Source organism: Brienomyrus brachyistius, chromosome 11 (genome assembly GCF_023856365.1).
Source record: "Brienomyrus brachyistius isolate T26 chromosome 11, BBRACH_0.4, whole genome shotgun sequence".
NCBI classification, from domain to species: domain Eukaryota; kingdom Metazoa; phylum Chordata; class Actinopteri; order Osteoglossiformes; family Mormyridae; genus Brienomyrus; species Brienomyrus brachyistius.
Window position 1 is genome coordinate 19,001,383 of NC_064543.1, and position 142,427 is coordinate 19,143,809.

Sequence of the window (142,427 nt, forward strand, 5' to 3'; positions counted from 1 at the left end):
ATTTTTGTCATTGTGAACTGCACACCCAAGAAGTCCAGGTTCTTGCTCCCCAGGAACCTGAACCACATGGCATGACAAAGCCATGAACGTGCTGCAAATGCATGTATGACGTCACGCGTGACTAGAGAATAGGGAATATGTAACCAAAGGAATAAGTTTGTGAGAAGCCTTACGTTTTTGTGAGTCTTACTGTACCAAACAATATGGTGGACTTCATCTACATTTGTGGTTGCTAGACTACTAGAAGATGACTTCTAATTAAGGAGTTGAAGAACCCAACTGACACATTCCTGAACTACCACCTTCCCCACTAAGAACAGTGCAGAGTCCTGAAGTATGAAAGATTAAAACGTCAAACCTGTACTACAATGTCATCAGCCGTGAGCACATAATAGCAAACCCCATCCAACCTAACCACATCTCCCTAACCTTTACTTAGAGAAGGTCACACAGATTAACGAGTCATAACACAGGCACGAGTCATTACACCCCACTGCAAAAGCCACAACATGTCATGAAATGAATAATTATCAACTGCCGGTGATGCACTATGGACCAGCATGGAATACAAATCTTAATTACACTGAATCAGCCCTGGCCTTCTTTGAAAACAGTGCCTAGCTAATACCAAATCCCAGTTCTTTTAAATTGTAATAGTAATCTACCCAAGAATAAACTGTAAATATGTTGTAAGAGATGTACAAGAAGACAATGGCCAGTGGAGTTCCTTGAAGACAAGTATTTGCAATCAGAATTGGTATAGGCATTGCTAATTGTATCATAGTGTTACCAATTGCATTAATGGAAATCAGCAATGCACTTGTTTTAACACCTAGAAGCTTCAGCCTAAATACACGGCTTTAACATATATTTATGTACCCATCCATCTCCCCATTGATCCATCCCATTTCCATGAGCATTTTAACCTCTGAATAACAGCAAACAGATTAGCATGTCTACCAACGACCTTCTTTGGGGTCTACACCACAACAATGACCACTATAATAAAACAATCTGAGTAAAGGAAGTGTAATGCTTTAGTGGTGGGATGATTTTTTTTTCTGCCACATGCAAGCTGAATTAGCTGCTGACTTCCTACTACTCAGCAGTCAGTCACTGAGCTAACCTGCAAAACCCTTAATGCAGGTTCATTGTGTAAAGGAAAGCTAGTTCCACTCTTCCTGATTGAACAGGAAGTCCTAAACAGGACTGCCGACTGCATCACAACACCCTCTATGTTAAGATGCCGCTTGTTTATAGAACTTAGCACTCTCTAGTGTTAATTATTTTAAACGAATGCTGCAAACAAGATGTGTAACTTTCTACATTATGAACAGTCTTTATCACCCGACTGGGAGGCTACGAGCCAGGTCAACAGGAAGTCAATGCAGTTTGCGGTTCCCATCGCTGTTGCCATCGGGAATGCCGCAGTGTTCAGCCGACCGAGACGACACGGCGGTGAGCGTCTCTCTGCTCCTGGCATGGGCTGTTCCTACTGTCCCGGCAACGAGACTCGGACTCGCTTCCAGCAGGGTCGAGGATAGGGGCATCCCATTGCGCCAGTGCAGTCTCCCGCTATGTGACAAGTTAGCTATGCATGACAAGTCCAGGTGTGAATTATACTGCCCCCATCTGACTGGGCTGAATTGCGCGCGCATGTGTGCAGTGCTGGGAAGGTTACTTTTGAAATTTCATGGGTTACAGATTACTAGTTACCACGTAAAAAAATGTGACTCTTTTGATTACTTCATCAAAGTTATGTTACTTATTACATTTGATTACTGTTTGATTATTTTTCTAACAGATGTTTTAAACTGGGCAGTAAAGATGAAAAGTTCCACCTGCTTTACTGACCTGCGTTGTCTGGAAATACGGCAAAAGAAGGCATTTCTGCAAAATGCAACGTAACAAAATGAGTATTATACCCCATTATATAATTAGTAAGTGTAATTCAATGACATTTTTTTTTGTCAGTATCTGCAATTGATTACAGTTGCATTTATTTTGTAATTTCATTACGTAACACCATTACATGTAACTAGTCTCTCTCCAGCACTGCATGTGAGCAGGTTTGTCCCAATCCGCAACGGCTGGGATCCTCTTCCATTCGTTAGCAGCTGTTATTTATGTTATGGAATTTGTTGCTCTTGTCGTTTGGGGACTTTGACGCAGTTCTTGCACACACAGCTAGCACACTTCAGCGCTCCGCTGTTCTGTGTTTTGCGTTTCTCAGAGGTCCTCCTGACTCAGAAAGATGCCTGCCGCCTGTTTGAATTTTCAGTTTTTTCTTTCGACGCATCAAATAGGTTTCGCTGCCGGTGACTGATTATGACTGATTCTGCTTACATCCACTTTGCCCTGTTTACACATTTTAAAAACTACACATTATACAAGAGCTCAGGTGTAATGAAGTGTGTTGAATATAGGAGGCCATCTCAATAAATCTGGCACCAGTAGGGGGCACTGCATTTTTTTTTTAAAGAAGAAAATTGATGTTCAACCATTGTCAGAGAGGGTGTGCATAGTGTCTCATTGCTAAAGGGTTATGCAGAGTTGGTTCTGTGTGCTTCGGCCTGGGGCTGCTGCATGGTCACCTGGCCCAGAGCTGGTGCCTAGGCTTATATATCCTGTTTTATCAAAAGCTGCAGTACACAGGGGCAATTTAGCAAGCAAAGGCATGACAAATGTGTGCCAAAGGCATGCCAAATGTGTGCCAAAGGCATGCCAAATGTGTGCCAAAGGCATGCCACCTGAGTGCCAGTATTGCCCTGCACGTGCAGGTTAAACTATGGCAAGCATTGTCGATGATAGACTACAATGACAGAACAATATGAATTTGCATAGAAACACAATTTTCATTGTATTTTATTTACCTTTTTTATTTTTCAGCACATCTACTGCAAAGGAGGATCTGTACAGGGTTACACGTTTATATAAAAAAAGAGTTATTCTGACCTCAAAATGACAAGAATGTTCCCATTTCCACCAGTACCTTCTACCACAGACTAATTGCAATTTACAGCTACACAGAATAACATCAATATTCTTACTGTAAGAAGAAAGAAATGACTGGGAAACCAGAAGGGGGAATATCGATTAAACAACTGGGACACCATCCCTCGAACACACACCTTCAGATGAAGAACCACAATACATACTGATAGATAGATATACTTTATTGATCCTTGGGGGGGTGGGGAGGAACTCAGTAATAAAGTATATTTTTATCAAAGCTGGACAGGACTCAACCACACAATCCCCAGTGGATCGATGTCTTACCCACTAGGCTATTAGGTCATTGCCAGCAGTAGTCAAAATTCAAAACTGTACATTTCCTATATTGCCCCGGATGAGGGGACCACCGTTGCTAGAGGATAATACTGTGATTTCAAAAGGGATCAATATATGGGAATTGGTGACCTCCAGGCCCCCCAGAACATGGCTACGCCTACTAGCAATAGGATGAAGGCCCTTCTTGAGATGCTCTTCCTCCAGTCGAATCCTGTTTCCCTAATGAGGTGCTTACTGCACCAGCCCCTTGTGCTGTACTGGGAGGCTTTTTCTCTCTCCTTTGTCAAATAAAATCACTTTCAGCCTCATTCTGGGGCCGACTGCCCTTCGCCCACGGCCCCGCTGTTTCGGTTGCTGTGCCCCATGCCAACCTTTGACCAAATCCACATGGGAGATCCGACTGACCAGCGCAGAGGCAATGGAGCTAGTGGTGTGACACCGAGTCCAGTCATTATTCACCGATGGCTTTCTGAAGGCTACTAAACATCCTGGACACCTATTGATTTTTTTGTAAGCATTTGAGACTGTATTTTCTGGGGCGATGTAACATTGTGCTGTAATGAAATTGGATCCGAGTCGTGTCGTGTCGGGTACAGCAGGTTTACCGAAATATTTTGGTCATCCTTAAATAAAACCGCTCTACGACATCACCGGCATCCTAAACACGGCATGGTGAGTAAATTTGTGAGGCGTACGTCTGACCACATCCGAGCCGCCGGGTCTTTGAAGAACATTGCTCCGGGGGATCCAGGAACCAGGCCAACGGCTCCCCCTCCTCCACGTGGGACGTCAACACCAGGCCCCTCTAAAAAGTCCCTCGTACTCGTGAGGCGGGTTCAGGGGGGTGGCGTGGGGGGGCTGAGTCCATCAGCAGGCCAGGGTGGTAATTACCCGCGAGTTCATCCTCTGACAGATAATTGCCCACTGTTTGCTTGGAAGTGGGTTTGTTGTGTTCCATTCTGCCAGGTCTGAAGGGATGATTGCAGGCCCACTCGCACATTGACAGGTGATAAGGGGCGTCTGCGCCTTCCTAAGAACAAAGGTCTTGGCTATGGCTTCCTCCGCTTGGCCACCATCGCCACCTACGCCGCCCGGAAGGATGGCTTCTCGCGTCAGGACACCAGAGCAGAGATTCACGCTTCCTCTGTTCTTTGGTGTTATCCTGGCGTGTCTGTAGGCAGCCGGTGGTGTGGTGGACGAGGTGCAACCCTGAAAACCTACGGCACTTGTGTATAGGGGGGAAATTACATTGTATGGTGACCTCAAAGAGGTGAATTGTTAATTTGCACTGTATGTTGTCTTGTCTTGTCAATTTGTACTGTTATGCTTGTGTCCTGTCTGCATTTATGATGTTGCTCTGTCTTTGTCCTGCTCTGTGTTGCACCATGGTCCTGGAGGAAAGTTATCTCATTTCACTATATACTGTGTGTATGGTTGAAATGACAATAAAACCTACTTGACTTGACTTGACTTGAATCCCTTTTCATGCAAAAACACACAGTCGGTAGGAAGCATCCAGTAGAGTGTAAATTTCCTTTCATCCAAAGCTTTGAAGATGTACACTCAGTGGGCAGTTTATTAGGTACACCAGCTCGTTAACGCAAGAGACCAAACACGTGGCTGCATCTGAATACATGGTGCTCAGAGATGGAGGCCAGAGGTTCAGCAACTGTTTGGTTAAGCATTAAAAAGGCTAAGATGGATGTTCCATGTGATTTTGAACGGGGTGTGACTGTCAGTGCCAGACATGGCGGTCTCAGCATCTCAGAATGAGCCGCCCTCCTGGGATTTCGGTACAGGTTACAGAGAGTTAGTAAACAAAAAAGCATTCAGTCGGTGGCAGTTCTGTGACTGGAAACGAATTGTTAATGAGAGAAGTCAGAGGAGAATGGGTCATTAAAGCTGACAGGAAGGCCACAATTGGAAAAAAACTGTGGGATGCAAAAAGGCTTTGATGAATGCACAACCCATGTGTTCATGAAGTTATTTTGGAGGCAAAATTGGGTCCTACCTGATACTGGTTTGGTATAACTGATAAAATGGCCACAGTTGCAAGGAAATACAGCAAGAAATCTCATTTGTTAACAGACCGGAAAATCTAAGGAAGCCATTATGTACATCATTCATTAATTCATTACATTTATCCATCCATCCATCCATTTAACTGCTGTCTATTCCAGAGTCTGTTCAGTGTAGGGGAAGATGGAGGTGGAGCTTCAATAGAGCTAAAACTTACAGTTCAGTGTCACAACGCTTTACCGTACCCGAGGGCCAGATGCGTGAAGGGGAACGAAACAGTGTCCTTTCACTGTTAGACTTAATCAGTAAAAATGTGCTAATGTATATGCAAATGTCACATGACAGGGCATCTGGGTGCCAATCAGTCTGCCCGTGACACTGCCTTTACCTAGCCTCTGTCAGGTCACTCCTGGCCCACCACATCCTCCATCAGGTAATGAGGCCTGAAATGAAATGCAGCACATTTGGCAATAAATGCTGCACCTCACATTGCTATGCAGCACTCCAGTGAGCCAATCATGTGGCTGATTAATGGACGTGCGGCGTTCCGGGGGGGGGCGCCGTGGGACCTTTCTTGTGGGGCATGCTAGGTCCATCCGTGGGCGTGCGTGTCTGCATGCATGAGTGTGTCAGTCTCTGTAAGGGGGTCTCACTGACCCCACCCTGTCTCTTAATTGCTGATGACTTGTGACTGCTTTTGATTTATCAGGATGCTGATTTATTACATTCGAGTGTGCGTAACTTCAACTATCCAGCATTATAAAAGGATATGGGGAGTGCAATAGCAATATGAGCCATGGCTAATTAAACGCCTTCATCGGTGTCAAAGACAACACACAGCTGTGTAGATTCAAAGTCTACACTAAGAATGGTATAGAATATAAGGGCACGCAGAAGACTGGAGTGATCAGTACAAATTTGAAGCAAAATGCTAGATTTTGTAACAGGTACCTTAAATATTTTTGATTTATTTAGTTTGCCTGCTGGAGTGGTGGCTCTGAGGCTAGGGATCTGTGCCAGCAACTGGGAGGTTATTGGTTTGAATCCTGTGAGTGCCTGGAGTGATCTTACTCCATTGAGCCCTTGAGCAAGGCCCTTACTCTGAAATTGCTGGATATGATGTTATTCTACATCTAGTCCTATAAGGAGGTCCTCCAACTTATCAGGAGAATTTGGGGTTTGGTTGCAGGATTGGCACTCCGGCCATTGTAAAAAACTCAAACTGGTCCATTCAGACTAGTGTGGTGCTGAGGTATCACCTGCCACATGGCTGCAATCAGGTTCTCATCCCTGAGGTGGTTTGTTTTGTGGTGGGGGGGAGACACACTGTATTCAATGCATACTCCTTTTCTTTATACTTTTGCCTTGTTTTGCACAATATTTTTGTTCATGTACCTTGATGCTGAACACAAGAATTTCCCCAAGGATCAATAAAGCTTGTCTTATCTTATTGTACATGTGGAAATCTGATGTGACTGATAACGAGCACTTCAAGGTTGCAGTTTAGCTAATAATAAAGTTCAAATGCTCCAAAGAGACTGAATTCACTGGCATTCAACACATTTCTAGACGTCGTGCACAGAGGATGATGTAAAGCAAAGCAAAACATCTCTCAAATCCACAAAAGGACATTCCTTAGAGCTGCCACGAGAATGTTTGGGCATCGACCGCCTCCGGGGAGCAATAAACGTGAAAGAAAAACAATGGTGATTATGACCCACTCATCCCTCATCCCTTCATTTTTATCGAATACTAAGAAACACTTGTGAATGAACTATATCGTCAGCTCTGCCATCCTCAGAGGAAAATTAATGAAGAACATCTGTCTGCTTTAATGACGCAGTGCGCTTCCCGGACAGGACTTCGCCGTTGGGGGCTTTTTAGGGGGCGTCCTCTCTGAAGGTTTGATATCTTTTTTAAATTCGCTATAACTCCGCCATGGTGTCGGCATAGAGTATTTAAAGTATGAGAAGTGATGTACAGGAAGGCATTGGTGCAAATGGCCAGTGGTTCCGATGTACTCACCATTAAAGACGTAGAGCATGGTGATTAAAGACAATTAGGCATGGTGACAGAGATGTGAGACACATCGCGATCCGATCCCGGCAAAAGAAAAGCGTGAGGTACCTCTCCACCAGGCAGTAATACTTATGCTTAATACCCTGACTGTCGCTTACAAGAAAATACTAAGCAAACAGCACAAAAAAAGCAGGCTGCTGAATGCCGCACTACAATGATGTATGAGTGTATTCATTTGCCGGATGTCAAAACAGATTCCACGTTGTTGCACTTACATGTCAGTCCGAAAGCGTCTCGGACCAAATTGGCACAGTAGTTATTGCTGTTCATTTAAGAGGACAGTTTAATTGCTTAATCATAATTGCAGGAATTGAAACAAAAGTCTCATTTTTAATTGTTTTGTCTATAATTATTTGTGTTCATTGTTATCTTATTTTTAGGGGTAAATCTGGGAATAACTTGAAAAATTTTCCTGCACCGATTTGTTAACAGGATCAATTGAATTATAACTGAGTTATTCACATTCACACAGTGCAATTAGCTGTCCCTAAATGAACACTCCGCTTTGATTTATCGTGGCTTGGGGGCATTCCCTCCTCCTCTGACGATTCCGGCAGTTTCTGTGGGCTGGTCATGAAGCGTTTGCCCTCTCTCAAGGACATGGCTGCAGCGAGGCCTTGTGGGACCCGACGGAGCAAAGAATAGTCCCTGTTCCGGTTTTTCCTCACCAACATGGAAAATATCAAAAGGCCACTAGGGGGCATAATGATTAAGGAGCTCCAGTTATGACTCTTGCTGCTCCCTTGAACAAAGCGCTAAATATCTCATTTAGTCTGAATCTGTCTTTAATGAAATAATAAAGCACTTGTAAATAATAAGATGTATAAAATGCTGTGATAAAGGGACCAGCAGACGAACAATCCTCGGTAACCAAACGTGGCACTGTGCAGACCCCCGTTAACACTGGTTTCTGCAGATAAGGGGGGTTTGAGCGTGGTCGTAATGACATTATGATTTAGGGGGAGATGTAACAGAGAGAGGGTGCAGTCTCTGCTCACGATGGGCTCAATGACAGGAAACAGGCAGTAAAGTATGTGCTGGCTTGGGACGTGAGACTGTACTGACATCTACGTAATACTGACTGTGCTAAAGGGGAGGCTGTGGTCCAGAGCCAGACCAAAAGGGCTGCCCTCATTGCCCTCGCTTGCTGACCAGCTGTAAGGATGGGCGGGCGAGAACCAGCCTGCTTCTGGCCTCTATAGACCCCCCTGCACAGCACTGCCATGGCGGTTCCGATCGTCTCTAACGACTCTGACACCAGCTTCGATGCTGCCCCCCTTCACGCACCTGAAACTGACAGCTCCAAACCTTAACCCACTATCAACCAGCAGCACCACCAACATAGGGCCCTAACGGAATTATTTTTAGATGCTATTCCGAGCCCCTGTTTCAGGCTTTAATTTCGGTTGGCACAAAAAAAAAAAACAAAAGGAAAATAACAGACTCTCTCTTTTTGAACGTGAAAGAATAAACGGTTTCCTTTATGAAAGCCCAAGGAGAGTAAACAGCACGTGGCCTCCCTGGGGAGGGAACATGGGATGTGGGGGTCCCGGCGTTCGTCATTTTCCAACAGACCCTGTTGGGCCAAAATCCTTCCTTCAGTTTGTCATCAGGAAGCTTCCAACCGCAAATCGCACCCCTGCGAGACCAGTCCAGAAAGACAACGTCCACAAGAGGTATGGGGCTTCTTGCCACACGACGGACGCATTTGCCTGATCTGGGTCCGCAGGGGAGACGCAGAACATGGTCCCCCGAGCTCGGAACTTGACGACGGGAACGCGGCGGGCGGATGCTTCAATGAGGACGGACCCGGTTCCACTTCCATAGGAACCTGCTGTTTTTGTTTTGCGTCTCCAGGAACTAATGGCAGTAATCAGTGTCCTTGGGATAGATACAAATACGGGGGTGTCTCTGCCTACGGCAGGAAAATAAACAAGTTCAGAGAAGTAAATCTTATTCGCCACAAAAAGCAAAAGGCATCTGGAAAAAAAATCTGTAATTTCTCAAGATTGAAAGCATTAATATATTTTCTCTGTGCCAGGAACCCATTAAACACAATGCACAATGCAGATTTTTTATAGGGTATTTTACTGGAGCCTTCATCAAGGTACTAGGAGAGAAGGTGTATGTTTTTTTTACACAAAATAACATAGCCTATTTTTGAAAGTTTCTCAAAAGAGTAAGCCTATTTATGATAATATCCCTCAGTTAGTTAAAGGTGATATGATTTCTTGAGTTCTTTAAAAAGCACCATTTCTATCCTTCATAGAATAACAGCTTGTTTTTCTCATTTCCTGCTACCTCAACCACCTATTTGGAGGCCAGATTTTGCACATATTTTGGGTGTCTCTAGGACGTTTTAGGGTTGTATGTAGAGAACAAAGATGAAGTCATATCCATTATTCTGTTGCAGTGCAATATGCTTTTGACTTATTTAAAGTAAACAGAAAAGTAAAAAATTACAGATAACAAATTTTAAATTCATGCTGTGTGCATGATTATATAAAGTTCTACATTTTTATAGCTAGAGAACAAATCTCCTGTTGCAAACTGTTGCTTCCTATAAGATTTGCCTCTTCCTAATCTTCCCCTCATCAGTCACTTCTGATTGTCAGTAACATTTGCCTTAGTTGTATTTAGGGATTTTAGTGTTTTTCCATTTTAACTCACTGTACCAAGTGTTCAGTGTGTGTTCAACCTTTGATACATTCACTCAGTTTTATTGAAAGCTGCATCCCAGTTCGACATAATAAATCTATTGCAAATCTGTAAATTTGTTTAAAATGGCTGATTATACAGTAGGTTACGCCTGTTATATATATAATATAGTAATGTTGATAACATCACTGCCCACAGCTCACCGGATGTGTTCCCTCCTTGGATGCGAGGCTTCAGTTTCAGACACCCCCAGACAGGATACCCGCTGGCCGATTGTGAAGGACACAGCCGATTTACAGAGCGGAGGGGGGAGCTGAAGTCTTTGCTCAGTGAGGTAATTTAGCGCCTGCATTCAGCACCCGGAATGCAAGTTAGGGCTTTGGCTTTCTGTAACTTCCCCTGCGCCCCCTCATTAAAATCGTCACTGCGTTTTCTGTATTAAACCCCCCCCCCCCACCCCGACATTTGGCTATATCAATATGGATTCATTATTCAGGGAGAGAGTGTCATGTTTTTATGACACGGAGGAACAAGGGGAAAGTTTATTTCACTCAGTGAGGCTAGACACTTTCTCCCTCTCGTATTTTTTTTTAAAGATTGGCCTGTGTTTCATGCACAGGCTATATTAGGATAATGAGTCCCTATCGACTCTGATCCCAGCCGCCTCTGTGCTGACTGTGACGGCCCACAATGCGTGGGGGGGGGTAGTCATTACAATCTACAGCCGTAAGTCACAGAGTATTCCGTCCATCTCTACGAGCCTGCCCCCACGGCCACTACAGTTTGCATATCATTTTATCTATATTATGATAGTAACATAATAACAGTGCTGGCTAACCCAGCGATTATCGCTCCTGTCCAGTTACAAGGCAGAATATTTACTGGGACAATTTCGGAGAAGTTCTTAGCCAGACAACATCAACCCATTTGCAGGGGTTTAAACTTCCTTGGATGTGTGACTTAAATCTTACCCCGATTAGAAAGTCAGTGGTGTGTAAATTCTAACGCATTAAAAGAAAGAGCACAATAACAGTCTTGTTTCCTGTATGACTCATCTGTTCAGTTGTTTTGTGCATGTTTTCCGGGGCAAACACCCATGTGTCGCTGTCCACGCCACATCTTCTCTGACCAAACCTTCTCCTCTTCAACCACTCCCTTCAGTTTGACCACACCCCTTCACTTTGATCATACCTTCATTTTTCAGTCACGCCCCCTTACTTTGACCACGCCCTCTATTTCTTATCATACCCATTCACCTTTAGCCACTCCCCCACCTCGCATGCAAGCTATCTTCCCGCTCAAGTCTGTCTCTCATTGACTATTCTGGAGCTCTCAGACCTTTACTGCTTTGGATTATGGGTAGCTTTCACCTGGAACAAGATGGCCGCTGTGCTACTTGTTTTGTCCACATTTCTGTAGTATATGGCTAAATTACCCCACAGTCCTTAGACTGACCTACTCTTCATCTACCAGTCTTGCTGTTGCTAGCATCGCCATGGTTCTGTTTGTTTGTTTTTTTTGAGCATCCCAGTACAATAACATGTGATCTGTCTGTGGCAACCCTAGAAGGCTAAAATACAGTAGCAAAAGGCAAAGCAAACGTCCATTGCTTTGAGTTCACAATGCACAGGATAAGCGAACTGCTCCCCAGACTTGAAGCAAAGCAAACTGATGGGGTGGATGGCAGGAACCTGGAAGTGAAATAGGAAAACTTGCTGACTAGCCACTCTGAGTTCAGTTTGAGGGCTAAAAAGGACCAAGTGTGTAACAAGTGATCAAAGCAAAGGAGCGAGACCTACTGGACTCTGGAGGTCTGTCACAGCTTAAGGAAAAAAGTAAAGAAATAAATGGAACGATAGATACATAAATAACCAAATGAATGGAAGCTAAGCTCTCTTTTTAAATATCCCACTGAGTGGAAGTGTCTCGCTCGCCGTAAACCAAAACGTCTATGCTGGGAATATAATGAAAAGCCGTGCTGACTGCGGGGTGAGCACAGGCGTGACATTGGGAACAGCGTCTCCTCACCGAAACGCCGCACCGGGTGATGTTTGATACCCAAAAATGATTATCTCCCTCGTCCTGGGGACACTGCACCGCACAAACACACAGGCACATAGAGTAAATTGATTTTTTTTTTTCTACGTCCAATCTAAAACACTCCAATAAAATACGGGTTAGCTTCTGCCACAGAACTCCATGGCTCAATATGAAATAAATAAATTGAATTCTGAGAGGTCATGGATGAAATATATAACACTATTCACCCAATAAGACGTACAAACTAATTCAACGGAGTTCAACTGTGCTGCTGAGAAAGACAATGTTTTAATAGAAACCTACTTTATTTCTATATCTATTTCACTGTGTGACATTTTTTAGAGGAAGATTTAAATGGTCCATCTGTCCATTTTCTGAACCGACTTGTCCTATTCAGGGTCGCCGGAGTCCGGAGCTGAACCCGGAAGCTATCAATGCAAAGCAGGGGACAACCCAGAATGAATTTAAATGGTACCTCTTATGTATCTCTACGGTCACATGATCGATCACATGACTAATTGTTCTATCCTATGGCAGTAGGAGACTCCTACCCACTGGGGTCTTAGACTGCTAGCAGTCGTTTCTGCCTCGGGGTTAACAACAGTGTTCCTCTCCTGGCCACTTCTATAGAGGACTTTCATATATTATATTTTCTTCTCCCTTTTTCTCAAAGGCGTTTATTAAAACCACAATTATAATTATTATCTCTGTCGCCGGGTCATTCCGTCGATTCCTTTGTCCCCCGAGTGGAGAATAAAGGGTGAGTCACTCCCCCTTCTGATACAATGTCGGACAGAGTCTGAATAAAAGGGAGATTTCCAGGCGATAACCTGCCTGAGAGCACGATCGCCCCGCAATTTTTTGAAAGGGTCTGTCAGGCAGTGGCGGGCAGAACAGCGGTAGGCTTCAAATGCGGGGGCAAAGAAACAAAAAAAAAAAGAAGGGAAGTTGGCAACGACCGTGTTTGATAGCGATCGGAGGGACGGCTTACATAACCGACGGCACTGGCTGCATCGCATTAATATCGCGTCTCTTACAGCCGCGTGTGAGAAACGTGCGGGTTTAATGGCAGACTTCAGCATCATTTACCTCTTATTGCACCAGCAGTTACTGAGCCTGCAAGACTATGAATAAGTCATTTTCAGCTAGATGTGAAACTGCAGATTCAAGGGCTGGTTTTCTGAGAGAGTGACCTTTCAATCCAACATGCCCCCCCTTCCGAGGGCCCGCGCAAACACAGAGGGCCTTTCCGAACGTGATCTCCTCGAAGGAATGAAGAAGCATGAACATCCTCCCCCCTTTCTGTCTTCTGTTTTAAATACAGAAGCTTATTTTTTGGGTTCTCAGGCAAAGCCAAGGACCATTCCTGGTTGGGATGTCCTCTGTCCTCTGTTTAAGAAGTGCAGGTGAGGAGATAAAGGGAGGAGACTGTGGGGGGAGGGGGGGCATTGGAGGGTTGAGGGTCAGCAAAGGTGCCCTTGTGCTGTCGCCAACCTAAAACTCTTGTTCCATCAGGAGTGTATCTTCCAAAGGACACTGGCCTCTATAGAATGTGTGTAAGGCAAGACTATCTGCTTTAAGGATGGTTAAGCGATATTTACAGAGTTAAATTTCCAAATCATTCATCCATAGTCACCAAATGTTTACACTGCCAGTTCCAAGCCACATTATCAGAAAGCTGTTTGCTTGTTAAGTGAAATACTGTTTATATTACATGTTAATGTATGTGAGAGTCAAGTGTTAATGTATGTGAGAGTCACATGTTAATGTTTGTGAGAATCACGTGTTAATGTATGTGAGAGTCATGTGTTAATGTATGTGAGAGTCACATGTTAATGTATGTGAGAGTCACGTGTTAATATATGTGATTCACGTGTTAATGTATGTGAGATTCATGTGTTAATGTATGTGAGAGTCACGTGTTAATGTTTGTGAGAGTCATGTGTTAATATATGTGATTCACATGTTAATGTTTGTGAGAATCACGTCGTAATGTATGTGAGTTACGTGTTAATGTATATGAGTCACGTGTTAATATATGTGAGAGTCACGTGTTAACGTATGTGAAAGTCACATGTTAATGTATGTGAGAGTCACGTGTTAATATATGTGATTCACGTGTTAATGTATGTGAGATTCATGTGTTAATGTATGTGAGAGTCACGTCTTAATGTTTGTGAGAATCACGTCTTAATGTATGTGAGAGTTACGTCTTAATGTATGTGAGTTACGTGTTAATGTATGTGAGAGTCACATGTTAATATATGTGAGAGTCACGTGTTAACGTATGTGAGAGTCACATGTTAATGTATGTGAGAGTGGGTGTAAAAGCAGCAGACTTGGTTAGAAGCATCATCCTGCTTCATCAAGCTGTTATTCGTACTGCTAACATCATCTATTACAAGCCTTGTTAATAGTTAATTTCTATGTATCGACATGTTTGTTTCAGGGGCATATATACATACATATATATACACACACACACACACACACACACACTCATACATTGTATATTTGTTTATTTGTTGGTGGGGGGCTCGTATTATTCTCTCCAGATGCACTGAGCATTTAATTTCCATTGAAGGATATTCTTTTAAATTATTTTCAAGTCTACATTTTAGACGAATCAAAAACAAATCATAATAAAAGACATAGAAGATCTGTGTATTTTCACCAGGTTAAATTCAAAACAGCATTTAGTAGCATGCAAACTGAAAGCTTGGGAAGTGGTTATTCAAGTGTTGGGCTTTTCCATGGAGCTGAGTAAGGTTTCTTTACAGGCTTGTGACATGAGTAGATATGATATTGCATCGGTTTTACTTTTGTAATTTCACACTTTAGCTCTTCCACACTATTCTTTCACCGTATAAGCAAACGGGTCACTATGGAAATAAAGGAAACACTTCAGCAAATGAGGGACACAAAGTACATTGAAAGTATATTGGTCCCTGAGTTAATTAAGCAATTAACACACCATCATGCCTAGGGTGATGTATACAAATGTCAGGCGGGTCTCCCTGCTCATCGTTTCCGCTTCCTTGGCTAGAGGAAGACATCTTAATCATTCGGAGAGAGGCATTAACACGGGCTGTGGTGGCGCTTGTCTGGAAGCCTGGAGAGAAGCCATCGTAGACTACAGATGAGTGCGGACAAAAACTCAGACTCTATATACATTCCTGTGAAGGCCACGCTTAGCTAGAGATGCGAGTGGAAACACACGGTCAGCTTAAGAGACAAACAACCAGTTTGTCCTTTGAGAAATGACTAAGAGGGATCCTACAGATGGGTTGTGCTGCATGAATCTGTTATTAAATATAAAAAGGTGCTTTTGCAAGCAAACTGATGCACATGATGATCTACTGAACACTGGGAAGTGGTCTTATGGCCATATTAGTCATTATACAGGCTGCTGTCAGAGAAACAGATAAGTACAAATCCAAAGAAGAACAAGGTAGATGGCCATGAATACAAGGCCAGTCTGTGTGATCATCCCAGAGTGAGATGCACCGGGTAGCATGATGCGATTCTGCAAAGCAAATGCTGTGACGAAGCCGGTCACCGGATCTCCCGGATGGTGACTGTGGAGCGTGCACTATCCGTTTGTGCTTCCAGCACCATCAGTGAAACAGTAAGTGATAAAATTTCTGGTGGACGAAGGCATTACATCCTCCCAGGGGAATTCAAGACACTTGGGGAATCCACACCAGCTTGTAAGAGTCACAATTTAATTTCATTCCTACTTGTAGAAGCTACTTATTTTATATATATATATATATATATATATATATATATATCTCACCAGTGAAATACAGTATATAATAACATATATGACCAGATATTTTTCCCTCAGCCATTGGATAGGAGTACAGGCAGCAGTCAGTGGTTGAGGACTGAACCTCTACTTCTTTGCCAATGGCCAAAACTTCAAAAGCAGTGAGATGTAAACAGTCAGAGCCACCCTTGACCAACATGAAATAGTGGCTTCTGGGCTCTTCTCTGACAGTGTAGTACCTGATTGAAATGCTAGACTGAAAAGAACCTCATTGCTAGCAAAATAAAGAGTGTTTTAGCAATTTTCTTTAATTCTTTCGTGCATTATATCTTTTGTTCTGGGAGATGGCTGTATGCCTGGATGGGGGTGGGCAACAGAAAAACTGTGGAAGCTTTTCACCTTCTCTGAATGGGGGGTGGAGGGGGGCATATCCGGTCAAGTCTCTCAAGGGCACTGCAGGTCGAACCCTGGCTGAAATGTCATTGAATTCTGCAGCGAGCACTCAGACAGGAAGTGGCACATTCAGAAAGGCCCACCTCTTATAACTTATTAACGTCCCTAACAACGGAAACCAACAATGGCTTCCTGGTTCCCCGGCTAACAATGCCTGCATCCCGGCAGGTCTTTGCATCACGGTCTTCATTGTGCCCCTCGACTAATTTGATGTCCTAAGGTTCGGCATTCCACGGGGGCCAATTTGCCAATGTTACTTACGCGATTCAACAACAACAGACAAAACTGAAGCAGAACCTGCATCAAAATGAGCACTGGCAGAGACCACCATCATGAATCCCACCTCCGAGGATCGGTGCCCCTTGGTTACCTTTATATGGTAATACTCTTCCAAAGGCACAGAACAGTGAGATCACTACTAGATAGTTCTCTGCTATAAGTGGAAGCGACAGATATAAAAGCCATTGCACTCGAGCTAAAATAGATTAAAGGCAGGCGAATTAAAGACGTTGATCGTTATGACTATCATTACGGCCATGGTCATGATTATGATCTACTAAACGTGTTATAAAAACAAATATAGTTCATTTAAGTATGACTTAGTAATGTTCAATTTTAAAGGAATAATTAAACGTTATTTATCACTGATATAGTTTATATATAAACCATAAACTGTGAAACCAGTGCACTGCACATTTCTTACATTTTAATCTTTATTAAAGCGTTATCTCTCTTGGTTACATCAGTTGGTGGATTGCACTACTTTTAATGGCCGAGATTAGGTGGCAGATAACAGACAGGGGGGAAAAAGCTCTCAAATCTTTGACGTTTCGGTAATTCGCGCTAAATAAAAGCGCATCCAACGCGCGAACACGTCTTCTTTAATAGCTGCTTGTTTATCATGCATTGAAAACAACATGAATCATCTGTGTCTATATATTTTCCAGGGCTGGCATTTGGCTCGGACGTCAGTTTGTGAGATTTCTCCTCATAGGTTGAGGCTGCGTGTTGGATCCCGAGGAGCGGAGCCTGAGTCGGTGCGGCGGGTGGTGGTGCAGCAGAGCGCAGGTCTGGAGATCTCCAAGCGCCTCCTAACTGCTATGCGCTCACATACAAAGCAGAGAGCTCGGCTCCCACAAGCGGGAACTATCGACTGATCTCTAGGTCTGGGGGAGAAGAAAAGAGGGACTTACCGTCCTCTTGGCAGGTCTACTTTTGGGAGCAAGACATGAGGATGCTTTGGTCATGGGTGCTGGAGAAGAACCGTGGAAAGCTTTCCTTTCCGTGGAGAGCTTAATATACTCGTCTTTTGCTTTAGCGAAGTTTCGTTTTGACTTAAAGCAAATCGGAAAATAAGGAGTGAGGATTTTTAAATGTATTGAGAGACCAGTCTGTGGGCGAGAGTGGGTATTGTGTCCATCACACGTTGGGATTGTACGCTTATTTTTGTGCTGCTTAATCTACGGTGTTTGGAGTTACGATCCGGGGGATATTTTTTTTTTTGGAGACTACCCGCAACGTTTGGGAAAATCAAACCCTTAACCACACTCTTCGGTGATTTGCTCGCTATGGAGATGTCTATTTTATAAGTATTAGAGGTCAAATGACCACTTCCAGTTGTTCTTTAATTTAAGTATCCTATTTATGAGATGGAAAAACAGGGAATCTACGGCGTCATCTATTATCTGATGCTGAATGCACCCCTGTTATTTTATGTAAACGGTAAGTCAAGTTTAATAGCTGTAGACCTCATGAAACATATGCAATAATAACAATATGTATACATTATATATTAGACGCGTATGTATAAATTACTGCAAGTGCTCGAACAGCCAAGCTTAGTTTTTCGGTGCTGGGATTTTTTCCCCCCACTGCTGATGAATGTTTAATTGTTTGCCAGCATTAGTGCCGCTTTTGCAACAGTTGGTGCTTTTTTAATGTGCATGTATACGATTTTTATTAAAAAATAAATCACGTTTACGGGAATAGCTGGTATTAAAATGCACAAGTCTCCCAATCCCCAGGACCTTACCAAACACAGTTAAGAAATTGTGCATTGTTTAATGCACCTTTCAATAGCATTCATCCGACACCTCCGGGTATCAAACGATTCAGCTCCGAAACAATGTAATGCATCGCGCAATTTGGAAAAATATTAACTGGCTACCAAAGTGTACGAGCAAAAAACAAATTCACACTCTCCTAAATTAAAATTAAGTATTTGAATTCGATCAGCTACCCAAACGCACTTGAAGCCGATGCGTATGGAATTATTCATAATCTGAAATATAGCCTAGTTTTGCACTTCTTACAGACACATTTCACTCCGAATGTCTGCTTCAAAAGCGACTGATGGCGATTTCCCCAAAACGGAAAACGGGGTGGGGGGGAAGGGGGAAAAGGGAAATCCCTCGCTTTATAATAAAGACAAAAAACCTGCTTTATTCGACGATCTATACTATATTCATTGCATCTATTTATTATATATAATATGACCGCATATGTAAATACAATTATATTATGTAATATATTGCGTATATATAAAAAACATGCATGTCTGTGTGCGTGTTCGTGACCCGTGAATAAATGATGAATGTTAATGTTTTCCTCCTTCAGCCACGTTTACTGAAGTGCCCAAAGATGTGAGTGTCGGGGAGGGTGAGGACATCGAGATGCCTTGCGCTTTTCGGGCTGTGGGCTCCACGCCGTTCTCCTTAGAGATCCAGTGGTGGTACCTGAAAGAGGCAGCACCCAGAGACCTGGCGCACGATCTCCAGATCAGTGCCCCTGCTAACAGACCCAAGGTAAAGCTGGCTCGCCTCCTTCGCCATGCCGGAGCTGCGGCTTCTTTGGCGGCTCCAGTCGCATCTCTATAACGCATGGGTACCAACATCGGGAGCACTTGTTGTGCTTTATGGAGTTGCCTTATGTGCTGTTTAAAGATCTCAATGCAGCAGGAAAAATTAATGTATTTTAAGTAATGCGTAACTATTATTTTAAGTAGACTAATACGTAATAAACATTTCTATTTCAACATGTTGGCTCCATCAAATAAAAGCCCACGTTTTTTCAGGTTGAGTTTCAGTCACATAAACATGCATAATACGTGGGTTCTAGTTTGCTGTTCTAAATATGGAACTATCTTTGGTTATTATTATTACTATTATTATTATTATTATTATTATTACTTACTTACTTACTTACTTCCTCTTGCAACCAAATGTAGCGTATGTTTGTATGCTATTATATGACTTTATATTTACGACTCTATGTGCTTGCAGGCAGCTGCTCGGGATCCGACAAAAATAAGTGTAAGTGTTTAATTTTAATGAATATTTAGTCCCTAGTTATGATTGTGTATCTAATGACACTGGCTTATTTGTACCCTGAACACACGCGATATTTCCCCTACATATTAAATAACTGTGCCAGTTATTATTGTGTAATAGCGAAGCATTTATGATGTCTGGAACAATATCTCTGTCAGTCAAAGTGGTGCATGGCGTCAAGTTCGTTTACGTTGTTTCCCTTAGATTAATAAAATCATGCTCGAATTTCGTGGATGCTCTAATTCAAAGTGACAGCAGGCATCCCCTTTCATTTATTCATTAAAGAAAAAATCATTAAATAAAACTGAACAGGGCACGACCCCTACGATCGCTCCGTTTTTAAGAGCGTCGCGTTATGATTCGACTTACGCATTGCTGTTAACTAGCATCAGAAGGTCTGTTTGCGCGTTTCTGTTACCTAACCGCTCAGATGACGACTTGTTTTAATCATGCAAGTGTGCCTTAATCACCGTTTTTTTCGTTCTTTTTCGTCATTAAATATTTTAAGGCAGCTAATACAGTAGTTTAATAAGCCTCTTCGTTACAATGGCAGTTTTCATTAATATGAATCCCGATGTCTTTTCGAAGAAATGTCAAGTGCGCACCTGATGCCGAGGCACATATGAAGGAAGTAAAGGATGTGCTGATATAAATGAGCTTTGGTGAGTGTTAATGGTGCTCCCCTCCCACCCCCCACCCCCCAGACTGTCAGGGTGCAGGGGAATGCCATCTCTCACAAGCTGCGCCTCTCCAACGTACGCAAGATGGACGAGGGTGTATACGAGTGCCGGGTGTCCGGCAACAACGCCGACGAAACTCAGGAACATAAGGCGCAGGCCACGCTACGAGTGACACCCCGGGACGGCATGGTGGCAGAGGAGGCTGTGTCCCACATACAGAACAGGTGGCCCCTACGGAGCAACGTCAACGCGGCCGGGGGCCGGGCCACCTCTGAGCCGGGTCAGGGAAAGCCCCGCGTACTGCCACCCCCAGCAGGACCGGGCCCCGCCCCTGCCTCCACCACCACGGCAGCCTCTGCAGCAAAGTCCTCGGCTTCGCCCCGACCTGGCAACGCAGCCATCCTCCGGCAGCAACATGGAGCTGGTGAGTCAAAGAGCAACAGTGACATCTAGTGGTTATTAGTGAGAACGGCTGTACGGTTCTTGGGTTCGTGCGTGTGCGGAGCTTTCAGTTTTAAATATTATTGTACCGTTTTGATTTGGCAACTCGAGAGAAGTAACTTTTTTCTGATTATATGTCGAACATTTCCTGCTTTTGAGCCATATGGCAATACGATATTAGTAAAGCCAGGTTGCCTTGACAGTTTGGTGTGTTCTTTGTGGTCTTGGTGCTGACACGGATGCACTGTGCAGGGAAAAGTCTGGCTGACTGGCTTCCATGCTGCAGAGTGACATTCACCTGCTAGGGGCGCCGATGTGTCTCTGCAGGGGGCATTTCGGCTTACTAGCTCAATGGCGGTTGTACTCTTGTTTTTACATGCAGGAAATGAAGTGGGTGGAACTCACCAGCAGAGGTTATAGCTGGGTCTGTGTTCTTTATTCTGCATTCAGAGTAGTAGCACTGTGGTCCAGGGTCTCTTTATTGCTTACACACAGAAGGAGGGGCCAGTAAATATACTGGCTTGGGAGAGGTCACTGGAGCACATCTTGGTGTAATTACATTTTGCACGGCACTGTGAAGACCTTCAGTGACTTGATCCACCGCTTTGGATCACTGGACGGTACCCTGACTCCCGCAGCAGTGATGAGTACACTGTGAACTATCTAGGAGTGATGCAGTGCAGTCTTCCAGTAAGCCCTCTAGGGGGCGATGTGGAGGCAGTTGCTCATAGGCCGAGTGTTAATCCCTCGCTTGAGGGCACAAATCAGGCAGTTTTGGGTGGGGCCCTACAGTCTCGTAGCCGTGGTTGTAGTACGCATCTCCATGCAGGGTGCAGTGTCCTCAACTGGACTCTGGAGGTGACACTAAGGCGTTGCCTCCCAAGTGAGTGTCCAACAATAGTTTTCCTATATGTGTTAATCTCTTCGTGCAATGTGTGGTGGTTCTCTTCGGCCTCTAGGGTTAAAAGTGCTGAAATATTGTACCCAGGGTGAGATCCTGGATATCTGTGCCTGCCTGAAGCATGATGTGTCCTGGCCTCTGAGAGGCACAACGTGGTGGTGTCTCCCTGCTGGGGGGTCCCCGTTCGCCCTTGAACACGGTGCTTCCCCGGATCGCACTTGTGGTAAAACATTGTCTGAAACGGCTCTCGATTTTCTGTGATGATGGCGCTAAAGAAGAGCTGAAGAGCGAGCATGCTCACACAGGCTGGATGTTTCCCAACGATGTCGTCAGAGGTTTTTATTGAAGACCCATGGTATAAATGCCGGTTATGTTAAGCCCCGCCCCCAACCCACCCCCGCTGTGTCAAGATAGGGTCGGGCTGGTGGGTGGGGTCTGCGGAGCAGAGGCGTAGCATAAAATCCCCCATAATTAAACCCACGACATGACATTTATAAGCGTAAAACTAGCGCTGGATGATAACATATGAGTCACCCGGTGAATGAGCCTGAATGCTCATCCAGCAGCACTAATTCTAGCGGAAGTGAGCCATGCTTGTCTCCTTATATACGCATCACTGTTGACGCCATGGTGGGATGCTTTTAACCTTTAGGACTCAAACACTTGGGCCCCTGGTATCCCCCCAGTTAGACTTCGGTAGTGGTTGATGCCTTGTTGTTCCTTGACGTCCACTGATGGAATCCTCGATTTCTTAATGATGCCTTTAACCTGGTGCTCCTTGATGTGACAAAAACCAATCAGGAGAATGGCCCCACCCCTTCAGCATTCCATAGCCAATCAGATGGAGTGAGGGGACCATTAGTCATTGTGATACCTACTGAAAAATAGGAATCTTTTTCCTTGGCTTTTAACAAAGCCCTTGGAGAGTCTCCTCTTGCATCGCAAATGTCAAGGGGGTCACATGTCGCATGTAGGAGGGTGCCCTTTTCGACAGCGGTTGCCCGGTGGGCACGGGAATCAGACACGTATGTCTCTGCGGTATCATTTCATTGATTGGCAGCGACGATTAAAAAGAGCGAGGGCGAAACGCCACGGGGGGTGAATCGCATAAGTGAGCCGCTATTGGCGCAATTCAATCTGCTGCCCGCATTAACCCCACGGCCGCGCCGCCGCAGCGACGCTTCAAGCGCATTTCTGACAGAACATCATTTCCAATAGCTGAGAGCGGCTCGCGGAGAATGGCTGAACTCCGGAGCAATCATCGACGATAAATCGACCGTCGGAGAGTTTTCATAGCGTCGTAGCTGGCTTTTAAAAAATTTTTTCATTCCACTCTGGCGTTTAAAAATGAGGATCATCTCTGTGTTGCCGTTATAGTACCAAAGTGCTTTTATCTCCTGGTTAAACGCGGGGTTATCAGAGAGGATGCAGTCACTGGGTCTCTGCGACCAGGTAACTGGAGCGTAAAAACATTCAAAATGGATTTACCTGTTGCCATTAGCCTGGATGTTCCTGTCTCCTTATTTAATGTTCAGTTATCCTCATACGTGTCGTGTGCTGATTAAGAATCTTGACCTTGCGAACAGAAGGTTGTAGGTTTAAACTCATAGGTATACCTATATGCGAACAGGCTAAATGATATAACTAATAACTGTGGTCGCATGTTTAAAACGTGACGATGTAATCCAGCACCGGCTGTGCTGATTGGCCATTGGCTGGGTATATATCTTTGGTGTCTTCGTTTTGTGCGAAGGAGGAGGCCCTTTGCTGCCTTGGGATGGAGAGTCAGGTGACCACAGCCGCTTCATTGCCTTCATGTCTCCGCTCATGTCCGAAGGTGCAAAGTTGTCAGCTCTGTTTGTTCTTGGCCTCATTAAAGCTGCTCTTGATTCCCTCCCATTTCACCCTGCATCCTTTCCAGATGCACATGTCCTAATTAAAGTCACCAAAACAGCACTTTTTCCTTCTTCTGTTCCACCCTCTGGCCTGTGCTGACCCTATACCCAGCAAGGGCACATCTTTGCATGGCACCGCCCTGCTGGCCACAAACAGTCAGTACACTGGGGGGGCAGGAGGCCCCAAACTGACTTCTTAAGTGGGACCCCAGAAACAGAAAGCCCATCACTGCCCATACCAGCCTATTCTCTGTAAACCCGGAACAAGGAGACCATGTCCCTTAACAAATGCAATTCTCTTGCTGTTTCTCATGGTTTATTTCTGTTTACATGCATCAGGGTGTTTGAAAAGGCTTGTCACGCTCCTGAAATCACCCGTCACACATTTTCCGTGAACAAGATTCAAAGGGTTCCTTTCTGATGGGTCACAGCTTAAAATGACCTTCCCAATATGGGTCATCTGAAATAATTCATGTCATGAGGAGGATTTGTCCTGCTGAATTTGCCCCCGTTGTTTGCAAATGGGATTATGTCTGATGTTCTGAGTATTTTACTTAGCGTCCTTTTTGTGGGCTGAGTTCCAGAACAATATCGGCTGGAATACCATCCAGCGTTTACCTTCGTTAGAGTGGCATTCCAGGCCGTTAGATAATCCACAGTTGCGTGCATATACCCTAGACTCAGCCCTACCTGTCAGCGGAGATAGTTGGACATGTGCTTCTCAGGCTGATGGAGACGCTTTGTGCTGTGCGTAGGAGAAGCGGCCCTGGTGCCGTTTAGCAAAGACCACAGTGAGCGAAAAACTGTGTTTATCATGGACCATGCCAAGTGAAAGGCAACATTTAGCAAAGACCACACTTAGTGATAGACAGCGTTTCGCAAAAAACCAGGCTTAGCGAAAGAATGCTTAAGGAAAATATTTAGCAAAGACAACAGCTAGTGAAAGACCATATTTAGCAAAGACTACCCTTAGTAAAAGAGTGTTTAGCAAAGACCACAATTACCAATAGACATTGAATGAACCAATTAGCATTTAATGAAGACCATGGTTGGTGATAGGCTGCATTTACTGAAGGCCATGGTTAGCAATTGACAGCATTAAGGACAGACCACGCTTAGTGATTGACAACATGTACAGTACAGGCCAAAAGTTTGGACACACCTTCTCATTCAATGTGTTGTCTTTATTTTCATGACCACTGATTACTGCTTTGCACACTTGCTAAACACCTCTGGGAACTCCTTCAAGACTGTTGGAAAACCATTTCAGGTGACTACCTCTTGAAGCTCGTCGAGAGAATGCCAAGAGTGTGCAAAGCAGTAATCTGAGCAAAGGGTGGCTATTTTGAAGAAACTAGAATATAAAACGTGTTTTCAGTTATGTCACCTTTTTTGTTAAGTACATAACTCCACATGTGTTTCATTCATAGTTTTGATGCCTTCAGTGAGAATCTACCAAAGTAAATGGTCATGAAAATAAAGACAACACATTGAATGAGAAGGTGTGTCCAAACTTTTGGCCTGTACTGTATCAAAGATCATAGTGCAAAACAGTGTTTAGCAAAGACCACAGTAAGTGAAAGTGTTCATTTAGAAAAGACCTCACTTAGCTAAAGATAGTGTTTAGAGAAGTCTGTGCTTAGCGAGACACAGCATTTAGCACAGACCACAGTTAACGACAGACAGTGTTTAGTAAAGACCGTAGTGATTGACGGAGGTTAGTAAAGACCATGCGTAGTGATTGACGGAGGTAAGTAAAGACCATGCGTAGTGATTGACAGATGTTAGTAAAGACCATGTGTAGTGATTGACGGAGGTTAGTAAAGACCATGCCTAGCGACAGACTGCGTATAGTAAAGACCATGTGTAGTGATTGACGGAGGTTAGTAAAGACCATGCCTAGCGACAGACTGCGTATAGTAAAGACCATGTGTAGTGATTGACGGAGGTTAGTAAAGACCATGCCTAGCGACAGACTGCGTATAGTAAAGACCATGTGTAGTGATTGACAGAGGTTAGTAAAGACCATGCTTAGCGACAGACTGCATATAGTAAAAACCACAGACTGACAGTTTTTAGCACAGGGTTACTGTACATCCGGGTTTCCCCTTGGGACCCTCCCCGGGCATCCGGGCGGCTTGTCCGGGTTTAACGCTGGAACCAGCATGACCCATTGTTGCAAGTTACCGTGGAGTAGCAGGTGAAGGAAAAGGCACCGATTTTCAATATTCAGCAGCCACTCAGTATCATCACACAGCGTTTGCCAGGCTTGTGCACACGTCTGCTTTAAAAACTAAACGATATGCACATGCCTACATATCATCCTGCACAAGCGACGTCAGCTTCCGGAAACCACTGGCACTGTGACACTAATTGTGTTTTTTTGTGAACAGTGAATTGTATTGTTTACTTGAAGTTTAGCCAACTTTAGGTTAGTGTTTTGTAACTTTTGTTGAAAAAGACTTGGATACATGTGTATTGTGCCAGTTGTATATAGATTGTAAAAAGAGAGTTACTATAGGGTTACCATACGACTGGTCTGGATGTGATTTGTCATTTCACAAGGTGGTTGGGGAAAAATAATCAATATTCATGAAGAAGCACTCCCTGATTGGCCGGTGAATGTGAAAACTCCTTAATATTCTGATCCCTGCACACATCTTAATTTTCAGCTCACCAAACATGGTAATTTAGTGTGAACAGTGAAAGTGCTCGTTTAGCAAAGACATCACTGACAAAAAAGACTGTAGAGAAGTCCATGCTTAGTGACACTGTTAAGCACAGACAGCGATAGATTTTGTTTTTAAAGACCATGTTTAGTGTTAGACAGCTTTTAGTAATGACCACAGTTACTGATTGACAGCATTTAGTAAAGACCACATTTAGTGACTGACTGCATTTAGCAAAGACCATGCTTAGCGATAGACATCATTTAGGAAAGACCACAGTTAGTGATTGACAGTGTTTAGTAAAGACTCCGCTAAGTGACTGATAGCATTTCGCAAAGATCACCCTTAGTAAAATACATTGTTCAGTAAAGACCACAAATAGCAAAAGACCTCATTTAGCAAAGACTTTGCATATTAAAAGACAGTGTTTCGTAAAAACCACACTTAGAAAAAAAAACACATTTAGCAAAGACCACATACAGCAAAAGACCACATTTAGCAAATACCATGGCTACCGAAAGGCCACATTTCTCAATGACCACCTTAGAAATAGGCCACACTTAGTAAAGACCATGATTAGCAAAGACCTCATTTAGCAAAGACCTCAGAGCTACACAGCTGCTGCTCCTCCTTACTAGGCGTGGCTCTGGCTGGATAATTGAGGCCCTTGTGTCTTTCTGGCACCCAGCACTATGAAGTAAAAGCAAAGGGCCGCACGTCCTCGTTTGCTGCATTTTACAGCGCATGTAGCCTCATCCAGCCCCAGCTGAGGCACAGGTGTAATGGTGTTTTCCCTGAAAAAACCATCCTTGAACTCACACCTGCAGGAATGCACCCCCTCCCCCCTTGCTTCAGGTCAGTGAAAGAGGAATGAGGCATAAACATGCTCTGCTTTTCTGGCTTTTATCCAGGAGCATAAAGACTCCGTCAGACAGACGTCTGAAAGCTCATCACGCCCAGCTGCCTCACCATGTCTCTCCCGCTTGTTTTCTCTCTCTCCATCTCTCCATCTCTGCATCGTCGTCATTATCACTGTTATTCTCGCTCTGTTTTTTTTCCTCTGTTTTCTTCAGGGTTTTACTGCTTTTGTTTTCCATCCTGCCTCAAGATCACAACGCCCTCTGCTGGCTGCCTGTGCCATTGATGCATGATAGACGCAGCATCTAGACCACGGATTTTCAGCACTTTCGTTAACCAGGGACCTAGAAATGGAAATAGTCAAGAGCTAAGGACTCCCCACCACTACCGTGATGACATAAGTAACTAAGATTTAAAGGGGAGTGGGAGTTTGCACTGTCTTGGCCCAGGCGCACAGTCCCCATTTTCAGGGTTTCAGCTGGAATTCAAGTTCATTCACCTTTATACTGATCATAGTTATTCTCTTGAAATTATAAAATGAATTCTAATTTTATCAGCTGCGTGTTATAGAAGGTTTATGGATTTGACGTCCTTGTGGAATGATGACAGATGGATGCACAGTTTTAAATAGAAAAGAGGTTGGACACCATCACAGCCAGGATGTAATTGCGAGTGTGACTGTGTCCAGAAAGCCGTTTAAAAATAAAATGGTTTCCCATTTCCTGCTCAAATTCCGTCTTTTATCAAGAATTCAAATCTTTATTTTATTCTGGAAAAATCCAATTATTATTACATTTTTTAATAACATGCGTGTACAGTGCAAAGCAGCTGTATTTGTGGTAATTATCACAGAGAACCAGCAACAAAAAAGGATATTCTCATTAAATTCATTTTATACAACCGTATAATACAGTTAAGTCCAATTTAGTTAATAATGTGCTCTTACCTTGAAGTGGGGCCATTGATCGACTCCCTTAAACAAAACTGAAGAATCCATATCACGTTTTGCAGAAGGTCATGGAGAAGTTCTTTATTAGAGAGACCAACCTCTCTTATAATGTAAAATGTATATATACAAAATAAAAGATTCCGTGAAGAGAGGGGAAATTACAGTATTCCGGAGAGGTATTTCAAATATAATGTAATGCAGAAAAATGATTCATAACCTGTACTCAACATTTCATTCCGCTGTGATCAGCAAGCCTGACCTTTCCTCAGAATTCATTCTGCTTTCATGCCAGCCGCATAATTCAGAAGAGGGAAGGTATATATTTAGAGAACACCATGGAGACCATCACTATAGATCACTCACCCTCCATTTTGCTCGTCTCTACTTCCTGCCGCTCCGTTGCGTCTGTGATCTCCCAGAGTTCCCTGCTGCATCTCTCAGATAGAATGGAAAGCGATTCAGCCTGGAGTCCAGGGTTCGCAGGCCAGCAGGGGTGGATCGTTTTGTCTCTGGGGTGCTCTGCCCCCCACCCCCAGATGTTTTAGAAATGAAATAAATAGTTAGCAAGAGTCAGAAGAGCGTAGCTAGCTAGCTGGTTAGCGGAACATAATAAATAAGGAACGTGTTTATTTAATATTTAGCGTAGTGACGGTTTCTGTCCGGAAGCTTGGGGGTCCCATGACAATGCACTGCTTGAGTGGTGTTAAACACCACTGCCACTCCAACGCAATCCACCAGGTCCTCCGGAGCTAAACGTTGTCACTCACCCATATGATCTCATTGAGTTAATTAAGTGCATGGGGAGAGATGGCCTGCAGTTTTAATGAAGGCTGGTGCTGGACTGTGCCCGCAGTGAGGGCTGTGACAGCCTGCTAAATGTGGCTTTGACCAGCCCCTGCCAGGGAGCTGCCCTCGGCATAGATGGGGTGTCCTCACAGAAAAGGTTCCTAGGAGATTCCAGGCAGAAATTCCTAAAAGACACAGGGAAATATTTGGAAAAATTGTAATAGCAGTTGACCTTTTATTACAAGAGACTAGAGGTGAGTGAATTTTCATTTAGCATTTTTTGTACTATTAAAAAGCAATTTGTATGACAGAATTACCGTGAAAATCACATTAATCAATACAGCAAGCCAAGGCACTAGTGTCTTTGTAAGCCAGGTGGATGGGACTCAACATGCAGAGGACTGAAGAAGCCCCTCAGGTGATGTTGTACCCGAGTTTGATTTGGAGGACCAATGCTTTGTGGTTACCATGGCCTACAGCTATGGGATGGAGCCCTGCTGTTTCAACTTGACCTAAGTTTAATGAGAGAAAACCATAGAAATACACAAATACCGCAGAGGATTTGTCCTCATGGATGGAAAAAGGTGCGTCAGGTAGTGTCCATTGTAATTCCATGGACTGACGTGGAGCCCTCTACTTAGAAAGCTTATATAATGTGACAACCTAGGGAGGGCATGCGGGTCAGCGCGTTAGGGTGCCGTGCCTGTGATCGAAAGGTTCGAATGCCAGGGTTGGCAGAGTGATGTCACCGGTGGGGCCTTGAGCAAGACCCTTAACTTCAGTTTCTCCAGGGACTGTCTCAGCCTATTTTCTCAAAAAAATGCATGTCACCTTGGATGAAAGTATCTCAAAAATATACATAAAAGGTATATAAAATTTCCAGAGTTCATTACTAAGGTACTTGCTACATAGTTTTCCACTCTACCCCGTCCTCAAACATGGTCCTGTAACGGGACAGAGGCTGACAAATTGGTGATTCCTGGACTCGTAAGGGATTGTTCTGCATGAGGCATATTTTTACATTATATTGAACTTCACTTTGCGACATCCTATGGATCCCTACACCTGTTAAAACGTTTTATCAAATCCAGTAAATTTAAAGGTAGCTGGTATCTTTCGGAGTGGAAGCTTGCGGTTCATAAATAGGCCACAAAGTGGCAAAAACACTTAGGGATCAAGCAACAGTGACAGTGATCTTACAGCTTCTGAAGTGCTGGAGAAGCAGGGTGACCCTTGAAGGTTGACGGCAGGCTGCAATTTAACGGTGATGCTGACGTAGTTTAAATGTTATCTGAGAATCTGCACATTATCATTGACATTGCAGAAAACATGTTGGACTTTATAAAACTGATATGTTAACTGTAACAATCTGAATGATCTGAAAGATTATAGAAGATTTACGTTTTCCATTAAGCACAACTCAGATGTTGTTCCACCATAGATTGGCAGGTTATTTAACAGTCAAAGAAGTGATTAGAAAACAATTACATTTTGGTAAGTGGTAACATTAGGAAACGAAGGGGGAAAAGAGAATGAAGGAAGAGAGAATGGCTGTTGGTTTCCATTTCTATTAATTTAGTGGACACTTTAGTCTGAGGCAACATCCAAGCGAGGCAGATCACAGGAACGCAAGACTGTCTGGGAGCCAACTTAGATGTAAGTGCAGTTTTCAGTGAGGGACCAGTAACAAGCATTTGAAACAAGAGCTATGCAACATGCTACAAAACACAGCAAGAACCTTACAGGGGGCCGGTTCAGTACAAGAGAAGAACAAGCGCTAAAATCCAAGAGCATGCTGAAATGCACAAGAGGGGTAGCAGATGAAGACAGCAGGACGTTGGTTTGAAGATCAAGAGTTTTTCCTGCTCTGCTTACCGCCAGAGCAAACTGTGTTATCTGCTTAGAGATGCGATGCAATGTCTTAGAGAGACATACTCCTCTGGCGAGTCTTCAGACATACACCTGTCACCTTCAGCTGGGGAGAAGTCTTTCAATTTGCCAAGTAACCACTTCAAGCCCCCCCCCCCACAAGTCACAAGCACACAATCAAGGTGGAGGGAGACAAGCCCAAGCAAAGGCAGGCTCTTTTACGAAAGGTCACGGGTTTGGGCTGTAGGGTGAAAAGGCTGAAGGTTCGAATCGTGTTGCTGTGCCATGAAGAGCAAGAAGGTGAACGCTTCAGCACAAATCCCCGGCAGTGTAACAGGTCAACATGTGACGCGTAAACACACACACAATGGTGCTGTCTGAAGGCATACCTTTCTGCTGCCAATCAGGCTAACCAAAATGGCCAAATGAGCTTCGTAGCGCCTGTTTGCTGGTGCATATCAGCGTATGGATACAGTCCAATGTACTAATCAATGGAATCTTACAGGTATAAATATACACATTAAACATCCAGTAAGGTGTCTCGACGTTGGGCCGGCTATGTGTGGGGCCTTTCAGAAGCTGGCTTGGTCACTCTTAGACCAGAAGTTATGACCGACCCCTTACATTTTATCATTGAGTTATTATCCAGAATTTGCCTTGTCTTATTCAGCGTGGATTATCAATCAGTCTCAAGGTGCTTTCATCGTGTTATACGTTATTATAAACCATAACAACTCAGTATTAGTGACAACATGAGGTATACGAGGCGCTAAAATTGTAGATGGATTAGAACACATTGGCCTGTGACTTTGCTAGCAGGTTTTTCTCGTTAAACGCTGCATGCCGTAGGGGGCAGTATAGAGTCCATCACGTCCCCCGTCACCCAGCCTTGTTAGCAATCTGCAGGTGCTGCCGGGATTAATTTTGTTAGTTGAATTTCAAGAAGGCGCAGACAGTATGAGGACAGAAGAGAATTGGAGTAGACCTCTAACTTGTCTGTGCAAACATAAGAGCTTGCCGCCTGATACTGTCTGTGTATGTTTGTTGGGCTAATTACCCCTTTGATAATTAACATGTCCCGTCCTTGTCTCTGATTGGATTGTCGCTAGCTCTCACTGTGGTCATCAGCAATGTACAGGAGCTGGCTGACAACGCTGGTTGTGTGGTTCATGCCGACCTGTAAATGTCTCAAAAAGGGTATGGTCAGTCTCTGCAAGCTCGAGACAACAGCGAGTAAAAACAAGACGCGCATGAAGCTCTTTAACTCGGGTCATATGCAGACAGCATGCGCCAGCCTTTCAGGTGAAGTTTGGATCCAATTTATGTGAAAAAGCAGCAGCTCCCATTGGATCCAGGCCCAACTGCCTTTAAATTTACTTTTCTGCATCATTATACAGATAGAAATATTATAGAAGCTTTTATTCCCAAAACATATGTAAATCTGCTGTTTCCTTGGACATTCACATTTATTTATACCCTGAATCTTCATGGTATCTTTCCACCTGTCCCAGTACAGACAAAGTCACATATTAGTAAAGAAGGAACTTCTGCGCGATCATGGATGAAATACAGATATTGATGTTTGGACCTCAGAGAAGCAAGCGTCCTTCACTCCTACCCCTCCCATCATTTTCTCTTCGCACTACCTCAAAACTAAGAATATAAGCTAAGAAATCCCTCAAAAGATCAGTAAAGTTTTATCTTATCTTAAGGGTAAAAATTCACCGATTATCCTCCTAACATAATTTCCTGCTCCTGCATTGAGGAGCCTCAGTGACAGAGTTGGCCAATCGAATAACTATTCTTTCTCTCCTTCTTTTCCTTGCTTCGTTTTAACAGGCTCTGGCGCTATCACCACCACGGACCCCCTCCTCTACATCACCCTGTTGATCCTGCATAAGCTCCTCCCCTTCCTGTTTGCTCACTGAGAGACGCCACCCAGAAAGACGTCCTACGACCTTTTCACTTAATGTACCAAACGATTAAAGGGAATATATATATACATATATATACTCACATGGCACAGCACTGGACAAGACAAGGGGGGAAAAAAAAATGACCTCAAGAGGAAAAGAAACTGCAGCCTACTAACCGGGACTCGAGAAGGAGCAACCGGGAAAGAACGATGTAACCAGACTATATAAGAAGCATGACAAAAAAAAATAAAGGATTCTTTGTGAATATGAGCTTCACACCTGTGTTACACACAACTGACACTCATGAATCGATGCATCAATTTTCCAAATACTAGTGTACGCCCTGCTGTGTGCATGGCAACCATTATTTATTTTCCTGTAAGTACATTTGATTTTATATTTTCTAAACTGTTTTATTTGGTCTTTTATTCGTAAAGAGCTCCCGTCCCTGTGATTTTTAAAAAATCGGTTTTGTTTTTGCATGTACCGTTGAGTCGTTTGCCATCGTTTTCCTTTCCGTTTTGGTTCCCGATCGAGGATCATGGCCTTGTTCCACATCTGGTGAGCTCACGTAGTCCGTTTTGGGTTTCCACATTGTCCCCCGGGCCGTTTTTTTGAGGCACTCTTCGTTACGTAAACAGATATGGCCGTATATATTTTGATGAAGAGAGAGAGGCACACCATAGTCGTCGTTAGTCACCTGTTTATTATTTTTTTTAAAGATATGGTGATTGAGGTATGACATCCATTTATAAAGAGTATTGGTATGTTGGCGACGCCAGTTGAAATAAAGGTTGTTTTTTTTTTAATAAACCGACCCTGTAAGTGTGATGGTTGTACAGTGAATTTCTCGGTCCAACTGCGGTAATTAAACAGCAAAAAAAAAAAAAGAAATCAATTAAAACTTCAGAAAGGATTTTTTAATAATGGGAAATTGCCTCAGGGGAGAGTAATTAAGTATTTCTGTTTCTGCAGAGTAAATTTTTCCGGCCCATTGAGCCTATTGTAAAACTGAGAACATGAAGTACTTCAATGTTCTGTTGAATGTTTAAAGGGTTTTAATGTTGTCTTGGGTATTAAGTACCAGGCGAGTCTTTCAGTTGCCATTGCATGTTCCTGATGTTCAAAGAAGTGTCCCAGAGTGCCAAATTCCTACATCCTTCGCCACAGACTTTGTGCCTGCAAGCAAAGGAGCTTTCGGTGGTTCACCACTGAATGTTGTGCACTGAACACAGCAGACATACACTTGCACAGCACCAATTAGGTATTTATGTATCTGTGGTTCTCTCCTGAAAGTCAGCCTGGCATCCTGTCCTTTCCGTCGGCCTCAAAAGCTGCTTGTGATTGACGGTGGTGAGAGGAGATGCCTTGGGAGGGTGCAAGGAAGGTTCCTGTAACCAAAGCGGCCTTCTGGAGGAACTCGCGTAACGTGTGTGTGTGTTCAGGCAGCAGGGTGACCTCTGGGTGAGTCAGGTGACCCTAAGATCAGGAGTTCCCAACTGCGGTCACTGAACACTGGGGGTTCCAGAAACAATCGTTTTTACACAACATATGCCACGGTCATGAAAAGGCTGGAACCTCCTACCTTGGCCCCTTGGCCACTTCACAGATTGTCGTGCAACAGGGTGACTAGCTGGCTGGGGTGCCAGCTCACCTCCGGTCTCTGCTAACACTCTTTACCTTTAGTGACAGCCTTTGTTACTCTGTTGCAAACAATCAGATTCCCATTAAATTTCCACCAGGAGCAAATACCCCCCATAATCACGCTATATCTGAAGGTATAATCGTAAGTAAAATAAATGCCAGTAAAGGAGGAGAAGACAGACACTAAAATACTTTCCTTTAAAAATCTGCCTCCCTCAACCACGCATAACGGGGGCCAGATATGTTCTAATTATTTCCAGCCCCAAGCCAGTCGCTTTGTAAGACTGGGCCATGAGGCCACTGAAAACAATGTCTTAGAAAGGTTGAGGAAATATACGAGTACTTTAGGAGCTGAGGAGATACAAATGAAACATGCACAGTTAAAGAGTGACTATATGAACAGAGTGATGCATTTCCAAACCCTTAGAAGGTAGTAGGGGTGTTACATAATCCGAAGGGCATACAGTTAAACTGAAACAGCCCAAGGGGTTTACGAAATGCTGCCTTTGCATGATCCTTCTCTTCTACTGGCACTCAGTTATACCCACTTGCCAGATCAATGGTGGAAAATAGACTCTCTTGAGATAATGCGTCTAAGGACTCTTCAACCCACAGAAGTAGATATGTATTTTGCATTAAACTGTCTATAATCCACACACAAGCAAAAGATGGCATCTTTTTCAGTAACTAAGCTGACTGGAGATAAAGATGGACTGCTATACTTTATTTTTCTGACTGTCTGGGAGCTATATAATAGGAGCTTTCATAATTTCAGACTGGGTGGGTGGAATGACAGAGCTGATGGACGGGGATCATCATCCAGTAATGGAATCAATTCGTTGTTGGGGATGGCATGTGCCTTGGTGGGTTAAGATTCTGTACTTATGATTTGAGGGTTGTTGGTTCAAATCCTTTTCACTGTTGGGCCCCTGACCAAGACCCTTAACTCCAATTTCTCCAGGGACTGTCTGACCCTGCTCTCTCAGAATTATACGTCACTTTGGATAAACGGGTCTGCTAAATAATTAAAATGTAATGTAAATATAATTCGTAATTAAAAAATTCTACTCACACTAAAGTGGATGAGATTAGCAGCCCCTACAGAAGGGCTCCCTCTATTGGCTGACAGGAACTTGACAATTCTAGAAAAAAACAAAACCTTATGTCTTGTAAATGTAAATAAATGTACATTTGTACATAGAAGGCATTATGAACTGAGTAAGAGGATCACCGGCATTTAATCAAACATCATCTTAAAGTGGATGACGAACGATTCTTGTAAATCAGTGAGAACCTTGTAATAAGAAGTCAGTGTGTTAAACCTCTGGACACATACTGCAGGCATTATTATCCAGCTTTAGAAGTTCCAACTACTGAACAAAGTACTCAGAAGGCCAGGAGGATTACGTTTTTATGATATATGTTTTATAGGACCAATGACATCGATGGGACATGTACTTGGTCTGACCTTTACCATGATTTATGAGCAACTGAAGGACATCGTCCACATGGACATGAGAGGGCAGCAGTATTGGTCTGAGTTCCTCTTCCCCAGCATCACTTCTCAGGTGGCCTGTGAACAAGAGTGACTTTGTCCCCCCTTGACTGTACCCACCTGCCTTGTCCGACCAGCCCAGGGCCCGTTCTGCCCCCCAGTGACAGCCGGATGAACAGCTACAGCAGCAGACGGAGCTGAAAACAAATCGCTCACTCTTCCATTCAACAGCACCACCCCCTGCAGAAACCAGCACTGAAGAGGCGTCAGATTCTGGCAGGTGTAGGTACAGCTGCAGAGTCAGATCCCTGGGAGCCTCCGGCAGGGATAGATAGGGGTTTGCCAGAGGAGTAAAGGTCAGCGGGGCAGCTTAGCAGAAGTGGCAGCTGGTGCTGGCTGGTTTAGCTGATTTCCTTCACCCTGTCAATGCGGCTCCATGCGGGGCCGAGGAACAATGGAAGCAAAGCAGTAAACAGGACAGAGTGCGGCTCACTAGGTTAGGGATCTGTACCTGTGCCCGGAAGGTCATGGGTTTGAATCCCGAGTTAGAGCAGTGGCAAATCTTGGCAAGGGCAACATGGGCAATATCTTACCAACAGCCTGGGAGGTGGGAGGTGGGAGGTGGGGGGGGGGGGAGGCACCAACAGTGAAGGTTGCCTAAGGTGCCACATGGGATGTCTTAATTACAATTACAACGTTGTAGTTTAAAATCATCTTCAAGCTGAGTAATGAGCAGCAAGTCCTCTGCTACATCCCCCGCAGGTGACGACTGACTCAGACAATCCGGGAATAAGCGCGTTACACTTCCCCCCACCCACTGGGCCTGTGGTGATACCTGCCCTCCCCCACGTACCTCCCCCACACGGCACATGCGACAGCATCCAGACGGCCTAAGCTGCCAGAACTTTCCGGGCCATACAGCCATAGATTCTGAGAGAATTCATCCAGCTCCGATAACCTGTGAGGTGGGATGGACGCTGGTTTCCATGGTTAACTGCCAGTAACCATACGTCAGAAGCTGATTCTCTTATAAGCTTTTTCCTTTATGGAGCGTGAGTTGGATCGCCGACATCTGCCGGCCTTTAGGGATCACTGAAGTATCTGCTTGTACCTGGATATCCTGACATTGCCGCTCACTCCCACTAGAGTCGCACATACTTCGCAGGACGTCTCCGGTTTTATGAGGTTAACCCACAGCGATACTTCGGATGAAACCCACGGGCGTCACAAATCCAGAGAAGCGAAACGTAAGTGCCCATCGCCCCCGTTGTATTCTTGGCACGTCAGTCAGAGCTACCAGCAAAGACTGTGCCAGCGCCACGTTTTCGGAAACGTGGCGAGTTCCGGGGAGCGGGCCTGCATCTAGACGACGTGGCTGCATCGCACTCAGGCCTTCCTGCCTCGTCTGGCAGCAGAGGTTCCCCTCACAAGTCGCTCGACAAAAGGTCCCGGCTTGCCTCGCCGGGGTCGGATGCTAACGTGACAAGACTAGCTGTAAATCACTACTCTGAGCGGAACACGGACTCTCGGGGCAGATGGGGGCGTAGAAAAGCACGCGCACCTATAGCAGGCCTCCCCAGTGCGCGACAGAGGGCTACGCCGACGTTCTCCACGATCCGCAGATGGTAGTCGAAAGCCAAGATTTGTTTAATGAGAATGATAAGGACGTTTGGTTCTGGTTCCGCAGCCGGAGGTAGATCTTGTTAAATCAACGCGGCAGAATTGGTTTGGGCTGAAGCCAGAATACGGGACGCAGTTCATTTTGAGTGAGCTTTGAGTACATTATCCTCTCTGCTCGTGCTTCTCCTCGCACTTGTTGCTCTAGCTATGATCACCCTCTTTGGATTCAGGTCACACTGCGGCTTCCCATCTGCCGCGACAGGACGGCATAATGGATCGACTCCAAATCGCGCAGCTGTTTAATAGGGACTCGGCGTACTGCGATTTCTTTCCTGTTACTTTGTTTTGTTACAGTGACTTATTGTGCTAAATATAAGTAGGACCCATTTAAGACCCCAGCGTCAGTGCTGATGTGGGATGGTAATGCAATTTAAGGGTGTCAGGTATTAAGTGTAGTGGGGGGGGGGGTGCATCGCTGTTAAATTTGTTACATTTAATTGCTAAGATGGTTGGTTCTGCTGTTCGGCTATTTGAGGAAGATATGGGCATTTACCTGGCCGTCCACCTTTGGTTAAAGCCTATCCAGGTGAGGTCACATTGAATCTGGATCTAGTCTTAGACAATACTGGGAGAAAGGAAAGCCATTTACGGGGGGGGTGGGGGTGGATTCATGGCACACAGCCACACATTCACATGCGAAGGGAAGTTTTATGTTGCATGGCCAGGCAAGTGCATCATTTTCTGCTGGGTACCGCAAGAAAATCCCCATGAAACCAGGAAGATCGGAAAAGCAGGCTCCGAACTCAACTGTACAGAAACAACAGCTCCCACAGAATCAGGCGGGAAGCAACAGAGGCTGATATCAGGACACTGATTTATCTCGTTACCAAATGGGCGGAGCCTCAGTGATGCAAAAAGCTTTACTCTGGGTTAATTTTTTGTTATTATGTTTCCAACTCAATGTCCAAACAGACAAATCACAATGAAACACACGACACTCCAACCGTTACTAAGATGTCACTGTTGGGGGAAAAACAATCTTTCCGCAAGCAACCCCTCTTTAACACTGACAGGATGAAAATTACAGCGAAATACCTAACGAAACTGACGTGGCAGAACTCAAACTCACTGGGACTATGGAGCCCAGATTTCCTGCTTCATATCTGAAAGCAGTGCCGGGGCGGAGCACTGGTCTTGACCCACTTTAGCTGAATCGGAGAAGGTAGGTGGGTTCTCTTGTTATTCAGCTCATTCTGCAGTAGGTGGAAAATCACAGGCTACCCACTAAGCCGCATTTTAAAGGCAGCATACAATTAACCGAAGGCTGAACCCACCTTGTGCCAGTTAATGCCCAGAGTGCCAACACCCCCCCATAATAATTCCAGCCAAAAGCAGTCCCTGGACACAAGGTCAAGTGCTCACCCTGCTCCTGAATGGGGGCGAGATACCAGCAAAGCATCATTACTGTCCCACTCTGGATCCTGATTGCCACTCTCATCCAGTGAGAAGACCTGCATCTCAGTGGACTCTGGATTTTTGGCTTCTGGGTGTGTCTCTATGATCTTCTGCTCGAGTTTACTGTACATGTCACACATCATGTATGTCTATATACACTCAGCGGCCAGTTTATTACACCTGCCCCTTAACGCAGACAGCCAATCAGGTGGCTGCATCTGAATACGTGCAGCTCACAAATGGGGCTCAGAGGTTCAGTCACTGTTTGGCCAAGTGTTATAAGAGCTAAGACTCGTGATCCATGCAATTTTGAATGTGGCGTGACTGTCAGTGTCAGATGTCGTGGTTCCAGCATCTCAGAATAAGCTGCCTGGGATTTTTACACACTACAGTGTCTAGACTTTACAGAGATTAGACACTAAACCAACCATGGAATCCACGTGACATAGGAAGGACATGTGAAATGCACACACACAGAATGGAGGCGGGATCTGAACCCACAACCCTCGTAGTGTGAAGCAGCAGGACTGAGTCATTGTGTTTCATATGCCTTTCCTTGCCATTTTCTCTGTGTTCAGCTCCGGTGCTGAATCAGCACCACCTACCACAGTGGTTAATGAGATAATAGTTTGTTTCCATTTTTATGCCCTTATTAAATCCCATACTAGACCATGAGGATTTCGGCAAATCCCACTTCTGCATTAGGAGGCCTGAACCAGCGCTGCTGTGATCTGCTAGACAGACTGGATCATTATCCGGGTTTAAGGTGCCCAGTGAGGGCTGTGTGTGTCCTGCTGTGCTCAGAGATGGTTGTGTGCGTCTCACTGTGCAAGTTGCTGAGGGTGTGGATTAAATCCACCGTGATGATAATGAAATGTTTCACGTATAATCCGATGACCGTTCAGCGATGTGGGACATCCTTACTGAACACTTTGGATGTTTTTTCTCCTAACTATATCTGTCCGGTCAATCCTCTTTCATATAGTGTTATTTTTCCAGGTCTACATTACCGTACTGACATCTCCACAATGAAGTGCTTCTTGGTTCTGAATGGGAACCTCTACGCTATTGGTTTCCAGGCTATTGGAATTTTTGTTTGGGTCAAATAACAGCCATCAGTTCCTGCTTAACACTAGTTTCTGAGCACATGATTTCAGACATCATACTACAAAATCACATGAAACAGGCACAATTATAAACTTCAAATACAGTAAGAGTGCAGTATTGATAAACTTTTAAATACCTTAGGTAACATTCACTGCACGGCTTTCAAACTCCAACTGCAATATTCCTGGATTTTCCCATCAGTTATTGTTTATTAGCACTGCTAAACATGATCAAAGCTATATAGACCCTCAAATGTTGTACCAGCTCAAGTTTAAGGAGGATTTAATCACTGGTCCTGTCAACAAAATGAAATGGCTTGTCACAGTAGATGAATTTTCTTTTTCACACATGTAAATATGCTTATGATGGTATTACATATATCTTATGCCAAGGAGATTCTAAAAAAGCAACTTTCACGAAAAAATATCACTTTGTGACTTTCGAAAGGCCCAAGGGAAATGGTGACAGCAGATGGTGCAGCGATGAAGGACTTGGATTAAAGACCAAAAAGAGTCCTAGGTTGTATAATTTGGCAAAGACCTAAATATCTTTAGCACATATCCGTGTCTATAAATAGCAAGATGCAAAAACAGAAGTCGCTTTGACTAGCAGTATACGCTGAACATAGAGAGCATGCAAATAAGTGATGGAGTGATAGTGTTCTAAGGACAGAAGCTATCTGATCAACTGTGATTGGGCACATGGGTGAAGAAGGGGGTGGGGCTAATTTGACTTTCCATTTGCTGAGAATGCTACAGGAGGGGGAGAAGATAATTAAAATAATAATAATTTGAGTTAGGAATGTTCTGTTTGTCTTGTCTGGCCTCACCACAAGTCTTTGCCCATTTCCCAGTTAAACTTCAGTTCCCAGCATTAGGGCTCCTTTATCATTGTGTATCACTCCTGGTTCAGAAATGGCAAGATTCAGCTCCCTGCCCTTTCTGTGGCCTATTGGCATCTGCGGATCCAGGGAGAAATGATGGGGGAAATGCTAAACTGAAACACAGTCATTATGAGTCCATAAGTGCCATCGTTTTATTCCAAACGGTCTCATCCGTAAGTTTAGCAGGAAAGATCCATTTCAGCAGGATTAGGCGCTGGCAGCTGCCAGTGGGCGTCCATCCAGCGGACGCAGATTTACACTTCAACGAGCAGGACGAGTCTTTGGAGCAGGGCTCCGGAAAAAAACAGTGATCACATGGAGGGAGGGGGGCGACACACTGAAGAGGAGAAGCACAAAATTTTCAAAGGAGCTTGTCAAAAGAAGATGTCGGGGAAAATATTCGTGCTCGTGAAATGGGCGACGGGGATCTGAGCAGATTTGCTGGGAGTGGCAAGAGAAAAGAACAGAGTGCCAGCAAAGTAAGGAAGATATGGCCTGAATCAGCTCAGAACATTAGTCACTTTCCTCATTCCTCCTGAGATGGCCACACCCACTTCACCTCATTGGTGTTTATTCTCAAGAACCAATCCAAATTGGACCCTTGGAATTCCTTCAAATGAGACAGCACTCCTGAATTGAGAATGAATTCTGGGCATGAAGATAAGATTTGAACAGCTCTGAGCTATTAGTTGAGTTCTCCCCAAACGAGCTTGATGGGCTGAATGACATCCTCTTGTTAATAAATTTCTTATGTTCTTAAGAGAACTTTGTAAGCTGCTGTTTCAATGTACGGCTTGTGAAACCCCACCTTGTGCCTTATGCTATCTCGTATGGCCCTCTCTCTGATGCCGATGCGAACATAGACCCTCCTCCACATTCGATTTCAGATCAATGTAAGACGACTTCTTTCTTCCATAGATGGCAATTTACCCAGAACACAGGAGGCCATTGTGAGTCCCCCATTCCCCTTGACCCAAGTTTAGGAGGGCTGGCTGATTGAGATTCGCCCGGGTTACGTGTGTTTCATTTTTGGGGGGAAAAAGGGGCAATAACCCTGAACTGAAAAGCAGAACTGGTGTCGTATCTCCAACAGGAACCATCCATTTTCACAGCATCACAGCACCATTAAGAAACGTCACCCCCATCTAACTGTGTTAGCGGAAGGAATGTGTTGATTTTTTTGCAAGCTTTTATAATTATACGAACGCTGCCTCAAAAGCAGGGGCATCTTGGTCATACTGAGGTTATTAGGAGGACAACGCAAAGTGGGGGGCCAGGTTCTGAGCGGGATCACTGAAAAACAGGAAGCGAGAGTAATGAAAACAAAGCCTGTAGCATGTAATTGCATTTCAAGGCAAAAGAGGCTCCAGGCTGGACCAGATGACAGACCTCAAATTTGTCTGGTGTGGCCTTAGTGAGGCGCCGATTTCATCTTCCCCCCACAATGGATTTGCAAAATGGATTTAGCCAGGACTAATAGGTTGATTTAATAAAACTTCCCAGTTTTATATAAGAGGACCGGTGCTTGGAAACATATGCCTTGCCTAGGGAGCAAGGAAATTAGGACGCATGCAGTGGCAGGATATCTGTAGTGCAAAGTGGCACTCGCATGATGCTGTGCGAGAAGTGCACCCATCTGGCCCTCAGCCGAGAGCCTGAGCTGGCCGGTTTACCATGAGATAAACTATTTGTTTAAATTAAGGGGTGAACCCCAGTCTGCGTTTGCGTGCATGTGCTCACTTTATATCAAAGTCTTTTCTTCAGGGACACTTTGTCAAAAGGATTTAAAGTTTAAGCCTCTCTACAAAGCCATTCATTTGTCTGAAACACGTTAATCCGCTGACTTATCCGTGACTACATCGCACTCTTTCAAAGCAGATGGCTTGTTCGCCGTCTTCCCCCTGAAGCTCAGGAGTCACGCTCATCTCCATGCGATCGCTGTCAGACAGCTCTTACCGACTTCACAAATGCCATCTTCATTCAGGCTACACCAAAAACGACAATTCGGTCATAATGATCAAATGGGTTTTAATAAGCAACCTTTCATCACTTCTGATACAAACGACAGTGGTGTGATCCGAAAGGCTTTCAGATTCATCCGGTCCATGATCCGCAGTGATTGTCATTTGTTTGATTGACTCACATCTGAAAATCACATTGTCACAGTGGCAAATCCTCATCGGCATAGGTTATGCATGAATTAGCTCATTGTAGTAAGTACAATTTCACATCTGGACCAGAACATGATTAGTTTAAGAAACCAGTTTGCTGAAAAACCATTCCAAGTCTTAGCTAGCCAAGAAAACTATTACTTTGTAGCTAATAGCGGTACTGCTCGCTGGTAGCTAATCCAGTCCAGGGCGGTGATGAGCCCAGGAAGTGGGAGAGGAAAGCCCGGTACCCACAGTAAAGTCTCCGAGACATGGGGAGAGCAGGCAAATTCTCCAAAGACAGTCATGCCTCCCCACTGAAGGATCCAGTTCATCAGTTTAAAATATGCAAGTCACCCTTAATGTAGCACTGTGATAGGCAGAGCACCTATGATGTAACATTGTGATAGGCAGAGCACCTGTGATGTAACATTGTGATAGGCAGAGCACCTGTGATGTAACATTGTGATAGGCAGAGCACCGGTGATGTAACATTGTGATAGGCAGAGCACCTGTGATGTAACATTGTGATAGGCAGAGCACCTGTGATGTAACATTGTGATAGGCAGAGCACCTGTGATGTAACATTGTGATAGGCAGAGCACTTGTGATGTAACATTGTGATAGGCAGAGCACCTGTGACGTAACATTGTGATAGGCAGAGCACCTGTGAGGTAACAGACTCTGATGTTCAGATTGAAGATTCAGGAGTTTATTGTCATATGAACATTAAACAGTCAGTTACACTATGCATTGACAATCTTACAGTTCTTACAGCTCCCAGTAAATACAAAGTAAACACAAAGCACAAATTAAGGTGCTTACACTAAGACAATAAATACAAGTATAATATTGACAATGAATACGTAAAGCTTGGTCAGTGAGTGGTCTGAGTTGCATGCATTTTTCATGGTCCCGTGAAAAGATAACATTCAATCCATCTTCTGCAACCGCTTGTCCTACTCAGGGCCGGTATCTGAGTAGATACGCAGGGTATCTGGAACCTATGGGTATAAGGCAGGGAGTAACCCACGATAGGGTGCCAACCCATTATAGGGCACACTCACACAGGCAATTTGGTAACTCCAACTCACCTTAGCATGTTTTTAGACTACAATAACCTGAGGAGAACATGTAAATTTTACATACTTGGAGCTGTGGCAGAGACTCAAACCTTGGTCCCAGGGGTATGAGGCAATAGTGCTAACCACTGTACCACCACAAGAAAACATTCCTGTAATCTATATATTATAGCAAATGAGGAAATATAGCTGCATTGGTCTCCTGCGAAAAGTCAGGCGTTTCACAGCAGTTTAATCAGCGATTGCATGTTGGCCCAAGCAGAAGACGGCTTTGTAAAGTTCATTTCATTTTGCAGGTTCAGTTTGCCTTGTGGTGGTACTTTCTGGTTCGTTTGGTTAAACTCCCTCCTAATGTTCTTCCATTTCAACTCTTGATGCAATTCTGCCACATCTGAAAAAAAAACCCAGCCGCTGCCTTGAACATGTCCCCCCTACTCCGTCCCTGCCTGTGTCCAGCCGCTGCCTTGAACATGTCCCCCCTACTCCGTCCCTGCCTGTGTCCAGCCGCTGCCTTGAACATGTCCCCCCTACTCCGTCCCTGCCTGTGTCCAGCCGCTGCCTTGAACATATCCCCCCTACTCCGTCCCTGCCTGTGTCCAGCCGCCGTATTTTTACCCACAAAATCAACACATGATCAGTCAGCACCCCCTTTTTATAGCCCATTTCTGACAGCACTGCAGTTACCCCTTAAAGTTACCCCTCAAGCTAGCTAAGGTCACTGGGACATTATACCGCAACAATATCGTAAAACTTAACCCCTTCCTTTCCACATGGATATCCTCTGATTCATTAACTAAAAAGCACTTGCCAAGCAAAATATTTGCGAATCAGATCATTGCCAAGATCACTGGATAAAATGAGCTGTATGCGCATCAATGACTTTGGGATCCGTTCGGCGTACGCTGAATCGAGGCCCATTCAGTATGGAGAGCTGCCGAAAGCCATGGAATGATGACGTAAAACCCAAAGGACCGTGTGCCGATCCGCTGGGAAATGCCCAATCGCGCTTTAAGTCAAACCACATGTTTACTGTGTTGCTTGATTGTTCAAATGACAGATTGGCTCTGTGGAGTGAGAGGCGGGGGAGTGTAGATTGTTAATTCTGTCATTTCCCTCAGCACTATAAATACGAGGCTTGAAGCTTCAAAATCTTCACCTTGATTTCTCCCATTGACTCTCTTTACAGCCTCATTACCCAGCCAGTAAAAATCTATTCTGTCCCCGATTCTCGGTCAGTCATCAACGTCTTTTTTCTGTTTTACCTGTCAATAGAATTCGCTCTTTAATCCGCATTTTAATTCACTAGAGGCCTGAGACTCGCATTAATTTATTAATGAAGGAGAGTAAGATGCACGTAAACCTGAATCGAGAGTGTTTATCTGTGCAAGATGTGAGAAAGCAAGTTGTGTTCTGTCGGGCGTTCGATTCAGCAGGTTAGGATGCTGTTCCTGTGATTGGAAGGTCATTGGTTCAAATCCCAGGGCCAGCAGTGTGATTTCACCATTGGGCATTTGGGCAAGACCCTTAACCTCCATTTGCTCCTGCTGCTTTTTCAAAGGCACATTGGATAAACGAGGCTGCTAAATAAATAAAAGCAGCTAAATGTTAAGAGGGGCTGCAGCAGAATGGCCTTTGAAACCCTCTGGGCAGAATCACATCCAACACGTGTCTGACACCCGGTTTTATGTGCCTGGTGAGAGTCTAATGTTTGCACTATGGGATGCAAAAAACAACACATCTTGCTTAGCTTATGTGTTAGAGCGGAGCACTTATCTGATGCACATGTTAACTACTATTCTGTCTGCCAGGGACGGATTACGGACCGGGCCAGCAGGGCCGCTGCCCGGGGGCCCATGGGGTGCAGGGGGCCCGTGGGGCCCCTAACCCAAAACAATTTGTAACGCTTATCAACAATGTATTTTCGTTTGTCTATTTTAGAGGGCCTACATTCTTTGATCCTCTGCCTACAAGGGCCCCTGACCCTATAGGGAGGGCGTTTGGCTGCCAAGGGCCCTTGAATTGTGGTGGCTGGGGTGGTGGTGCTGGTGGTGGGGGGGGGGCCTCGCGAACGTTTTGCCCAGGGGCCCACACAACCCATAATCCGTCCCTGCTGTCTGCCCATAGGGTACCAGCAAACCGAAAATAGTGCAATGCTGATTTCGCCAATTAACTGCGATTTTGTGGCTGCCCCCCTCTCTGGCTGTGTCCATGCAGGGTGACGTCACAGTTTTTTAGCAGATGCTTTTACCCGAAGTAACATACATTTCAGACAGCAGGGTCAGACAGTATCTGAAGCAATAAAGGTTCATAGTCTTGCTCAGAAGCCCAATGGGGAAATCACTCTGCCAACCACGAGACTTGAACCAGCAACCTTCCGATCACAGTCCCAACCCACTCAATCACACCCCACCCCCCGCATTATGCATGTCTATCTGCTTCCTTAGCAGTCTGCTTCCATGGACTAAGCGCCCCGAGCCTCCTACACGTTGGCTTCTCCCAATGCCAGATCTGTACCTGACACCATAGGACATTCATGTAAAAAAGCTGCCACTGCATGCTGAGTCAAACACAGACAACCAGGTTTTATCTAGTTCAGGATAATACTGACAGAAAGGATCACGTATTAACTTTACTACTATATTACAGCAAAGGTAAGGATTTACTACATCAGCTATGTCTCGGAATTCCCCTGTGAAGCCTTGTTCTGTAATGAACTATGAAGCAAAGTCAATATAAGACTAACCATGCAGACTAATCTTTTATAAGGGAAATGGGGAAGTATTATAAGGATCTTAAAACGAGTTCATTGAGACACATGAGTAATGATTGAGACTTCAGAGGTGTAATCATGCATCCATCTTCTAATCACTTATTCTACTTGGGTTTACATTCCTGCCAGCAGGGGTTGCTGTTAGACAGGATACCAGTCAGGATGGGAAATGTACAAGCACCAATCAGCCTAAGTATGCATCTTTGGACAGCAGGAAGAAACGTACACCTTAAGGAGGCCATGCAAGCTTCTCAGACAGTCCTGGAGGTGTGAAGTAGAGATGAACCTGTTTGAAAATTCAATATCATGGTTGTAGTCACCAAAATTATCACGGTCATCAGTATTATTTCGGTATTGTTAAAATATGCTGAAAGTGTTCGAAAAGTACAGATAGGCAAACTGAAATATTTCCACCAAGATTTATACTGAAAGCCACAAATACAATTTGCAGCATTATGCACTTTTTGTTTGTGTAAAGGTTAAAATAATAGCATAGCTGATAGCTTTCGTCAACATATGAAAACCATATCAAATGTGCGTCAACATGAGAAAACTCCAGAGCGCTGTTTCAAGTTCTCAAAACACGGCAATCCACAAAATTTTTACGACAATTGAAATTCAAAATGGTAATACCAACTGTTGGGAATTTTACTGCGGTTTACCGTGAAACTAGTAACTATTTCACCCTAAGTGTTTAGCTGTAGTAATACTCAAACTACTGCTCCACTGCCGAGGAATAATCAGTGCAATCGGAAATGTGTCTCAGTGCATGTGGCATAAGAGGCAGGAAGCTGTTCTTGGCATTTAATTCCTCTCCACTGTGACTTTCACAAAAGCTATCTGCTCACCAGGAAATCCAGAGAAACGTTAAAGAAGGGGGTAAGTTTCATCCAACCGCTGCCGTGATGTCATTTATCTCTAGAAGATAAACAGATATCGCTGCAGACTTCTCAGTTCCATTTCCAAATCGTCATTTTTCGGTCAATTTGAAATAATATTTCCAAAATTAGGACCAAAGAAAAACAACATAGTTGACTTAAAAGTGAATTAAACTGGGGGGCGGCATGGTGGTGCAGTGGTTAGCACTGTTGCCTCACACCTCTGGGACCGGGGTTCGAGTCTCCGCCTGGGTCACATGTGTGCGGAGTTTGCATGTTCTCCCCATGTCGTCGTGGGGTTTCCTCCGGGTACTCCGGTTTCCCCCCACAGTTACTAAATTGCCCGTAGGTGTGCATGGTGTGTGAGTGACTGGTGTGTGAGTGTGCCCTGCGATGGGCTGGCCCCCCATCCTGGGTTGTTCCCTGCCTTGTGCCCATTGCTTCCAGGATAGGCTCCGGACCCCCCGCGACCCAGTAGGATAAGCGGTTTGGAAAATGGATGGATGGATGGATGGATGGATGGATGGATGGACGGATGAATTAAGCATGGTAGCATGGTGGTGCAACAGTCAATGTTATTGCCTCCCATCCCTGGGACCAGGGTTTGAGTTTCCACCATGGCTCCATGTGTGTGGAGTTTGCATGTTCTCCCCATGTCATCGAGGGGTTTTCTCTGGGTCCTCTGGTTCCCCCCCCCCACAGTCCAAAAACACACTCAGGTTAATCAGAGTAGCCACATTGCCCATAGGTGTGTGTGTGAGTGTGCCCTGCAATGGGTTGGCCCCCCATCCTGGGTTGTTCTTTTCCTTGCCCCTATAAGCTCCAGACCCCTCATGGACAGATGGATGAATTAAACCAGGTCACACAGCTGACAACAACATCCAGCTTCTTTTGTGGAATAACCAAAGCAGCTTTTCTGAAGATGGCTGGCTGTGGACGAGGGAGAGAAAAGGAGAAAGATAGAGACGGGAAAGATAGATATATAGGTGTGGAGGAAGGGTCTCAGCTCTGGAGTAACATCCCATAATATGACTTCAGATCCTCTCCCTTACTCTCAGCTCAGCTTGTAAGGGAAGACGGACAGCCAATCAGCTGATAGAGGATCACATGATGGGAACAGCGGCCCCCACTTCCAGCTCCAGTCTGGCCCATTTACCGGAGAGCAGGAGCCCTTCAGAGGAGCACAAGGGGCTTCACACAAAGCCTGCCAGGGGACATTGAGGGGTTTCACAAAGGATTTTTAGTTATTGGCCGAAATGACTCCTTTATGAGAGAGCGCTCCTGAAATAGCCACGTCATTTATTTTTAAGGCTGGGAGAGCTTACTGCCCAGACGCGGAGTAAATGGGCACTTTACCGCGGTGCGTGGTGGGTGCTGAGCCCCCACAGTGGGGGGTTGAACAGGGTGAAATAGGCCGCCGCTCAGTGTCGTATTAAAAGCGGGGCCATTCAGGCGCCCCCTCCTATTTGATGGATGGACTCCCCAGAGGAACTGTGCAGGGTCACCGGCCTGGACACTGCACCGGCTGCCCCCCCATTTCAACACGATAAAAATGAAAGAACGGGGGAGGGGGGCGTTCAAGCGATCCGGCCACAAAAGAGCACCGGAATTCGGAACATGCAATGGCCACTATTTACACCAGGATTACACATATAAACACTTGATCATGGAGGGAGGGGCTTTTTCACACCCCTGTTCTCACTATAGTACCCCCCCTTACCAAAAAGGCAAGAAAAAATGGCAGCCAAGCCCCACAATTTTCCACTCGACTCAACATGTGTGATATCTGGATTGGAAGTGTGACTAGACACTGTAAGTGTGTGTGTGTGTGTGTGTGTGTGTGTGTGTGTGTGTGTGTGTGTGTGTGTGTGTGTGTGTGTGTGTGTGTTGGAGCGGGGGGTGGAGGCATACACTGTTATTTTGACATTGTGAGGACCATTTCTTTTGGTCCCCATAAGGGGAAATTCAGTTTTATAAAGGTCTGTCACTGCACTCAAAAAACTAAAAATGCCAAAAGTCTTCTATTTTGTTTGGTTACTTATGGTTAAGGTTATGGTTGGGTAGGACTTAAAGTTGTCATTGTTAGAATTACGGTTTTTCCCATAGAAATGAATGGACGGTCCTCAAAAAGTGGAGCACAGGTCAGTATGAGTGTGTGTGGGTGTGTGTGTGTGTGTGTGTGTGTGGGTATGTGTGTGTGTTTGCATATTTAAAAATAGCAAATTGTAAGGGATCCCAGGAATCATGTAACAAAGATGCATATGCAAATATACACAAGGTAAAAACATAAAGCCTTCTGGTTTCTAGCCGTTGGGCTTTGAGTAAGATGTGCATTGGAGTTTGTGCGTGTGCATGCATGTGAGCGACAAGGACCCCCTTCCTGTCTGGGGACCATGCATGATGTCATAAGGACCGCATCAGGCTTAGACAGCTCCACAGTGCCTCTCAGAGCCGATGCGTCGCTGGTGGGGGGGATTTAGAGCTGCACCCTCAGGGTGGGATTCAGGCATAGGCAAATCTGGCAGCTGCCTGGGGCCCGATCGACACAAGGGGCCCAGATAAAATCATGGAAAATATATTTTATATTCATACATATCATTTAAAAATAAGAGTCATTACGCAAAACAACTTTAAATCCATAAACACGAAATGTTTGTGTGCAGCCAGAAAAAAGAACCTCGACAGTGATCTGGGTCTATATTCATCTACATTCTTCTATTCATCTTTGCTCACTAACCCTAACCCTGCTTTCGAGTGCCGCCAAAGGAAAAAGAAAAAACCATGAAGCAGAGGATAGAAAAAAAAACAACAGAGGTGTGCAACGGAGAAATTTCTCTGCCCTGTCACTGCAGAAACAGGCAGTGATTACGCCAACAGTTTGCATTCGACTCTGTCTGCAGAGAGCTCTGCAAGCAGGATCAAAATTACTTCAGAAGCTAATGAGGTGGGTGAGCTAATGGTAGAGGTGACGTTAGAGCAGGCGTCTCTGTACGATGACGACAGGAGGGCCCCAAAAAATATCGTCTGCCTAGTGTTCTGTGACGACTTAAGCCGGCTCCATCTACCCTTTAATTGCCTCTCTGCAGCCTGGATTAGTTGTAACTATAATGCAGTTTTGCTGAAGGTTCAATTTCTGAAATGTAGAGCAGCAGGAAAGACATGTAGCCTAAGTTTGCACTGTTGTACACAGTCGCCGATAAACTAACGAGCTCTCGAAAACATTCGGGGTGTCCGAGGTCTGTCAGCAGTGTGAATATGTCAGAGAGAGAGAGGGCTGCTTCACAAGTAGGCTGTCTGCGACCTTTTAACTTGCATCTGCCCCCATTGTCAATGAAATGAGATGTCATGATTGCCTTCCCTGTTGACCGAAATTTTATCCAAAAACATTTACATTTCCTATCCTACCCTCAGACTGCAGTCACTAAAGTTTAGTAAAACACTGCCCTCTCCTGGGTACACAGCAGCCATTATATTAGGTAATTGTTTTATCTCCAGAACCGCTTCAAGGGTAGATGAGCTGCGTATTCAGAAAATCCATTCCGCACACTACCGTCGACTGACCTCTAATTTTTGCCATTCTGACATTCCCGTTAGCTTTAATAAGTCTGGCCATTCTCCTCTGACCTTCCTTCTTCCACAGGTTTTCCCACAGCATGGTCTGTGACCTATAGACACTGCTGTACACGGCAGTCTGCTGGAGCCAACAATGTAAATCACAATGCTATACATCTTGTAGCTTTAATGATACTTATGGAATATTGAAATTCCATTCCTATTCTTAGATATGTTCTGGGTTACCACTTGAGAATTTGGGCTCCGTGGACACATATCATATCACATATCATATTACAGTGTGTGTATATATATATACCCACACACGGCCTCTGTCATTATACACACACTATCGGTGCATATTACTTGTTTGCTACAGCATCCCCATGAATCCTCCCGCAGCCACAGATGCTGGGATAGCGTGTTGATTTTCTCCGTACTCCAGGCCGCTAGGTGGCAATATGTCAACGACATTCAAAAAGACAAAATGAATAAATCTTCGATCGATTGCTCAGGTCTTGAAGTATTTAGCGCCATTGAACTGCTTGTGCCGCATGTTTGTGTTTTTAAATCGTGAAGGATCGCTTATACTACAGAGATATGGAAAGTAAGTTTAGCGAATGGATTTTCTATGCAAACTGGCAATTCCCGGTTGCAAGATGTTCAAGAACAGTGGTCTTTGATTTAAAGCTGCTGCAGAGAGCTTGCTTAGCATCCACCAGGACCTGCTAAATCATTCCATCTGTAAATGTCTTGGATGTATCTTTTCATAAGCGAAGTATTGGGTCGCACATAACTCTGATTAAAATTGTTTTGGTCCATCTTCTTATTAACTGAATATTTTTGTCTTTGCAGAAAATGTTCATTCAAAGTTACCTCAGGATCTGGGTAAACTTCTTGGAGTCCAGGTGAATCATTTTGTGATTTTATAAATTTCTGTGATTAGCAAAGCTGTGGATTATAAAGATAGCAATTTAGAAGCACGTTTGCCTAATGATAGATTTGTCCAAACTCCTTAAGAGCTGTATATAAGTAGGGACGTCATCGGAAATGTTGTAGCCCCTTTAAATCCATGCCATTGCCTTGCATTTAACTTCGTGTGTCGAACTTGCGCTGTTTATCTTTCATTTTCAAACTTGTGTATTTCAAACAAGTGTAGGATATGGTGCGTCCGACATTAATGTCCGTTTTATTAACCGATTGGGTGCTGCAGGCAGGCAAGATTCGTCTTTAAGTAACGCCATTACAACTTACTCGCAAAGTCTCAGGATGAGAGAAGTGCAGAAGCCTTCACCAGCACCTTCCTGAAGAAGAGCCTGCCGAGCATGAGGCCCGAGGCCATCCAGCAGGCTCTGCTGCACAAGGCGGTGGTGCTGGAGTACCACCACAAGCGGACGGGGACGCAGAGACAGAGGCGGAAGCGGGCGCGGGGCCTGACGTCCAGGCAGCGGAGGGAGCTCCGCCTGTTTCACCTCAAGCCGGAACACCAGAAGTTTGTCCAGCTCTTTTACTAGTTGGTCTTTTGTGCAATTGAAATGGCAGTCGTCTTTGCTTGTATATGGAAATACATTGTTGCTGAAACTAAGCAGTGCAGAAATTTGGCCATTGTGGTATTCTGATAAAACCTTGGTGGATTGTTACTCCCTGGCGTTTACCTGACAAGGCAGAAATACTTAACTCCGTTACTGCTGAAGTACAAATCGGGAACAAATGCATCGCTACTGAAGATGAAATCATGACTCATTAATGATGAAAATAATGAGATCAGTATTTATCTTGTGGTGTACATCACTAGCTTCTTCAGTAGTTCACAAAGGTTTACAGAATTAACAAGTATTATAACTAGCTTGAGGTAAAAGATTCATTAATGATGAATTAACATGAGATCAGAATGTAACTAATACTTAGTTTGTGGTTAATACATAAGTAATGGTATACTATTTGTGCCTCGTGAAATAAAGTGTTACCATTTAATATTTCTTCACAGGTATGAGCTCTTTTTACCTTTACATGAGCTCTGGAAGCAGTACATTCGTGATTTGTGCAATGGCTTAAAACCAGAAAGGTATTGTGAGGTTTTATTGAGCAAAACGAAGCATTTTATTTATTTTTTTCCAGCTGCATGTTATTCTGTAACCTCATACTTATATACTGTTATATTATTAGTATAAATGCACATGGACCGTTCCAGATGCCCATTGGAGCACGTCCTCATCCTGACTCCCCAAATGTCTTTTAGTAACCCTCAGATGATCCAGACCAAGCTTCTGAAGGCAGATTTCCACGGTGCCATTATATCAGGTGGGAGACCCATTTTGGTTCACGATGTGTTTTCAGTTCCTCTCATAAACAGAATCTCCTCAGCACCGGCATGATGGAAATACTCGCGGCTCTTTTTAAAACTCTTATTGGGACTTCTGTCATTTTAGTGGTCCGGTCCAAATGTCCATCGTACGTGGGGGCCACTGGGATCCTGGTGCAAGAACTGAAGCACGTGTTTAAAATAATTACCAAGGAAGACAAACTAAAAGGTAGGCTGGGGGGGGGCTACTGGGTAGTGTGCCAAGAACAGTACTACTTTTATACTGGCAGGGGGCGATTTTCACATGGCACCTCTGAATAAATACATTGGAGATTAAAATTGGAGAACAGTATAGGAACACTTCATGAGATATTAGCATTGCTCAAGATTTGAAGGAGTATTTACTGTGGGTATATCAATGTTCTACTAGCATGTTTTACAACATAATCAAGGCACTTCGACAAAAAATCTTGTTTTGTGGAAAATGCAGTGATCAGAATTAGAGAACGATAACCATTGTAGCCAAGAAGGCTACAACTCAGATTTTGGGAGGGTTACAGCTTTTATTAATTTGTTGGAAGTGTAGAGGCCCTTGTTTTTAATGACTTCAGCTTATCTTCGCTGGCAGGACGTCACTAGTTTCTCACACTGCTCTGGTTTGATCTTGGTCCATTCTTCTTCCAGTCCCTTCCGCAGTTTGGTCACTGTCGTGGGGTTCTTAGCCATAACTTTGTTGCCACGGATTTTCCAAAGATTCTCGATCATGTTTAGATCTGGACTCTGGGTGGGCCATTTCATTATTTCAATATGGTTGGCTTCAAAGAACTACTTTACTCATTTTGCAGTGTGACGGGGGTATTGCATGAATATTGCAGGCGAATTAGGAGGTGCTTGCTGTGAAGGAACTGCATGTTGCTGTAGGATGTTCTAATAAACATTTGCAGTCAGCCTGTAGCAGAGGCCCAACTCCTGCTGCAGAAGACGTCCCCCAACACATGACGCTTCCTCCTCCAAATTTAGCTGGTTTCTTTACGCATTTTGGGTCTTTCCCTAGATTGACACTGAGCATAATGTTTCCCATCGGACCCAAATAAATGAAACTTGATCTCATCACTAAATGAATGGAGGACAAATTCTCCACTCTCCACACAACATGCTCCTCAGCAAAGCTTAGGCTAGCCTTTTGATTCGTCCTGATGAGAGGCTTGGTCAATGCTGAATGTGCTTTCAAATCGCCTTAAACGGAGAGACGCTGTATGCAGAGACAGATTCTTCACCCTGTTTAGCTGTAGCATGAGACTAATCGCCCATAGCGAGCCTCCGCATTGTCCTGTCCTGTCGTGCAAGGGCGTGACTTTGGTGTGAACATTGGCCGGGTTGCCGTCTCCACCCATTTAGGGGGAGGCATGATTATTGGGGAGGGTGTATTAGCCGGTTATGATTATTGGGGGGGGGGGGTTAAGTTGGGTTATTGTGACCCCCCCCCCATCATTTATGCCCATGCTCTCCTGCATTTGTCTTATGTGGACGATCAGCATTTTTTGTTGGACTGAAATGAATTAGTGTCATTGTACAGCTGCAGTATTGTAGAATTCTCAGCTTTGGAACAAGCAGCTTCTCTTGCAGTAGCCGAGAGGCTTATCCCTTTGGACCTGGGTTTGGGTCACCTTAGTACGGCTTTCCGTCTCGCAGAGTAATTAAGAGTACTGCCAGTTAAACAGGGCTTGTCATAATTAGCACCAGGTGCCAGATTAACCCTAATAACTGGGTGGTTTGTCAGAGTGTTTTCTAATTTAGATCAGGATTCTTCACAATTCTCTTAAGTGTTTTTATATTGTGTTTCCGAATATATTTGAATTGTGAAATATGCTTAAAAACTGGCCTTTTCCAATTAGAACTTCAAATGGGTGTAAGCGATGGTGTCAAATTACATTGTAGGTTCTTTAATTTTGATCTCCACTGTATCATTGCGAATAGTTCATGTTAAACTTTTGAATGATGCCTTCATTCTGTGCCCCCTCCTTCAGTAGTCACTTAATTACCCAGAATGCACTAGCCTCTTGCCCAGAACACCATCTTCCTGCACACACACAGATGTTTCATGTGGGGGGGATTTAAGCCTGAAATCTGCGATGCCCATCGTATGTCTGTCTGTTCCGCAGTCATCCCTAAGTGCAACAGCGTCTTCAGTGTGGAGGTCGATGGCTTTGTGTCCCACATCTACGGGACCAAGTTTCAGCTGAGATCCAGTGAGCGCTCAGCCAAGAAGTTTAAAGCCAAAGGAACGATTGACCTCTAATTGTGTTTGGGTGAAAGAGAAACGTTAGTTTTTTTTGTATGAGAAGGATTGTAGGTTCATTGTAGGTATGCGAAACATGTACAAAGTTTGTGAATATCGCTAACTTATTTGAAGTGACTTTGTAAATACGTACTGTCACGTTGTTTTCTGTTTTGGATTTTAAGCTTTCCTTTCAATCGTTTGAGCGGAAGCTGCAGTACCAGTTGCATCCACAAGGGGGCGGGTAAAACAGCAGTAAATGCCAGGGATTGATTTGTTTTTGTGAGCTCTTTTATACTGAACAAAAATATAAACGCAACACTCTTGTTTCTGCTCCCATTTTTCATGAGATGGACTTAAAGATCTACAATTCATTCCAAATACACAATATTACCATTTCTCTCAAACATTTCTCACAAATCAGTCTAAATGTGTGATAGTGAGCACTTCTGCTTTGCTGAGATAATCCATCCCACCTCACAGGTGTGCCACATCAAGATGCTGATCTGACATCATGGGTAGTGCACAGGTGTACCTTATACTGCCCACAATAAAAGGCCACCCTGGAATGTGCAGTTTTTTGCTTTATTGGGGGTCTGGGGACTCAGAACCGGTCAGTATCTGGTGTGACCACCATTTGCCTCATGCAATGCAACACATCTTCTTCGCATAGAGTTTATCAGATTGTCAATTGTGGCCTGTGGAATGTTGGTCCACTCCTCTTCAATGGCTGTGCGAAGTTGTTGGATATTAGTGGGAACTGGTACACGCTGTCGTATACGCCGGTCAAGCACATCCCAAACATGCTCAACGGGTGACATGTCCGGTGAGTATGCTGGCCATGCAAGAACTGGGACATTTTCAGCTTCCAAGAACTGTGTACAGATCCTTGCAACATGGGGCCGTGCATTATCTGTCTGAGTGGCTGGTCTCAGACGATCTTGGAGGTGAACCTGCTGGATGTGGAGGTCCTGGGCTGGTGTGGTTACACGTGGTCTGCGGTTGTGAGGCAGGTTGGATGTACTGCCATATTCTCTGAAACGCCTTTGGAGACGGCTTATGGTTGAGAAATGAACATTCAATGCACGAGCAACAGATCTGGTTGACATTCCTGCTGTCCGCATGCCAATTGCACGCTCCCTCAATGCTTGTGGCATCTGTGGCATTTTGCTGTGAGACAAAACTGCACATTCCAGGGTGGCCTTTTATTGTGGGCAGTATAAGGTACACCTGTGCACTACCCATGATGTCAGATCAGCATCTTGATGTGGCACACCTGTGAGGTGGGATGGATTATCTCAGCAAAGCAGAAGTGCTCACTATCACACATTTAGACTGATTTGTGAGAAATGTTTGAGAGAAATGGTAATATTGTGTATCTGGAATGAATTGTAGATCTTTAAGTCCATCTCATGAAAAATGGGAGCAGAAACAAGAGTGTTGCGTTTATATTTTTGTTCAGTGTATATTGGCCAAGTACGACCCAGTAAAACCTGATCTGCGAGTATGCAGCGTACCTCTGGTGTGTTTCGTTTTCATAAATGAATTGACATACATGTTTTAAGCGAGTCTGTTTATTCATGCATCTTCTAACTGCTATTGATCAGGGTCGTTTTGGGATCTGGAACCTATTCCAGACTGCGCAGTGCAGGGGTACGTTAACCTTGTAAAGCCTGATATTTCAAATGATAGTCAGAAAATGATGAATTTGCAAATCAAGCAATGTTTTTTTTTTTTTTTTTTTTTGACCCAAAAACAAGTAAAGGAAAAAAGTCTGTGTATTTTTTTTATATTATATATGATACGCCAGTTATCTCTGGTTATTAATCTTTTTTAAAAAATTAAAAATAAAGGTACGTTTCTGTTACATTTTGAAATCACTTGCATCGTATTGCATGTATTTTAGGTTTAACAGTCATTTTGCAGCATTTTCTATGTGTTTTAGGCCAAACTATTTTTGCCTGTATTTTTAGATTGCATAGCAGGCCAAAATTCTGTTTCTGTCCCTGTTTAGAGAGAGACTTACTTTGCATTTCCCACAGTGGACATGTAAGTGACTGTCTGCAATACTTGCATCTCTGGTTTGTTTCCCTTGTTGACGCCGTCCGCCCACGCAGTGAGGCGCAGCAGTGGTTTGTCCTTTTCCATGGGGGCGTCCTTACTGGTTGTCTGAGAGGACGGTGGTCTGCCACACTGGATCTTGCATCTACTATTTGTACTTCTGCATCTATCTCCTCTACACTTTCACCTCTCATATCTTCATCACTATTGTCTGAACCTTCTGTAGGAGGTACTGCCTTAGGAATCCATTCTTCATCACTACCACCATCTTCCTCCTCCAACTGCTCCATGTCACTTGTGCTTCCATCCAGCATCATAGTCAAAATATCCTGAACACTTAATTTTTTTCACCGTCTGAAGATACCAAAATCATACAAGCAAATCGCTGTTACGTTGATATTTCAGTGGGCGTCTCACAAACATGGTCACATCTTGCATTGCACTCTGTCAAAGGAGATCATTTCAATCATAATTGAGTAATATAATTATTGTATTGTGATATATAAAATGTACATGGCATTGAAAAATGAGGTAAAATGAAGAAAGATTCCGCCATAAAATTCCGTAAATAACGGCAGTATCATATGTGATTGGTTTGCAACATTGAATTGAGAAATGAGTTGTTTTGGTTCTGAAGACTCAATTTAAATTGTAGGCAACAATTTAAAAGGTTTATCGTAATTGTTCCAAAAATAGCCGAATATTTCCTCATGATACGAATGCTGGTCACATGATGTATTGGAACTTGCTATTAAATATGCCTTCGCCGCACGTTTCGCCAAACATGGTCCGCCCACCAGAGGGCAAATGACATCATGTACAACAGGCATTTGATGAAAGCGGAGCATCACATAGAGGTCTCAGAAACTTGTGTAGTAAATATGATACATATGACGTCATAGGGTTAAACATTTTATCCTCCACAGCTTGTACCTTATAACAGGTAAAATGTGTAATTATAAAATGACATCGTACAGTTTGGGTCTTTGGTATGTAGGCTGACTGCTTTTATTAGATGGTTGTCAACAGGTTCCATGTTTACCGCTGTCAACCAGCATGGAAGGGCACTGGAAAGACCACATTCCTCTCCTGTCACCCTCATAACTGTGACAGGTTACCTACGCACACAAACTGGAAAGTACAAATTGTTATTGTCCACATCTGGGAATAGAGAGTTAATTAAACGGGGAAGTACAGAAGATTTAAATCTTATACCCCATCGGTGTCCAATCTGTAAAACAGCTTAATTTGCAATCGTGGGGTTTTGTTGTCAAATGTTGTAGTCTACAATATCATTTTCTGGTCTTTTGTTACCTTTGTATGTGCTGTAGTTCATGACCTTTGTGGGGGATTTTGACATTCCTTTGGAAAGCACCATTTAACAAGGACTGTAGCATGCTTGAGAATAAAGTTTCACATAATAAGAGATTAAGCCACTTTTTAGTAGAATAATTGCTGGTCAGTCTGTACTCAGAAACGTGTGATAGTGTTTCCCCATTGTGTAATGGGCACAGACAGCAGCTTGCATGCGAACGAGGCCGACCGAACGGTGGAGACAATTAAAAGGGAAACGACGCAATTGTCGATGTGTTGGTCATGTATATGTGATACAACCTAAGGGAAGTGAAGGCGCCCTGCTTCTCACACTACTGTGCGGCCAAAAAGCCACAGGACTGCGGAGAGCCATTGTTCAGATAAAAAAAAAAATAGACCAAAATCACAAAGTCTGGTTTTGCTGAAGTAGGGTCATCAAAACCAGATTTCCACTCAAACTTGGGCTTTAAAAATATATGAAAGGCTCCTAGATTTTTTGTCTTATTTCAGTTTCAGAAGTGGCTATTTTCATGCAGTGAAATGCCGTTAAATAACTGACATGTCTCCTGGATCCAGATCCAAGGAGTTTGTAGGAAAATCTTCCTTTTTGCCACCATGAGAATGAAAATATCAATGACTTACATTTGCTTGTGAATAAAGATCTGTTTTGTCATATACAACATATGGACTTTGTCATTGAAAATGTTTTAATTCAGTTCAGATATTTAAACGATAGGTTGGTGGGTTTTTAGGAAGTGTGTGGGCTGGCAGTCTTTGCAGGACCGGGTGAAATTTGTGATGTTTAATGTGGTCACATGAATCATTATCTCTACATCAATCTTAGTGCGTCTCGGGGTCAACATGATCATTTCTGATATCAGGAGTTCAGTTGCAACTACTAAAAATTCTGTTTTAATTAGTTAAAACATCAACTTATGATATCAGGAATTCAACTGTAGCTAGTTATAATTAAAACTGAATTAGTACTAGTTACGATTGAATATCAGAAACTGGATTTTCTATCAGTTTTAAATGTTATTTATGATATTGACAAGGTGACATTTTGATTAGTTAAAACTTTATTCCTGAGATCAGAAACTGGCATTCTTCAAATTCCAGCTTCCATTGAAATAAAAGAGAAAAACGTTTTGAATCTCATTAGCTAAAATATAATTTCTGATAACAAGAACTGGATTTTAACTAGTTAAAAGTGAATTTCCGATATCAATAATATGCACGTTTCCTGGTTAAAGTCGAATTTCTGATATCAGAAAAACACATTATAACTATTTACAACTGAATTTCTGATATTAAGAAGTTCATTGTAACTAGATAAGAGGGAAATTGTGATATTCTATAGAAATGAATTAAAGGAAGAAGGGCCGGCCAGGACAGTGTCGTATTTGCTTGAGATCGCTCCTTTTTTGGGCTTCGGAGCCGGTGAGGACATCTGAGTGACGTAAGAACCGAAAATGGGGGATCTACTTTATAAATCATCTTTTAAAAATGCAAATGAATGACATCAACAGGGGCCAACAAAATATCAATTTCCTGTGGACATTTTGATTAAAATGCAGTTTTACTACGGACATGGTATTTCAACACGTACATAGTGTTTTTTTTCCTTCTCGTTCAAAATGAACCATGTCACGAACACCGCGTACGGCCAGGTTGACGATCAATGACCTGCCTTCTTAAAACAATTGTGCGCAATTTTCATGTAAATAATCTTGAATATTTACAAAATTACGCAAGCGATTCTGCGGACAGTGACGTGGATATTTTGTGTTTCCTTGAAAAGTGTCAGTAATATACTCATTCTACCCATTAATGTGTGTGTGTGAATGAGTGCGCGCCTTTGTGTGTGCATGTGTTTGTGGGCGTGCCCGTGTGCGCGCCATTGTGTGTGCATACTATACTATAAGTGCCAGAATTTGCATTTGGAAAACCCATAGGTATTGCTATGTTCGATGTAAATGAAATGTATGTTATCTTAGATGACTAACACTGCAATGGCAACTTGCAGGGGCATATTAAGGGGATGGAAACTTTTAATGATTCAGGGGCCCCAGACATGGAGAGGGACCCTACAACATGCCGGCAGCCTGCTCTGGGGGTTTGGGTCGAGAGCCCATGATTTGTAGCCTTCTCTCCCACATGCATGTTTATATCTTCGCGCATCTATAAAAAAACAAAAAAAAACCACACATGACAGGGTTTCCTAAGTCCATAATCAGCTTTAAGTATTACAGATCAGAAATATACTCCATACGGGAAAACCAGACAAAACAAGTCCAGCCTGTCTTATTGATAGTGCTGTGGAAGTCCCCTGCTTAGCAGGAAGTGAACCATAAATGGGCACACCCCCCCGCTTGCATCATCGCCGTACTTCAAAGCCAACGCATTGGATGCTGAGCTCAGAAAGATTGTCGTTCTCACTGAGGACAGGCTACCGCTCTCTGCGAGAGGCTTCTCCTTGCCCGCTCTCAAGTACCCGCTGAGAGAAACAAGAGAAAGAGCGTTCACACAGCATCACGGAGTATCAAGGTAACCACTCTTTCCTCCCCTAGTTCAGGAAGGATTTCTCAGTGATAAAAAAAAAACTTTTTGCTGTAAGATTTTCTCTAGGAGGGGCAGCGAGGGAAAAGAGGAGTTTATTTGGGGGGATCATTGTTTTGGTTTATATCACATCTCGGTATCCACTTATTATTATCACAGTGTTTGCATCTATAGCTCATGAAGTAGTGCATTCTGCTAACAACACAAAGGTTGTGGGTTCAAATCCCAGGGACCACACATAAATGATAACGCTTCCTTCTACTGTAAGACGCCTTGGATAAAGGGGTCAGGTGTTTGCTACTTGTTGATACTGCGGTTTGACCAATTGTTTACTTGCATAGGATGGTCCAGCATGCTCCTTCCTTGCCTGACATTGAAATGAGATCTGATTCCCGACTTCCTGTTCTCCGCAGGGTGGGAGCCTTTGCTCACCATGGTGGACCAGCTGGCTTATTCGGAAGAGAACGCCGAGCGCATTGCCGCAGTGGACAACCTCTTCAGCACCACGGGGCAGGTGCTGGCCAGGCCGGGCCGAGTGCTGGTGGGGGAGGGCCGGCTGCTGAAACTGTGCAGGCGCCGGCCGCAGGCCAAGATGTTCTTCTTGTTCAACGACATCTTGGTGTACGGCAGCATCGTGGTTGAGGGTCGCTGGTGTGAGCGGCAGAAGGTGGTGCCCCTGGAGAACGTGGTGCTGGAAGACCTGGACGACGGGCCGGAGCTGAAGAACCGCTGGCTGATACGCACGCCGTGCAAGTCCTTCTGCGTGTCGGCGGCGTCGACTGAGGAGAAGGTCGCTTGGATTGAGCACATCGAGGATTGCCGACAGCGGAGGATGGTGTGCACCGGCGAGGTCCCGACAGCCCCGCTCGCCGCAGCATGGGTTCCAGACCAGGCGTCGGCCATCTGCATGCGCTGCTCCAGCAAGTTCACTATGAGGCACCGGCGCCACCACTGCCGACAATGCGGCTTCGTGGTCTGCTCCTCCTGCTCTCGCAGCCGCTACGTGCTGCAGCACATCTCCCAGAAGCCCGTGCGTGTCTGCTACCTGTGCCACCAGATGTTGCAGATGCAGGACAACGCACAGAGCCGCGACCGCGGCGGCAGCGACGGCAAGGACTGGTCGGACGACGATGACCTTGATCGGCCCCTGCACGAGGGCCCGGGCGGTACCATATGTTGGAATGCGCAAGGAACTCCATCCAGTATATTCCTCGGGGTTCCCCTGTCACCACCAAAGACCAAAAGCCGCTGAAAGACGGTACTAAATGGAAGACTAGCGCAAACGTGGACATAATGTATTACCTCAAGATAATGGGAATAAGATAAGTTGTACTTCTTCAGCCATTTATCCGAGCTACATAGGGATACTTCAGTTTTCAGAGATCTCACCTTTATCTCCATCAAAGAGCTCAAGGTTGACCACCATCCAACACCACCAGAGGATTTGGGTTTGAGGACTTTTGTCAAGGACCTGACAATGACATGATTACTCTGCTGGCCAGAGGATTCAAACCCACAACCTTCTGGACTAGATCCTTAAAGCCTTCCCCTCATGAAAATATGAATAAAAATGTTAAAACACTACCATCCAAAACTGCCTTAATCACTTCACATATTTTAATTGCTGCTCCTATGAAAATTTACTTTGAAATTATAATATGGTTTTTTATGTTTTTTAAAAAAGAAAAAAAATGACAATTTTGTTTGTGATTAATAATTTCTGTAATCTCTTGTGATCTGTATTGTTTAATTTTTGGTGTTGAATCACTGTTGCTGTCAGTATATAGTCAAAAGACCAAATAGCCAAAAAGCGAAACACTAGAATGAATTTGCTGGTCTGACTCATGCTTTTCTTTAGGGACAGACATTATCGAATCGAATAAACTGTCAGTGAAGGAGTTAATGATGCAGAATTCCACATAGTTACCATTTCCTTACCATGTTTTCATGTCTTGGTCTGTATGTCATTCTGATCCATTTTTAAAATGTTTACATATTTTTTTATTTTGTTTTGCATATTTATCACTCTCAGATTTTGTTAAAGAAGGAATTTGCACTCTGTCATTAAAGATTGTAAATGAAAATGTATTTTGGCTTTTTTTAAGTGATTAGGTGGTACTGTCCGGCTCAGTGGATTGGGACACTGTGTCTGTGATCAGAAACTGACTGGTTCAAATCCCAAGGTTCTGTGTCTTTGGGTAAAAGCTTCTGGTAAACGAGTAGAACGTAATGAGCACACAGAGATATTTAGCTCGTTCATCTTCATGACCTCACAGCCAAACGCTGTTTTGACCAGTTCAGGCCATGCATGACCCACAGTAGGTCCTGAAGGGAGCGTGCTGCCACTTATCATGCATTCCAAACATGCAGTTTTAGGAAAAATCATCCCATTTTACGCTGTAGTGTCTAACCTGAAGGGAAAACACTTATGCTTTGTTCATTCTCTGCAGGTATAAGAACAGTTATACCTCTTGTCAAAGTGATTTTAGCGTACAAAGGGCAAGAACATGTCGAATGTCATCTCCCAGGCGACAAACGATCTGAGTTTAATAAAGTCATTCTTGTCTCTGAGCTTTGACTGTGAGGAATGAATGGAAATATAGCCATGAATAATTCCAGTTATCCATATGTTTCAGGGTTTCCATACAAAAAGGGTCTTGAAAGTACCATATTATTGTATTTATTAGACACTTTTATACAAATTGTGACAGAATTGAGAGGGTTAGGGTCAGATGGTCCCTGAAGCAACTGGGAGTTAAGGGTCTTGCTCAGGGGCCCAACGGCGACATCACCTTACTGACCACGGAAACGTGTGTGAGAGTGAACCACACCCTGCCGCTCACATCTCAAGAAAGCTCACTGGAGTGGCTTATTATCTGTGACAGAATCTTGAGCGGTATATGAGCAGCTTGCATATTAAATACAATGATGAAATGATGCTTTATTCGCCATTTTGTACATGTACATAGGAATTCTTTCGTTTTCATACATTCCATCTTGGTCTTCTTTAAGACACACGTAGGTGTTGCACCATCAGACTGAAACACCTGGTCATGTAGAGCTTGAGGTTTCATGCCTATGAATGCATAATCTTCACTGATTGCATGTTCCATCAGTAAGAGCAGGGTGTGAAGGTTGAATCAGCAGAGCAATAGCACAGCTGTACATAACATATCTCAGTCCACACAACATAATAGGAGTTCAAAAGAGGACAAATTGTTGGTGCGTGTCTCACTGGCACACCTGTGACCAGGACACAAAGTCTTTGTGGTGAATCGAGAGCCATTGTATCCAGAGTAATATTGGCATACCACCGTGAAGGACAGACCGTGTTCAAAAGGGGTAACTGTGGAAACTGTCTGGAAGGGACGTCTGGGCGCTAACCCAAACTGTATCCAAAAACATAAAACCACAGCTGCTCAACTCACTGCAAAATTAAATGTGCACCTCAACTGTTCTGTTTCCACCAGATCTGTTCATCAGGAGCTCCACAGGGTCAATATTCAGTGTTGGACCTTTGGTCACTCGTGCCAACGCTAAATGTGGGTTTCAACGGTGCCAAGAGAGGAAATCTTGAGCTGTAGACAATGTGGAACATATATTGTTCTCTGACATGTTTCTCCACTGTCTTTCCTACATCCGAGACAGTTACAGTGTGGAGAAGCCCCAAGGAGGTTTTCCACCCGGACTCTTGAGCACCCAGAGTGTAGCATGGGTAGTTTGGGCTGCAATATCATGGCATTCCCTAGGCCCACTATTTGTTCTAGATGGACGCATCACTGCCAAGGGTTACCAGACCATTCTGGAAGACCATGTTCACAATGGTTCAAACATTGTACCCTGATGGTGGTGCTGTATATCCACCCAATTATCCATTTTCTGTAACCACTTGTCCTATTCAGGATCACGATGGGGGGGGGGGGGGGTCAGGAGCCTATTACGGAGATTGTGGATGGAAAGCAGGGAACGACCTCTTGGATGGGGCGCCAACCCATCACAGGCGGTGCAATGTATCAAGATGATAATGCACCAATACACACAACTAGAATGGTGAGGGAGTGGTTTGATATATATGAGAGTGAAGTATTTATATTTTCTATATTTACTACAATGATTGCATCTGTTCTGAATATAAACAAACCTCTTTTTCTTGCCATTATTCCCTAAACAATAGAGTGTAGCTACTTACATAGCATTTCCAATGTATGCGGTATTACAGTTGGCCCTCCATATCCACAGGAGGTAGTTCCAGGGGCCCCTGCAGAGAACCAAATGCCTGCGTAGGAGCCATATTTGTGAGTCACATGATGTGTCACATGGGTGCTCACAGATGTTCACTAACGGAGTACAGATGAGCAGGAACTGGCAACTTTTCCTTTTATATTATGTTAAATGTGTTAATTTGGCATATTTGCTTATTCACATAGATACAAATGGACACTGCAATCAGTGTAATAGGCCTATATCTGTGCGCATTGTGAACGGAGGCCAACTGAAAAGCTGAAGTTTTTAGTAAATCGTTAACATTATTGATGAGTAAGTTTCCTCCGTACAAGAAAATGCGTGTCAAGCAGACTCTCCCAGCATCAGCTGCAGAAGTAGAGTGGTGCTACACTGTGGATTAAAACACTGAATACCAGCACCCAAAATTACACATTTCATCTACGAATGCGGAGGCGGTGATATATAGGGCCGACAGTATAAGCAAAATATAGATGATTCAAAGTAATCAGGAGAATGTGCATAGGTTACATGCAACTACCATCCATTACATATAATGGATTTGAGGATCCATAGATTTTAGTATCTGCCAGGGGGTGTGGAACCAATCCCCCACTGGTACTGAGGGATGACTGCAGCTTAGAGTCTAAGTACAGGCACTTATCCAGCATCCTTCCAGCACTTCAGAGGGTTAAGCGTCTCGATCAGGTACCCAATAAAGATGTCACTACTCTGCCAAGGATGGCATTCAAACCCGCAACATTCCGAACACAGGCACAGAGGCACCCTGAGATTCTAGAGGACGTGTTTTTAAAACGTGCTTCAGATCATGTTTACATGTCATGTTTGTTTATTCTTGAATGTCCAAAAATGTGTCATATTCATGAGGAAGTAGGAAATACTCCAATAGTGCCCAGATCTACTTTTGGCTTACCATAAGCTGCCCATACCAGAAAGGCAGGTTTAAACAGCACAGACCGGAACTACAGTAATTGTAAACAAGCACAAGCATATCCTCCAGCAACTAGTAAAAGCTGCATTCCAGAAATCTGCTAGTTTAAGAAGCCAGCGGGGATTTTAGCAGTTTACTCAGTGGGCGATTATGGTACGTATGGGCTTGTGAAATGTCAGGTTTCCTTCCTTTTTTTTGTGAAAAACAGAAATGACCCAGCCCTCCCATTCAGCGATGACACATGCAAAAGCAGGTAGTTGTGAGTCGCTGCTTCTCTTAAACATAGAGGAATGGCAACAAAAGGCTCTTAGCGTTTAACATGTGACTAATTACCGAAGGTTCTAATTTTCCAAGTTTTTTCTAAAACAAGCTTTTGCCTTTTTTTACACTTAAACTCTAAATTCTTACATCTCTTTAAAATCCTCAACTTGCACCATTTAGCAATGTCCATGTTCACCTGTCCTAAATCCTTGTAATATACTACACAGATAATACAGTGGTCAAAAGTTTGGACATGCCAAGCTGCCGACGAAGGAGAGTGATGGTGTCACATTACATGACTTGGCCACCTGACTTAAACATACAGTAGTAGAAATGATTTGGGAAGAGTCTGACCAGGGAGTGAGGGAATACAGTAGCAGCCAATGAGTGCTCAGCACATATATGAGACCCTCTTCAGATCAGCTGGAAAAGCATCTCAGGAGGACACCTCATGAAACTGGAGTAGAGGAGAAAGCAGGCTCAAACTGCCACTGGAGTAACTGGGGTTAAGGGCCTTACTCAAGGACTCAATGGTGGGATTACTCTGCCGACAGTGGGATATGACCCGGCAACCTTCTGAGTTCCAACCCTCAGAGCTTATAGTTTTATAATTACTCTAAAATATAGAGAATAGTACAAATAAACCTCTCTATAGGTAGATGTGTCCAAACTTTTGACGGTTTCTATATCTACTAATCACCTGCTGAGAAAAAGGCAGGATGTTTGCAATGTTTGCTTTAATTATTGTTACAGTCATACAATATTTTGATGAATATGTTTTGCAAAAAAAAAAAATGTTTATATTGCAAAACAGCTAAGTAAAAATCCCAAATGGTCCAATTTCACTACCTTTTCACAGAGAATCACAGATACGTAAATCATAACTATATTACACCCACCCAGTAAGTATGACACTGTTGCAGTTTATTTGTCATTGTAATATGGCGAGTTATTCTGGTACCACTAACTAATAGCCGTTCTTCTAAAATTGGCTTGGTGGTTTATATATTTTAAACCAAAAAATAATTACCAGTGACCTCTGGACTAATACCAATTTGTATGAAAGAGTTACTTCCTGAGCTGGCTGGGATTCATGAAACGAATCAGAAGGATGCATGAAGATCTATATTTAAGCTGAGGGGGATTCTGTGCACTTCCTAAAGCCACCTTTACTGTCTGGTCATTTCACTTCGACAAATTCACCTATCAAGCATTCGCCTCTGTCTGACATTTAGGGACAGCTTGAGCTAACAGACGTTACCCCCTGTGAGAGCTGCATGGTTGCACGCTGCCTAAGCCTGCGTCTATCCTCCTCGTCTCCGACTGCTACCCCGGAATCGTGTATGATTCGCGTTTCGGGGGACCTGTTAGCAAAAGCGCGCTACCTCACTGGCAGCTGCAGCGGGCGGAACCCTGAGAAGCTAATGGCCGGTTTCTAGGGCAGCACAGCATCATCCTACACGCAAGGTGGGGCCTCCGCCTCTGGCTTCACTCACTCCGACACATACTTTTCATTACAGAAAAGTGATCAGACGTATGCCCCCCCCCCCCCCCCCCATCCCGAAGCTTACACCACTTCTGGGAAACAGCCCAAGCCGATGTGTTCAAGCCACTTGTGTCTGAACTAACCGCCACTTCCACTTACGACCTCGTAGTACAAACTAATCTTCTGTACTCTCCGATTCTCAGTTCCCAGATCACCAGATACAGATTAATGACGAGAATTGATAGTTTTCCCATTTTCACATTTTATTGCAGACACATGATTTATTTATCTCAGTATAAGAATACAATGTATACAGTGAATCTGCTTTACAAACCGTAAATGTTAAATTAGGCACTGAAAAAGCTATAAATTCTCTAGAAGCACAACCAGCTATTCCAGTTTCTTTTCTCTTATGGGCAAAAACCTCTGATATTCCCTCGGCCAAAAGCTGACCGACATGTGCGTATTTGATTGTATATATATTTTTTTACTATGGCCCTTGTTCCATCAGGGTTTGAAGATCGACTATGCGCACCCCCCCCCACCCAAATCACCAAACTTCAGGTTCAGCGTGCCCAAAAAAATCTGTTATGCAAGAAACTGTACTCCCTATAAAGTCATGCAAAGTCATAAAGTCTATAAAAGATGCTCCCCTGCCTTGAGCCCATATACACCTCATATGATGTCATATATACTTCAAATGATGTCATACCCTTCATATTTCACCACCATTGCTAATTCAAACAGCATAAATAAGATTATTTGACTGTTCTTTATACATGGATTTTCAACTAGAGGTTTGAGAACTTGCCATCTAACCAGATCTTTTACGATAATTGTTATTCGCCCAATAGATTACGACAGTCAATTTCAGTTGGGTTTCATTCAGGAAAACTGGCCAGTTGGGGTTATATGTCCATAATTGGTCACAGGCTGCAGTCATATTGCCGCTGGCCGGCATGTGCTGTGCTGGAGTGCCAAATCAAAGTAGGAGGAAGGGGTGATAGATGCAGAAAATGGCCTACAATTCATAGTATGATTAAGTGTTCTTTCCTTGATCAACACTTAAAGAGATGGCGCTTGCATTGGTTTTGACTTTATATACAGAGTGAACATCTTCCTAGTAAAGAACCAGCCCAGCCGAAGGGGAGTCACATCCAGCGAGGTCAGTCCCCGTACTGCACCTCTGCCCGTAGAGTCTGGGTCACGTAGCCAAGCAGGGCGGCCGTCACCTGCTGCTGGAGTGCGGCGTTGCCCATGACGAGTGTTATCAGCTGCGCCGCGTCCATCCAGTCGAGTGAGCCTAGGACGGCATTGATGTCCACATACAGCTTTTGCTGCTCCTGCAGGGGCAGCTCCATGATGATCTGGGGAAGTGGCTTGAACTGTCCGCTGGTCATCCAGCATCCCAGCAACCCACCCACCGCACCGCCTGCCACGGAGTACAGGAAGAGGGAAAACCGTGACAGCGATCGGAAAGGGGATGCTGCAAAAGCTGCGGGCTCAACCAAGAGTCCTGTCAACACCATCCTTAAATGCATATAACTACCCTCGGGGACTTTGAGATGAAGACAAATTATACGTACCGCCTGGCCAAAATAAAAGGTTGCATACTTTAATATTTCGTTGGGCTGCCTTTAGCTTTTATTATGGTCCACATTTGTCATATCGAGTTTGTCAAATTGTTGCCACGAGCTTATGCAACATCTCAACATTCATTTTCCTCCAGATCTGCATTAATTTTTTGCAGAAATCTTGTGTTTATAACACTCCACAAAGTCTTCTCCAGCACAACCCAAAGACTTGCATTACACATTGTAGTGACTGTGTGTTGCTGGTTTTTGTACCAGAAAAATATCTTTAAGCTGCAGTGAAGAGAGAAGCGACATAAGAGGGAGTCCAGTGCGGCTGTGCTGTCCTCCCTACAGCCCCTCACCTCCACCAAAAACTCACGGTCCGCCACACTTATTTAACTTCAAACTGAACCTTTTTTGGCCAGGCAGTGTATGTTACTGACTTTTCTGAGATCATCTCAGCTAACTCCTTCAACCACTGACCTGCCCTGCCTTCACCTACCATCCCTTGTTGGATGCTCTTATGTTTTTGCACTTTTCTATAAGGACACCAGTGCTAATGGTACTTTTCATTTGAACTGCTCTCCTATCAGGTTTTTGCCATGTTTTGGAATGTACTGTATAGCTTTTGTCCCAACGCTAACTTGCACTTGCCACTCATTGGAAGCTTAGCCTAGCTGCACTCATGCCGATTTGACTCTTTAACAGCTGTACCCTTGTGATGTATTATCGACCCCGCTTGTATGTCACGCTGGACAAAAGCATCAGGTACATAAGAAAAAAAAACTAACTTTAAATGTAAATGGATATAGTACTGCTATATTACATTATACTCTAAAAGTGCTTCATTTATTTATTTACATATTAAACTGGCTCCAAAACTGACCTCAGATCTTTTCTGTACAGCGAGTGACAATACCTACCCATCATACCGGTTTTTGCTTGGAACCAGTTTTTGAAATAGCAGCAGTCATACCACACCACCTACTGACTGAATGAAGAAAGGCAGGTAAACTCACCAACCGCTATTCCCGGAGGGCCCCCCACCAGCCCTCCTGCAAATGCAATAGCCCCAGCCATCATAGCCCCTTTCCCAGAATGCTTCACCGCTGCCTTTATGCGCTGATTGTCAGAAATCTTGCAGCACAACTGCATGACGTCATCGACACGTGGAGGCATCCCGTCAGATTTCTAAAAATGACGTACAGCTGAGTCAGGGACCAACAATAAAACAAGCCTATTAACAACAATAATAACAAACCTTAGCAGCCTGTATTTCCGAAATAGGTTGATGGGGGGTGTCATACAATACAGCATAACAACTATGACATACAACCTCGGAAAGTTGGGAAACCGTTTGACACTCACGTCTGGCTGCATTTTAGTTTGTATCCTTAACAAAGGTTCGCACCGTAGATGCCCCTACGCGAAAGTGTGGAAGTTCATTATTAAAATATACACTCCTATGTCCATTAAAAAAAGATTTATTTAAAAATACATATTTCAAAACGGTACTATTTTTACTCAGCGTTGTGATTTAAGAAAATTGTCACACGTGGTAGGCTGTTTGGGTTTGTAACTGTAGAGATCAAATCAGTAACAACACGAGTAACATCAAACATCATCTATCGGTTAACTTTAAGAAAATCGCGGCGCCACAATAACTAGAGCGTATACCTACTGTAGACTATTTACTTTCAGTATCCATTCTAAAAAGCAAACCGGTTGCTTTTTGATATTACACCATGCCTACAGTTAGTATTAATCAGGCAAATAACCCACAATTTAATGAGACGATAACCGTTCCGAAAACTATACCTACCAAAAGTCTGTTTCATGTGCAAATAAGCAGATCTTCTGCCGGTATCTTAGGTCTTACTTTCACATTGGAGTCAGAGGATCCACAAAGCTTCCGGGGACACTGAAATTAGCTCACTTCCTGTGCCGAGCTGTGAATGGGATTAAAGAACTGCAAACGTCAACCATCATGATATCTGATTTTTTTTTCTTTCCTTTATACAATTAAGACACAGACGTTGATTGTCCGGAAAAAAATCTCTAGTATTTCATGTGCTGATATGGATTTCATCCCATGACCATTTATTATATATTTTTTTTATACTTGGCTGGTTGCCTGTGTGCATGGGGTTTATATTTCAATACATGGGCATGTTTCACTCACTTGTTCCTTGTGCTATCTTTTCACCCATTCCCAAATAAAAAACTCTTTCCTCGTTTCTAGATATACTTGTGTTTGTCGAAAACATTCATTCGCAGTAAACACGCATTATATTTTTTAATGCTATCAACGTTCGTATATTACTATTAGCTATACAAATAGCTAATATTTGCGGAGAAGGTGGTATTATTTACAACGTTGTAATTGTGATAGGCCTATAATGCATTCATAGACAAAAGCGGATCTGAAGTTAAAAATCGCCGTTAAAAACACCAGCTAGAGCCCCGCCTTTTAAGGTGACGTCTGCTTGCAACAGCAGGGGGAAGAAAACACCGTGATCATAAACAACATCGAGTGAAAAACAGTCGTTGAGAGTAGCCGCGTATTGCCGTGTATACAAATACAGCTCGTCAGCCTCCCTCTTTGCAGGTAACTTGTTTTATAACTCGGGAGTGTAAATTGATGCTGGATCTATGCATACTGGGTGAAATATGAAACGCATCCTTTATTTGTATTGTTTAGCGTCATCGGCGATGTATGGATCTCATGCATATGATATACATTAAAAACTCATGCAGTGGGAATGGGCAATAACTAAAATTCATATACGGAATTAATGAGTTGATCTTTTCGTTTTTCTTAAAAATATTTTCTCGTACTTAAATACAATGTGCACTAGAAAAGTTCATTGTTAACATCGAGTGAACGACGTCGGTTCCGTTTACTTCTGGTAAAGTTTCAGAAATAGCTAAATACAATGTCTGCATATGATCCGAATACTGTACTTGGTCTAACGTTGAAATGTGCAGGGTTATTGAATTTTTGCGTGTGCTTTAGGCGTCATGTCACACATCCTACACCCAGTAAACGGAAATGGGTGTAGAAACAAGCAGTTTGCTATTTTGTTGCAGCTGAAAGCATTTGGCTGTTATAGCGGTGCAGACGTCTGGGAAAAGCGCATGATTAAGTAACAGTAGTCGGGTCACTGTATCTGCACCTTCCGACCTTTAATCTGCTCACGTCGTAGGGTCCTCAAATAAAAACCACGTACTAACCTGTTTGCATTTAACAAAACTTGCAGCTGCTTGTTTTCTATCTCGAATCTATACGCCCAGATTTGCACTACAAAAATCGCTAATGCTGCTGATCTTCCTCACTTAACCTAGATAAGATGACACAGTTCACACCGATGTTTAGATTAAAATGGTATCTTAAAATTGATATTGCGGTAGTTTAGGCCAGTATGGGATGAGTCGCATGCTGCCTGCCCTGGGCTGTTTCTACACTCCACAGATGTGCGGCTATTTTACGATGGTTTATCGGAGTCTAATATCTACACCCCACTATAAAAGATATGTGCAGGGTATATATAGAAATATGAAACTGATCTATCTATAGCATGAAATATATGACGGATTAAAACTCATTCAAAAACAGAATAATACACCGATCGCGTAACAACCTTCTCTGTGTTTTATTAATACAAACGATGAATAATAATTACTGTAGATGGAATTCGGTGAAGCATGTACTACATTAGCCTAAGAATCTAAAGCAAGGGCTAAAAATAAAGGGTAGGAGAAAAATGACACTCCACCTCAGTATGAGATGAGGGCTGCCAAAAGTTATGTTAATGCTAATTTTGGTATGACCGCGGACAAGGAGTAAAGGACAGAATGTTACGGTGTGAGGTTGAAGAACATGCCAGTTCTCGCTCTTAGTCTGCAGTGCAGATGACGCCTAAGTAATCCGTACTGTTCTCTTTAAGGTTATTAATGCTTAAAGTATGCCGAACTTGTGCAAACAATGTTACGTGGCAGATATTTAATAATAACTCTATCTCAGAATGGCAGTAATTGATGGCGGAAAAAAAACAAAAAACATTTCCCTTAACTAACCACAAGGGGGCGGCATACTTTATTATTCTGTTTTTGCCTTTCAGTGAACTTCACAGTGGATGAGACGACTATGTTTGGAAAACTACTAACCCAGATGTTTGGTAAGGGTGACAGTGCAGATGTAATTGAAGCCAATACTGCCGCGGAGGAGGACAAAGTGTGTGAAGATGTGTATGAGCTGGAAGATGGAGAGTGGGTTATCATCAACATTCATGGTGAGCTGAAACGCTGCTGCATTGAAAAATGAGTTACATCTCCGTCCCCCAAAGCAGATGTTCTTACTATAATAGTTCAGTTTAATACTAATATTAATTAATACATTTGTAATAAAGAAACTGCAGAATTTAAAAATTTTAGCTTGTAAAATTGTTTGTGTGTATCCAAAACTACTCCTGATGCGTCGCATTGGCAATTGCGCATATCTAATATTGAGCAGATGTGTTTCGCCGTGGAGTGATTGCTGTGATTGGCTGTGTACGCAGAGAACCACGGTCTGGCCCTGCCCGAAGTGGACTCCCTCGAGGATTTGTTGATTGAGCATCCCAGCATGTCCGTATATAAGATGCGGCGTTGGAAGAGCCAGGAGAAGACGGAAACCAAGGAGAAGGAGAAATGCTCTCAAAGGTGGGATGGGCAAACGCTTAGGAGGGTAGCTGCTTAGCATGGCGCAAGGAGGACCCTGAAAATTCACACAGAGCTGAATCAACAGCTGTGACCACCTCCACAAAAATAGCATGTGATGGGCATCACAAGGCTGGTTTATGGTTGGGCTGCAATTTGGAAATTTCTCATATCCAAGGATGATGTACTTGGTTTAAAGAGAACAAAACTCAAAGCCCGGAAGACAATGACCAGCACGAAGCCAGGTGCTGTTTTGACCTCACAATCGCCAGATCTAAACATTATTAACCCTTTATGGGACGTTCAGAGGGGCAGAGTGTAACATAGATTTCCACCCGCATCCATCAAAGACCTGGTGACGTTTGTTCTTGAGAAATGCACCAAAATGCCACTACAACCCATTCAGGATGAGTACAGCAGCATTGTAAGAAGTGCTGAAGTTCTAATCCATAAAAGGTCTTGCGTCTCATTTGATCTGCGATAATTAACATAGCATTTCCATAGTTTCGTCCACTCTGGATTGAAGAGCTTGTGTATTTGATCTTTACAATCATTTTCTTATTGTCTCATGCACTTTGAGGCTTCTTGTCCTGCTGACACATTCAAAGACAGGTTGGTCAATACGTCTGTTAAGTCAGCAGAAAACTAATATTTTAGCTCTGCAGTTACTTTTAACAGAACTCCTCCACTATTAAAAGTTTTTGCTATCACACGTGGCTTCACTGCAAAATGCTGCAGGATTAAAATTTACAGGCAACGAGACATAGGTGGAAAAATGATGTCATAACCCATATATGGCAACATATGAGAGGATCAAGCCAAATACACTGACACTGAGGGGTTTTTCTGGAGGTACCTCTGAAGTATCTAATAATTCCCTGACACCCCCTGCAGGTTGGCGCCTGACAGGCGCCAAGTCCCCTGGAGGATGATGCCCTGGGCCAAACTCTTGACCCCTGACGTGCACCTCTTCAATGTCCAGAGGGCTCGGCCATACACGGAGCGCAGGAAGTTGACCCGTGGCGCTCTCCACAGGAAGAACCTGGCCGAGATCCGCTTTTCTGCTTCTGAGAAGCGCTACGGTCACTTCAAGCAGCCTCCGCGGCGCGTCTATAACTACTAAGCTCCGCCTCCTTCGGCCATGTCACAACCGTGCCTACGACCTTCCCCACAATCTTCGAATTTCCGAAGCCCTCCATGATGCTAACCTTGGGTTTAGACGCGGGTTTATGTCCTACTCCAGTGAAACAGGAAGTGAAATGGTCAGTTTGTTGATTTAATGAATACAAAGCCAAACATGTCCGTTACACGCCAGCGAGAGTACCGACTATGACACACATGGCACACATATGTACCTCTGCCACACAGCATGAACTTTAAATGAGGCATCTGTTGATTTGAGCAAGCATTTGACAAAGTGACATTTTGTTACTTTGGAAGAAAATCTCTGTGAAATGTCATTTAGAAGCTTCTATAAACGTTTTATATCCTAACCTTTTGACAACATATCTCGAGTGGTAGGCAAAAACCTTTATCACATTTATACTACTCTGTACCTGTGGATGTCCAAAGCCTACCTGCTGTATAAGATTGTGTTTGCTCAGTCTTTGTTGTGCGCTCTGATGGAGCCCGTTATATCCTGGCAGGTCTGTTAAACATGTTATTGCTGTATGTTTACCTGTACAGACAACTAATTTTGTATTTTAGCATCAAGACTGAAATTCATCACACTCTTGATTGCGTGTGTGAAATAGTGGGTGAGGGACTTGTAAATATTAAAACTGTATTTTGTATTAATGATAAATATATTTGATACAGCTGAAAAAAAGTGAAAATAAAACAAACTGAATATGTTCAGTTTTGTCTTATTTAATTGCTCAAGGGCATATAATTCAAATACAAGCATTAAATCTTGTTAATGTCATATCCTACAAAAACAGGCAAAGTAATTTAAATATCAGCCATCGCAGTGTAAATGAGCAAATCATTCCTTATGTCTGTCACCTTAAATCCAATCAGGCTGCAGTACAGTTGGCTCCTCCCCTTTGGACACATGAAGACCCAGCCAGGCACTGAATCAGGAACAAGTCATCGTCGCGGCAGTGTTAAAATATCAGCTGTGTAATCCCCTGAAGCAGCACCACCTGGCTACGTCTGCGTTTCCCTGTGCCGTTACGTCAGGCTGTGTCCCTGAGCAGGCCCACCTCCGACTTTAGTTTCAGGCATGGAGGGCCCTGCCGGATAACAAATGCACATAGCATAGTCAGAGGCGTTTTCTTTAATGCTTTAAGAAGGAATAACTAAAAGGGAAAAAATGGCTCATATTCTGCAAAGTAAAACATAAAATCCACAATTTGGCGGCTCCAGGGCCCATATGACGGCCTGAGCTGCCCAGCCGAGCCGGGCAGGGGGTAGGCAGGCCTCCAGGCTGGACGGGTGACAGGGTAACGCCGGTGCCTGGGCCAGTCCTGTCATGTTGACTGGCTTTCAGGGCGGCCGGCCATCTGGATCGGCCTTTGGACAGAGCCTGGAAGGTGGGGCCTGTACTCGGCAAGAGAGCTTATGTCGGACAAGGGCAGGACGCCGGTTTGAGGCCAGCCGATTCCCCCCCCCCCCCCCATTCCCCACCTCCCTGAGGATGCTGACTGCCAGGGAACCCCTCTGCGGCAAACCCTTCGCCATCCATCAGCGGGGCCCAAGGCTGGTGGGGGCGGTTAATGCACCCCCAAGGGGTATGGATGCTCCTGTCCACAACACGCGAAAGTCACGGTGAGTCAGAATGCCGGCTGACCTTGGGAGGTGTTGAGAGTAACTGGGCCTGGATTCAGCTGCCAGTTCATGTGCAGGGAGGACGCAGCCTTGGAAAACACAGGTACTGAGTTCCATTGGTAAAAACTCGATCAGCTAAATTAAGTAGCTAACTAGATGTTATATATAGTATCCTTCAATATTTATTTACAGTGGATGCTTTTATTCAAAGAGATGCACAGTCTGTGGGACGATTGGGGGTTAAGAGCCTTGCTCAAGGGCCCAATGGTGAAATCAATTTGCCTTCTCTGGGATCTGAACTGGTTACCTTCTAATCACAGACACAGTATCCTAACAATATCTAAAGGTAATAAAGTTTGTAATAAAGTATGCCCTTCCCTATCAAAGTTAGAGAAACTGCTTTTTGGTAGTTTTTTTCGTAATAGGGTGTAGGGGAACCTGAACCCGGGCGCCTTACCATCTACAAACGTTCATCTGTAATGTCCGGCCAGCTGTCGGTTTCACAGTTAAATTGGTTTAAGCAAACGCAGGAGCTCGGGTTCGGGAGCTTTGAACCGAAGCGAGTCCTGCCAATTTGCCAATGTGAAGCGCTGTGCGTCCAACGTGCCGATTCACCGGAGACGCTCCCCTGCCTCTTGAAACGGAGCCTCTCCGGGTCGGCGCACATGAAACTGTGATTCGATACTGACAACTGCTGCTGCTCCTTTCAGAAGAATACAAACTGCATTTGCATGGCTTCTATTTACATTCATCTCAGGGGCCGTTATCACCAACAAGTGGGAATACACTTTTTTTTTTTTTTTTACTTTTCCTAATCTAGCCCCAAAGTACTTACTGCCTCCACTAAATCCGCAAACAAACGTCTACCACAAACTGTGGAAAAGTTAGCGCCAACTCGATAAGCAACGTGAATGAAGCCCCACCCAGGAATTTAACAATATTATACTTTACGCTACCTTAAAATACCTTCATCAACTATTTTACATCTAATCCTTTTACAGTGGAAACTATACAATCGTCAAGAACCACAATACATGCTTTGTCCCTGTATCAAGGGAATGGGCATGTTTCTTCATCTCCTGATACACTCAAGGTCGGTCTGGCAGCCACACGTTAGTTTAATTGATGCAAAATGAAACTGTCATGGCATGCTATTCACTTAACTCGGGTTGAGTTTTCTTCTTGGACAAGCTTGAACAATCTAAGAAATCACAAGAGAAAGACATAATTATAATTAACGTACTGGTTCAAGCCAGTACCGCCGGATGAAACGGTAGAATAGAATACGGAAGAATAACTTGGAACCCCTGGTCCTCGTACTCGACCGGAAGTCATTAGAACATAAAAAGTACCGAAAGTACCGCATCAAAAGTGGAAAAGCGCCCCTTTACCACATTAAAATGTTTCTTAATTTAAGCGTGACATTGATCCATGTTTAACGACTAAATAACAACTGCATTTAAAACACTAAAAACTCACTTGCAACGTTAAAGTGGCAAAAAAACACTGATACCAACCATTGAAACTACTATGAATCGAAGCTAGTCAAAATATGTCAACTTTTATTTTTGCGAGAATTAAAAAACGGATATATTAAGAGGCCAGTCACGTCACGTCACGCGTCAAATCTTACGTTTGGTCGTGCATGACTTAAAAAAATGAATAACGGATCACATAATGCGAAGAAAGGCAGCACTGACAGCATCAAACCGGGAGGCTTTAACAGAGAATATATTTTGATCGCTAAGTATGATCTTTGTCTTGAAGAGGCAGCCATATGCGGCGCTGATTGGATCAGTCGGGGCGAAGCGCGGCGCCACCTAAGCTCACGTCATTTTCCCTCCGTGTTTGTTGCGCGGCAGAAATACTTTCCGAAAACATTAACCGGAGTTTGAGCTCTGTCTGCAATGACAACCGCAGCGGACAAAACAACTAAGCGATTAACATTTATTTTAAGCATTTAAGGCACCGTGCGCCGAGTGCTGCCGATTATTTGAGGATCGTTGCAGGCTTGTTTACTTCCAGCGTCTTGGAGCCATGCGGGTTTTTCGAGCGCTTCCTGGATGTGACCACGCCCACAGCGCCGCCGGCCCGCCTCCTAAGCCACGCCTACCAATTTGCCGGCAAATCTTCTGTATTTATTTTATACTTGCCAGGATTAGGAAATAACCGTGTCTGCTGTATCAATCAGGTAGGCATTGATCCTCTTGTTGCATTCACGGTGGTGGCCCGGGTAAAGTCGGCCGCTTTGGGGATATATTGAGCCGCAAAGCTGGCGGGTTTGAATGTAGGCGCCAGGTTTTTAAATGACCCGCTTTGACGCCCCTGTGACTATACGAGCAGAAACGAGTTTATAAGCCGAGGCGCAAAACTCCACCGCGCCAGCTTGGGATAGGCAGGCAGCGCTGCGGGACTCCGGCTGGACCTAGTGGCACAATCCAAAGGCCCAGAAACAAAATTACAGTGTGTATGATGAGTGAATAGGGATCGGAGTCGCTTTCATTGACACGCATATTTATACCTTTTTAAAAATTTATCATTTTGGGCGTGCATTTCTTAAAAAGGTAAGAGATGAATCATGGGTAGTTAGCGGCTTGGCTAACTTCAGCAAGTTGGCTTGTAGTTTCTCAACTGTTTTATGTGCTTAACATGTGGTTCAGTGGAAATGATCGCGATGAAGTGACACTCTATGTCACGATGATCGGCCGAAATATGTCGTATTTTTGTCGCTGGAAACTGTTATCCTTCGCGATTGTGGAAAGGAGTCATTCAGTTTGCTCGGCCATTTTCTGACTGAGCCAAAGCAGGGGCTAGGGAAATGTACAACTTATACCACCCGTGCAACTTTTGTTTCAAACCATCCGAAGTTGGCGTACCGAAAATATTGACTTTGAGCTTTATATTAGTGCAATTTCTCAGTCATTATATAGTTTTTTGTCATTGCTCGGCTGCCTTTAAATTTGCGCCCCGGCCGCACTTCCCCGCGCCGAAAGCTTGATGGGAGGCTTATGCGCTTTGTGAGTGGTGCGTTAGCTGGGGGGGTTGGGTGTATCTGAGTTATTTTTAATATATACTAAAAAAAGTAGATCCTCAAATTGTTTCTGTGTTTTCAGGAATACTCAGTATCTTAAAGATCGCTGCGAAGATATAATGCCAAGGAAAGTGTAAGTTACCGACCCTTTTAATTATGTCGTGGCATAAATGACTTTGCCAAAAAAAGTTTGTGAATGCTACAATGATGTCGCTACCAATAACGCAGTTTGGATTTGCAAAGACGGCCATTAATGTGAAACTTTTCTATTATTAGTACCAAGACAGAATTGAAGTCTGCCACGATCCAGGATGTAGCCAAAGAGAGGACGACAACCACGACGCGATCAAGGAAAAGAAAGGCAGATGTTGCTATTGTAAGCTGCGCCAGAGCCTACCTTTAATACCATATAATATCATAACCTCTGATGTGCCAGCCTCATTTCAAGACCAAACTCCAATGCATTGTTTTCACAATTCCGTTTACAGTATTTGCAAGATCCGGATGAAGAAGTTACTGAGATGACAAAGAAGAAACATTATGAATGTGAGGTATGATTCACCGAGTGGATCACCCAGTCCAGATTGCAGTCTATTTGGACTTCCCTCATGTTCCTCAACAACTTGCAGTGGTTTGTCACAGTATTTTGTGCTGTGTAGTTATTCTGATGGACACATGTCAGACATTTCATAAGCATGTTGTGAATTCTGTTTTACATCTATGTGTATTGGGGGGGGTTAGTATAGTGCTTGGCTTTAACTCTGTTTGTCCACCAGTGATGTGACTCCCTCATCTTGTCTCCTTGTCATTCCATGTAGGACTATCCGGACCAAGCAGCGAGTCCTTGTGGGCGGATACCCACGCCTGAATGCGAAGCCCCTCTACTCCCCAGCTGTGATGCTCAGCTTATGAATTACCAGCAGCACAGCTTCAGGCACCACTGTGTCACACCCACCCGCTCGTCCCCCCTTCCTGTCCTCTGGTAATCCTCACTCTCGGATATATCCTTATAATTACGGTCCGTGGTGGCTGTATTGTCAGAGTCAATGTATTGTATTTGGTGGTTATGTTTAGCTTATCGCAACTTGACTTTCATTTTCGTTGAGTAGCTGGGCGAACAAAGAAGATGTTTGGAGTAATCTGCTCCAGAAGGACCATTCCTACCACCAAGATGGTGGATTCATGGAAAGGCATCCACACTTGCAGCCCAAAATGAGGGCGATTCTGCTGGACTGGCTAATGGAGGTAGGCCAACACTGTGACAGTAGCATGTTGATAATTTCCAAGTTCAATGATCTGTCAAAAATCATGTTGTGTTCTTGTCATGTTTACCTCAGTGGTCTTTTGGATTCATTTTCACGGCATGTCGACCTCGTTCTCTGTCCTGCCCTGTCAGGTTTGTGAGGTGTACAAGCTGCACAGGGAGACATTCTACCTAGCCCAGGACTTCTTTGACCGGTTCATGGCGACTCAGAGGAACATCCTCAAAACGACGTTACAGCTCATCGGAATCTCTGCGTTGTTCATCGCCGCCAAGCTGGAGGTAAGATGGCCGCCTAGTGTGCTTTGATTTTTCCTTTCTGTCTCCATTCAGGTTCACCAAGATAGATTTTGTCTTTGCATCGGTTGTCTGTCGTATCAGAAGATGCGCATGTAACAAAGCTGTTTGCGTTATCAGGAAATCTACCCACCCAAGTTACACCAGTTTGCCTATGTCACGGATGGGGCCTGCGCAGAGGAGGAGATCCTCACTATGGAGTTGATTATCATGAAGGTATTTTGGACCGTAAAGGCAGTGGTGCCCTGCCTCGTCCCGAAGGGTGATGTGTGTCTAAAGCAGGTATCTCGGCATGTTTCGGGACACGTCTCCATTGACTCTCGTTTTCCCACTTCCTGTTACAGGAGCTAAAATGGCATTTGAGCCCCCTCACTCCCATATCCTGGCTCAATGTTTACATGCAAGTGGCCTATCTGAAGAACACGGGCGAGGTCCTGTTGCCCCAGTTCCCACAGGCGACATTCGTGCAGATAGCAGAGGTACAGTTTGAGATCTGGAACATCTTTGCTGCCCCAGGTCCTCTACTCAGTATGAGGGGTGTGTTTTCTAATATTAAAGGAAGACCCAGCCCAGCACTGCTGGGCTTTATTACATCCCTTGTGGAAAGTATTATACCGCAAATGCCATAAAGTTCAAAGTATGAAGGTTGTTTGGCTTAGAGAGTACAGCTGTTCTGTCTCCATATCCACACTTATTCATATCCCTGTTCATTACATTTGTTCCAATTTAAACACAATTATTACAATGCTGTGCAATACCATATTTTTCAGCTTCTATTTGTTTTTTTGTACTACTCTGCTGCACTTCACTCACCTGCACTTGTCAAGTGGCGTGACTAAGTGATTTTTGATTTGATGCATAAACCATTTTTATTTATTTTTTAATTGTCTTTCTCTATTGACCCCTGTGTGCCCGCCCCCCCCAGCTCCTGGATGTATGCGTGCTGGATGTCCGGTGCCTGGACTTCTCATATGGGATGCTGGCCGCCTCTGCACTCTTCCACTTTTCCTCCCTGGAGCTCGTGCAGAAAGTCTCAGGTACTCTGTCTCCTGCAGCCTTCATCCTTTTGACTGGGAGCGACTTAATTCAGTCGCAGTTTCTGCTATAAAATGCTACATAACGCCAGTAATTTTAACCGGCTCAGTTTGCCATTGCAGCATGAAAACATGATTATTTTCTTTTAAGCTGCATTCAGAGTAGCAGAGGGTGATGTTTGACTTCGTGGGTTAGGACACTCTGCCTGTCATTAGGTCATCAGTTCAAGTCCCAGGGTCAGCAGAGTGATGTCACTATTGGGCCCCTGTGAACAGTCCTCATCCTACTTTCTCAAAATGTACATCACATTGGATAAAAGCTGAGATGAAGGTGAGTTGGATTCAGTGATGGAGGTTAACAGCCTTGTGCTCTCTGCCGCAGTTTTTCAGTGGCCTGAGATGGAGCAGTGTGTGAAATGGATGGTGCCCTTTGCCATGTCGATCCGGGAGGCAGGCAGCTCTTCACTCAAGACCTTTAAGGGCATCTCTGCGGACGAGATGCACAGCATCCAGGTCCACGCACCATACCTGGACTTGCTGGTGAGCTTCTGATGTTACAGCATTAGTGATTCTACTTGTGTTTTGGTGGGAGGCGATCAGCGTTCATCAGAGATGCAATACTAGTACAACAGCAGCAATAGCTATTATAGCGCTATTGAAGTGCAAAAGTTAATTTTCATTGTTAAATTGTTTAGTTGTGGTATGAACCTGGGGAAAAAACGGGCTCAAAGGAGTTTTACTTGCGCAAAAAAAATGTTAAGGCAGAACAAAAAATTTGGTTCAGAGAGAGAACCGATAAGATCATAGAGGAAGTGGACCCAAGCAACTAGAGTGGAGGATCAGCCAATTAGATGTCTCCTATCTGCAAAAAATATTTGTTGACCATGTGTCTATCCTGGTTTGTGCAACCCTATGATCATGATACATTTAGAGAGGGTGTTTTTGAGGTTTGTTGGTGAACAGTCTCTGTCTGTTCCTCTTCTCTCCCAGGAAAGGGCCCAGTCATACCAGCTGGTGGATGTGGAGCGGAGTCAGAGGTCCCCTCTTCCCTCTGGTGTCCTGACTCCACCCCCCAGCAGCGAAAAACCGGAGCCATCCGAAAGCTGAGCGCCTGGCCTGCGGGTGTGGCCGCCTCCAGGAAGTCGATGGCAAGGCATTATTGAGAAACTGATTTCATATGCTACCAATGTGCACAGGACTGGTATTTGTTGGTGTTCATGCCGACTTGAATGGCCATTTTGGTTTTTTTTTTTTTTTTTATAAGTGGGTTTTTTATATTTTTATGAGGGTTTTTTTTTTTTTTAATGGGAACCACATCCAAATCGGACCCCCTGCCAAATAGATGGAGGCGACTGGGCCCTCTGAATGCTGCTATAGATGTAACTTGCACGGACGCGCCGTGGATGGGGCGCGTGTGAGGATGCGTGTGCTCGAAACTTTCGTCCAACATCAACATGGCCAGCGGAAAACGAAATGTTGAACCACTTGCATCTCTGGGTTATCATTGCCAAAACCTAATAGTTTTTATTATTTTTTTTTTAACCCCCCCCCCCCCCCCCCCAAAATGAAGTGCTGCTATTTTTCTGTATCATTTTAAAATAAAATTACTGTCTCTGACAGTTTGTAAAGTTTTATGTTGGCCTGAGCTTCTTTCACTTTGCGGCGATTTTTGCTGGGTACATTGATTGACCGTTTGCACAAAAACAGCAATAAGAGCAGAACAGCCAGATCTTACTCCAATAAATCCAGTCTCGGGTGTAACCATGAATATCTCCTCTGTGTGTTTAATCCAGAATTGAGCTAAACACCACACTTTTACTAACATGTTTTATTGTAAGGTGCATTTCACTCAGCTAGATGGTTTCCTTTTTTGCTGACCCTCCTTCGTGCCATTGTTGACTGCGTTTTCTCCAAGCACTGCGCTGCAGTGATGCCATCACAGATATGACACAAAATGGTGTGTTCCGTCTCCCCCTATAATGGCTGTCGCTCATGCCTGGAGAACAGTGCCCTCTGCTTGTCAGGAGCGTTGGAGGTGAGGTGACTGAGTCGGCAGATCCACTAGATGTCAGTGCTGCTGTGTCTGTGTGGCTGGGCTGGCCTTCCTATCGCCAGCCACCCTGATTTCCTTAACAGATGCTTCTGAGACAAGGGCAATTCATTATATACGACTCCAGCTAGCGACGAGCAACTGGCTTCTTGGCAAGAGACTCCATCTTGGTCTCTGTCAGGCTGCTACCGGCCACTCGCCACCGGCTCCGAGTGGCTTTTGTTTCATTCAATTACTCTTAAATTGCACGCACTTCACCTTAATTGCAATAGTATATGGTAGGTTTTTTTCTAAGGATGAGCTAGTGACTTGGGCCTCTCCCTGAAGGGCCGTTAGAATTTTTCTCCAAGATTACATTTTACTATATATTTTTTTTAACATAGAATAAATTTGCAGGATATAAAAATATGTGCTACATATGTTTAGGCAAATTCAAGAATTGCTCATAAACTATTAAATCTCAAAGTTTTCCCACAACATTTCAGACTGTCGCAGGTGAGGTGGTGAGGGGAAGCCTGGCACATTATAGCACTTCTGCGTTTTGTTGAGAAGATGCTTTCTGTCAAAGAGACTCACAGATCAATGCACATCAGAAATATATTAAATCACAAACGGCTTTGACATAAGGTTCATTAGCGCGGCAACCTGTGTAGTATTGCTGTATTGCACTTTCTATGACGTGTGTTTAATAATGTAATATGGAATATAAATCGAATGAAATATAAAAGGCTTGAGAGAATCCTTCAGCCGTAATGTTCGACGCACAGATTTTCTTGCTAAATCCAAGGCAGCTTAGGCAGAAGTGCAGGCTGTCTGCATCCCTTTAAAGGCCTCCTCGGCTACTGTTGGGGGGGGGGGATCAGGCTTTCCCCGACAAACAGGCCATAGGGCTAAGGGGGGGCTGGGGGGAGCAGGCAGGCGGCAGTAACGCAACAGCTGTTGTGTGTTCCTCAATGGCTCCTTTGTTCTCCTCTCAGAGGCGAGCAGTGGCCTATGAGGCCCTCCAGAGCCGGGGACCACCAACCCCTCGTGGTCACACCTGGTCCTGGAGATCAGCCTGGCGTCAGGGACACGGACCAACACGCTGCTATCCACGCATGAAGGCTGCCTGTGGGGAATTTGTATTTTTTTTCCCATGTTTTATACAGTCCAATAACTCGGCAAAAAGGTGAAGCAGGGTGCCAGAGGGGCTGTGCTGTAGCTGGCTGTGAAAAGTCAAATGTACTGTGATGAATGGGTGTTGGGGCACGAGGAGCCCTGTGCTCCCAGTCTGAACGGAGGTCGTCAGGGGTCCTACCTTCACCAAAGGGAGGGGGGGGGGGGATTGTGCTGTTGGAGGGAGTGCTTGTCAGTGTCAGCCAGGCTAATCTCTGCTTCTTTTCCATCAGTGGTAACACCAGCATAAAAAACCAGTGGGAGATGAATTGAGTTTTAGGTTGTATGTGTGCTCATGCTGAGTAGACAACACACGTCTATCGGGAAAATGTACAAACTACACGCTAACACCACATAGGCCATATACCACATATAGCATCAATTTGACAGTTACATATATAGTACTATGTATGTGTGTACACATATAATTAATGTCACTATGGATGTGGTTAAAATCCATCCATTTTCGGGGGGGGGGGGGGGGGGGGGGGTTAGTTAAAATATGTAATTGAATTTGACATTAAATAAGTGGCAGTGTGTACATTCAGCAGTGAGTGTGACAAATGCAACTACAAGGTTCACTGTGTACCAGGGTGATGATGATTATTATTATTAGTTTTTCTTTCTATAATTCGTCAGTATTATACACAATGACTGATCAGAATTCCATAAATTACTAATTTATAAATAATCCGTAACAATAAGCCCCTCCGATTTAAATTACAGTTAATTAAAAAAAAGTTAGACAATTCTAAAACCACGAATATTTCCGCTACGCGTGTCGGCAGAATTCTAACTTTCCAGCGGATGTCAAATGCCCCGCGCTTCACCTCAAACACGTGGCTCAAAGTCAGCGTGACAATGTTTACACACGTGACCGTCTAGAACACGCCCCTGGGGTTTCCACGCCCACAGAGACGGTCGGGGGGGCGGCGTTGCTGTCATCAGAAACGCCCTCCCCAGATTGCAGCTTTTGGCCGAGATCTACGTGGAAAATGGGCTTGAGCTGTAGCTTGTAGACTCTTTCATAAAGACTTACTGCTGTTGATTCACATAACTCTAATCCTCTCACGTTTCCTCGCCGCGACATACGTGAATGCGAAAGTATTTAATTTACATGACATATTTTGTAATGACAGCGCACTGTTTTATAAAGTATATACCATTCTGGGGTGGGTTGTTCCTCCAGATAAAACACAGGAACTTTTCCCCAACTAAACTCAATACCACACATTGTACTGTTATGAATTTTCATAACACCTAAAGGTTTTGGTTTTAATGACAGTGTTGTTTTATACCTGCACATACCAAGAAATATTCGCGAAAAACGCGAGCTGTGTAGTAAACTGACCTCTGCATGCGAGTACACCGAAAATATAATGTGAATATAAATATAAATGTGAACGAAAATATAAAGGAAATTAACATATTATACGGCAACGTTATCAACAATTTCAGTCTCCAGTATTAGACAATTGAACATTAAACTGAAATTTCTCAAAGAGCTCTCTAAAATATACTGTGATTAATATGAAAAATTTAGTTTTTAGAAATTATTTGAATCCAAATGTGCCATTGCGTCTAGAGAAATTATTTGGCTGAAAGAGAAGGTCTCAGAAAAAAACACAAAGTTACTGTGCAATTCTTTTTACAAAATAACTCCTGTCATAACTTGTAGGCTACTTCCAGTTCAAAGTAGCTCTTTGTCCGATGACATAGTTGGCTCTTGTTCATTTCCCTTAATAAATCGTATTACAAAAAGTTACCCACTTTTTACTTGGTTCAGAATCTGAGCAATGCGTCTATTCCCGTCTAAAGCTTTTAAAGTTTTTGGCTGAAAATTCCTTTCAAATTTGTCTGCTAAAACGTGTTATCAGGCGACTGCCTGACAGCTATGCAAGGGACTATAGGAAAAATCCTAATCACCTCCTTATTAACAGACAGCTCTTAGCAGATTTCCTCTTTTGTCTTGATTTGTCTCAGAGCTCAGCCTATAAACGGATGGCTTCTTGCGCCTTCTCTAATTCACGTCCATCTTAACGATTTTAATGGGTTTTTAGTTAACTCCACCTGGGTCGGAGAGAAAAGTCTTGCGCGGCCCTCCCTTGGGCGGCATTAGAGGCCATTGACAGTCATATAGCCGATAAACTGCGCAAGCGGACGCCGAGTAAAGCACTTGTGCGCTGACTGCCTATCAACACGACCTGGATTTGCTCATTTGTCGCAGACCGTGAATGCGATAAGAACACAAAGACGTAGCTATTGCCAGTCTACATTTGGCACATTTATACTGCAAACAATTTAAAAAGTTTATGATTTTAGCACATTTTCAACTTTATGTCACACTAGACAAAATCATCTACAACAAGACTCGGTTAATAATTCTATAATCCTGGTAAGAGGATATGGTAGCTCTACAGACAAAATGGCTTTCTTTTTGTCTGTCCCTCTTTTGCATGCAAATGGAATATGATTTGCATAGTATAATTCTAATACAGCTCTGTCGCTATCTGCCACTCCACAGTTTTCCTGTAACTGCCACAGCTGTTAAAGCAATCGAAACATATGAGCAGTTGATGCCGTCCAACGTTAGCCAGGCAGAAAGAAACACAAACTCCTCGTATTTTGAATGATGTTATGCCAACATCTTAAGCGTTGTGGTTGGCAGATAGGTTGGGCGCGCGCAAAAAGAAAGCGCCATGTGAATACAAGAAACTGTAATTGCCTATTCAATATAATTTGAATCCAGTAAATTCAGTGCTAGCTTATTAGGTTCTGTTTTAATTAGCTATACCGCCGTTCTTTCCTATTGAAAACCACCCCAAAAGCATCAGCTTGCTGAAAAAGTTAGTTCTGTCATCATCGACCAAAAAAGAAAATCAGAAATTAGTAGCAGTAGTAAAAATGCATGAATATAATGAATTCGGCGTAATTACCCTCAGTGACAGTGCATTTATAAACAATGCCATGTGAACTGTATGGGATTAAAACGTAATATATGGAGAGATGCAAATCGATGCAGTTTTTAAAAACGGTTAAAAAGATGTATTTTTAAAGGCCGACGCGCGACACGTACAGCTTTTCACGTGAGCTCCGTGGCGTCGCGTGCCTCCAGTAGCTGGGCGAGACGTGTTACCCAGAGTGCACCGGGAGAAGGAGGAACATGGCGCCGGTGGAGAGGCATCGCTGACGCTCGGGGGAAATAACAGTGCACTGCAATTTTCTCTGGAAGGAAACCGTCGCAACCTAAAATGCGAGTGTGAAATGGTCCCTATCCCGAAGCCTTGGATAACCGTCGCTGTTTCATTGATGCATAAAAGGAGGCCGGACGGGCTGGGAAGCACCTGCGACTGCATCCATAAACATTTCTTTAGGACTCACAACCCCTGAGGTGAATTCGTGGCTGTAATACACTTTTATTTCACCGACACATGGGAAGATGGCCGAAATGTGTAGTGAAAACGAGCTCCCGCAAAACGTTTGCAGGCTTCGCGAGGAGCACAAAAAGGTAAAAAAAACAAAAGTTGAGCAAATAACCGTGAGGGGATTTAAACGGCGTTTTTTTTTACTAGCCTTCTATTCTGTGACCTACTTAATGCTCCCGATTGCACGTCGCCAAGGTACCTGCTTCGAAACGTCCATTTATTTATCCTTTTCTTTAACTCTTATGTACTGTTTATTAACGTGTTTGTGTTAATATCGCGCAGTGGCTGCGCCGTGTGAAACTTTCTAGAAACTTCCTCATCACGTGTTGCGTCCCTAGTTTCCCCGCTGTCGGTACCGGGCTCCGGCCGTGAGTCTCTCCAGATCCAGACTCGGATCCTGATTCTGCGGCGCACCATCACCTTGCAGCGTGGTTTCAAGCCCCTAGGCCCAGACGGAAGCACGCTGCCTGTGCTGCTGTTATCGAGTCGCCCGTACCGAAAGTGTGACAACTCTCACGCACGCAGAATAGATAAGGCCGGCTGCTTCGAAATGGCGAGCTTTGATTAGCGTGCTTTTCAAGGAAGCCCATGGGTTTAGGAAAAGAAATTCGAGATTATTGTGGCCTTTTCAAGACACGAAGCGTGCATATTACCGAGTGATTAAAGTCAGACCACAATGAAATTCGTGCCATAAATATATTCAAAACAATTTTATTTACACATACCCCGCAAAAAAAAAAAAAAAAAATCGATGTGTATTTTGTGGATTATTTTTATGACTCCTTTTCAAATGAGTTTTCACAAAATTTATCTGGATATTCTCATATCAAGCCCAATATGTGTTGTCACATTGTATATGTTAACCATATTCTAGTTACAATACCATTCCAAATACATTTCTCTTCACATTAAGCTTATTGGTATTCAGGGTAACGGAGACAAACTACTAAGCTAGTACTTCACCATTTAAGACAGGAATTGTAATGGACCGAAATCCATAATTTCCCCCTGGTTCTCCACCTATGGGAAGCTTGTTTTAAAATGGTCAGCAGTTAGTTCTCAGTGCTGATATGTGTGTGCTGAAAGACGAAGGGTAAGTTTAATAAACTGTAATATACTGAAAATAATTTGCCTAATCTTGGAGATGTGCTTGCTAAGAAAGGGTTGGTTCTGAATATGCAGCACTGGGTTTTTATGTAGTAGCTTGAATTTCTTCATTGTTTAGGAGGTCAAAAATATTTGCAGTATTAATGCTTACTTTCCTTTAAAAAGGTTAAAGCAGTGTGGTGTGTGGTACTCCATGTCCTCCTTTCCCCCTGTTATGTGCCGTGAAGGATTCACTAGTCTCTCTGTTTTTGCAACTGGAAATCTCTTGCTGTTCCTTCCAGTAACACAGGAAGGAAATTCAGTTGTTTGAGAGTCAAACTTGTACATGTGTGAGTGACTGGTGTGTGTGTGCCCTGCGATGGGCTGGCCCCCCATCATGGGTTGTTCCCTGCCTCGTGCCCATTGCTTCCGGGATAGGCTCCGGACCCCCCGCAACCCAGTAGGATAAGCGGTTTGGAAAATGGATGGATGGATGGAGAGTCTTGTCAAGAAACTTGACAATGGATTCAACTCCAGGGCTCCATCCATTCAGGTCAGTATGGCATCAATTGCTCAATCTGTATGGTTTGCACCAAAGATGTGTGGGGTTTTTGAAGAGGCCCCTTGCTGCTGGAGTTGCTCTATCGGCTTCAGTGTTCTCCTCTTCCTTCAATACTATTTGAAGAAAATGCCTGCTGTTATGGCAGCTCCCCAGTGTCGGCTTGTAGCAGAAGATCTGTTGTTCAAACCCAGAGGTGTTGTAGAATCTTTTTGCAGAGTTCTGTGGCTTTCTGCAGTTGTCACCGCTGTTTTGTGAGACGGGCAAATGTTTCTCTTGATCCAGCTTCCTGGACGAGGTCATGTGGCTGTCCAGCCAGTCGCTTGGCTTCCCCAGAAAGTCTGTCCGTTGTCCACCATCTGGGCTGCAGATTCTGGATGTGACACATCCGTGTACACGAGTCCTCCAGGCTGCCACGTGTTGCCAAGCCTTGGGAGCCGGTTTTGGGATGGGGGGTCGACCAGGCCCTGGATTGCTGTCGTTTTGAAGCAACGCAGTGTGGTGTCACAGCTGTTCCCGCAGTCCAGTCTGTCTTGCATCTTCTCATCCGTGATTGCTAATAACCAGAAAAACAGCAGTAAACAAGTTGTTCCCCGACCCATGCCAGCGTCATCTTGTCGAGCCATTTTGGTACATCTTCACTGTCGTTTGGAAACGCGCTTCTTGTAGAATGTCTTGTCTTGTATTGTGAGGCCTTATGAGATTGCTTTCTGGCAGGTTTTTAAATTTTTTTTGTAAAAAAAAAAAGTGCATGGGGTCAGTTAATGCGAATGCAGAACTTTCTAGAATTATCATAGCAACACTAAAATGCAGATGAAGGACTTGAATGGGTAGGAGGCAACTTTGATAACCCCAATGGGTCATTTACCCTTGAAGTTTGTTTGGTGTGTGTCCTCCTGTCATTCCATCTGGGGAGCTCCCATGAAAGCAGTGCCCAGCAGAGAGGCGGTCGTCCACCCCCCGATCGGTAGGGTCACTTTGCTGTAGCTATTTTTAGTTGCTTTTTGGGCTCGCTGGGTTCCTGTAGCTTTGAACTGGGTATGCTGTGTAATACAGCTTTGATTGACAGATGGCAGTGCCTGTAGCCTGTCATCAGACAGTGCTCTTCTGGATTTAATGATTCGAGAAGCTTCTTCGGTGGTGGTTTAAGCATTAATTCCACGTCATGGTATGACAAACTAGGACTTTCTGAAGAAGCCGGAGGTGTTCAGATTTTTTATTTTAATAAAACGGGAAGAAACTGTGTTACTGTAGGGTGTTTTTAATTATTATTTTTTTTATTTCCCCGTCCAAATGCACAGAAGTTCTGCTCTTACTTGGTCTGCCTCCAGGCCTCCTTCCTGCTAGAGGAGGTGGAGAAGATCGTTGTCTAAGTGGCCTGAGCATGTGTGTCAGCTGGTCGGGGGATGGAGCGCGTGCTGGGCCAAAAAGAGCAGCCGGCCGTCCTGGCCAGTAGCCTGGGACAGCTCCATTAACAGCCTGCTGGGCAGGCGGTGGATCTCGATTTTAGGAGTGGCATGTTTTGGACTGGGGGGGGGGGGGTCAGGAGATGGAGGGTGAAGGGCAGATACCAGGACTGGCTAAACAGCCACCCGAACCTTCAGCTGGAAAACGAAAGTAGAGGTAGTGCAAGACGTTAGCTTTTGGTGTGTCGTATGTGTGTGCATGCTGCCCTCTTGTGGTCGAGGGATGTGCTGACAGGTCATTGTTTTAGGTTTGGCTCCTGGTGATCTACCTCCCTGAGACTTAATGCACATTATTTTAACATGTTTAATTAATAAACTGTTGAATTGTTCATAATTGATTTTCCCAAAATATATATTTAATATTTTTTATAGTATGTATTTTTTAAGCCAAATATAAATTAAATAATTTTACGAATGTTCCCGTATATATGTACCATCACTAATGGAACAAATGGTAGGGTCTTACCACCAGAAGGGAGAATGACAACACATCTTTTGAATAGTCTATGAATTATTTGTAAAGCAGGCCCGCTTTCCTAATTTACATAAATATTGCACAGTGTAATTGCTTGTTGAATGTATTTTTAGATGTAGGTTGTGATGCGCACCCAACTACGCATATGGATTTCCTCAGATGCTCTCTTGTTCTGTATGGAGCATCCTGGGGCCTGGTTATTGGTGCCGGTGAAGAGAGTGGCTGTTGGGCTGCCTCCAGAGATAGGGCTGTTATTAAGGCTGCGACATGTGGCCTTTCAGCGGGCAGAGGGCCATGCGGAGGTAGGCAAACTGCTGTGTTCCTCCAAGGCTTTGTTTTCCGAGTGCGTACATGTCAAACACAAGGGCCGTTTCCTGCCAGTCCTATCTGCTGTGCCCCCCCTCTCCCCGCCCTCTCACACCCCATTCCCCGTGCACCCCCACGTCTTTCCATTGTAATTCCTTTAATTAAAGTGATTTTATTCACAGGCACACAGCTGGCGTCGGCTACTTTCCATTAGGCATCTGAGTGGCCGCCTCGTTGGCGCGAGGACCTACACTGAGACCGCTTCCCAGGGAGCTCTGTGGGTCCCCCCCCCATCTCCCCTCTGAGTTTGTTGTGTGTTTTGAATTTATTAATCATTGATTTTAATGCGCGCCACTCGACGCTGACAGCTAGCCGCGCATTCATTAAATCCGCCGTCCCCGTTTGCAAAATGGCATTTAGGAACAATGCGAGGTTGTGTTTGGGCTTTCCACGCAAGAGGGCATTGTAACTGAAATCTGAAATGTATTTTGATGGTTATACTAATCTGTGGATCTCTCTGCATTTTGTTTTTAATCTGTTGGCAATCTGGTATTTGCAGGATATCGCATAGAAACGATCTCCTGCTTCCCCTCTGACAACTGCTAGAGCTGATTTGATGCTTCTGGGAATGTAGAAGAGGGAAAGGTTGCTGTTAGATACAGTTCCGTCGTGCCGTGATCTGAAGACGTGAAATTTCCAGAGGGTACGTTGTCGGCAGGGTTTTTTTGTTTTGAAGAATGCAGTGGTTTAGAGTACCGGGAAGCACTTCTTTTTCTCCTTAGGGGAAGCAGCAAACTTTTTTTTTTTCCCCCTTGTGTTGCGTTCAAGAAAAATTGCCTTCTGTTGGTAAAGATTAAATCTCATATTGAACATATGGTTGTGGAATCCGAGCAGATTTAGGATTTGGATGAGTTTAAATGAATACAGGTTGCTCGTATAAACGCAGCAGAATCTTTCTTAAAAGGTGCCTGACTTGTGCATCTGCACACCTGCGTGTGGCACCACAGATAAAAGCCCCCCCCCCCGTAATCCTTATTGACAAGGATCTCGTGAAGTTGCTCCATTCGCTCTAAGTCCCGGCACCTTGCCCCCCATAACGCGCCTCATCCCCCGTTTCAGGCCTGGCTCTTTAAGCCAGAGATTCCCTGACAGATCGCTTTCCCCACATTGATTAGAGTACGCCACTACGGGGGCGAGAATGCGGGCAAGGCACGGCGAGGCTGGGCTTATCACACTCCCCAAGAAAGGCGCCTGCTGGAATTATAAATAAGTTTTTAAAGAAGGGGTTGGGGGCTGGGGGACGTAGCGGCTTTGGTTTGGTGCGGAAGGTGGCCCGGCTGGTTGCACGCTCCAGGGATGAGCTGACACTCTTCTCAAGTTTTATAGGAAATGGGCCCCGGTGGGTTGGCTTCTACTGGGGGTGGAGGGTATTTCCCCATAGCGGCCCTTCGGGTCCAGCTCGCGTCTCCTGGGATGGAGTGATAGGTGTCGATCTCAGACTTGTCCGGCACATGGATGCAGAAGATGCCAGAAGGGTGTCCGTTTCAGCCTTGGGAGGGACCTTGGTGCTTGTGGCTTCTGGATTCCCCCCCCTCCACTCCAGAATGAATCATGATAATAGTAACTTGGTGATATCGCACCTTCAGCGCCAATATGTTGTCCGTAGTGAAGGTAACATTAATGATAACCTTAGTGTTTGTTTTGGAACGTGCCATCGGCATCTATTTATGGGGGGGAGATGACCCGCACTCTGCCTCAGCGTCATTTGAAGCCACTTAACTGTCAGCCGTGCGCTGGGTAAAGGATTACAGCGCATATAAATAGAGCCCATTGATTTGGCTAAAGACTGCACCATGTCATTGTGGAAACGGAAAATCCCAATTTAGACATTCGAATGGCGGGGAGGGAGGAAAAACACACGGTGCTCCTTCAGTTTGTAATCCCCTGTATCCCGTGAAATTGGGGAGTCTCGTTACAGTCCACCGATTGTCGCGTGCAGCGGCTTGAAACAAGGGTGGTGACCCACCCAGCCCGTCGCAGCACGTCGCCACTTCCCACCTTTTGGGGTTTTGCCCCCCACTGCTCTGCTTGGTTTTGCCCATGTTCTTTTGGGTGTTTGTTAGTTCACCTCACAGCTCATCACGGGTATTCGGCGTGGCTCCCTTTCACGTGGGTCGAAGTTTAAGTGTCTGGCCGAATCCCGCCCCCTTCGTAAGTCGAACCAGTGGCTTGCTGCCCCGCCTGGACTTGAGCCAAGTCGAACGTACCTCTGTCTACCCTCTTTAGAGTGCCAAGATTGCTTGTGTGGTGTGTGTTATTTATTTATTTTTTCCCTATTTGCCTGGGGTCGTTTGGAGGTCCAGTGTCCGGTTGCACGGGCCCCTGGCGTGAAACAGCGCCATCGGCCCAGTCTCTGCAAATATGTAGAGAAGCGTCTGAGGCAGAATTCCTGACTGCTATCGATCCCACGTCCAGGCAGGGACGTCTCCTGGAAGGGTGCCTGTTCGATACACTCTGACCTATTGTGCATCCAAAGGCTGAAATATGGAATGCAGTTCTGCTGTGTGGGGGGGGGGGCATGCTGGCAGGGTGTGGGTTTGGTATTTACTGCTGCTGTAACGTTCAGGGCCATTTGTGGAATGTGCTAGCTTTGTACATTGGCAGACAAGTAGGACATGGCAGGGGGACGGTGTTGTGCTGAAGCGGGTGGGGGCATCGTCCCTTAGATCTTAGATCTTCGTCCCTTAAAGGACAGAAGATAAACCTCGGCACTCGTCAACTGTCGGATCAATACAGTGCTTTTAAACAACATGTATTAATGGCCCGATCAAGCAGTGCCGGACCCTAGAAGTTAGTCTTGTTCTGGTATCAGTATTCCCTTTGTGTACATGTATGTCTTCATGGCTGCTCTCGCACGCGGTGACCTTGTACTGTCATCCTGTAGAAGTTCTGTGTGACTTTCTGCTGTAGCTCTGAAAATAAGGCTGTGTCTGCCCTAACCCCCATGACTGCTTCGGCTGACCTGATGGACTCCAGCCGAGTGCGGTCGCTGTCTCGCAGAAAACATCTTCGTTGTGTTCTGTCGTTGCTATGGCTCCTGTGTGCCGCCACGGTCGGCGATTGAGACAAGGAGCCCGTCTCGCTCCTGGTGGGGGGGAGGACTTGTGATTACCACAGCAACGTGCCGTGACCCTGGTGACCTGGAGCGCTTTGGGTCCACCCTGGTCCAGCGATCAGTGTCCTCCTTCCCCATCTATCAGGCCTGTGCTGCTTTGGAGCTTCTGGTCGATTTTTGTGTCTTTTTGTAAAAAAAAAAAAAAAATAAAAAAAGCTTTGCTCTGAACTATAGCTGGCAGAAACCGAAGTCTATGGTCTAAGCTTGGCTGGGTGGCACCCAATAAAACTCCCATCAGTCATGCCCTGTAAACGGACTGCCCTTCCCTCACTTTCTGGGCCTGAATCTGGCTGGTACGACCCGGCTGCTGAAATCCCCTGCAGCATCTCAGAACCTGGGAACAGATCTTCCCCCTCTGGATGCTGCCGTATAGGACCTGTGGCAATGCGGTCCATGGTACCGGTAACCGGGCTCTGAGGACTGTGTGCTTCTGGGGAAAGGTATGCTTCGTATCATGACCCTCCTAAGATTTCCTCCTGCTGAATTTTATTTATTCATTAAATTGTGTATTTGGAATGGTTATTCAGGGTTGTCATGAATGTAGTGGTACACCAGGAGCCGAATGAAATTGGGATTACTCCAGAAGACAATGAACAAGGTACAAGGATAACCAAATTAAATAACAGAAATTAACAAAAATCTTAATGCTGTGTGTCTGTATATCTAAAAGAAAATGTGAGAAAATTTAAAGTGCCGGCCTCAATTATCTTATTTTAGTTTTTAATTGGTGGTGTTAATGATCCTAATGGCCTGGGGATAGAAGCTTCTCGGCCTTTCAGTGCGGAGGTGCCTACCTGAACACAGCCACTGGAACAGTTAATGGCACAGGTGGTGAGTCTCTGTTTAATGTCCTGCACCTACAACACTGGATGTAGATGCAGGATGGGCAGATTTGTCCTGCTTATTTAGTGTGTGTTTTTTTTCTCTCTTTTGCTGTACGGACAAATGCATCTGTATATGAATATGTGGGTTGTGAAGTGTGTTAGAAACTTGTCAAATCCCCCAGTTGTGTGTGATGTTAGGAGAACAGGGCCTTCAGTTAGAAACGCCTTCACGCGTCTCCCACTTTCCCAGACACCTTGCTTGAAATAGGTGCTGTAAAGCTGCTAAGTGTGTTGTTGGGGGCGGTGCTGTATAACTTTCTGCATGGGAGTGTGTGTCTGTGGCCGCCTGCTCCCGTGGAGCGATGGCTGAATAACTGCTGTGCTTATGACTCTCGATGACAGGTCGTCAGCGGCTGCGAAGGGCAGATCCAGCACTGGTGAGTGTCATCCAGAGCACCGTGGTTTTTTACCTGTTCCCACCACATGAACCGCAAGGAGATCCTCATGTTTCCACCCACTTTTATCTTGCTTCCTTTACTCTCAAAATACCCCCCCTCCCCCCCAATCCACCAACCTACCCTGTCTTCCCCTAATGTGATTTTGAGCAGTCCACTTCCTGCAATGTATTTGGGGGTGGGGGGGAATTAAATTGAACCTGAGAGCTTTGAAAAACGTAAGTGCTTGCGGTCTTTTAAACAACGTGGATTGCTGAAAATCCTTGTGGAACTTGCCTGCCGTTCTCCCTCACAAATGGATGATGTTTGGACCCCCCTGCCTAACGGTGATGTGCCAGAGATGGACCGGACTGGATCCTGTGTTCCTGTCCCGCCTCGCTTTCGGTAGACAGAGATTGTACTGCAGGCATTGTCCTGTGTGTCAGGAAGTTGACTTCTCATGTCACATTAATTCACTGCAGGTATATTTGTGCTACTAATGTCAAAGTTTGGGCTCTGAAGTTTATTTGCTGGTGTCCATGAAGTTGGTCTGAATGACTGTCTCAGAGTGTATACTCAGGAGTCTAGCTGTGATGGGTTTTCTGTACACTTGCTGGAATTCGTAGTGCACACCTAGAACCAAAGTCGCACATATAAAGGAGTAAAATATAAATAAATAAGCAAATAAAAATGGCAGGTTTGAAAAACAGCACAGCTGGCAGACGTGATGGAGAGTCTAGCTTCGTGGCATTGTTCCTGCTATTGATTCTTTTCATATTTAAAATTCCACACCTTTTTATACGGAAGTCTTTCATCATAAACAGTGACAGTGTATTATCTGATCAAAAAGACCATTTATTTAATAGGGTTTTTGGTGAATTATTTTTGAACAGAGTAGCCTTGTTATTATTGTTAGGCATAAATTCATTTTGATCTTCATTTTGAACCGCTCAAAGACAAAGGATGTTTTTGCTTTTTAAGTCTTCCATTTCCTGTTGAAACGGCGGCGCCAATGACATCGTAGTGAAATCAGCAATCGTGAAACCTTTAAAGGGGTGAAGACCTTGTCAGGGCGGTTAGTCGATGGCTTCTGTTTGGAGATTTGACCCCTCCCCTGACTGACTCACTCTCTTGTGCCATGGTTCACAGGAAAAAGTTAGCGGCAGACTACGAGTCCCTCCAGGCGCGGCTGCAGACTCTGCCTGACAGGCTCTCCTATGACGTCATGGTACGTCCTGCTCCGGGGCCCCAGCACATGGCCGAAACCCAATTATCTACTTCATTTGAGTTACCGTGGTAATGGGCTCCCTTCCGTCTTTCACGAGATGGGCGTCGGTAATTGGGAGCCACATTACGGGTGTGAAATCTCGACCGTGGCCGTGATTCCATTATTACCGACCCCCACCTGACCTCCACCCCTACAAGAGAGATCACGCCCCTCCCGAGGTCTGGTCCTCCACCTCAGATGTCGTAACATTACAGTAACACTGACCTTTCCTCCCCCACCCCTTACCTATGACAGGTTCCCTTCGGCCCTCTGGCCTTCATGCCCGGGAAGCTGGTCCACACCAACGAGATCATGGTCCTGCTGGGGGATAACTGGTTCGCCCGCTGTTCCACCAAGCAGGCCATCGAGGTGGTGGAGCACAGAAAGAAACGTGAGTTTGGTCGCAGCCCAATGGGTCCCAGAAACCTAGTTGCGTAACCCTCCACCTACCTCCACCTACCTCCACCTTGAACAGTAACGTTGACTAGTGTGTTCTGTTCATGTTTCTGGATTTGAGGTGGCCCGCTGGGTCCTTGGTGCAGAGATGGAGTTGGTGCAGGAGTAGGGTTCAATGGGGAGGGGGTGGGGGTGGAGGAATGATGCCGAACACAGGAGTCCCAGAAACCACTTGGTCGCAGCCTCGTGCCCGGCCTGGCCACCCCTGGGGGGTCGCCGTGCTTCTGCACCTCGGCACCTGTGCCGATGCAGGTGAGGGCAGCGTGTTGCGGTGGCGTGCTCCAATTACGGGAGGTGACAGTGCGCTAGGGAGCCGTCTGGGGCTAAATACGGCAGTTAGCGGTAAGCGGCGGCGGGAGGCCCGGGGCCTGAGGCGCTGTCGGTGGCTGTCCTCAGCGTGTGCCTGATGAGCCGCTTATCGCCGCCTCCTGCTGCTTCTGAGCTCCGAGTCGACGTGTTTGCCTTTAAATACTCCATTTGTTTGGGGGGGGGGGGGGCGCACGTCCCCCAGGCTCCCTTCACGAATGCTGCTGCCCGCTGCTGTTCCTCTGACGTGTTGTGTGCGATTCAGGATGACCGCTATTGGCCCCACTTCTGCAACCAGGCCATCAGGTCACATGACTTGAGTCCGGGGAGTACTTTTTTGTTTTTTTTTGTACTGATCCAGAGATGTGGTTGAGGTTGGCGGGTCACCTTCAGCCAGAGCAGGTCAGCTCCGTGCCCCAGCGTCTCCCTGGTCTACCTGGGCTGTCCCCCAGGGGCCGAGAGCAGAGAAGCTAACCAGCCGGCACATTGGTCATTCTGGCCAGCAGGGGGTGCTGGAGACCCTGTAATGCCAGGCACCTGTGGGACACTGAGCTCGCACGCTCTTGCAAACTCACAGGCACAGCAGCCAGTCCTGCTTGTCAGACAGACCGAGGTTGGGGATGGGGGGGGGGGTGCTAAAAAATGTCACAGGCGTTTGGTATTAAGGGAGCAAAGAGCTTATTGTTTCTCACGTGCTATTGTCAGGGTCGCTGGTGAGTCAGTTCTTGGAGAGGAATTTTCTGTTTGGCAGGGGTATGTGTTTGTGACATTACGGAGTGTGCGTGGCACAGAGGCGCTGCCTTCGGCACAGTCCCCGAGCCATATGTGTGCGATTAGGGGATATGCTCTCACATGCCTCCGTCACTCAAGCAGGGGTGTCTTCGCAAGCCTGGAGACGGCTTTGTGTTCCCAAGGCTGCCACGCTCCCCGGAGAGGAGCTCGTGTGAGATTCATGTAATTTTGTCTGCGTGCTCCCCCCCCCCCCCCACTGAATTACCGCCTTCCCACCGCCTTAAAAAATAAAATAAATATCTTCATCGATCTAAACGGGAATCTGTACATAAAACAACCCTTTTTCAACTCGACTAGGCACATCATCAGAGTCGGTTTAGTGGAGCGAAAACATTCCGTAACCTTAACCTCCTGCCTGACCCCCCCACCCCACACACCACCCTGCTTTTAACAACTGCCGACATAGTTTTGTGCTGTTATGTGATCATGCTTGGATGAAATCTGTCAAACAGCTCCTTGAGTTATTAGGCTGTCTGTGTCTGACCTTTCCGCAATCACAGATATATGACTTAAGGGCTGAGATTCGCCATGGCAACGGGTCCAATTTGCCGCCGTGAGAAAAGGTCTAATTGTTGCAGAAATTTAATGATCTAGAGCAACATCGGGGGCTGTGAGATTTTATGAACTGTTTACGCTGTAATTTTCTTTTGTTAATGCATTTGGGCTTAACCCCATCGTCCCCGGCATGCAGGGAGGTTGTCTATTGCTCTTGTAAGCAGCATCTACACAAAAGCTCGCATATTTAATTCCCCCCTCCCGTTTTTTAGGGAAAAGGGCAGCATCGCCCCTTTAAAATTTTGAGCCTTATTGCTTTGCCGATGTAGATGTCGGCGATACGTTCTGCAAGGTCAAATACGACCGAGATTAAAATGTCTAATCAGTTAATTTGTTTTATTGAGGAAGACTGTGGCGTGATTGGACATAGAGGGGTGGGGGGGGGGGGGCAATTTTGTTGCGGATTGGCACTCTGCTGTTTTGACTGCTCATGATGCTGAGTGTATAACTGGGAATTCAGCCCCTGAATGTTGATTAATCTCTGAGTTTCTGTTTTTACCTCCCCCACTCCCCCCACCCCCCAAATTCACTTTCAGTTTGCAGCACATTGATAGAAGAGTGATTTTATTAGTTGCTGAAATAGACTTATATTTTATCTCATTAAATATTCAAAATAAATTCAGCCTATTTGAGATGTTCATACATATTCAGTTTCTGTTACAAGGATCGGAATATTTTGATTGAGCCCGTACAGCGTAGACATTTGAATTTCTTTTTGTCTGTAGCTAATTCCATGAGTTGAATCTCAATGGATTTGTCCCCCCCCCCCCACTATGATATATGGTAGATTTTCTTTGTCCGAAGGCTCGCATATGGCACACGAAAACTTAAACGTGTGCCTCTTAAGCAGAATGCAGGAAATACCATATTTCGTGTTCTGCTTCCGTAACAAATTAAAACACGCTCAGGGCTCTCGTCCAAAAGGCGTCGAAAGTGACCCAAAATTGAAGTTGTTCTATTCGCGAGGATGTTTCAGACCTTTATTTGTGATGAGGTTTGACATTTATCAAAAGCTTGAGCTCTGATGGTGTGTGTGGGGGGGGGACAAGGTAACCTTTAAAAACATACAGATTGCGAAATGTTCGTTAGCTAAGCCGGTAACTTAATATTTTACCACATGAAGCACGGAACAGCAAGCAGGAGTGTTTTTTTTTTTCTAGGAATATTCAATCACCTGTATAAGAGCTAAATTACGCTCTCTGAATGTGACCCCATTAGACTGAGCAAAGAAGAGCTGTTCGATGCGGTTTGTTTTCCTTTAAGTTGTGCGGACTGCTCTGGGCGATGATTTATTAGAGCCACGGGCCCAATGACCATGATGAAGTGCATTTCCATTTTAAAGGACTTTACCACTCAATCCATGAAGTTGCGAAGAAAACATGTTCTGCGCAGACATGGGGAGGCTACAGCGCGTGTCTGGAAGCGTCCCGGGTGGTGGGGGCGCTCCTGTGTCCGGGCCGGCAGGTTTCAGGCCTGAATTGTCTCGTGGTCAAGTGTCTTGCTAAGGTTAAAATGATATGCGTGCCTTTTAAAAGTTCTCAATGATCATCGGTCGTCATTAGGCGACTGAGCCGTTCACTGGAATGCCGGGTGGAATGTAACTAGGGCAGCCCTTTGTCCAGTCTAACCAGTTTTAGCTTGTGCCCCCCCCCCCCACGGTCCTTCTGTGTGCCCGTCTTACTCACCGCCATAGAGCGTGTGACCGGAGCCACGTGGGCGTCCGACCCGGAAGGTGAGGCGTGATTGATTCTGAAATAAAAATACACCTGTCTGCCACTGTAGGACGGATTCGCGGCGCTAATTACTTGTCTAACCTAAATCTCCCAGCGCCAGATGTTGCTTGAATATCGGGAGACGGAGACAAATGGCCCACTGTGCTTTTAGGCAGCGTACCCATATAGACGCTTTAATCATCTTTGCCTTGACCGTGTTCTGCTTCACGCTTTGGAAATCAGACGTTGCTGGGTCTGACCATAAAGATGCTATCGGTGTTTTCGCCTCCGCCCAGTAGGTCTGCAGCTTCGTCTGAACCTTGATTCATTTTTATATATTTTTTCATCCCTTTCTGTAAATCAAGTTCCCCCCCCACTGCTACCCCCCCCCCCCCACCCCAAAGTCCCCCCAGATCCCTAAACTGTATTTATCTTCCTTACAGATGTGAAAAACACTTTGGAGGACTTGGAAAAAGTGACGAAGAATTTCGAAGACAGGTTGGGCTTCACAGAGGATGCGGATGTCCTGGGGGTGAGCGACCGCAGGCCAGGACCGCTCTAAGCCCCACCCCCCTCTTCCAAGTGCCCGTCATGGCCCCTGACACGCTAATCAAATCCATCCCCTGTGTTCCCCGCTCGCACCCGAGCGCTCGGCGTCGTCCCGCCTGTCCATATTTGAGCTCTACTTGAGGGAGAATTACGGCGAGGTTACACAAACACCTGGGCTCCCCCCCCTTTGAAAGACAGGATAATAAGTTGGCATATATGTTTGCGCTGCATAATGTGTGTGCGCGGTGCGCGTGGCTGAGAGTACAGCCTGCCTGCTGGGCTCTCCTTGGGCGCCGCTGAGAGCAGCCCTCTTTGCAGGGCTCCTCCGCCTGCCCCCGCCATCACCAGCCTATCTGTCTGCCAGAGCCCACAGGAGTACCCCCTCACGGCGCATTTGCGTTGCTTTTGCCGAGGGTGGGAGGGTGGGGTCATCACTCCAGCGATGATATTGACAGCCTCCTTCCATTAGGGTAAAGGCGACTATGTGGACATCCGAGAGGAGCTGGACAATGAAAAAATCCCCATCAAAGGTAAGAATGTCATATTCATTGATCACCTGTGGCTCCGCCTCCTCCGGGGGTGGGTGTCATCCGCCGATTTTAGTTTGTCAGTCACTTCAGCTGAGTCTCAGCCTGCCACGTTCTGTCTCGTTTTGGCCACACGCCACCTCTGGGTTCCCCGTCGGAGTGAGCTGGCATCGTCCTGGCTACCTGGGGTCTTGCCCACAGCCTCCCCCCTCCTCTTTCCCCTGCACTAGCCCGCCACGCTTAGCATTCAGGCTAAGGTCCGTGACATGGGAATTTCCAGGCTATCAGCAAATATTTATCAGTTTCCGCTCATTAGCCATGTGGGCCGCTCCGTACTAAAAGCTGACTGTGAATATGTTAAAGGCCCTGCTGGCTGTAAACTTTGCCTTGACCTTTTGCGGTGGCCGTCCACGATTGAATGGTGCCGGGGTCCTGTCCCAGGGCGGCCCATGAATCCATGCACTGATCAAACCGTCCGGCCTGGTGGCGAATGCCTCGCCTCGCCGCCCGACCCGCCCCATCACCTGTCACCGAAGACATCCACAAGGCACTGTCTCCCGGGCACCATTTGAGATTTAATGCTTTGTGGTAGGAGGAGGGGCCGGGCTGGGGTGGGGGGGGGTGTTGACGCGTGAGCTGACCATTTATTTTCTCGGCTGTGCTGATTAGTAAGTCGTAGTTGTCAATACAACAGTAATGAATGATTTGGACAAACTTGGTGCTGTAACCCCCCACCCAACACACACCCCCCGCCGCCTTTTTTTAAGCTCATAGTTTAATATTGCCTGTGTGCAATTTTGCTTTGACTGAAAGCGATTAATCAATAATTAATTTGAACCGGGTGTATTGATGTGTAAGCAGGACGGGGGAAACATTTAACATAAATCCTGGCCTCGCCGCTGCATCCTCGCCTCGCCTCCGTGTGGCGTCACCGAGCTGCTGCCCTATTGTACGACAGCGATTTTAATTAGAGGAGCCGCACATGCATCTCACCGGCGCGGAGACTGAGAGACTTCTCGGGACGTTTCGAGTGTTCTTATTAATGCTATAATGCACCTGGAAATTCATCAGCAGCCGGGAAAAAACAACAGCGCCGAGCCATTTGATATGCATACTAAATTGTTCGTGATACATCCGTATCTCTGCTCTGAGTTGCCTCCTCGCAAGAGTTCTTCTTGGTTCATTTAGTCAATCGGTAATTAATATTCTGCGGAGGCACTTAACGAGCAGAGAGAATGCGTGTTGTTGATTATTTGCCCCTAATGAGTGGGACTCCCCTGTAAACAGCCAAGTGGGTGTTGTGTGTGTGTGTGTGTGTGCGTGTGTGTGTGTGTGTGTGTGTGTGTGCGTGCTCGCTCTCCCACCAGGTAAGAGGCGGGTGGCACACCAGCCCAACGCCAAACCCAAGGTGGAGGCTGTGCTGCAGCTAGAGGAGGCTGCAGATGGAGGGCGCCAGCGAGGCATCCTGTCGGAGGAGGAGCTGTGGGCCCGGCTGGATGAGCTGGAGGCTCAGGAGGAGCTGATGGACGAACAGGACAGGTAGGGAGGGGTCCTGCACAAGAGTCTCACCTGTGGACAGGCCTGCCCACTCTCTGGGATTCGTGCTAGGTGCGAGTCACAGCACCGCCTATTGCGGCATAAGCGATGACATGTGCTGTTAAGTGCTCCCGGCTCCTCCGAATCAGCCTGAATAAACGGCAGCTAGAAATATCCACTAAAATATATGCCCTCCTTAATAATGCATTCTGGCCCGAGCAAGCGGCTCGTTAAAAATAGTGCTGATTGGCCACACCACCCTTTGAGCGTCGGGACCCGTCTCCCTCGCCGCTGTCCGGCTGGTGCTACCTGTGGTCTCGCCTGATACCCCTATCCGCCGTTTCTCTCTTCAGGGTGCTCGAGGGCCCGGATGGGAATGGTGAAGACACCACGTCGTCTTCCTCTGAGGAGGAGAAGGACGCAGGCGGCGGGCGCCTGTCCAACGGCCTTCACCTGCGCGAGACCTGGCCGGCTTCATCCCCTGGCTGCCCCGGCAATGGCTCCGCGGCGCACGGCGAGGAGGAAGCTGTGTGCGTGCCGACGATCTACTTCTCTCACACGGTGGAGCCCAAGAAGGTGATCTCATCCGCAGAGGCGATGGTTGTGGGGTCGCCGTGGCGATCAGCATGACACCAGCTCAGTCTTCGAAAACGGCGTCAGTCATCGATGAGTATTTCAGACTGGGATGCTGCCCTGCATGCTATCCCTCTTGCCGTTTGGATGTGCAGCAGCCTCCCTCCTGGCACTGTGTGTAATGTCTCTGCCTAACAGCGTACCCCCCCCCCAGAAGACCCTAATTTGTGTTAACTGGTGCCTTTAGGCCAGATAATGTGGGCCATTGCTTCTACCTTGCAGTGCTGGGCTTCAGCTCCTCTCAGATACCACACATGTTTATCTATGTACTTTGTTGTGTGTTTTTTTTTTTTTTTTTTTTCTCCTCTCCCTGTTCCGTGTGTCCAGAGCCCTTTGCAGCATTTCCGTCCTGCTCTCCTAGTGTTTATTCAGCGTGATCAGCTTTCTGATTGATGCAGGCTTCTTATACGGCCCACATGACACCAGTCCTAGAGCTGGACATCTCTCATTGCTCCAGTCTGGAACCGTTCAGAGCTGTGGCAGTCCGTTTACATGCTCCTTTAACATAAATGCTGTGTGCATCCTCATAAGTGCATGTGTGTGGCCTTTGGCCCAGCTGCGGGGCCCCCGAGCTGCAGAAAGTCTCGCTGATGTTGTTTTTGGCATGGGGGCAGTTCCAAATGGTGAGCAGTGGGGTCCACCATCACCTGTCACATTTGACTCATGCAGACACACTTACTCACTCCTGTCCCTGGGGCTCTCCCCCTCTCACCCCTTTTTCATTTGGGTCTCTTTCTCTCCCCTTCTCCCCAGGTGAGGATAAACACTGGGAAGAACACCACACTGAAGTACAGCGAGCGCAAAGAGGAGGCCAAGCGCAAGAGGAGGAACAGTGGCGGAAGTAACGGCCACTCGCTGCCCGAGCGACCCAGGATCCGGACTCCTGCCGACGTCTACAGGTGGGCCACTGGTAGTGCCCGTGAGCCGCAGTGAAACTCCTGTCGGGTGGTACAGGGGTTACCTTACATTCAGGTATATCATTAGTTAAGACAGGGTGGCTTTCTCCCTGTGCGCATTGCCCCGGGTGTCTGCCGCCTTGCCCAATCAATCCTGGTACCTTGCATGCTGTTACGCAGCCGCTTCGCTCACCTCCGTGTCTCTGTCTGTTCTCTGGGGGCTCCTCCACCTTTGGATACGATCAGCTCTGCTCATCTGTGGTTGTCCTTTAGACCTCGATATCCAGCAGGCAGTAGCTCGTCCCTAAACCCTGGGCTCCTGTTCCTAACAGTCTGGCTACGTCCAGGGCAGCAAAGCAATCAGACGCAACCTGCAGGTCGCCCATTTTGCGACAACCCATTCCACTTCAATGTTTAACCCCAATGATGGTTAAGGTGTTGGGTGTCACTCTAGCCCTGGGGTGCATAAAAGGGGCCATAATTCATACAGAGCGACCAACCAACCTTATTAGACAATGATGTGTTTTGAATCAATGAGTGACAGGGCAGGTGGCAGTCTGGGGGCCAATCGGCTTTCAGCTGGGGCCTGTGCCCCTGTGGCCTGCCCCTGAGCAGAGGGCCACATCAAACCACGTTAAAACTGAGGCCTGTGGTCTGGGAGCGGATTTTGTACGGCGAAGCGTGTTCACGCTTGCGGAAATGGAGACGGAGTACAGTGACCAAGGCAGCCTCAGTAACCTGCAACCTGTTGGTTTGAAGTTGGGGGCCCCTTTCACGTCGTGTCTCCTCTGGGGGGGGGGGGGGGGGCAGCCTGAGCATCTCCTGAGCAGCCGGAACGAACAGCCAAAGCCTTCTCCCTAACTCATCCGTCTGCTCCGGAGGCAGAGCTGCACTCAGTAACATCTCCGCTGAGCTGCGAGGCACGTGGGGTGTGGGGGGGGGGGGGGGTGAGGTTGGCGAGATGAGGATCCCTCCCTCACTCCCCCTTTACCTGCTCAATCGCTTCCCGCATCTCCTGGCGGGCCGCGGCTTGGAAGTTCCAGATTAGATTTCTCTTCCTCCCCTGACAGAACGGCGTTTACAAAAAAGCCCCCTTTGACTAAATGGTGTTCCCTTCCTCTCTGCCTTTTTTTTCTTTTAAACGTGTAAAATAATTCCGCCTTTTAGGAGATAAGGATTAAAGTGGGTAAAGAAAATGCAATTGGCATGCATTAGGTGTTAAAAGGGTTTAGCGCGGGGAAGGCAGCGCGCCTCACCGCCCGAGTCCCCGGGGGGCGCCGCGCCGCTCTGCAGCTCCCACAAGTTCACGCCGAGGAGGTCTTTGAGTCCTGTTTGCTCTCGGGCTGGGGGGGGGGTCTCTCCGGGGCCCTGTAATGGAATACATCACATCTGATTCGCCACATAAAACACGGTATCGTTCACTGGGAAGCTGCTATACTCCGCTCAGGCACCGACCTCCATGCTGCCTCCTTGTTTTAGGTTCATTTTTTTGTTCCCTCTGCTCTGACGCTGAAACAAGGGACCCTTGGGGACCCTCTGACATCTGTGCCCTTAGTACTCGACTTTATCCTTTATTTGTGGGGGCATTTATAAAACCTGCCTTGCACTTGAAATTCCCACCTCCTTTGCTTTGTGCATTTAATCCCAATTGGGTGATTTGCTGAATTAGCCAATGGGGAGCGAGTTGGAGAGTCCCACCTCCAAAGACCAAGGCATCCAATTGGAAGCTCCAGGGAGCCTTTGTCAGTGACAGACGTTTTCTTGGAAGATGCACCTTCACAGTTATGTGAACATGGAAAGTTCAAAGTTTGAAGATGTGATGCATGTATATTTAATGATATTAATTGATGTGAGTAATCTTTTTTTCCCCGTATCTTCAGGGATGGAGTCAAAGGGTGAGATGAGTGTGAAAAACGGCTAACTGCTATAGCATGTAGCTGTGTCTGTCTGGGCTATGTGCTCTATTGGGGGGGCTAAGCTGCTAGCCTCTTTCATGGTGCGCTGCCTGTCCGCCTCCTAGCCGGCCCAGTGACTGTCTTTGATCTTCGCTGGCGGCCCAGTTTCTCTTGTTCTTTTTGGCGCACCTCTGTGCCCCCCCTGCCCACACCTTCTTCTGCCTGCTTAAAGAGGACGTGGGAAAACCAGGACGTTCAAACGGAGGCCCACATGAGGGGAGCCACCCTGGGGCTTGCCAGGTCGGGGACTACACTGGGCTGACACGCCCCAAACAGGGGCTGCGGCCAACATCGGCCACGTGGAGGGGAAAACGATGTTTGTCATCACCCTCTTACTCAATCACAGCAGGCAATGGGAACAGGGGGCGGGTGGGCGAGAAGGACCGATGGATGGAATGGCAGACAGGGAGAAAAGGAGGGGGGCAGAGGGGGGGCAGGCAGACGGAGCGACTGGCAGGGGAGGAACTGAGCTGTAACCTGGAATCAGAGGGTGTGACATAATTACACAGGACCTTTTTCAAGGGCCACCTGAAGCCCGTGGTGCATGCATAGGAAGGCCTTCTTCTAATGGCTTGGTTAAAACATTTTAAAAGAACAGGAATAATATTTCACAGATATTTGTACTGAAACGGGTATTTCGTGCACATTCGTGCCCCCCTGGAGCTGCTCTGTGGGAAGCAGAGCTTGGTGACAGTCACGGTGTTTAGTGCCCGGCCTGCTGGAGCCTGGGGGTTACTGTGTTGGGGGCGGGGGGAGCACGGTTTCCACGGCAATGGTGGTGCTGGCCTCATCAGCGGGTTCCCAGCTGGTGGAGTCTGGGATGCAGGTCTTGGCACGGGCTGGTCAGGGGGGAGCTGGCATCTGTGCTGTCTTGGCACTCGGCTGGAAGGGACAGCCCCCCTCCCCCTCGTCGCTGATTGGCTTACCCGCTGCACCCATCTGACATTGTCTACGTCTCCCCCCCTCCCCCCCCGCCCGTTTGCTGAGACTGGGTACCTGATCACCGCCGCCTCCCCATGTGTGCAGGGTGTTCGTGGATGTGGTGAACGGTGAGCTGGTGCCCAGGAAGTCGATACTGAAGTCGCGCAGCCGCGAGAACAGCGTGTGCAGCGACACCAGCGAGAGCAGCGCCGCTGACATGGACGAGCGCCGCGGGCCGCTCCGCTCCACAAGCCACGAGGACGCGGCGCAGAGCGACGCCAGTGAGGGCAGCCCCGAGGAGGGCGTGGTGCCTGGCCGGGCCCTGCCCACTCCTGGCCCCTCAGAGGTGGGCGCGGTAGTGTTCAACCCTTGGGCACCATTATGGCGCCATACCACCCCCCCACATTTAGAGGGCGCTCTTTTGTTCTGATTCTGGGGGATGAAAGGCAGATGCTGACGTGAGTCCTGTGATGAAGAGTCTGGGGTGATATCTGCTCCCAGTGATCTGAGAAGAGGGGCTCTGTTAGCCCGGGTGGCAGTAAGGGGGGCTGCTATGAACGACAGGACAGGCGCCTTTCATCTGTCCTGTGAAGCCCTTTCAAACGCCTGCCCCGACGTGATGCTTAAAACCCCTTAGGCAGATGATTTCAACATAAGGACAGCGCATGTTATATTGTAGTCTAATGTAAGCTAAAAGGTGGTCTGGCCAAAGGAGGGAAATCCTTTTTCAACAAATGAAGAGAAACCATTTTTAAAACTGTATTTTGTTTTCTAAAAAGCAGGCATTTTCTGGGACAGTGGTGGAGAAGGACCCTGGGCTGCAGCCATCGATTCCCCACCTGACCATCACTCCTCCAGGGCTCCCCACCATCCCTGAGAGGAAGTCCGAAGAGCTGGCTCCCGAGGGCCCCCCCGGACCCCCCCAAGCGGGTGTCCAAGTTCAAGGCGGCACGCCTGCAGCAGAAGTGACCGGTGCCCCCCAACCCACTTCCCCCTCCCGCGGCTCAGGCCTTCCGATTTAAGCCTCTGTTCGAGCTTCTGCTCCGTTTGCCGTCCTTCTGTCACTTGTTGCTTTTTCTATCCTCCTGAGGACCGGCTGGAACGTTTAGGAAAAACAAGTTTATAAATGAGCACGAGCGCTCATCTCTGTGGGGGGGAGGGTCTGCCTGTGTGAGACCATGCGCATCCTCGGGGGGCCGGCCGCGGGCGTTCCTGAGCCAGTGGCACAGCACAGGCTGGTCAGTACTGAGCAGCTCCTCCTTCAGGAAGACCTCCACGCACTACCTGAGCCAAGTGGACAAAGCCTTCTGCTTTGACCCTCCCTACTCCTCGTTCAGTGGCCCCTAGCTCCCTTTGTTTAGAATTCTTAGTTACATTTTAGCTGTCATTAGTTTGCTCATACAGAACCAGGCCTGCTGCACATTTATTTCAGCTTCATCCTTCTGTAACCTTTGATTTATGTTGCCTTGTATGAGTATTTCCCAGAGGTGGAAAGTTATGGTCCAGAGAGTACAAATCCAGCCCGAGTTTTTGTTTCAACCAACCAGTTCCGTATAAAGAGCCACAGTCAGAGTACTCATGGTTGGTTGAGACAAACAAAACCTTGTTGTGAATTTGTACTTTCTACCTCTGCTATTTCCAATGTGACATCAAGATGCTTAACTTTGTGAAATTGTTGTAAAAGGAAAATAAATGTGCTTTTGTGAACATGTGTTGGGAGGTCGATCTTCTCTGATAGGAAGTTCTCAGGGTGTGGGGGGGGTATTGGGCGGTTATTGGGATAAGCAGCATTCTGACATCAGCTGCCTCCCTACACTATACTTTGCGGGGGTGAAGCTGTCAATGACTGAGAACAACCGCCGCTGCTGATGTACGTTTGTCTCAAAGGTTCACCTGCCCGTCACAAGCGGGGAAGACGAACGGTCTCACCTTAACTCACCTAATGATCCATAGTGCCGGCTCCAGCCGTAAGTCTGATCCAGCTCCCCGAAGATGATCAATCACTTTACCCTCCTGTCGCCAGGTCAGATTGGACAGGTGGGGGCACAGGGAGAAAGAACTGTCTGGAACTATTTTTGTGGATCCAAGCCTCAAAGGTCAGAAAGGATAGGGGGTGCTGGTTATGGAAAGTGCTGTATTAGTGCTAAGAGGCCTTGTCAAGCTGTTAGACTGGCACACTGCGAATCCTCTGCCCTTTGTTAGTGTGAATGCTTAAACAGGCTTCTATAACTTGCGAATCTCAGATAAATCACTTTCACTGTCTGTCTGGGAGCTTGGCGTGGGCTGGGGGGGGGTGCTGTTTGCAGGCACGTCACGTGGCCTGGCCATACCCGCCAACAAAATTGCACCCGCTACACTTTGCATTGAGTTATGTAAACACCATACATCGTCGGCAAGGTGTAAACTTGTCTTGTGAAAGGTGAATCCTAGAAGGATGTGTTTTTGAGCTGTAAGCTGTGGGAAAATAGATTATTTTTTCTTCAACTGCTGTACTGTATGGAGACAGTCCTCTTATTAATTTATTTTTAATGTTTTCCTGGAGACGTGTGCCTTTATGTCTACAGTAGATGTGTGATCAGGATTATAAGATCTGAGTATGAAGTTTATGACATTTTCTCAGTGTATTGTATCAAAATAGCAACTAAATTTTGATCAGATTATCCTCAGAAGGACATTTGTGCTAAATCAGGTTTGGGTCTTTCTCACCACGAATTTGAAGTGACTCCCCTGGACCACTAGAAATTCTTCCTTGATGCCTTTCTGGAACAAATTTAATCGTGAGGTACTTAATGATTAAAATATTTAAATTATACTGGAAAGTGTTTCGTATAAACCCAAGGTACGGTACCAGAAAATCGTCTGGTTGCGGTAATTAGTCTGCTGCGTGTGAAATAAGTCCACAGAAAAAGACATCCTTCCAGTTAACCTTTCAGTCACTATTTAGACCAAAAGAAGGGGCTAATAATGGCTGGCGATGTGAGTGTTTATCCTTCTTTCTTCAGCGAGTCTCCCATTTGGGGGTTAAGACGACGTCGGCCAATTACTGTAATCTACTGCTTATTATGTGCCATGATTGCAATGTTTGTGCCAAAAAAAGGACTGATGAAGGCCGTTATGCCTTATTCAGCCAGTGCTTTGTGTTTGAGATCCACACTGGTCATCCTGGTTTTGTTTTTTAAAAATTGAGGCCATGTAATTTGAAGGGGGGGGGGGGGGGAAGGAGTTCTGCGGGACAGAGATGACGTCTCAGGGCCCGTGTGTAATCAGCTTTGTTGGGAGAGTCACCATCACAGGGGGGGTAAAAATGGCAGGCTGGGTGCTTCTGTGCAAACCTCTCGTGAGTCCTTGCCGCAAACTGCAGCAGCGGATTAAATTATCTGGGGGCCCTAGGATGACGTCAGCATGGGTACTGCCCATCTGACTAACTTCTGTTTTTCCCCATGTGAGACGGGCCTCTGCATTAATCCCCCCTCCCCCGTAGATGGATTCTGGTTCCCTGAGTCTGCCTGGGCCTGCAGGTTGACCCCCCCCATCCCACCATGCCCTGTCGCGGCACCGTCCTTTAAATCTCGTTATAATGTGCACCTGCCCTCATATCTTCCTAAAGCCTAGTCAGGCGGCCAGGGCTGGCAGGGGGGATGGGGGTGTTTACATGTTGTAACTGGTTTAAAGCCCAGAGGACTGCATGTAACTGGGGAGGCTGGAACTGGCCTCCAGTCTAGAGTCTCCGAATGAAATTCAGTCTCTGGGAAAAGAAAATGGAATTTGAATCAGCCGCGTTTGGGTGCTATCTGGCCGTTTACCACCAGACTCGCAGCATCGACGGGGTTCATTTGCCACAAACTCTGCTGTCTAAAGTTAACCTGGTAAAAATATCCTGTTTGCCCAAAAGTGCCTCCTCAACCCGGGAGGGAGGAAGAAGCGTGCTGCGTTTCATGAGACAAAGTCGACGCATTTATTGATGATCATCTTATTTCCTCTGGTTGATCGTTCATGCACTTTAGGGTTGTAAATATGTGTGCGTGTCTGTACATGTTGGTGTGTGTGTGTGTGTGTTTGTGCATGCATGCAGTTTTAATTTGCATAAGAAAAACGAAAAAAGGAATTTTTTTTAGGTGTTTTTCAAACACAAGGTGAAATATATGTGGAAATAATATATAGTTGCTTATTAGAAAGCAATTTTTAAAATTTTGTAAATAATAAAATTTATGATTTTTTAAGCAGTGGTGATCAGGACCGAGTTCTTCAGTCATTCTGCTAGGCCAGTAATGCAGAGCTGTGTGATAGATGAAGAGAAGCTCGCCACTCCTCTGTGGCCCAGCAGATGGCAGCAGTGAGCGGTGCCACCAACGGAAGGCTGCCAGTCAGTGATTATAATTGATGATCCATTTCTATTATAGGTGGGGTGTGCAGAGATAGTTACAGTAATAATTACCAGCACTGGAGTGTTTCCTAGGCAACCAATCTTTTCCCCCCTCCATTCACGCACGTGCTGGGAGGCGGCCTTTATAGCATGACACATCTGACTAAGGGGGCCCTGCAGCCCTGCTGATCCTCCAGGTTCGAGGCTCGCTGTGGCAGCATTAGCATTCAAGCTTAAAAAAACATCCATATAGGATGGGACAGGAGCTCTCTGACATGGCATGCATTTGTCCTTCTGCTCCTGCTACTAAAGCTGGCTGGTAATGGGCTTTTATTTGGCTCCTTTGTGACAAAGTTAAGGAGCTTTTCAGTGAAGTATTTTTTCAGGGGCGAAGGGTAGGGCGAAGGAAGGTTCCGGAAGGTGATGAATGGAGATGGGCTTCTGAGCAAAGCTGTCCGGCTTGTCAGCGCTGGTCGCTCCAGCCCTCATCTTCACGTTAGTCCCATGGCGTGCCAGAGTGCCAAGCCGCCGCCCTCCCCCACCTCATGTCCGCTGCCTGATTGGCCCCCGCTTTCGCCGTGGTTACCGGCCAGCCCTAATCCCTTATTGTCAAACTCTGAGAGTCTTGGAGTCTGAGGAACCACAGAGGAGGCTAAACGGGGCCATAAAGGCTGTGACGTCCTGATCCCAGCTCCCGCCACAGCATGTGGGGTGGGGGCATCCTCGCTCCTGCCCACCCCACCTCGGAAAAGATAGTGAAGGCTTCGCTCTCTGGTCGGGGCTGGGGGAGGTATTGGATTTTAGGGGCCGCTTATAGATCCAGCTGTGGGTTTGAGGTGGCCACCCCACCTTCTCCTGAGCAACGCTCAGCAGGGCTATCGATCGAGCCCTTTAAAGATGATCTATCACTGACAGGTCTGCAGATGGGCGCAAACGAACAGGAGCGAAATGAGCGCATGTCAATGCCCCGCAACCCTGGTGTGTGTAGGTGTGTGTGTGTGTGCATTTCCATCGTCATTCATGCGACTTTATCTGCTGCTGAGTTGCAAGCTGGATTGGGGGTTGGGATGGTTCTGGTCATTTGGACTCCTGGCCAGTGCCGATTTGCCGCACAGAAACCTTAAGTGTCTGGCATCTGGTTCCAGGTTCTCCTCACCCATCCCATCTCTCCACCCTGAAGTGCCCTCTCTAATTGAACAGTCATCTGTCGACCCCCCCCCCCACCCCCCCAAAGTATCTGCGTAATCGTCCGTCCGACGGCTCCCAGCGGCCCCAGCCTACGCTTACGCCGCGCCATCTGCTTCCCGTTCGGCAAGCAGCACGGGGCCAGGTCCAGCGCCGCTGGTATCGCCTATCTTACGGGAGTCGCTGTCCCTTTAAGAGCTCAACCCGCCACTGAGGTTTAATGTCATTAATCTGTACAAACTTGGTATGACAGAAGCAGGAGGCTGCACAGATTGATGACATTTTATTGTTATTGCGGTGACACCATTAACTGTCCCTGCGTTTTCACACCAGGCTGTGGACCACGGCAAAAACATACATGTGCTGCACGCGACTGATTGACTGAAGCAAGAAAATAGCTGTTTTAATGTCTTTTACCCTCTGCTGAGTTTTTGTTGCTATTTAAAGGCATTTCATTGTTTTCAGTGTAGATTTTGGTATGGAGAGGTTTCCTGGTTTATTTTGATTATTTTTAAAAGTTAAAAGCTTTGGTGTAACGTTCTGCACTTGGGAATGAAACCGTCCCAAGGCTGTAAATCCGCCTGATATGATCTATGCGCGAATAGGCCGCTTCATTCCCTGTATGGGCTGCCCCCTGCAGCACAGGAAGTGTAAATGCGGCTGTACTAATATTAGTATAGCTTTGTTTTCTTTTTTTTTTTTGACTGCCTTATGTATTTATTAAATGTGACTTAAAGGGCTTGTGGATTCAGGTGTTTTTATAGCGAGAGGCTTCTTCCCGAGAGAGCAGAGGTCCGGAGTGAGACGCGGGCGGTCGGAGCGCGCTCCTGGAGATGGAGGGCCACGATTGCTCCACGGAGGAGGGGTGCACAAGGCCCCCCAGAGGAAACTAGAGGAGGAGGTCTACAAGGTCAGGCCCAGAGCTCATTAAGAAAAAAAAAAAAGGGCGGAGGGATCCCATAAGTGCTGGTCCCGCTAACCTTGTTCTGTAATTAGTTGCTGCTTCCCTTTGGCAGCCGCTATCGGGCCGCAGGGCACGGGGCACGAGGAGCCGTCTGCGGGGCCGAGTGAGTGCTACTGCGGAAGGGCCGCATGCTCACCGTGGGCCCAGGCCCATTGGCCTAGTCCGCTCTCCCCCGGGCCACTTTCCCACTTCCCTCCTGTCCTTCCTCTCCAATTCCCTGGATTCCCAGCCGCTTCCTCACTCTACATTTTAAACATGCCTCCTTCGGAACAGATTGCATTTGTTGTTAAACAAACGTTAGCAGCTACGGGAATAATGAGTGTCGGATCCTGATCCGCTTGGGATGGGAGGTTTGCACGGCTCTGGCCGGCCGGCGCTGGCGGGAGAAGCGGCTCCGTCTCTGGTCGGCATGCCCGGGGGCGAATTGCAGAGGGACACGGGTGCCGGCGTGCTCCCCCAGGCCCGGCGCCGGCCGCCGCCATCGCGTCTCTCCCCGTTAATTATGACAGATGAGAATCTGTGCGAGTTAGCGGGTGCGAAACGGCTTGAGGAGAGGCGACCCAGAAATTGGGAGGAAGCTGCCGCCAAGGATCCCGTTCACTTATGGCGGGGGTGGGGGGGGGTGCTGTCAGTAGTGCGCTTTCTCCTAACCACCGCCCCCCTCCCATGTGCACCTGCTTATCGGACTGTCACCTTCCATTACTGTCACTCCTCTCAGCTTGTGCTGTGTCTCCGTGACAACGCACGTCCACGGCAACCTGGCGCCGAGCCCCACCTGCCCCGTTCCCGGTACCCCACCCCGTGGTGGTCTGGATGATTGAGGGTGGGGTCACTCCCTTGAACCTGCAGTCTACAGTCATGTGACCTCTGCTGCTCTATAGCTTTTGCACGAAAGGGCTTTGGGTCCATTTACATACAATATATACGATCAGTGTAACCCCCCTACCCCCAGACAATTTTTTTATTATTGCCAATTTCATTAAATATTTTACCTTTATCTCATTTACTCTGCTCTCTGGGGGAATCAGCCATTTGCTTCAATTATTTTATTTCTAATTCTGTTTTGGAAACTGTACAGCGTATAACATACGACAACATTTCTGCCAATAGCGTCTGGCCCATACTGCATCTCCCCCCTCCCCCCCAGCCAATCAGTGTGCTTGTCTGTTGAGGAGCATCCAGTAAATATCCAGTGATTACATCGGGGAACCTGGCATGTGATATTGCTACGTCAGGTCCCGTCTGATTACGGGCGGCCGTCTGCCCTCTGTTCTTGTGGTCAAAAAATCTACCCCAGCTTTTGAAAAAGTTACCACAGCTTCCCGCCGGGGCATAATTCATTTACGATGTTTCCTTAACGGCTGCGGCGTGACTTTGCCGGCCCCGTGTGCTGGGCCCCGTGATCCAGACCCCGGCACGGTATCGCCTTACCGGCCTCTGTGCTAATGCCCTCATTGAGAAAATGAAACATAATTCCAATCGGTGATACAGAATAACCAGATCGTCCCACTGAAAGCATGGCCTGAAAGTAGCTCGTAATTCTATATATACCAAAGCGGCTTCAAAAGGCCGTTTGTCTAGACAGATGAGCCCCATCCGGGGCCTCCATTGTGCCCGTCCTGTTCCAGATCTGAGGCATGGCATGCAGTGCACCGCCTGTTTGTTACCCCTGCTTGCCTCAAGGTCCCCAAGGTCTGCTGAGACTCTCCCCCCAAAGTGGGAGGAGCCTGTGGCCGTCCGTCATAGTGGTCCTCATTTCCGTCTCAATGTCTGCCTTCTTGTGTCTCTTCGCCGCACGTTCCCCATCGCCATTCAGCGCCTGAAAAATGTGAATTAGCAACAGGAGCGGCTGAGACCTGGGCCCGTTTGAGAGTGGGAGAGGGCCGGGTCGGGCCGGTTTTCTGAGATCCACCCAGGCAGTGATGAATGTCTGAAATAGGTCTGTCTGGCTCTTCATGAGCCATTTGTTTTCATTAGCGTGACGTTTGGCTGGATCCGGGAGGGCGACGGGGATCCCCAACCTTAACGGGATTACCGTACTTACTCCCAATACCCTTATGGATCTTCCGGCTCGTTCCTACCGCCGGAAAACCAGAGAGGCCCGGAGAAACAGCCACACAGTGGTAAAATATTATTCCTTCCCCATTGTGATTCTGTCCTTACTGGTGCATGTCCATTAAATATTGACGAGCGAGTTATCTTGGATGTGGCGGCAACATGAGTCGGAGGCTGTGGATTGTGGCGCTGTTCTTGTTTGGGTGTGGGAGGCAGGTCCACGTCTAGATTTTTCTTCTACAGAGAGAGCAGGTTAGCATCGCTGTATACCTGCTCCTTTCTTCTGCTCCTCCTGCAGTCCCTTATCCCTGCCAACAGGGGGTGTGGTGGCCAAAGTGCCAGTGAAAATCCATTAAGAAGCCAGTCCCTTAATCTGAAGTGCTCTGGTAAAATATCCTGCTGTTAGGCTGGGGGTAAATAGGTAAAGGTCAAAGGTTAGCTCTCAAAGTTGCCCCAGCAGTTTTTGACAAGAGCAATGAGAACTGGCATGAGTGTGAGCCGGGTTGTTCTGAGGGGTAGGGGGGACAGGCTGAGTGCTTGTCGTTGTGTGTTGGGAGGTGGGGGGGGGGGGACTTCCAGTGGCTCCCTAATTGGTTGCCTTCACTATTGATTAGGTGATTAGATGTGACTGTGAATAGCTTTGATGCTGGATAAGACTCTGGAGAGGGAGGTGGGGCGGTTGGGGGTGGGAGGGAAGGAGAGGATGTGGGGGGAGATGGCACTGACGGGGGGGGGGGGGGGGTGTGTGAGGGGGTGGGATCGAGAGGGTAAGGCGCTGCAGAAACGGACTGGGGAGGGTTAAAACCGGTCATAGCGGAAGAAAAGGAGGCAGAATCAATACAAGGAAAAATAGGGAAATGACAGGCTTGTCACCCTGGGAGACGTGTGCTCCGCTATCCATTTAGAGGCCCGAGTAGCATTAGCAGCACGGACCCCCTCTGAGGACGGGCATCCCAGAGACCCGAGCTCGATCGGGTCACAGCGCTTTTGTTTGAGAAGGAAAGCAAAACAGACAACCTTCCCAAAAAACAGCCTTAAGTGTTTTATTGTGGGCGGAATACCTGCGAGTAAGCATCAGCAGGAAATGCATATTTCATCAGTGTAACAACCTTCAAAACTGGATTCAGCGGTATGAGAAGATACACATTTTTATTTTTAAATCGATTGGCCTACCAATAAATCAATGGCGCATTTTTCACTGGGCAGCTGGAGAGCTGAATGCTTTGAGTGTGTATAGCATGTAGTTACCATGTCTTTAACATGCACGCTCTATGCCATGGTGACTTTCTTAACCAGGGCCCTCGCTCCTTAAGGAGGCTTTATACACCGATGGGCAGCTTTTGAAGTCCACTCCCCCCCCCCCCCCCTGCCCCCATGGCACCTAGAGAACAGTAGGCTACATGTTTGAGGCCAGCTCATGGACGTAATGACTTTAACGTGCTCTGATGAACTCAGAAACCAGACGCACTTTGTCGTTTGACCACATCAACACCGCCCCCCATCCCTGGCCCCAACCTCCTGCTGAACGACGTCTTTGTGCTATAACTGGATTCTACTGCGATTTCACACGGGATCGCGGAATCCCGACTCTGCAAGAGTCCGAGACGCGCTCCGGAGGGAGGGAAAGGCTTCTGGCTGTCATTGGACCCTCTCCCCAATGATGGCTGGCTGCCCTTAAGATGGGACGACACCCACGTGCCTTCTGAACACCCCCACCCCAACCAGAGCCCGCCTTCCACATACAGCGAGGCCTCAAGCCATCTTTGGGCCACCGGAGAGACCCCTGGTGCCACAGGCAGGGTTTGGAACATAAGTCACCCATCCCCACCGATTCAATCAGGAGATCATAACCGAACTTTTTATTTGTGATGTGGTGGCAACATGAGCTGTGGATTGTGGCACTGCTCATGCGGGATGTGGGAGGCAGTTCCTTAGAGATTTTTCACTAAGGTATTTTTTTGGTCTAGCAGCGAGGAGGGCAGGATAGAATCGCTGTATTCCTGCTCATTTCTCCTGCTACTCACTCCATGGCTGGCAACCTCTTATCCCTACCACCAGGGGACGTGGTGGTGGAAGGTTTGCAGGTGAAAAGAACTGGTGATCTGCCCATTCCAAACCACCAAAGACCCACTTGGGAGAATGCAAAGCAAAAAGCTCACCTATATCGCCTAGCAGAACAGGCTCTAACACCAATGAAAAAAACTGAGGTAATATGAGCAGAGGACGTGTACCAAGCATTTATAGTTTAATTTTTTGTGTGCAACATTATCAAATATGGAATGCACCACTTAGAATCTTTTATGGAGGTTTTATAGGGCACAGCCACCTCCAGGGACTAGAACCCACACCCTCCTGGATGAGAGCCCGTTCATTTGGCCAGCACCCGTTTGTCCTGGCCATCTACCCCGATGTCAGCGATGTCGGTGCTTTTCTGTCCGGGATGGAAGAGACCGCACGCGGCGCCGTCGGGGGCCTGCTGGAGCTCATTACCATGACAGGAATAATGAAGCCTGCTGTCCAGGTGGTGGAGGGGGCACGGAGCTGGTAACCTTATGTGTTCAGAGACGCGCGCGTCCCCGTGTCAGGCGCCGGCCGTGATGAAGGCCGACACGTGGCCCTCCCCGTCGTCAGAAGGACCCCGTGCCTCATTTGCAAAGCAGATGTTCCACAGACATCCGGCCCGAAAACAGGACCCCTCCCTAAGAACAGACGGATTCTCAACACGTTGCTCGTGTGAGTTACAGGTTATATGGTACGACCAGGGGCTCGTTCAAAAAGCAGCCTCCCCTAATGCAGTGACTGTTTGTGACCAGCAGTGGGCCCTCAAACCTCGGGGGCCCCATGCAAAGGCATGGTTTGATTGGTGGTGGGTACGAAGCTTGTACCTCCTCATGATCCCGGTCTAAATTTTCAGAATGTGTTTCAAATTCAATGTAGTCAACATCAGTTACTGGCCGAGCCCCGGACTTTACTCCGCCGATGTCTGTCCCATAATCGGTAGCATTTTTAAACCTCCCTTGGCGCATCCCGCTAGAGTGGGCGGCCCGGGTGTCGCCCGGCCCTGATAGAGGCGCCACTCCTTCTTGCTCTAGTTAAAATAACCAGGTGTTTCATTATTTTTACATTTCTTTAATGGCCCCGTCGGCACCAGGAGGCCCCGGCAATGAGATATTAAGTGCTTAAGAGGCAGAAGAGATTGAATTCTGAAAATGTTGTTTTTGTAATGTTGTTTTGGATCGTGGCGTAATATGTCTGCTAATGACTATCATAACGTGCCGCCATTTGCCGGTGACTGGGCCGTCTGCGGGAAGCCTCGGTGCATTGTGGGTGGTCGCTCGGCTCCCGCCCACCGCGGCGGCGTGTACCTGCCCGCCTGCCTGACTGCCTGCCCGGTTCCCCCGGTGACGGCTGGCAAACTTCGCTCCTTAATGGCTCTCGCGTGGCGACAGAAGGCTGTAGCCTGGGCCAGGGGCACCGTATTCACCATGATAAATGGTCCTATCGCTATTTTAAATTATTTCGTACAGATCTCATTTAGGCTCTTCAAAAGGAGATTCAGCCTGTTTATTCCTTTCACATTCACGCTGGCTCCAATATCTTTGTCTATGCCTGCAAAGAATCCCCCCCCCCCAGAAGAAAGCGGGGAGGGGGGAGGGAAAAAAAAAAAAGCAATTTGCACAATGTACATAAAATGATGCTCTCAGAGTTTTGATAACCTGCATAAATTATAAAGCGTAATTAAATATTATACTCTGTGAGTCACCGAGGAAGGCAATGGAAATGTGCAGGGATGGAGAGCTCTGCACTGGCCTGCCATCCGCTGGATTTGGTAATTGTTTTTATTGATTATTTCTTAAGGTGAAATGGTTTAAAGATAACAATAACAGGAGAGTAAGAGGAGATATTAACTGGTCTCTGTGACGCCTTTGTTTCCAGCACATAAATCAAAGGGCTCGGGTGTTGTGAAATTGCCTCTGAGGAGCCCCATATATTCATACAGAATATTAAAAAATTGTAATTGTTTTGGAACGCGGCGGTATGCATGCTGGCCCCCCAAATAAATCTGAATTACAGGCCGTAAACAGCCACCGCCCAGATAAGCAGCCGTGTCCGGCCCCAGGTCCGGTGTGGCCTCGCCCCTCAACCATCTTGGATGTTTTCGAGTAGCTAGTAGCTCTTTGACGCTGCGGGAAGGAGCAGCCACCCCTCCCAGTAATTATCCCCGCCTCTCATCTGGGATTGGCTCGCCAACAGTTCGAGTGATGACATCTATCATGCCAATTGTCAGTGACATTACGGTTCAGCGGGGTATGAGCGCTTGTGTACTGTACGTGGGATTCCTGCTGAAATCCCTAATAACGTAATGGCTGCCGGGTTCCGCTGACGGCGTTATCGCTCCCCGTGCCGATTCTCGTGTGTCACATCACCTGCTACATCGTGTGTGGCACCGCCTGAGGGTGGAGAGAAGGCCTTCCAAGATGCTAAGTATGGTCACTGACGTCTGTGTGAGAGCAGTACTTGGTGGGCAGGAAGTAGGTGGGCGGGGACAGGAAGTGATTATTAAAGGCTGACTCCTCCCAAAATCAGCACGTGTATCACACCCGACTATGACACGTGTCTTTTTTTTAAATAAATGTTTATACGATATGTCTGTGAGCAAACATACAAGCGAAAGCCCTTCAAATGCAATCTCAACAGTCCGCTATGTATTAAATATGCCCGCATCTCTGACAGGAATCAAAATACTCATCGGGGGCAGGTGTTCAAACTGCAATTACTGATGTCGGCAAACAGCTTTCTTTTAGACAGAAACAAAAATGGAAAGGCATCTTTAATCCTGCCATCACTGAGGTATCAGAGAGTCTGTTTGACGGACGCTTTGAAACGATGGCCACCGTTTTATTTAACCTCAGTAATCCACACCATCTGTGTGAAAACCACAGGATGGAGAGTAACAGCTCTGGTCCAAACCCAGGGTGCGATGAGTTTATTACACCATTAGAGACCGGAGAGCAGCTCTGAGAGCTACTGCTACAGCTGTACCAAGCTTACTTCTGCTCACTGAGCCTCACAGCATCAGAACCAAAGGAAGGTGACAAGACATGCAACATTATCAGCAGTAATTTTTTTCCAGGAATGGGAGAGAGTTGGGATTTAGTTATCAATGATTAGATAAAAATCACTAATTTATTTATTGTTTCTCTTGCTGCTCATATGTGTGTGTTCATGTCACGTTGATGCATGTACAGCTAAACTGAAATGGGCAGCTCTTCTGCAGAAGATGGCCCTGAATTCATTTGGAGTTTCATACCACAGATGAACTTTGGGGCCGAGCTGGGACCTCTGCTCTCGCTGCTGGAACCCTTCCCTGACGATTTTTGTAAAGGCATAGATATTTCTGTCTTGCAGCATCACGCTCATTTTTGGGGCCATTGTTATTTCACTAGGAGGTCGTCAACGTGTGTGTTTATATATATCCATCCATCCGTTCATCTTCAAACATCTTCCCCAATACGGTATGGGGGGCTGGAGTATATCCCAGGCAGCACAGGGTACAGCGTCCCTCACTGGCCGCACAAACTCACACGCACATTACAGGCAATTTACAGTTACCAGTTCGGATCAATGCATGTCTTTAACCAGTGAGAGAAAAGCAGTGAATGCAGAGGAAAGTCACATGACACAGGGAGAATGCACAAACCCCACCCACGCGAACCCCTAACCCTGGAGGCGTGAGGCCACAGTGTTTTATATCTACTGTATATAGCAATGCATTTTAAAAACTGTCATTTATACATTTTCCTGCATAGCAAATAACAGTATTAAAAATGCACATCTATAAATCATAGCAGAGCCAAATATAAGTACATTTCCAATGCTGCCTAGATTACGCTGTGACAATCGGTAAACAGAAGTCGATCCATCAGCATCAAACGGAGTGTTTCTCTGAGTTATCTGGTCAGCCAAAGTACTGGCAGCTTTGGCAAATGGCTCTCTGGTTGGGTCCCCACTAAATTTTCAGAATGTGTTTCAAATCCAATGAAGTCAACATCAATTACGGGCCGAGCCCAAGACACGCTGGAAAAATGTACTTGCATATGCCCAGTGACTGAAATTGTATAATGTTACTGTTGCCATCTGTGATGCCCTTTATTCTGTACTTACTTCTTTCTGTAAATTATTACTCAGACTGGGAATGAGCGGAGCTGCTGAAATGCTAGTATAACTGATTTCCTGTCCCTTCGCAAAGGGTAAAACTGTGCTCTTTGGTAAAATATTAACTATATACCGCCTAATTCTTCAAAATAAATGGATACAAATCTTTAAAAAGATAAAAATTTACAACTGTTCTCCAAATAAAGCTAAATGCTATTCCAGTAAAGATGAATAAAGATTTTTCTCCATGTTTCATAGATTTAAATGAAGGGTTAGGCAGATTTTTATTCTATGTTTTATTAAACAAAAAATAGCAAAGATTTCAGTCATATCCTGGTCCAGGAAGAACCGACCCGTTTTCAGGCCACAGATCTTGGTCATTACCAGCCATCCAGAGCTTATATTTTGTCCTGGGGGTGGGGGGGGGTGGATAAGCAATGAGTAATATTCATCTGTCGTGTTTAATTACGCAAAGTAGGGAAAGAGAGGATGAATTGATGACCTGATATCAGGAAGTAAAGGTGGGGAATTTTTAGTCCATAACGTGATGTTAGCATGAGTGAGAAAGAGGAGCCGAATGTTTCATGGTGTATCCCTCGATCAGAAGGGCAGGAATGCGGTATGAGGTGTGGGCGACGATGATGACACTGCTGGTGCAGCAGACCGGGATTGATGGATCGGGGAAGTGTTTCATTAACTATTGGCAAAACGTTGCTCTTCACTGTTCCGGGCAGAACAAACCCTACTGGCACTGATTATATTCTCCTGCCTGCGCTTTTGTTTATTCAAATCTTGCAGACGGCATTTTTTCCAGATCAGCACCTCAAAACGCTTTGAAAAAGAAACACATTATGCCTGTATTATTATGCAATTCATCACAAATAATAGATTTGTTTACAGGCACCATCACACAGAGCTTAAAGCACGGCATTTTCAAAATAATGGTAAAAAAAAAATGAAGGCAGCGGCCTTAGTAATATATGCACGGGAGAGGGATATGCTGCATCGATCCGTCAATCTTGGTTTATTGTTTTTAAGAAAGTGATAGATGGCTGGCGAGCACCTCCATGGTTCTCTCTCAGCCAGATGGGCCCCTGTCTCTGCTTCACCAGCCGGGGCTGGGCGCCGCTGGGAGCCGCTGGGAGCCGCTGGGAGCCGCTGGGAGCCGCTGGGCGCCCCAGGTCCTCAAAAAGCAGGAGTGGCCTCTGTACTGGCAGCGGCAGGCTGGTGTTTTTTGGATCGGTGTCTCCTTCCTTGGAAGGAGCTTAAAGGTCCAAGTTTATCCGGGACAGTTTGAGGTTCCTCGGGATGAGACGTTCCCTCAAAGGCTTGGAGGAGAAGCATCATTGGAAAATGGAATGCTGTGCGAAATGTAAATAAAAGCGGTGAAACGACTTACCAATCATATAAACTCACATTTAATGGTGAACAAAGACAACATATCAAATGTCGAAGCTGAGAATTATTATTGTTTTATGGCAAATTTATGCTCGATTTGAATTTGATGCCAGCAAAATGTTCTAAAGAACTTGGTACAAGGGGCAATAAAAAGACTGGAAAAGTTGTGTAATGTGAAAACGAAACACCTGGTTGAACATCTCACAACTTATTAGGTCAGGTAGATGGTAAATAAAAATATAGTACGAGTATAAAAGTATAAAAAAGAGCCCCCCCCCCCCCCCCCCAGAGAGGCAGAGTCTCTGTGCAGTGAAGATGGGGAGACGTTCACCACTCTGTGAAAGACTGTGTGGGCAAATAGTGCAACAATTTAAGAATAATGTTCCTCAACTTAATATTGCGAATAATTTGGGAATTTCATCATCTACAGGACACAATATTATTAAAAGATTCAGAGAATCTAGAGAAATTTCTACACGCAAGGGACAAGGCTGAAAACCAGTATTGGACAGCCATGATATTTGGGTCCTCAGGCAGCACTGCATTAAAAACAGACACGATTCTATAGTGGAAATCACTGCATGGGCTCAGGAACACTTCCGAAAACCACTGTCTGTGCACACAGTGTCGCTGCATCCACAAATGCAGGATGAAACTCTTCCATGCAAACTATATCTAAACATGATCCAGAATTGTCACAGACTTCTCTGGGCCCAGCCTTATTTAACATGGACTGAGGCAAAATGGAAAACTGTCCTGTGGTCTGACTAATCAAAATTTCTAATTTTTGGGCTAAAGAAGAGAGGGACCATTCAGCTTATCAGTAGACAGTTCATAGGCCAGCATCTGCGATGGTGTGGGCTACATTAGTCCCAGTGACTTGGGTAGCCCGCACATCTGGGAAGGCACCATTAATGCTGAGTGATATATACAGGTTTTGGAGCAACACATGCTGTCATCCAGACAATGTCTTTTTCAGAGGAGGCCTTGTGTATTTCCGCAGGACAATGCCGAACTGCATTCTGCATGTATTACAACAGCATGGCTCCGTAGTAGATGAGTCTGGGTGCGAGACTGACCTGCCTGCAGTCCAGACGGGTCTCCCACTGGAAACATTTGCCTCATCATAAAACAAAAATTACGACAAAGGAGACCCCAAACTGTTGAGCAGTCGAAATGCTACATCAGGCAAGAATAGGACAACATTTTACAGTCAAAAATCCAGCCAATGCCCAGCTCAGTTCCCAAAGTCCGAGTCTGAATCTGAGGTGATGCGACACAGTGGTCCCTGCCCACTTTTTAAAAACATGTTGCTGGCATCAAATTCAAATTGAGCATATATTTGTCATAAAACAATAAAACTTCTCATTTAACATTTGATATGCTGTCGTTGTTCTATTTTCAGTTAAATGTGGGTTTATATTATTTGTACATAATTTCATGCTGCTTTTATTTACATTTTACACAGCATCCCATTTCCCAACAATGCTCTTCCTCCAAGGCATTGAGGAAACATCTCACCCTGAGGAACGTCAAACTGTCCCAACTTTTTTGGAAACGGGGTTGTTTTATCATGTACTGTATTATTATTTTATAACTAACCTGATAATTCAATTTGATGTAGACTTAAAGAGCGGATGTTGTGCCTAACCTGGGGACTGTCTGTATGTGACCTGCATGGCATGAACATCATTGTACTGCCCGAATGGCAGTGTGGACATGGTGTGGAGGTAGGGTGGATGTAGTATAGAGGAAGGGTGGATGTAGTGTGGATGTAGTGTGGACATGTTGTGGATGCAATGTTGATGCAGTGTGTATGCAGTATGTACATGGTGTGGAGGTAGGGTGGATGTAATGTGGACATGGTGTGGAGGTAGGGTGGATGCAGTGGGGATGTAGTGTGGACATGGTGTAGATGCAGTGTGGATGTAGTGTAGAGGTAGGGTGGATGCAGTATGGATGTAATGTGGACATGTTGTGGATGCAATGTTGATGCAGTGTGTATGCAGTGTGTACATGGTGTGGAGGTAGGGTGGATACAGTGTGGACATGGTGTGGAGGTAGGGTGGATGCAGTGTGGATGTAGTGTGGACATGGTGTGGATGCAGTGTGGATGTAGTGTGGACATGGTGTAGACCCAAGTGTAGCAGCCTTCCCTCAGCTACCTGGCACCTACACAGAAGGCCATCAACACTGAGACGCTGATCAGGTCTGACGGGCTCATCAGCATCCTCCACATCCCGTCATGGTAACCCCGCCCACCCGCACTGGAGTGGGCCATAAATTACCTGCTTATTGGATGTTTCAATCCAAAGTGACTTACTGGAAGGCTGCAGAGCAGCTCTGCGGAAGCTTCCGTGAAGCATTTGATGGAAATTTCCAGAAATATCGAAGGGAAAGCGGTGATGTGCATTGTAACATCACGGTGCTGGTCACGTGGGGTAAAGCTTGTGTCAGGAGAGGGAGTGGGCGGATCTGCCTGTGCTCTCCGCTGCTGCCCATAGGCCACACCCCTGCCGCTCGGGGCCCGGCCAGCGACTCTAACGCGATTTCACGCCTGCGGGGACTGTGGGCCCGGTGCGGCCATGCGTGAGCAGCACCTCGCACCTGGCTGGGTTAAAAATAGGCTTCTGTAGAAACCTCCTTTGGGGAGGTTGGGGGGGGCTTGGCCCAGGTTTCCCAGAAACAGCCGTCCATCTCCCAACCCCCCTACCGGCAGGTGCTTCCCTCATCCGGTGAGCTCGTCAGACCGCTATAATCAATTTAACCAGGATGTATTAGCAGCCGAATATTCAAACGACAACCGTTGTTGGTCTCGGGATAGTTAATCTCTTAATACCACTGACCTCCGCGTGTAATTCGGCCAAACAGGGTCTCCCAGCCCGCCCTTCCGGATATACGTACCGTTCTCCACTATTCCTGCTTACCAGTCATCCGTGGAAGTGTGGCGGAACTCGACGCGAGGGGATATTAAGAGGAAATGGCACGTTCCTTGTTTTAACCTGACTTGTGAGTGTGATTGGCATCAGATGCAAAGCAGATGTCTGTAATCCTCATGAATGTAAAAGTAGCTCATTGACTATGAACTGTTGTTGTTAGCAGTTTGGTTGCAGGAATATAAATACTGAATTTATCCAAGAAGGAACTTGCTGCCTAGCGGCTCCTGCTAACGAACGCAGGGTGGGGGCCTCAGGAGGGGTGGGGTGGATGGAAGCTTCCAGAACCATTATCAAATGTTTTCTATAGTAAATCCAAAATGCCTTTTAATATTGAGCTTAAAAGAATGTGTTAGAGACTACCCTGTCTGCTGGCATTAGTCAAAAGACCATTTTTTTGTAATAAATTATGCATTGAAACAAAGAGATAGTCCTTTTTTTGTTCCTGCACATGGCTTCTCTAAATTCCTTTAAAATCTTTAAAATTATCCATTCACTCAAACTTACTGAGTGTGGCAAAAATGTCAAAGACATAAAGTCAGAGGAGATTGAATAGAATAATGTGGAGAGGCAGATTAGTCATGCAGTGTACCCGTAGTCTTTCAAGCGCACACAATGCCAGCCACTATAAGCGCGCCATCTTCACAAAGGCTACGTTCAATATATCGAGGATGATACATGGTCAGCCATGTAATCTGACTTTGATTTCTCTGCTCATTTACCCAGAAGCCTTTCATGACTGACAGTGATGAGGCAGTTCGGCGTGCCCCCCTGCCCCCCCCCCCCCACACCCCTCGCCGCCGCCCCCCAAACCCAACCCCGGCGTCTTCACATCACTAGGAGCGTGGAGCTAGTTAGGAAAACAAACCCCATCAGTTTGCACGCCAGCTGTTAACATCGTGGAAAGTCAGGGATGGGATGTGGACATGAGGGAGAGGTGATTGCAGTGAGGATTATGGGTGACGGCACCGCGGTTTGGCGGGGTGGTGAGGGGCATGCCGGTTGGGGACGTGGCTGTGTGACGGCAGCCGTGGTGGGAAGAAACATGCGGGGCGACCTGGTCCAAGGGACCTGTCCAAAGGATCAGACACGGGGGATGTCCCATAGGATACATTTACATCTTATTTATGAAATAAACTGCAATAAAAAGTCAACCAGTCCTTGGATTGCCTGGAGATTACAGGCCTTATTCAAGAACCCAGCAGTGACAGCAGTCTAAGAACTCCAGGATTTGAACCAGCAAGCTTCCGATTATCAGCACAGAATCCTAACTCCCTGAGTCGCAGACCATCGGCGCTCATTACATAAACTTGGGCTTTACTGTGCCCCAGTCCCAACCCTGCCCCCAGTCACAGCCCTTTCCATGGCCTGATGTCTGTTTCCTTTTGCTCTGCTACCCAAATAAAGTCCCCAGCCTGTCCCTCCTGCTCCTGTATCCCTCTAGGAGAGGGTCTCCACCAGGGCCCTGTGTGGTCGTTGGTGTGTGTGTCATTCTGATTATTACTGCACAGCTGTGTGTGAGTGTCAGAGAGAGAGAGAGAGAGCATGCGGTGGTTCAGCATGTGACTGCATGGTGGTGGGGGGGGGGCAATTTCTTGGCAAACAGCATGCAGACAAATCCCCAGGTCTCCCTGCAGCCTTTCCCACCTCATGATTACGCCCCCATAAAGGGTATCCCCCTAGCGGGGCAACTGGCACCTCCACTAAACGATGGAGCCCCAGTCTGCCCCATGCCTCAAACCCCCCACACCCCCCAGCCCCCAAAAAAAAACCACCTCCCGTGAGCCCCGTCCACCTGAAGACAGTGACGGATGCGAACTAAATATTATGACTGCTGCGTGTCCGGGGATAATTGATTCCCCCCCCCCCCACCCACCCCAACCCCCCCCACACACACTGGCGGCCATTTACCTCCCCAAGCTGTTCATTTTACAAATTCTATAACCTTTTAGAAATTCTTTCTGTGGAGAAGATTGCCGGCTGGCCCCAGATTCATTATGGTGATTGAATCCTCTTCAATGGGAAGCGGTTTAAAGAGAGAGAGCCTCCCGCCTTCCAGGCCACGCGTTCGCGCCACTGAAGGCTGCACGGGTTAAAAGCTTGTCTGGGTGGTATAATTCACAGCTGTGGAGCCAAACAATCACATCTCATTGTGACCTTCATATAATACAAAACAGCAGCAGTAAAGAGCTCCCTCCATTTTTAACCCCCTGCCTCCCCCCCATGTTTCCAGTTCCCCTCCTTCTCCCCTATTTATAGTTCTCTCTCTGTCATCAGAAGCTATTTAGAATATTTAATTTAATATCTAATTATTAACATTGTAAAGGGGAAGGTATTGAAAGCTCGGAAGTGTAGAATTATCGGAGAGATTATAAGTGGGCCTTGTTTGCAATAGAAAACGATACACATATATAATTTCCCCTCCTTTCCCACAATCCTCTCTCTCTCTCTCTCTCTTTCGTTTTTTTTTTTTTTAAAACAAGCGTAGCACCTGGCCCTGCGCTATTCATCACGCGGGTGACTGAGAACATGAATTAGTTTTACTTTTTTTCAGTGAGATGAGGGGGCCAGATGGTATAAAATAAAAAAGGTAAAATGTGAGGACATGCCTTGTGCTGTATGGTATCACAGGGGCGCGTAGCGTGCTTGCATACGCCCGAGCGTTTTGTGGCAGCCCATTCCCAGTCTGAGCCCCCCGCTCACGGCCTGCTCCCGCACCTTGCTCTCGCACGCATGTAATTGTCAGAATGCAATTAGTCGATGTAATTGTGGTGAACTGAAGCTCTATGGCTCGGATTGTGGGGTGGAGGGAGATGGTTCCTCTGCCCTGAAATGAGAGGAAGCTTTGTCATTGGTATCTTTGTCCTGCGTCTTGTTACTCTGTGCTAAATTACCCAGTCTGCGGGAAAAACACAAGTAATCATCTCATTGTACTCAGTACGGTATTAGTACAAATTACAATAGACCTTCTGAATCCTACAAGTGGAGAACAGGTACATTAGATTGTATTTTTCCATGTATCCCAGCATGCCCTCCTCTTTTATTGCATGCACACACATAGAGAGGTGGTTTTGGTCTGAATGCAGGGTCAGATGTCCGTCCAGCACGCATGGAGATGTTTTCATGTGATCTTGCTCGAGGCACACAGGCCTAACCCGCTGGGTTTCCCTCGCATGGCTGTCTTCCTCCTTTCCCCTTGGCTCATCGCTGGAGCATCGCAGGTGCCTCATCACATGGCGCCCCCTGAAGTTGAGCCCTTGAGTAAGGTTCTCAAACCCCTGAAAATTACTCCTGGGGTGCCAGATAAATGTATGAGCCTATGAGATTCATTCTCACCTCTGTATGTGTGTGTCACTTCTTGAAGAAGAGCATGATGGGATATATGATAATTAAAGTATTCCTGTGTTCTTGTACACATTCCAAATAAAGCTTCATTCGTTCTCTTGGTGATAGACAGCATCATGGAGGCCTGGCCATGCAGAGAGATGTAAGTGCCCCGTGCTTGTTTAGTGGGTTTCTTTCACGCTGTTTTACTTCCAGGTCAGCAGGGGGTTGTCTCGTGACTGACATGCTCAGTATGTCTCCTCTCAGGATCCATAGGCACGGTGATGTAATCCTTATAAATTCCAGGTGCATTTATACATCCTCGGAGATGTCCGATCTGTCAGTTTACGTGGATTCCGGCTACGCTTCGAAAGCAGCCAGAAAAAGGTCCACATCGCTCCCCCAGATCTTGTAAAAATGAGGCTAACGTGACAGCATGGTTGGCGAATGCATGGTTAGTGACAGACTACTTCTTAGGCTCGTACTAGAGTTAACACGAATATCTCAATCACAATCAATTAAAAATATAATGATCATACCTGGAACTGACCTTATTACACTGACTATAGCATTCTGTGCATAACACTATCAATTACTTCTCAATTGTTGTTTCTATAGCTTAATGCAGGTAATCCCTGACATACATACCTGGTGGATTTCATATTTTTGTTTGACCATTGTTCTCTCTTACGAAAATCAGGAGTGTAGCAATTTACTCAAGAGCAAGTACATTTTTAGAGCTTTCAGATGATTAAAATGGATTTTCCTGAAAGTCAATGCATCTCCTCATTCCAACCACCTGATACATTTAGGGGTATATTCTAACGATTCTACTTTGCAATTAGGGTGAAAAAAAGGATTTTAATTACCTAAGAAGGTCACGTTGTTCTGCTGCCACACGTAACATCGGCATCTCGTTCCTTTTAGACATTTCTGAGAGTTGAGAAACAATGTTAATTGCTTATCCCAGATCCTGTTTTAACTTTGCATCTTATTCGTCGGGATTCCAAATTTAGCCTACAGTGGGAGGTGTACCGTGCGTCTGCGCTATTCCCAACTCGAGTCGGAGGTTTATCTCGTCTTTCTCTTTTTTTAACTGGAGCTCAGAGTGTAAAGTCATCACAAAAGGCTTTGTTTAAAATCTCCTACTTTTCCACAGAGAAAGTCTCGGACAACCGCGGCCCAAACGCTTTTGGAGGAAATGGATTTTTTTTTTCCCGCCATTGTGCCGGTGCCTGATCCCGCTTTTGACGGATGATAAAGGGCCGATATTCAAATGATTTAAAGACAAGAACCTTCAGAGTGCTTCTGAGTTTCTAAGGAGCATGAGTGGCTGTGTGCTGCCACCCGGCGTGACCCAGGTGGTAACTGTACACGTCAGTGTGTGGATGTCACACTATCAAAACCAACTGGGATGCAAACCCAGTACTTGACAGCATATGAACAGCGTGGGGAGGGGGGGGGGCAGGAGTGTCAGCAGGGGGTGATCCTAGGTGCTGGTGGGTGCGTGACATAAGATAATGGGTTTGATGGTTTCATTTGACACCCCATCTTCCTGCTGGTCCCTATTGGGGCCAGTGCATGGCTCAAAAGAGTAAGACCCTGTGCTCCTGATCAGAAGGTTGCTAATTCCAATCCCAGGGCCAGCAGAGTGATGTCGCCGTTGTGCCCCTGAGCAAGACCCGTAACCCCCCATTGCTCCAGGGATGAAAGTGTCTGCTATATAAATAAATGTATGGTGACTTGCTCTTCCCCATGACCAGCCTGCCCTCAGTCATGCCCCCCCCCCCAAGATACAAAGGATGACAATTACTGAAAAGCATTACATTGGTTAATTGGATAATGTCGCTGTACGGGGCCTTCGGTTGGGACTGAAAGGTGTTTTGCCACGGCCGTTCATATAAAAATGCCTATCAGATGTAGGATTATAATTGACAGCAGTACAGTGGATAGGGCAGCTGTGTACTGTGGGAGTGGCTCAGTGGGATGGGACTCTTTGCCTGTGACCGGAAGGTTGTTGGTTCAAATCTTAGGCTCAGCTGAATGATTTCACCATTGAGCCCTTGAGCAAAGCCTTTAACCCCCAGTTGTTTCCTGGACAGACTGAGTGTGTATGCCGCGTTGGATGAAGAAATCTGCTAAAATGTAAATCCGTTTGAGTGGGACGTAGATTGGGTAACATTTATATAAAGCACTGGGTCAAGTCAGATATGGCTGAAGCAAAACAATTCCATTTCAGATGCACCTCCCCAAGACAGCAGGCTTTATTTAGTTTTAAACTCCCATTAATATTTTCATACACAAAGTGATTGGTTATTACAAGGTTGTTAGGACTTTTAGCGGCACACAGAGGTGGCCATCTCGCGCAGTCCCCATCAAACGGGTGCAGCTTGTGTTTCCTGGGCGTATCGGAGGCCTGTTTATTCTGGGCCTTTCCGCTGAGACGCCCCGCCACTCCGATACCCCCCCCCACCCCCCACCACCCGTCTGTTAATGTCACGATCTGCACGGCGGCGGCAACGCGATCTATTATTCATTAAGTGTAACCAATATAAAATTTAAAACAGTGTTTTTTTGTCAAATTATGTAAGGTCAGCATAATTTTCTGCCTATTACTAATATCTATATCATCTTTGCCTTAGTCAGCTCTATTTAAATATGCAATCATTTACAGCTTTTGAGTATATGTGTGAGCGCGCACCCAATTTCCAATACTCCACCAGTACACTTTTTTTATGCTGACATCAATGGCACGCTATTAAAGACAGTATTTCATTATTGCCTCTTCTCCCCCAGTGGTTATTTACAATGCTATATATACTAAGCACTGATATTAAAGGAGACCATTTTAATGAGGTACTATCCGCTTTGGCAATATGTCTTTCTCCGAATAAGATTGTGTTTAAAGATTTTTATCAAGGAATGGCTGTTCGCTGGGGTTATGTTTTGTCCATGAAATATGCATTTCATATCTCTTTCATTTCATTAACATAATTTAATTTGTGCTTTGCATTCTGTGCATAATACATATTTGATTTACAAAACAAATATTTCCATTAGAAAATGAATTTCATGAAGGCAAAAGGCAGAACTGAATGATGTATTGTAAGGAAATAAGGAAAAAAAAAGAATTGTGTTATCACTAGCTTCCAAAAAAACCTTGGCAGGGTTGGAAAAACACTTTCAACAGATTTTTAGAACATGTACTAATATATTTCTGCCCCTGCATGTAGGATTGTGTAGGCAATATGCAAATGTCCATTAAAATATCCATGGGGACATAAGACACATTATTTAATATCAAAGGGATATTGTTTAGATAGATTTCCATCCTGCTGAATTTCCTCCACATACAAAACATTGAGTTTTTACTTTTCTGAAGACTTACTTTTAGATATCAGTGTATGGCCATGGAGAAATGCCTCTTACAAAAAGCGAACGATTGTTCGAATCGAAACATAAAGAGTAATCGCAACATGAAAAAACACACAGATACTGTAAATGAAATGTTCAGTACTTGACGCTATAAAGTAATAGTTCTTGTGCATTAAAGACTCGCTCAAACATGCTGCTTCTTTGAGGAGTTAAGTGTTTCTGAGAGGCGCGCGCTTTTAAACAGAGCTGCGTTAAACTGATAAACACGTCTCTTACTCGTTTTCCCCATCCTTTGTGAACGGTACTAGTTTTAATTAAGCCGATGCACCTTGGTAGTTTAAAGGCTATCAGTAGCTATTTGATAAGTTCGGTGAGCTCAGGGCTTCGGATAACAAGACGTGTTTAACTGGCCCCTGTGAGTTTCCATTCATTCAGTTTATCTGCTATATGAAAATCCAGGTAGCACTGAGACAGATCCGCCGCTTTAATGAGCTCAAAATGTAAAGTCAATGTCAGTAGATTTCGGTTTTTTTTTAATTCAAAGGGAGCAGAAAATAACTTGTCTAAGCTAAAAGCCAAACAGTAAGATCTATGTTCAGGGGTAACTAGTATTAAGAGGGATTTTAAGCTTGCCTGACAAACCGTGCTAGAAATTCGCTTAAAATAGAAGTAGAGGTGCACCATGGTGAGGCTTAGTGTGGGGTTTTCTCTCATGGTCGCTAAGGAGGAGTGTGGAGAGGCTCTTATGTGTCCTCTGCCATCCTGGTAACTGCCTGCCTGCCCCGACCGTGGTTCAGCGTGTCGTCGAATCAGTGACAGGTATTCGCGGTTTCTCTTCCTCTGGGGAACGGGGTGACAGGGGGTCACAGTCGGAAAGCGGTTTTGAACTTTCTCCCGGCGGACTCGCGTGGAAGCGATGATGGGTAACTTGTCGGACGGGCGCCCTCGCCCCCTCGTGGGGCATGGCGTGCCCCGGCCATGACGTCCCAACGCGCGCTGGAATAGCGGCACTTCGTCGCACTTAGCGAGGCATGTCAGGCATCTTCTGCCCAGCAGGGCCGACGCGAGGGTGTCGACTGGAATGTGGGCGCCCGCCGAGACGTCGCATACCTCGCTCCCCCGATATATCGTAAAAATCCGGCCTCTGCGTGCTCTTGCTCATTAGCTCCTCGACTCCCATTGGCTTCCTGTAAAGTCTTGGATTACGTGACGAAAAAGCACGCATCAGAAATGTCAAAGCACAAGATCTAGATGATTTCAGTGTCACCAGTCACTACGATTTCGTTACGCCTCCCCTTAATTAATGAAATACACCGAGATATTCTATTAGTTTGACATATTGGGCAACGCGGCTTCACGTCAGTCCCCAAAAGCTTTCAGCTCGTCAAATCCTCCCACTGCCATGCTCTATTTACAGTGACATCGTCTCCCTGCTGCCATGACGGACCCTGCAGCTTACAAAGCCATAAAAAAATGAATCAGAAGATGGTTTAATGCTACAGCAGAGCGATTGGATCCTCACATGTAAATTCACAGGCCCATTATAAAACACCCAGCCCTGCTGGCGAACGCAACCTGTTCGTTAACATCGGCATTGTGAAAAATCAATCCGGTGTTGCAGAACTATCAGATCATATAGAATTATGGATTCCTGGTCTGAGAGTTCGGTCTCTGCCTGCAAAGCTGTGCAAATCAATTCGGGCAGACACACAGAGTCAACACACGGCCTACGACAATAGAAAATTGAAACACGGCCCTGCCTTTTTAAAACGTGGTGGCGTGTATTTGTTTTGTGGATTACCATTCCGAAATTAAATTTGAACAGTTACTTAAAATAATATGCAAAAGATATTTCCTGTTTTTCCATTCCCTTGTTGTCTGAGATGCGGGTCGCTATGGCGTAGCCCAGAGTAAACACCAGCTCGTGTGTTGCACTGATGATTATTTTTGAAAACATTTTTTTTGGGTCTTATCCTAATGCGGGGAACGCAGATGCTTTACAGAACTTTGTCTCTGTATTCGTTTCGATTTTTATGTTGTTCTTTTTATTGATGTTGCTTTGTTGTGTCACTTCAGCTAAACTAAAAAGCCACCAATAAACAGTGAGCAATGAATCCGTATTAGAATCCCTCGCTGAGCACGCTGACCGCTTCATTTCTTTAGACATAACAGTGATAATATGATTGTTCGTATGTCTTTCTGTAAAATGATTTCACGGTTAAAAAAGAGCAGATCCCTCCAATCGGCTAAAGGGAAGATATAAAGCCAAGCCAATCGTAGCGCACATACAACAAGCGGTAACACCCCACCCTCCTGCTAGCCTGCCCTGCTAGCTGTTGCTTCCCAAGCCCAGAAAAGACAGTATCGAGATCTAAACAAGAGTCACGGTCCGCTTATCCGGCTTTGGGGAACCGGGGTCCAGGCTTCGTAGGCTCAGCTCTCGTACTCGGAGGTACGCTTCATTGCGATACGGCACGCCTTCTGAAGCAGACAGGAGCAGATTGCATCCCCCCCCCCCCCCCCCATCGCCACTCATCTGATTCACTCTGTCGTAAGCATCGCTCCTCACTGACTGACAGTGATGTGTCACCCCGCCAACCTCGCTAACCTTGCCAGTCCCCCACACCCACACAGCCTCTCGCTGCCCCCCTTCTCCCCCCCCAACTCGAGTACCACTTGACAATGCAGGTACTTGAGCTGCTCGCTCCCAGGGCCCCCGCCCATTGCAAAACTTCGGCATTCCGCCGGCACACTGACGAAGACATCTGGAGGGTTGTCATGGACGTCACGGCTGATGATCACTGACGCTTCCCTAGGGATTGGCGGAAAAAATAATAATAATAATAAAGAATATATGAAGTAAAACGAAGTCACATTCAGTCATGGGTGTGATCACCGAGGCGGCTCCGGGTTCGGGCAGAGACCTCGGTGTGGGAGCAGCAAATGGAGGGCAGAGTGGCACTTTGGCAAGGAGTGCAGGTCTCCAGGAGAGCATCTTAGCGCTCACGTGCTATCGGCGCTTGATCCTCTGCTCAGAGTCAGATCAGGGACCCCCCTGCCTGGACCCAACAGCTTCTCTGAAGTAGCCATCCATGTCCTTTCATGTTGGAACTATTGTCTTCAGACTTGATTGGTCTTTTGATGGTTTGAAGAGGGGAAATTCTATGGCAAAACCAGGATGTTCTCGGGTCCCATTTGGATGGTTCTGGGATCATCACCCAGCCTGGATCGCAGAATTAAACCTCACCAACCTGATGGATAAAAACCAAAACTCCAACCTCCCGCCCTCAATCAGGCGGCTAACCCAAGTGAGTACATTTTGCTCGCAAGAGAGAGGTGGTGAGGAGTCATTGCCTTTGACAGCTGGAAATAGGAAAAACGGCAGAACAATAACAAACATGCAATAAAGAGTAGCAAGTCATATTTCAGGATGCCGTGACGTCAAGCTGGGGAGGCAATTCGGAGCGACGAGGCTCTGTGCTTTTCTGGTAAATAGGATTATTTGACTGCTATCTACAGCACGTTTATTTTCGTTATTAAAAAACGGGATGTGCTCTGAAACTCCAGCACTCACCGAGGAAACAAAAATCAATCCCTATTACGAATTTTCACATCGAATTCTAGAATTGCCTTTACTTATTTATTATCAATGCCACAAACTAAAACAATGGGGAACGCAGGTGCGTTAATCTCTAGTAGTCGCTCACCCAATCAGGGTTCCCAGAGAATGTCCTCCGGAAGGGGTGGAGTGGGCTACACCACGGGCAGAAAACTCCACGGACAGAAACAGCAGTTTGGCAGCAGTCGTCCTTTAGAACGTGGAAACATCGGCACGATCCTCTCAGAAATAACGACAAAATGTAAAATCATAACTGGAGGCAGCCAAACATGGTCAAAACCTTCAAGATAAGAGATGAAGCCGCTAACAGATCATCCTATAAGTACATTTGCCTGTTCTTGAACAGAGAGGACGCTCCACTGGTGTTTACCATATTATTTCGAGTTTTTACTCAGTCACGGCCCATGTATGAATGGGAATCATAAATGTTGCATACATATTTCATACATGCCTGATGAGGCAGTCTTCACTGAGACGGCTTGGTAGCGTGGGATTAAACGAGAACAAACTCCCGGAAATAAACATAATTAATGAGAAAGACCCCAATTTCGGTGAAATAATAGAAACGCTAGACTTACCTTTACAAGTATTATAGGAGAGCTCTTTCGGAACAGCAGATTAACACACTTCTGTATGGAATGTTTGTACTGTATCACATCGCACTTACAGTTCTGCCTGGGTGTAATTTAGCATTTAGCATTCTTAGGCACGGTTTAGTCAAATATGGCTGTAAATTAGTCTGGATGCTGGCAGCTGCTCCAGCAATATTATGCACATTCTACACAAGCCTGCTAAATCAAATCTGCAATAGGTGTGTGTGTACTCATTTTTACAATTAATCCAATTTCGTCAATATCTGATAGATTATTATGGCTCAATAATCATTCAAAACTAAATAGCAAAAACACAGTGACATAATGGAATAGAATCATTACAGCAATAAGGAAATGCAAAAATATGCATAGCTCCTGCTGTAGTCAAACATGGAAATTTGAATTATTTAAAAGTAAAAACAACATGAATAACTAAGACAAATACGCAGCAGAAATGGGGTATGAATTGCAATTGTGGATTTATATATATATATATATATATATATATATATATATATATATATAAAAAAACAGATATGCTGACTTAATATGTACCCAGCTGAGATAACATCAGTTTAAATGAAATCATATAAAATCAAAACGTGAGCAGTTTCAAAGAGAAATCCAGTAAGTAAACAACTTTCTTGGCATTTTTCCTTAATACTAGATAAGAATAATCACTTTGTCCTTTTCTGCTTGTTTCAGAGCTGCTGCAGTGAAGTTCTCTAGGACCCTGTCCTTGAATGACGGTTAGCTTAGTCTGCAAGCCAAATGCTGTAGTAAAACTCGTGAAACATGAAATGGCCCTGAGAGGTAGATACAGAGGGACCCCAAAATGGGTGAGTCAGGCAGAGGAGGACCCAAAGCAGGTGAGTCAAACAGAGAGGGACCCCAAAGCAGGTGAGTCAGGTACAGAATGACCTCAAAATGGGTGAGTCAAGCAGAGGAGGACCTGAAAGCAGGTGAGTCAGACAGAGAGGGACCCCAAGACAGGTGATTCGGGCACAGAGGGACCCCAAGACAGAGGAGTCGGGCACAGAGGGACCCCAAGACAGGTGATTCGGGCACAGAGGGACCCCAAGACAGAGGAGTCGGGCACAGAGGGACCCCAAGACAGGTGATTCGGGCACAGAGGGACCCCAAGACAGGTGATTCGGGCACAGAGGGACCCCAAGACAGGTGATTCAAGCACAGAGGGACCCCAAGACAGGTGATTCGGGCACAGAGGGACCCCAAGACAGGTGATTCGGGCACAGAGGGACCCCAAGACAGGTGACTCGGGCACAGAGGGACCCCAAGACAGGTGAGTCAGGCACAGAGGGACCCCAAGACAGGTGATTCGGGCACAGAGGGACCCCAAGACAGGTGATTCGGGCACAGAGGGACCCCAAGACAGGTGATTCGGGCACAGAGGGAGCCCTCTGTTTACAGTTAGTGGAGACTGGGCCTAAACTTACTGTTCATGGAATGACTCATGTCGTTTGCATGTTTTAAATTAGCAGCGAGCAGAAGTACGAGCTGAATCATTTACGAGACAAGTTAAATGCCTTAGCTATTAGACTGCATATGACTGATTATTTTGATTTCAGGCAGTGATGAAATGTATTATCAGATTCTGGAGCATGACGTGCCATGTGCAGTTGCATGATCTGTTTGACTCCTAAAAGTGATAGGGCCGCAGATGGATTACATCGTGCTATTATTCGTCATTCCCAGTCCCGTTCCTGTGAGCACTTGTCAATTTAAATATCGCATTTTTATCACTACTGCTGCTTGTGTATATTATTGTCACACAACACCGTGGAGAGATGAATATGTAATTAGGATTGTGTGGATTAAATCAGACTGGCATCCTGTCCAGTGTGTCCCCTGCCTTCTGCCCTAGGCTTCCTGTGTCACGGTCCTCCCTGGTCTGCTCTGTCTTTTGTGTGTATCTCCTGCTGGATGGAGATCTCAGGCAGGTGTAGGCATTATCTCCTAATTGCCCAGCCATAGAGGGGTATTAAAGGCTCTTGGCCTACACTTGTGGGGCTTCTCCCCTCCTGTCCAGTCCTAGGGGA

The 142,427-nt window shown here is 45.8% G+C and overlaps 7 protein-coding genes across 13 annotated transcripts; 6 read left to right on the plus strand and 1 right to left on the minus strand.

Moving 5' to 3' along the window:
- Positions 1–17,268: 17,268 nt before the first annotated feature.
- LOC125751479 (V-set and transmembrane domain-containing protein 2B-like) lies at positions 17,269–33,543 on the plus strand. Its single transcript, XM_049030346.1, has 5 exons — positions 17,269–18,034; positions 18,929–19,116; positions 19,594–19,623; positions 20,346–20,745; positions 32,529–33,543. The coding sequence occupies exons 1-5, from the start codon at positions 17,962–17,964 to the stop codon at positions 32,615–32,617; spliced, it is 780 nt and encodes a 259-aa protein (XP_048886303.1). The 5' UTR covers positions 17,269–17,961; the 3' UTR covers positions 32,618–33,543.
- An 18,175-nt stretch (positions 33,544–51,718) lies between these two features.
- On the plus strand, positions 51,719–55,897 carry pop4 (POP4 homolog, ribonuclease P/MRP subunit). Its single transcript, XM_049030347.1, has 7 exons — positions 51,719–51,848; positions 52,097–52,149; positions 52,504–52,733; positions 53,229–53,306; positions 53,481–53,542; positions 53,671–53,772; positions 55,706–55,897. The coding sequence occupies exons 1-7, from the start codon at positions 51,842–51,844 to the stop codon at positions 55,840–55,842; spliced, it is 669 nt and encodes a 222-aa protein (XP_048886304.1). The 5' UTR covers positions 51,719–51,841; the 3' UTR covers positions 55,843–55,897.
- Positions 55,898–61,594: 5,697 nt separating this feature from the next.
- Positions 61,595–63,839, plus strand: plekhf1 (pleckstrin homology domain containing, family F (with FYVE domain) member 1). Its single transcript, XM_049030343.1, has 2 exons — positions 61,595–61,743; positions 62,169–63,839. The coding sequence occupies exon 2, from the start codon at positions 62,189–62,191 to the stop codon at positions 63,005–63,007; it is 819 nt and encodes a 272-aa protein (XP_048886300.1). The 5' UTR covers positions 61,595–61,743; positions 62,169–62,188; the 3' UTR covers positions 63,008–63,839.
- Positions 63,840–68,917: 5,078 nt separating this feature from the next.
- On the minus strand, positions 68,918–72,198 carry LOC125751482 (protein C19orf12 homolog). Of its 2 annotated transcripts, XM_049030349.1 has the most exons (4): positions 72,072–72,185; positions 71,618–71,671; positions 71,269–71,440; positions 68,918–70,107 (listed from the first exon to the last, which is right to left on the minus strand). In XM_049030349.1, exons 2-4 carry the CDS (start codon positions 71,627–71,629, stop codon positions 69,842–69,844), a joined length of 450 nt encoding a protein of 149 aa, XP_048886306.1. In that variant the 5' UTR covers positions 71,630–71,671; positions 72,072–72,185; the 3' UTR covers positions 68,918–69,841. The 2 variants fall into 2 exon arrangements, with proteins under 2 accessions (XP_048886306.1, XP_048886307.1); XM_049030350.1 differs by lacking the exon at positions 71,618–71,671 and having other exon boundaries at positions 72,072–72,198.
- Positions 72,199–72,728: 530 nt separating this feature from the next.
- Positions 72,729–76,800, plus strand: si:ch211-260e23.9 (uncharacterized protein LOC555795 homolog). Its single transcript, XM_049030348.1, has 4 exons — positions 72,729–72,857; positions 74,371–74,541; positions 74,809–74,950; positions 75,842–76,800. The coding sequence occupies exons 2-4, from the start codon at positions 74,397–74,399 to the stop codon at positions 76,068–76,070; spliced, it is 516 nt and encodes a 171-aa protein (XP_048886305.1). The 5' UTR covers positions 72,729–72,857; positions 74,371–74,396; the 3' UTR covers positions 76,071–76,800.
- Positions 76,801–77,476: 676 nt separating this feature from the next.
- On the plus strand, positions 77,477–84,889 carry ccne1 (cyclin E1). 4 transcript variants are annotated; one of them, XM_049030318.1, is made up of 13 exons: positions 77,477–77,716; positions 80,830–80,880; positions 81,024–81,123; positions 81,236–81,298; positions 81,566–81,729; positions 81,857–81,992; positions 82,144–82,290; positions 82,426–82,521; positions 82,650–82,784; positions 83,231–83,342; positions 83,722–83,879; positions 84,330–84,487; positions 84,682–84,889. In XM_049030318.1, exons 1-12 carry the CDS (start codon positions 77,586–77,588, stop codon positions 84,444–84,446), a joined length of 1,410 nt encoding a protein of 469 aa, XP_048886275.1. In that variant the 5' UTR covers positions 77,477–77,585; the 3' UTR covers positions 84,447–84,487; positions 84,682–84,889. The 4 variants fall into 4 exon arrangements, with proteins under 4 accessions (XP_048886275.1, XP_048886274.1, XP_048886277.1 ...); XM_049030317.1 differs by lacking the exon at positions 84,682–84,889 and having other exon boundaries at positions 84,330–84,615; XM_049030320.1 differs by lacking the exons at positions 77,477–77,716; positions 84,682–84,889 and adding an exon at positions 79,857–79,907 and having other exon boundaries at positions 84,330–84,614.
- A 4,768-nt stretch (positions 84,890–89,657) lies between these two features.
- Positions 89,658–112,106, plus strand: uri1 (URI1 prefoldin like chaperone). 3 transcript variants are annotated; one of them, XM_049030313.1, is made up of 11 exons: positions 89,658–90,052; positions 98,263–98,297; positions 99,444–99,522; positions 99,817–99,952; positions 103,826–103,914; positions 104,401–104,461; positions 105,826–105,997; positions 106,348–106,570; positions 107,381–107,526; positions 110,505–110,745; positions 111,179–112,106. In XM_049030313.1, the coding sequence occupies exons 1-11, from the start codon at positions 89,984–89,986 to the stop codon at positions 111,419–111,421; spliced, it is 1,494 nt and encodes a 497-aa protein (XP_048886270.1). In that variant the 5' UTR covers positions 89,658–89,983; the 3' UTR covers positions 111,422–112,106. The 3 variants fall into 3 exon arrangements, with proteins under 3 accessions (XP_048886270.1, XP_048886271.1, XP_048886272.1); XM_049030314.1 differs by having other exon boundaries at positions 111,182–112,106; XM_049030315.1 differs by lacking the exon at positions 89,658–90,052 and adding an exon at positions 93,440–97,867.
- The last annotated feature ends 30,321 nt before the right edge of the window (positions 112,107–142,427 follow it).

What these genes read in the sequence shown, in the direction of transcription:
- si:ch211-260e23.9 (XM_049030348.1), top strand. Translation starts at nt 74,397, where the DNA reads ATGTTTGGAAAACTACTAACCCAGATGTTTGGTAAGGGTGACAGTGCA. An exon ending in GGTTATCATCAACATTCATG is followed by an intron (nt 74,542 to 74,808) that starts GTGAGCTGAAAC and finishes CTGTGTACGCAG; the next exon opens with AGAACCACGGTCTGGCCCTG. An exon ending in AAGGAGAAATGCTCTCAAAG is followed by an intron (nt 74,951 to 75,841) that starts GTGGGATGGGCA and finishes CACCCCCTGCAG; the next exon opens with GTTGGCGCCTGACAGGCGCC.
- pop4 (XM_049030347.1), top strand. An exon ending in GTAAACTTCTTGGAGTCCAG is followed by an intron (nt 52,150 to 52,503) that starts GTGAATCATTTT and finishes TTACTCGCAAAG; the next exon opens with TCTCAGGATGAGAGAAGTGC. An exon ending in AATGGCTTAAAACCAGAAAG is followed by an intron (nt 53,307 to 53,480) that starts GTATTGTGAGGT and finishes AATGTCTTTTAG; the next exon opens with TAACCCTCAGATGATCCAGA.
- ccne1 (XM_049030318.1), top strand. Translation starts at nt 77,586, where the DNA reads ATGCTGACTGCCAGGGAACCCCTCTGCGGCAAACCCTTCGCCATCCAT. An exon ending in TGCTGGACTGGCTAATGGAG is followed by an intron (nt 81,993 to 82,143) that starts GTAGGCCAACAC and finishes CTGCCCTGTCAG; the next exon opens with GTTTGTGAGGTGTACAAGCT. An exon ending in CACCATACCTGGACTTGCTG is followed by an intron (nt 83,880 to 84,329) that starts GTGAGCTTCTGA and finishes CTTCTCTCCCAG; the next exon opens with GAAAGGGCCCAGTCATACCA.
- uri1 (XM_049030313.1), top strand. Translation starts at nt 89,984, where the DNA reads ATGGCCGAAATGTGTAGTGAAAACGAGCTCCCGCAAAACGTTTGCAGG. An exon ending in AGGATGCGGATGTCCTGGGG is followed by an intron (nt 103,915 to 104,400) that starts GTGAGCGACCGC and finishes TCCTTCCATTAG; the next exon opens with GGTAAAGGCGACTATGTGGA. An exon ending in ACACGGTGGAGCCCAAGAAG is followed by an intron (nt 106,571 to 107,380) that starts GTGATCTCATCC and finishes CCTTCTCCCCAG; the next exon opens with GTGAGGATAAACACTGGGAA.
- LOC125751479 (XM_049030346.1), top strand. Translation starts at nt 17,962, where the DNA reads ATGGAAAAACAGGGAATCTACGGCGTCATCTATTATCTGATGCTGAAT. An exon ending in CCTGTTATTTTATGTAAACG is followed by an intron (nt 18,035 to 18,928) that starts GTAAGTCAAGTT and finishes TTCCTCCTTCAG; the next exon opens with CCACGTTTACTGAAGTGCCC. An exon ending in GGGATCCGACAAAAATAAGT is followed by an intron (nt 19,624 to 20,345) that starts GTAAGTGTTTAA and finishes CCCACCCCCCAG; the next exon opens with ACTGTCAGGGTGCAGGGGAA.
- plekhf1 (XM_049030343.1), top strand. Translation starts at nt 62,189, where the DNA reads ATGGTGGACCAGCTGGCTTATTCGGAAGAGAACGCCGAGCGCATTGCC.
- LOC125751482 (XM_049030349.1), bottom strand. An exon ending in CCCTCCGGGAATAGCGGTTG is followed by an intron (nt 70,108 to 71,268) that starts GTGAGTTTACCT and finishes ACTCCGTGGCAG; the next exon opens with GCGGTGCGGTGGGTGGGTTG.